We start from the raw sequence: 141,557 nt of genomic DNA on the forward strand, positions 1-141,557 counted from the left end.
TATCACTTGTAAATTTTGGGCGTAAAGTATTTTTATATATGTACTAAACTATGTTATTTGAAGAAGAAAAAGAAGTTAGTCAGATAATCGATATAAAGAAGATATTTATATGTTGTCATAGGTTTTTAAATAATAAAATTTTGGAATGTCGTTGTCAGGACAACCAGAGATAAATAAATGAAATAATTGCAATGTAACTTCGCTTTAGTTAATGGCTCAATAACAATAACATAATTTTTTGAAAGAACCGTTTTATTTGGTGCCGGAACCTCGGGAACAGGAAAAGGAGTAGTTGTATCATTCGTTTTGAAGTAAAATAGAAGCGAACAACATTGAGCCAATTATTAATTGTACCATTTTGAGAAGTGGCCGAATTATCTATAGAAACGTTATGAGTGTTCCAGATAGTGAAACGAGTGGCACTCAAGTAACAAATTCTTCAGACAACATGATGGACTTATTAAGACAAATATCGCAACAAATCAAGTATCAAGCTCGAGATCAAGCTCAACATTTTGATGAGAAGCTTGAACAATTGCAACAACGCAATGATGAAAAACTAGAGCAATTGCAGCAACGCAATGATGAAAAGCTAGAGCAACTGCAGCAACGCAATGATGGTAAGTGGGATCGAATACAGGAACAATTAAATCAAATGAACCAGCTAATTACAGCCAAATTTGGACGTCATGATGAAGAAATGGACAAGACAGTACAGAGACTCGACGAAGTTCAGGACTCTGTAGACATTATAGAAACAACGGAGAAAGCAAATTTTTGAATGTATATACATTAGTGAAATGCGCGGAGTTTTCACAAAAGCATACTACCGTATTGGTTGGATCAGACTATCCTAACTTCTTTCCTCATTCGAATGTTTTTGATTGCTCTACTGATACAGTGTGTAATGACGATTTTGGTATATATAAGTATGCGAAAAGTTACGATCATCCTCATCTTGAGAACGCTATTGACTGTCTGTGTTCCCCGTATATTCAACATGATATTAATCCTATGGTTCACGTAGCAAGAGGTAAGTTGATTCCAATATGCGTGAAACGCATAAAGAAAACGTGTGTTCCTATTAGTGCTTGTGTTGATTGGTCGAGTGAATTAAATCTGTTGAATTGTTCATTCAACGAAAAGATCACAATGATGTTAGTAAACAATCCGATAATCTTTTCACAGAACGTGATGCAGTGCGTTGGTTTCCATCATGGAAGTGTGATGTTGCCAAGTTTTGAAAATACATCAATGGTTCAATACAGTACTAGCTCGAATGAAACTAACCTTAATCGAAACCAAGTTCGAAGTGTCCATGTGAGATTAAAGTGTGATCTCAATGTAAAAGGCTATGTAAAATCCATATGTACCGGTAATGTAACCGAGTCTAATTACAGAAGAAACAGAAACCATAGCAGGACAGACTACCGTGGATGTCATGTAAAGGACAAATACAGATCCATTAGGAGACATGATTTTTCACCTCCAGTGAAACGAAGAAGAACTGAACCTAATTGGACCGGTAACATAACGCAATCTAATTACAGCAGAAATAATACGATTTTTAAGAAACGCTGTTTAGATGGCAGGAGTTACGGTAATACGAGTAAGAAATTAAGAACTGTAGAAGTAAAGAACGCGGAAAACCGTATTCCGATTTATGATTTTCAATGAAATTTGAAGGAATTTGTTGGTCATGTAACTTAGACTGGAATTCCGATGTTCGAAAAGACCATAGTCAATTGATTTTGCTTTAAATAACGTTATGACTTTGTTTGTTGTTCGTACCTTATTCGAATTCTATAAAGTTAATCTAAATGATACATAACTGACAGCATTTTGTTTCAAAATGATAAAACTAAGAGTTGTAGAGATGTGTAACGCATAATGTTATATTTTAATTGAAGACATCGAATCTTTAAATTTTTATTTAAGATAACAATTTCTTTATTCATGTTAATGTATGTTCTGATCATTATCATATTTCAATCTTAATCTATATTTTGTTTAACTATATCTTATATTCGATCATCTTGTGTTAAAAGAACAACTATATGAATATCACATACATCTTTTTCAAAACCTTCTTCATGTTGCCTAAACAAATAATTAATAATTTGTAACAAGCATTAAATGGACCCGAAAAAGGACTTAAATAACTTGCAAATCAAATTTCGAATGTGCCTTATCGTTGTCGAAATGTATAAATAAATGAAGATGATAAAGTTTAAAATAAATATGATAATAAATATGATAATAATATTGTTATAGAATTAAATATGATATATATGTATAATTATATGAATTGTAATTTTCAAGTATACGAGGTGCATTCGAAAACTCGAATGATTAATGTGTAAAAGTAAACGATCAAGAGTTCTTTTTATTAAGTAAATTAATATAAAAAGAAAAGTCCGTCGGGCGCCATAATATACAACAGTACGTTGTATATTTTTGTACATTCTTATCACTTGTAAATTTTGGGCGTAAAGTATTTTTATATATGTACTAAACTATGTTATTTGAAGAAGAAAAAGAAGTTAGTCAGATAATCGATATAAAGAAGATATTTATATGTTGTCATAGGTTTTTAAATAATAAGATTTTGGAATGTCGTTGTCAGGACAACCAGAGATAAATAAATGGAATAATTGCAACGTAGCTTCGCTTTAGTTAATGGCTCAATAACGATTATCAATAAATTTAAAAAAAATAAAAGAACCGTTTTAATATCTCATAGAACGTCACGGACTGCCTTGTACGCTTACTAGTGTGTTGGGAGATGACGTTCGTGTTATTTGCTGGGTACTTCAATTTATTCATGGATCTGAGGTTGCTCACGTTTTCTGAGCGATTTTAGTCTGTTATTTCTTTTATTGCTGCTATGTTGTTATCTTTTGTTCTACTTTTTATTGTTTGTTTCTATATTTATTGTTATCGTTATCTATGTTATTCTATACATTTATTCTTTTATCTTTAATTTTTGAATGTTCTTCCTTTCGCAGCACTTTCTGATTTATTCGTTTTAACATTTCCTTGAATTTTATTATTGCAGTTCGTATTGGAGCAGCCGTGATAATGGTGATGGGGACACATGGCCTTGATGCTAACGTTCCCATTCCTTCCTAATCAATCAATCAATTGAGGTTCTAGTGCAACTTAGTGATATCCCTATCTTTTCAGTGATATTCAAAAAAATATTATGGTTGAAAAGTATTGTTATTATTAGGGGGTCTCATGTTTGATTACTTTTTATTGGAAGGGGGAGCTGCTCAAAAATAGCCAAATTTATGATTACGTATAATATTTGAACTGCCCCTGAGCATAATTTAGCCTTATAGTCAGAAGCATTATCGACTGACCTACCTTCATATTTATTCAAAAATTGAGTTATGGATTTATATATGGTAAACTTTGTAAAGTAATAGTTGTGTACATTTCATTTCGTAATGTGATCTCAATTAAATGAAAAAAGCAATTTTAAAATACACAGACATATATAATTTTGACCTTACTTCGTTTGATGTTACCAATGTTTACAGTTTCGAATCATAAAGACTGGTAATAAGACATACTAGATGCAATATTTGCGTATGCAATATAATGACAACCAGAAAAGTTTGAAACCGCAGCTGCATAACGTCCTCACTTGAGGACACATCTTTTCTCGCTATTTTCTCGTTTTATATAATACGTTTGTTCAAAATAACAACACAATCTCATAAAGTTACAGCAAAGCCTTGCCTTGTGACTTCTCACCAATGCTTTCCTGTACTTCTACAAGGTACTCGTGTATTTACAGAAAATCATGCTTTTAATTGGATAAGGAAGGATCTGTTAAATATATGTCCTCATATGAGGCCAGTATGCATGAGAGGGCTAACCTGGGGTCCGCAAGTCAATCTGAGAAAGGCACGCACAATGATGCGAATACACCATTGTAAATTAAACCATCGAATAATATAATAATAAGTCAGTTTGCGTGAGAAGTGATGTTCGACCTACTGGAAGTTGCCTATATTCCAACGGCATTCTTTTTTTCCTGATAGAGCCAAAACGTAGGTAGAGACTGATGTATGTGTTCGTAAAATATCTTCAAACGAAAATCGTCTTTGACACAATAGATGACTCAAAAAGGAAAGAGGGAATGAGAAATTCTGGCTCGGCATTCTTTTGTTTGCCAAAGACCCTTGACTAAGCTATTTTCTGTGGTCCAAACGTTTTGTTTACGTACTCTATTTATTTAATTATGTATTTGCAAAATCTTAGTCAAGGTGTCCGGCCCCATGTTTGAAACCCAGGACCACTCGATTACGGAGTAGGCATAATTCCACTCTAACATGATTATAGCTATGATTATACCACTGCAAAGAAAAACAAAAACACTCACGTCCACACTCATTCATATATAGGCCTATATATATATACTCAGGGGTAAAAGTGAGGGGGAACGTGGGGGACGCCGTCCTCCCACTTAAAGAAAATATGTACGGCGTTCCCCCAGTTCCTAAAAGTGGACGAAGATAGGCAGGGGGGACGACCGTGACATCATGCCGCTATCTACTGTCCCCATACTTTATCAGATCCACTTTTACTCCTGTATACAGTAATATGGGGAAGAAATACAAACACTAACCGTGTATATTGCACGGGGTCCTTCACATGTATTATAGACTCTAAAGGGGGCAACAATGCGTAAAAGATTGGGAAAGGCTGGTCTAGACCAATTTGAGTCTCAGTTACGAACATTTAAAAGTAACTTTGTGAAATTTACATTTTTTTACTAAAATCAGCCGGGTAAGTCTTTCCCCTGCACAATGGATTTGGTAACCGAAGACGTTCAAATAAATGTTTCCACATTTACAAGTCAATATACAGTTCGATAAATTATGATGGCCCAGTTACACTCTTCTTGTTACGCTTGGTGTTAAACAAAGGATCAAATCACACAAAGAGCTCCTCCGTGGCTAAGCGGTTAGCGTACGCGCCTTTGGCGCGGGAGACCCGGGTTCGATTCCCGGTGGGAGCTCATGTGGTTCGGATTCCATGTTAATCAGTAGGTCCACGTCTCACATAGCCTCGCTGCTGAAAGGGACGCTAAACTGAAATTCAACTCAACTCAAATCTTTCATTTTTATTCACAGGCAGGGCGAAACATAATTTGTGCATCACTGCTGAAGACAGTGAGGAGACTTTAATGATTGATTTTGTTTAAAATGCGGATGCATAAAACTGAATAAAACTGAATCTGGCTGTCAGTCCCCCATAATGAGATATGTTGGGTTTAACACTTAGCACTACTTATAGTTGTATATTGATATCTTATTTAAAAGTCATTATCCAATAAATTGATAAAGCAAAGATATATATATATATATATATATATATATATATATATATATATATATATATATATATATATATATATATATATATATATATATATATAAGATCCAACATATCTGATTATGTATTGTCTACTCAAAGGTAGGGGTATCACGCTTGCCAAAGGCGCTCATTGTCGCTGACTTTCGCAAGCATCATATGCGCACTCACACAATGTTGTTAGTACAATATCAAACATTCCACGAGATTGGAAATTAAAGTAATCTTCTTTTAGCTCTTATTTCAAGCAAAATAACTCAACACACTCTCCTGCCCGATACTTTTTTGTTCTACGCAATAACATATTTTATATTTTCAACTTACCATTTCCTTACTGCTTCAAAAATGCTAATTTTAGCACATATGGAATAAGCCTATTTTAAAGATATAAATATAATTTGACTTCAGGACTATGCTAAGAGCGTAGTCCCTTTGAAGGCGGCGCTTCAAGTCCCTTTAAACGCTGTTAGCAAATGAGAGGTATGCGACCAGAGAGAGAACGAGACATTTCTGTCACCTGCTCACCTAGTTGTACTGTCGTGAATAGTATTAGACACATGTTTTTACAAGAAAATGTCAGGTCACAGTTTTAGTTTCATTCGCCCATCCCACAATCCAACAATTGCGTCCCACGCTTTAGGTAGTAAGCAAAGGGGTGGTTTTTGCCCTGGTTCACTGTTGCCACACTTGGTACAATTGTACCAAATTCAGCCCTTTTTGTCATTCGTCGGCCCGTTGGTACCACGCTGACATTTTCAGCCCCTTTTGTGAAAAATTTGGTACAATTCTACCCAATTCAGTACCATTAAACAAATACTTGTCACATGTTCAAAAGTGTCAGTAAGTCTTTCTCTACATCTCTTTCTTTTGATGTCTTTCACGGAAGCTTCTATGTTCCTGGACCGGTTTTACATTTTTTTTTTTTTTTTAATTTACAAATGTCAGTTTACCTACTTTATATTTTTCATACAGTTTATTATCCTCCTTCGGTCGTAAAATAAGCGAGAAAAAGATTTAATAATTTATATTTTAATATTTTATTATAATGTACTATTTACACACTGTTTACACACTCGGAGATTATTGATTTATTCCTCGATTTATATATTTTTTTCATATATGGCTATAATACCGTTTTGGCTTATTGGTCATATTCAAATAGAGACGCGTTTGATTTCGTTACAATACATACCGAAGATTAGAACTGTTTTCCCTTGTAATTTGTGGCCTCTGTTATACTTCCTATGCGCAACAAAAGTTTCATCTACTTCCAAGGTTGTTCGAGTTCTTCCTATTTGGATGTTTTTTTTAGAAAAGTATTTTTTAAAAAAGAATACTTCCTTGATTTGCACTCTTGGAAGAGGGGGTGGGAGTGTTCTAGAATTTCACCTCTTTTAGTTTCTTGTTATTATAGAGCCATATATTACACTGGTATAAAATAATGAATTCAGCCCTTTTTGTTTCAATTTGGTACTATTTTTCAGCCCACTCCAGAGATAGGATTGTGGCAACACTGCCCTGATTTCATCAGAGGAATAATCGTGACATTGACAAAGCATGCTTTTTGTGGATTGTAATAGAAGAATGTATCAGATCACACATACTTCAGAAAATATGTACTACAGTATTCAATGGGAAAAATGTACTATATAATACTACAAACAGTATTTCAAGCAATCAGCAATCATGAATTTTATGCCGCGGCTGCTTACTAGTAATTTAAATAAATCTAATTTGAAATAAACTAACTTGGTAACACTGCATGTATACTACCTTCACACGATATAACGGCAGTTAAAAAACTTCCCTACAACCTGAGCTCCCTACAACAAAGTAATAGATATATACACCCTCCTGTTTTAGGACTAGTCGTCATGAAGCAAAAGCAACAATGGATAGTAATTGTCTTTTATGTAAGTATGGATTCAGTGTTCGAAGAAAAGATTCCATCTCCACTTTTATCTCTTACCCAAAACCGTAAGTAGTTGAAATCTGCTATCAATTCTTGTTTCAACATTTATTCCTCACAGAGAAAAAAAAAATGTTCATATTAATTCGGAATTGCAAAGATATATTCAATCTCAGGTTCAATTCGTCTGTTGAAATTTGAAGTCGTAGACTTCTACAATTTCTGTTTTCAGTATCGATTTTAACATCTATAAATATAGGGCTGTTTTTGATATGAGCTCAACGTCTCAACACTTTCAGTCACACTGTACTATATATGTAGGACATTTTCAGTGCTGCAAATGTATTAAATGCGTGTGTGTGTGTGTGTGTTGCGTTGTGAGACACGACGTCCTATTTTTTGTACTGTACGTTTCGCATTAGAAACAGCCACCTTCTGCCATCTGTTGATCAGAAAAGTTATTGCTATGGCGAATTCTTCTGAAGCGTTTTCTTCTTCGGTATACTGTACAAAAGCCATTGGAGAGTGTTCATGGGAGTCTAAACTTTACAAAATTCATGCATATTGTTTAAATTTTCACTATATTATAAGAAACTAAGGAAACTTTTTTATAAGAACTATATATACATCTGCAGTTTTAATGTAACGTGCCAGATATAAAGACACACTAACTATTGTTGACCTGTAACTATGAAGTGTTACATGAGTAAATAAAATGCAGTGTGCTTGTTTCGGGAAAGAAATATTATTGGTGTGAAAATTGACATTAATTTGATTTTGTTGTGATTTAATCCTTTCACAGGGATTGAAAATTGCAGTATTTCAGATATGAACGATTTGTGTAACTAAAAGAACGATGGACTAGAAGAATTTAAAAGACTTGCCGGTAAGTTCTGGTTATTTCGATGGGACAGACATGGACAAATACCTGTAGCTGTAACTGTTACAGTTGATGGATTCAATAAGCCATCTTTACACTCAAGATGATGAAATAAAGCAGGATAAATATCATGACTTTGCCTAAGAAGTTTAAGTAAAGTTGAAATTGTTCTTACTAAATGGTATGATAATCCCGTAGGTATATTAGGGCAACATTTGTTGGGATTGATCTGTCAGATAAAGGTAGAATATGGAAGAAGACAAGTCGGTATGTTGAAGTAAATGGACCAGAAATATGAAATCGATTCAACACAAATATGAGAGGAGTAGAAAGATCAATTTCTTAGTTCCTTATTTACTTCCACTAAGAAGTGAGTGTTGTGTATAATTTCACATAGTCGCTTGGCTTCGATACATAAGATAGAAGAGAGCATTTTGTGCTACTGCGAAGCTACAACTTCTGACAGTGTGGTGAGGAAGTCTTCGTACTCTCTCTGGGAGACACGATGGCAAGAAGCGAGAGAAATTATCAGATGAAGAAGGAAACAAGTCGCCTATTCATCACAAGAGAAAAAAGTATTATTCATCCTACAAAAGATATTAGTTTCGACGAAATGAACAGTCTGCCTCTGTACATGAAACAAAAACATCAATATGTCAGAGAGAAGGTTGTAAAGGAAAGATGTGGTTAAAAAATATTATGACATGAATAGCAAAGAATAAATAATACTTCAGTACATTTCACATAAAGTAATATAAGGACCAAGACAATGCAAATAATATAATTCAAAGTGATACATAAATCATATAGATCATAATCTCATATAATTTTATTTTATGTGAATTAGTCAGGGTGATGGTAGTCACGATGTTCTATATCTGGTACGATTTGAAATTCATATTCTGGGACATAAAATTCAAACTCTTCATCTTACATCTTTTTCAACTTGCTCAAGTAAGAGTTAGAAAACAATATTGTACAATTTTCATGACTAAAATTAAGAATTCATTACTGCAAGTGTCAAGGACTGATTCCACTTTCGATTTCATCCTATCTCTAATCCGGAAATTATAGATGGTTTCGGTGGCTGGACCACCTGAAACTTCAATATTTGGAAGTCTAACATAGTTTGCAATGTAGCCCTTTTAAGTCTGTAAAATGTTCTTCTGAATTGCTGGGTAGGATAAGCATCAGACACGTAGCCAGAATTTTGTAGAGGGGGGAGTCTGTGACAAAATACTATGATTATCATAATAGGAGCTCGATCATTCTAAACTATTTTACTTTCAACATATTGGTTCGTTTAGCCAGGATTTCGTAATGGGATGGTGACAGGGGCTTGATCAATCTAAACTATTTTACTTGTAACATAGCCATATTGGTTTCTTAGAACAATAAAATGAGAATATGTTAGTATTTTAATAACAAACTATGAGGAAGTCTCGAGTGAAAGAATATTTTTAAAAGAGAAAAAGATAGTCTTCCGAGGTCATTGGAACTAGATTCTTCTAGTCTTCTTTCTTCTTCTTTTCCTTATCTTCGTTTAATGCTGTCAAGGATAGCAATGAGATCTCTTTTGCCAGTAAAGACATCCTATAAAATTGATTAGTGTTGCCGCAAAATTGAAAATCTCTTTAACAAGTGTAACTGGAACCTATGTTGCTAGGCTCATAATACTGTTGATTATGGACATTTCTTAAGTTCTACCTGAGAGTCTACCTGATAGAACCGGTTTATCGATTGTCATTTGTAGTCTATAGGATAAGCTGGAGCTGGTTGGAATTCGGAATGTTTCGATAAAATAATATCTATTTTTAACTGACTCCCTCCCCCGTTTCCTCCACACAAAGCTCTTCATAAGAGAGAGTAACTAAACGCTTGCAGTGGCTTTATATTTTAACGCTGATTCTTCTTTTTCGTGGCGCGGGAGACCCGGGTTCGATTCCCGGCGGGAGCTCATGTGGTTCGGATTCCACGTTAATCAGTAGGTCCACGTCTCATATAGCCTCGCTGCTGAACGGGACGTAAAACTCAAAATCAATCAATCTTCTTTTTCGTTTCCCCGGACCCACCCCTTGGTTACGTGCTTGTAAGCACAGAGACAAGACTCAATGAATTTTCTTAATACAGGAACCCTTTATAATAGATAAAATAAAGTATAACAATTTATTTTCATCAAACTAATTACGAATCGTCTTAAGTACAGGGTGATTTTTAAAAAACACGGATTTCATTTGGGTCTAGAATTTCTAACTGAAGTCCGATTTTCATGCAGTTTGTGGCAAATGATCAAGGAAGAATGGAAAATTTATGGAACTATGTTTACTTGTTTAAATTCATCCGGGATAATATCGATCATGCCTCAAGAAAAACAGCAAATTTTCGCCAGCGTACCTTACAATTAGAATGAGGTTTTGGATTTTTGAAGCGAAACTACAGGAAATAAATTAAGTGTTAGTGAGAATACAAATTAAATGTTAGTGATAACGCCCATAAATCAGATGTTCAATAGCTATAGCCGGTTTCTTGCCATAAACGACGGGGAGATTTCTTGGGTGACCTAAGGAGTAAATAACTGACATCTTTCACAACACCCACTTGCGGGACCCGATGCTCCCCTGTCTCACTCAGAACTGATCCTGTTTCTTCCAATTTATTCACTAGCGACCACATTATGTTTCTGTCTGGGAAGAATGTAAGGCAAATTTGTTTCTGAATGCCCTTTGCATAGCAACAACAGATTCCGTTCTCCAAAGTTTTAACGATAAACTCATTTTGTTCCAAAGAGTACAGTATTTTCACTGTTCGCTGATGATACTCACACAGTAGCACAGAATTATACAGCACAATACAGCCGGCCCAGTTTCCTGTTTCTTATTGACCTTGGTAAGGTTGCCATCTAAGAAGAAAACTCAAATCTCCACACCACACAGCACTTCATTCTAATTGTAAACTACACTGGCGAACATTTGCTGTTTTTCTTGAGGCGTAATCGTTATTACCCCGGATGAATTTAAACCAGCAAACATAGTCCCATAAATCTCCCCTCCTTCCTTGATCATTTGCCACAAACCGCATGAAAATCGGACTTCAGTTAGAATTCTAGACGCAAATGAAATCCGTGACTTTTAGAAGAATCACCCTGTATATTGGTCTTAGTTGAAAAGCATCCACATATATTTTGAGGATGCATTTTCTACTTATACATAAAGTTTAAACATTGTACATTAGAAGATGAGAATATATTAGAAAATAACAGAACATTAGGCTTAAGTTTAGAGTTGCCCCTCCAGTCTGAAGGTGCCCTTGGACTTTGCAACATACAAAAAACAGTGCTTAAAGTATTAAACATTGTTACATTTCACTTAACTTCAGTACTCCGTGGGCTTCACAAAAATGTAAAAGGTTTTCTTCATTATTTTTGCGCACCCGTTACACCTGTTCGCCATATTCGCCATATTTTACAACTACCATGCTGCTGAAACCTTCCGCGAATGCTTCCACATCCGGCAAATAGTACTAACTTCCCCATATCTTTTCTCATATTAAACATAACTCTCCTGCCGAACTTACATTCCTAAACATCAAGTAAAAACTTCAAATTATCATTTCTTACCTCATTTCTCCTGTAAATTTTCCTGATTTTTATAAAAGGCGGAGGGGTAACTCTAAACTTAACCCGAACATTATTATTTTATAATAATAATAATAATAATAATAATAATAATAATAATAATAATAATAATAATAATAATAATAATAATAATAATAATAATAATAATGGATTTCAATAATGGTGTTATGTTCATTAACTAATGTTTCCCAACTTTGAACTAATACTGAAAATGTAAGACTATTATATTAAATCTACAATTACATGTAAAATATTTCCCAATAGATGACACATCAAGTACAATCAGAATTATTAAACACCGTTTGACAGAAGAAATTATACAGAAAGATCTATAAGAAGTTAATTACTTAAATCGTACTTTCTTTCAGCCTGTTAATTTACAGTAGTCTCATGAAGAGTTATTAGTTTCGCTTCTTAATCTTCTAACGTTTCTTGCCACAGATTATTACAAGGGTTTATCACTAATATAATACTCATTCAAGGCTTTGTTGTGTTCAGAGTAGACTACCGGTCTGTCAAATTTTTGAAGGTGAGCATGGGTCATTGAATCCTGCACCGAAAAATAGATATTATCTCTAATAAAGAAGTACTCGTCTGTCAAATTTTTGAAGGTGAGCATGGGTCATTGAAACCTAGTACCGAAAAATATATATTATCCCTAATAAACAAGCACATGTAAACTGCAGAATATACGTTCCAAAACACTTAATAACTACCACATTATCAATATGAAGGAAATAAGTGATACAACATTTATTAATTATATTTCGTGCATCAAAGAAACGTCAAGGTAATTATACAGACTTAAACATTAGAATGTTTCCTTACCTCTCATACTGACGGCCCACTTACTGATCAACGCCTAGGCCAAACTGTTTAGCCTAGAGGCGTGAAATTTAGACAGTACAAAGGATTTGTGATGTAAGATAGCATCAAGGATGATTTTGTTTTTGTAAATTCGACGTGGAAGCCAAAACGGATATGGGGAATGTATATTCATAATTTATAATTAGATAATTTAATAATTAGATAATTTATAATTAGATATTCATACTTCGGAATTCATTTAGTTTAGAGATATGAAATTGGTACTTAGACTTTCACTCGAAATAATTAAGTATATTTTTAAATCTATTATCCCAGTTTGTAAAGCAGACATTGCAGTTTGTCTGTTAATACATGGTTATATCAAACACACGTAAATTGACTGTAATTCAATTTATCTACTTGTTACATACTATTACTAACTAGAAATAAAACGTACGGGCCACCCCGCTAAACTTTCTCTGACCAATTCCTTAAAATAAATCATGTTACGGTGCAGTTATTAATGAAGCGTTTACTTGTGAAGTGTGAACAAGCTTATAAGGCGCATAAGAAGATGTTTACCCGAAGAAAATCCCAAAAGTAAAATAAGTCTTTTTGCTTTCTTTTCATATCAGATTGTTTATGGCATATATCACGGGTATTAGTAAAATATTGCTTTTATAACATTTCAACAAAACTTCATGACTCGTATTTGAGAATCCGTAAAAGATATCTCACTTTAAACATTGCTATTTCCTCACCTATTTTGGAAAACAAATGATAACTTGGATCAAATAAATGTGCATTTTGGTGCAGTCTATGTTATCTGACCAGCGGCAGAATATATAAAGAAACCCCAATTTGGTCCTGTACACATCATGGGTGAAAGGAAGTACTGAGAATGTCATCCAAAACTCTTAAAATAATTAAACTATTACCGTTTGTTTTCCTGGTGTTATTTTAAACCTTGTAGCAGCATTGATATCAAAAAGGCACTACCTCCAGTCAAAAGTTTTCCGTTCTTGAACTAATTTCTTGGATTGTGTCAACATTTTCTTATTTTTCTGCAAAAAAAGGTTGGTAGGCAACTATTCAACAATATATCATAACTCATTGTACATTCAGGATTCGTTTGTAATTATTATTTTCTACAATGTAATGTCATCCATAACTTCAAAAGTTTTCGATGTATTTGAACGAAATAAGGTTCAAAATAAAGAGAACTACGTTGTCTATATTTGGTTTTAACTGCAAGTCTGTATTGGTGAAAGTGAAAGCGTTATTCAAGTGAATATAAAGCCTAATTCAATCTATTAGCCTAATAAAACGGACGAAATTCTATGGCACTTTTTCAAATAGGGATCATATTTGCAAGCACTAGCAAAAAAAGGTGAAACAGAATGGCCATTATCACCGTCTTCAGCTAAACAAAGTGGGTCTAATATTGAAAGCATATCTACAATAACCTTTATTAATATTGGAATAATCTTAAAGAGTCTAGAGAGCTATTAACTTGCAAACTTCCTTTTGGCGTACAAGTGATACTCGGAGCAGAAATATGAGCAGGTCTTAACTTAAACACTGCAATTTACTCCCCTGTTTTGAAAAATAAATGATAAAGTTGGATTAAATAAATGTGCATTTTTGTGCAGCCTATGCTCCCAGGTTAGAGGCAGAATATACCTGTATATAGAAATCCTAGTTTGGTCCTCTACACATCATGATTGAAAAGAAGTACAAAGAATAACATACCAAATTCTATTACCATTTGTTTTCCAGGTACTGCTTTAAGCTTAGCAGTAGCATTGATATCAAAAAGACAGCACATACAGTCGAACGTTTTGCCATTCTAGAAATATGTTTGTTTAATTTTGCCAATTTTTTCTTGCTTTCTTGCAAAAATGTTGGTAGTCAACTATTCAGCAATATATCATTACGCATTGTAAATTCAGGACTTTTTTTTTGTTTTTTTGCAATTATCATGTTCAGGAATCTAATGTCATCCATATCTTCGAAAGTTTTCGACATGTTGGATCGAAATAAAGTTGAAAATAAAAAGAACTACATTATCTATATTTTGGTCATTACTAACCGTCTTGAGCTAAACAAAGTGGATTAATATCAAAGGCCTTTCCACAATAACTTTTATTAATATCGGAATAATCTTAAAGATTCTATAGAGCTATTAACTTGCAAACTTCCTTTTGTAATACAAGTAGTATTATGCCAAATACGAGGTGAGCAAAAATACGAGGCGATCTTCCATTAAAGTGTAAACTGCCCCTTCCGTATATTTTTGAAAGCAGGAATTTACGCACCATTATATGGTTATTAATGAAATACTTATTTATGAAACATAAAAAACTGCCTTCCTCGTTAGTGAGGAAATCATTCGAAAACATACTCATCCCCAAGAGAGCATTAGCGGTTCGTCAGGTGAGGCAAGGGAGGCCTGGCCTCACCTATATTTTTGTGCAAAAGTAAATTAACTTTTGCAATAAATTCCAAATTAAATCAACATTGCTGTGTATCGTTTTAAAAAATAAAACTTATTTCAAACTATTTAATGTATAACACAAAAAGACTTCTTAAAATTCATTTACTCAAGTGTAGAAAATGGTCGTAAAATATTACAGAATTTAAAAGAAATTAAAGACAAAAGCGAAAATTTATATCCTTTGGCATGATAATTTTAGTTTTAAAAATTCCAATCCTGTATTGAGACCTGAAACAGATTTGGCCTCCTCAGCAGCGAAGCAATTGCAACGAAAACACCCCTCTTGCAGTCTGAAAGGGGAGTGGATAGGGGTAACCTAAGGGCAATAATCTTGGGTTAGGAATTATCCCATGTTCTGTGTTTCAAGGGAGGCCAGTTGATAATGTGCCGCCCACACGCACTGCGCATGCTTGAACCAGAGTTGAATATTTGTCATACTCTCCGTTGTTCCCCAGACAAGGACATGCAGTGTAGAAAATTGAATAAATTTAAACGTAAGCTTGATTATAAAGAAGTAATCAGTTACATTTGCTATTTCCTTCATATGACCAACATTTAAACTTTTAGAATGTTTTACTGAGGAAGTATATTTCCTTTCAAGGGAATTTTTAATATCTGCTTTTAAAATATATAGCAGTTTATACTTAATTTCTAGTAAACATGCTAAAAATGTTGATGGCAAAAGAAAAAAAAACGATAACAGTTATGGCAATACTGTGAAACACATTTTTGTAATAAGAGCGCGAAAATCGACGGATAGCAGGTGTAATATCGTGGTTTTCTGCATATTTTATCTTGCTTTTAAGCGAGCGACATTGTGCGTTTGTAACACACAATTTTGCGCGTGTGGTGTTTTTTGTGACTTGCTTTAGAGCGACATTGTGCGTGTAGGGTATTTTTTGTGCGTTTGGGACAGTGTTTAGAACGTTGATCTTGAGCTGAATTAATGTATACATGATAGAGGACATTGGTTCGTGTGATGTGATCGTTTCACTGTTAAACATATTTTCTAGGCGAAGTGAAGTGGCTCAACACGCCATTCTTAACAATGGACCCTCTACCTCTGATTTATCATTGATTCAGGTAGATGGTAGGAATGCTAGAACTTTTAAGAAATCTTGGTATGACATTCATAAGTGGCTATGCGGTAGTATTGTAGTTGGTAGATTGTTTTGTTGGCCGTGCTTGCTCTTAAGTATGAAGAAAAATGTATGGTGTTCTGAAAGCTATTTTGATTTAAAGAGCTTGGCTCGGAGCTTAGAAAAACATTCCTAATCAAAAGAGCACATCAATAATTTGATCGGTTTGAAACAAATCATTAAACAAGCTGCAACCATATCAGAACAGATAAATGAGCATGAAAAACAAAGAAAATTAGAATTTAACAAGAATGTCACAAAAAAACAGTGACATTTTTAAGAAATTGATTGATTTGACGTGTTTGTTATGTAAGCAGGAACTATCGTTTCGTGGTCATTCTGAATTACCTGACTCTTTGAACCGGGGAAATTTTAAAGAAATATTTGAATTAATGCTAAGTTGTAGCGAAGAACTAAAAGCTCATTGGGGAAAACTGCGTCAGTTTAATAATCTGTCAAAAGCAACCCAGAATGAATTGATTGGTTGCATAGCCGAGATACTGACTAAGGTCATTGCAGAAAGGATTGAAAAATTTTTTTTCATGTCAAGTTCACGAAACAACTGATAGAGCTTGTAGATCTCAATGTTTTGTGATCCTTCGATTTGTTGATACTGAAGGTGAAAATCAGGAACATTTTTTTAGGATTTCAGACCTAGGAGAAGACAAGTCTGCTGCAGCAATATGTAATATGTTGGTGGATGTTCTTGATAAATATAGATTTCGACAAAAATTGGTTGTACAGACTTACAATGGAGCCAGTGTTCTATCAGGATAATTAAATGATCTTCAGAGTCGGATGCGTGAATTTGCTCCTCAGACTATTTTCACACACTGCTTTCCACATTGTTTGAATTTAATTCTTCAACAGAGCTGTAAAAATATTTATGCAGCAAAACTGTTTTTCTCTACACTGCAAGGAATTCCAAGCTTTTTTCACAAATCTCCGAAATGAACAGAAATTTTAGAACGCGTTGCAGGAAAGCGGATAACAACTCATATTAGAGTAAGATGGAATTCAAACGTAAAAATTATATATACCGTTTCAAACGAAAAAGCGAACTTAGTGAAAGTGTTCTCAGAAATTATGTCCATAGAAACTAATGAAAAAATTATTCGGCAGGCTGAATGATACGAAAAAAGCTAGAAGAATTTGAATTCATTTTTCTTCTTCTTGTGTTTAAAGATATTTTTGCACAAACTGATTTTTTGTTTATCATTATTCAGAGAAAAATATCAGATATTCAAGTATGTATTCGCGAAGTTAAAAAATATGTAAAGTTTCTTGATGCGCTACGGAACGATATTAAATTTAGTGATTACATTCGGCGTATCGAAGAAGAAACTACAGTTGGTACTACTTTGAAAAGGGCTAAAGTTATTGAAACAGGAACTACCTGCGCCAAATACAAACAAATTTTCTTTGTGGGATATTGGGCTGATGAACTGGTTTCTGATATTGTATCGGGGATGTCAGTCATACCGACAACGATCCCTGTAAACCGGCAGTATGAACGTAAGAGTCACTCGCATGAGTTTAATTACTCTCTAAACCATTGCATGAATCGTGAATGTCTCCATTCACTATAAAAGACTTCTTAAAGAATTTAATAAATTGTTTAAAATGTAAATGACATTTTTAACAGTCTCTTATCAAAGTTACAAATAAATACCTTTCCCAGGTTAAAGATTAAGTGGTTTACAAGCATATTAGTTTTTCTTACACTTTTCCTAGAGTTTCCTGGTTCACCGAGGTAAAATATATTTTTTCTCAGAGTAGAAAACACGCAATTTGTGTCACAAAATGTAACGAATTCCCGATCATGATAGACTAATGTTCTGGGAATAGACTGATTATTCGATTTTAAGATCGATTGGCTAATAAATCTAATAAACCAGGCCATTTTCGAGGAATTCCAGAATACAGTAAGCGGAAATACCAGCATCCCGACGTCTTCCGCATATACCAACAAAGAGAGAAAACAGTCAAAGAGCGGCTTATGCGTCTTCACATCTCTCAGTTGATTTTGGACGCCTTAGGGACGTATACCCTGCCAAGCACATCTTTGAGTCCCTTAGCCTAAAGGGCATAATCATAGGACGTTAAACTGAAAGATTTAATTTCATTTCAAAGAAAACCTTTACAGGTTGCAACACTGAAACGAACATCGGTACGAACATATATTCACAAAATCGCTTTTGCGGCATTTAGAAGCTGTAGAATGTGTAAATTCATTGAAATCTCAAATTGGATTTTTTCCCCACTATCATCATACATTCTTTTGTTTCTATCGTCGCCCGAAAGCAAAGCAAGATACCTCAACAACCTCTGTTTTAATTAATAAAGAAAGTAGTTTTATTTCCATATTCTAAATCAATCTCGTTACGAAACGTTTGTTATGTTCTAAAGCCATAATGTGATGAACCATTAGTCATTACTTATTAGGTTTACCATTATTGGAATATCAGTATAGTACAAAGTGCTTAAGAATGTGACACTTACTGTTACTAGGTAAAATGAGAGATAACCTGTGCAAATAGAATGCATATTAAATACAGTTTCAAAGAGTTTGATCTTGTGATTCAAGATTACTCAGAAGATTATAAGTGTTAGAAATACGATTAATAGTGAACTGATACGTTAAGACAGTGAATTTATGAATGATACAAAGTTAAAAGATTCAGAAGATATTCAAGATATAGATTGAGAATAAAGAAATTAAGCAAGATATTGTCTTTTGTGGTTATAAAAACGTTTTGGTAGTGTCACGATAGTCATACACTTTTTGTAACGCAAAAGATCATAGAACTGATCTTCCTTTCTCTTTTTTTGATTAGAATCGGAACAACCGGTTAGCAGACTTTTGATTCGGTGTCTTCCCGATTTATATTCTGTTCCTGTCTTCAGTCATATCTAACTTGTAACTCTTTTTCGGTGTGCCCTATCCTAATTACCGTATTGTAACGTGTTAGGTTTGGCATTACATACTTTTACAGTAACAGCTACATGGGCGTAGACCAGGGGCGGATCCAGGGGGGCGATCGCCCCCCCCAGAAGAGGAAACTTTTTTTATTTTATATATATAAATAAAACCCATCCCAAAGTTTGGAGCCCTTAAAAGTATGACAACCTACCGCCCCCCCCAGAAGTTGGTCCTGGATCCGCCCCTGGCGTAGACTACACTTGAATAACAGAGAAGAGCGCCACAACATAGAATACAGTTCATACATAATCTCTAGATCTAATATGCATGTTACTTTCATAACTATCATTACTTATACGTCCAAGAGAAATTAAATAAAAATGGTTTACGTGATGGTTAGGTGCTTCCCATTCGGAAAGCAGAAGTACAGAATTTATAGAAACAATATTACTAATTAATAATTTCTTATGTTAGTCACTTTTAAGGGTGTTGCTATTTTTAGTTCTGTGCAATTTTCTCGCTATCTACGAGTATTACGTTGATTTGGAAGATTGATATTTTTTTTTTAATTCTAAAGATATCGCAATTAAAAAGAAGATACGAATGCATCACTAATCTTCATTCTAGCATCAATCGAGCTTTTATAATAATAATAATAATTATTATTATTATTTTGGGGAAAGAATTTATATCTATTAATCAATAATGTAATAACATTAATTAAGATTTGTGCACTAAGAATCTTCATTATAATTTCCTTCATTGCTTAGTTTTTGTAAACAAATTAATAATGAATATGACAACTGAAATTTTGCCAGCGGTTACTATACATATTTTAAAATCAAGACATCTAGAATAAAAGGCCCGTCTGAAAAAAAATCCAACTTTTTTTTTAAAATTACATGGCGCAGTAGGCCCCACTGCTTATTGAGGAAATGGTACTTCGTGGTATGTTGAATCTACGGGTACCATTACTTCTCCGTGCATCTATAAAGTAGTGATTATATTCAATAATGCTCAGTGATCTTGGCACAGGTCCAAGAGGATGAAGCCATTGGTGTAGTCTACAAATAAGGCCCAAATGCGAAGGCACAATCAACTCAGTGTGAACATCTACGCTCATCAATGCCTGAGTGCCTTGAGGAAGGCTCGCCAAGGACGCAGCAAAGTCAAAGGAATTAAGTGTGTTTCTCAATTGGCGTCCTATTGTGTATCACGAACATGTAAAGGAAGGCGTGCAGTTGTAAAGGCCTAATCATCTACGGGTGGTCTTTGTCGACCAAACCTGTGGTACTCAAAGAGTGGAAACCTGAAAGAATTCCTTCTTGTCGGGTCATGAGGTTAGTTTTTTCGACACAACTCAACATTCCGAATGATCATCAAAATCCCAGCCCTCTAGTTATAGCTCATTTTCCAAAATTCAGCACCTGAAAGGAAAACGCTTTTACAAGTGTGACATGGCTGCAGTAACAGCAATTCCCGCTGAGGCATTCCAGATCTGTTTCGAGCAGAGAAAAGAACAGAGAGCTTAGTATACAGAACAGAAGTGAACTAGTTTGAAAAAAAACATTAAGAGTTCGCAAACACTAGATTAGTGTAATGTTTTTGGTCGGATATTTTTCAGACAGGCCTAGGGGTATATGAGGAATCTTCACAGGTTCTAGTGAAATTCTCCCAAAGAGACAAACCTAGAAGGCGATAAAGACAATTTTGGGGAAAGTAAACTGTCACAATTGGTTTAACACAGGAGAGAATCAATGCAGTTATTTTGAGCTTCCTCAGCTACCTGGGACTGAAGATTTCTGTCCCAGAATAAACGAGTTAGAAACAATTAAAGACTATAAGGAGAAAAACCAAATTGTCACTTTTTGATCGAAATTAACTTATGAATATCAGTGTGTATATACCTTGAGGAATTCCCTACTCTAATATTATAGATAAATAGTGTACAAGTTATTTGTAGTCAATAGTGTTTTTGTTCCTGCTATACGCTAAGTAGGCTGCGGTTTCAAAGTTTAAAATTTCATTTTCTCAGATTGAAGAAAAATTAACCATTTGCTTTCTTTCCTGTGATCTTCAATTCACAGCAATACACACACACAGAAATAAAAGTTCAGTGTACTGGACCCCAGGGTATGGATTTAATGTATTTTGTTACACAGAATCCAAATTTCGAAACCTCAGAACAATCGACTGTGTCAATAGTTTGTTATAGGCGAAAAATTTGAACGATTTTGGATAGGGAGGATGCACGTAACACTGCTATACAGAAAACAAATCTGTGCAGTGGAACCCAAGACATGGATTCGATGTAGTTTGTTACATAGAATCCAAATTTCGAAATCCAAAACGATTGACCCTGTCAGTTTTTTGTTATGGAAGAAAAACTTGAGCGAATTTGGATAGGGGGATATACGTAACCCAGTACAGTACATAAAACAAAATTTCTGTGAAGTAGACCCCAGGGTATCAATTCGATATATTTCATTACATAGCCCCGAAATTAGAAACCCCGGGATGATTGATCATATTAATTTTACGTTATAGGCGAAAATATTAGCGATTCTGGACAGAGAGGACAGCTTTTTCGACTATGAAACTATATTTACGATGTCAATTGTCCTAGGTTTGAAAATTTGGATTTGGTTGTAACAAAACACATTGAATCTCTACCCTGGGCTCCAACGTACAGAACTTTTGGGTGTTTGTATGACTGTGTTACATATATCCTCCCTATACAAATTTGCTTAAGTTTTTCGCCCATAAAAGAATTCGTACGGTCAATCGTCTTGAGATTTCGAAATTTGGATTCTGTGTGACAAAACACATCGCATTCATACCCTGGAATTCGGTGGACAGAACTTTTATCCCCTTGTGTATCTGTGTTATTACTGTATTTAACAGTGGCCGAGGTTGGGTACTAATTGAGACGTCTCCATGCCAACTAAGGGACCCAGGTTCAATCCACAGGGCCGGATTTCTTCATTCTAAACTCGTTTCCAATGTGACTATGAGGTTCAACCCAGACTCAAGCTTGAAGAGAGTTATGCAAGTAGATGACTGACGTTTGAATGTAGATTTTAATGTTGAGTTTTCTTAGATTAAAGTTTATGCACTTCACCAGTGGCGTATTTACGGTTTTGTTTCGGGAGGGGCTTTGCTAACTTTCGGGGAGGGGCTTTTCCTGGAAATGTGAAAATTCTGCAAGATATTTCATTTACTTTACTATACTAAGTAAGATTTTAGGGGGGGGCTTAAGCCCGGAAGCCACCCCCTAAATACGCCACTGCACGTCACAATTTCGCATTTGAATCTAAAGTACTTTGCGCTTTGTCCTCAACTGAGTTTAAATTTACTTGCTCATGCAACGATTTTAACCATATTGCTAATATAAATTTCACCATAGAGCAGTGGTGGGCAAACTATGATGTGTGGTCCACAGGATATCCTCTAAACTGATTCCAGGACGTGATTTCTAAACTGACGAATGAATATAAAAATGGGGTTGGTTCGAAAGAATTTTATTAGAAAAAGACTGACAGATAGATACTGAACTTCATTTCTGAGAAGCAGTACATCCCAACTAGAGTCAGATAGTGAGAAACTTAAATCATTCATACGGCTTAATATTACAAGAATTTTGTAAAAGTACCTATTGTTCTTAATAAATTAAGTGGGCCTATTAAAAGTCTTGTTTTCTTTGTCTCTCTTCTACAAACAGAATATTCCCTTATTGGGATTGAGTAAAGCCCTTTTATTTTAAGGAAAGAATGTGATTTAAAATTACCAATAAGAAAGAGAGAGTGTAAGTGTTTAACAATAAATGGAACTGATGAAAATAGGATTCTGGTACTAAAACATTTGTAACCTACAAAACAATACACTCATTCTTTCTCCCCACCATCTCTTTAAAACTACCTCTATTTACATAAATGTTTTCTCATTCTACACAATTCTCTCATTAAAACTGACAATTGACTTATTACTAAAAATTAATCTACTGTTTTGTATACGATGATTAAAACTAACACAAAGTTAATATAAAAGTTTACCTAAGAGTTTTCCAACGGCCACAAATACGTTTATGTCATTTTGTATGTAAATAACCTTGGATACATGGGTCAATCGATATTCCAACAATATTCTTATAGACCTATAATTGTTATTTTTACAATATGACAACAATCACATATATATACACTCTCTTAACTTGCAATTGCTATTTCTAAGATACTGTATTACTATCAATATATTTACTATTGATGTGATTCGCTAATTATTATTATTATTATTATTATTATTATTATTATTATTATTATTATTATTATTATTATTATTATTATTATTATTATTATTATATGTGATGGCGTACTCAGAATTTCATCAAGGAGGGTTCAATCTTCTAAATTCATGTCGTTGCAGAGTTTGTATACACCATGACATGGTAAATGTTTATTCTTTCATGATATCCACTCTGTTCAAGCAAGGGCTAAATTCATTAAGCCCCATTACGTACCGTATGCTACTGGTAAAAGATAATATGGTTAGCTACTTGTAAGTTCGAGCGGATTAATGCATTAGTCTAGCGTAACGGGGTGGAATCCTTCTAGGAACTTAGGTGTTAGGTGTTCTCTTTAATCATTCTTTTTTTTTTTTTTTTACCACGATTCATTTCAATTCGTTCCCATTTTATTCATTAATTATACGAAGGTCAGTCAGAAAGTTCCCGGCATGTTGTTGAAATTTTGGCATTTGTGATCCATTCACAATTAATCTTCTATATACATAAATTTACAAAACAATACGAGAAAAAATTGAGACAATACGGGGATTGTTTTTTTCTTAAATCGATGGGAGACGATTTATACAAAAAAAATTAGGAGACTACCCTATAGAACGTTTTCTCTTGTCTCGTCTCGTAGGAACACTAGGCCTCTAGTATTAAATCTATAACGGAGGTAGCAAAAAGTGTTCTCAAATTCAAGACCATCATAAATATTAAAAAATCAGGATTGCTAACATCGTAAATAATAATAATAATAATAATGTGCAGATTAAGATTACACCATCATAAATATGATCATCATCATCATAGGTATTCTGCCATGAGTGGCGTATTTAGAGGGGCTTCCTGGCTTAAGCCCCCACGAAATCTTACTTACTATACTAAAGTAAATAAAATATATTGCAGAATTTTCACATTTCCAGGTAAATCCCCCCGAAAGTTAGCAACCCGCCCTTCCGAAACAAAATCGTAAATACGCCACTGTCTACCGTTATTAACCGGTCACTTGCCGCACTGAGAAGCTTTCATGCTTCAAGGCCTTCAGTTAACTTGTTCGTCTTCACGTACTTTGTTTTTCTGCCTTAATACTGTCCATCAACTATAGCCTACAATTGCCTCCTCCCTCTCTTTACAATCACCATACCTTGTAGCATGTCCTTCATTATACAGTTCCTTTTCAGCCAATGTCCCAACCAGTTTCTCTTACTCTTTTCAATATCTATTACTGTTCTTTTCTCCACCACAATTTCCCACACCCTTTCATTCATTTTCTACTCTGCCCAGTTAATTCTCCTCATTCTTCTTCATACTTACATTTAAATAGTTTCCAATCTTTTTTTAAATAATTTTGCGTAATGTCCATGTTTCTGACCTATACAGTATTCTACAATACTTCACACGAAGCATTTTGTGAGTCTTTTTGTCAAGTCTTTATTCAAAGTCGTACAAAACAAACTTTTGAAGTTTTCTTTCGCCATTCCTATCCTTCGTTTTATTTCACGTTCGCATTTCGTATGTTCACTAATAATACTACCCATGTATCAAAAATTAGTCACCTGTTCTATTCTCTTCACTCCTGCTTCTATGTTTAACACCGACCGCTTTGTTCCAATCACCATGGCTTTTGTCTTTCTATGGCTTTCATACAGATAAACATGGAAACGTCTTAATCTTCATGGAAATTGCATAAACAGCTATTGAAAATCAAACCCATTTTTCCCTCTTCTAAAGTCGCATACCGACCATGCAACTACACTGAAAAAAGCCATTATCCAGACAGCGGTATATTGTACAATTATACGGAATGCATATGTTTACTACGGAAATTGTACCGAGCATAGGTTAAACATATGCTACATACGTACTGCCTTTTTCCCGCTTAGATGTTAAACCATGCCACTGCAGGATGTCTAACATCTAACACTCTTCCATATATTACATACGTATACTACGTTACATACGTCAGCTATATGTTATATACGTCCAGCTGTATCCTTATCCTCTACACACAGTTCTTTCTTTCATACGGAAAGTACTATAGATGGAACACATACGGAAAGTATTATAAAACATATGTTTTCAATTATATGTTTGCTGTAGGGTGTTATATATAATCGTAATTTTAGTCCAAAAACTAAAGAATTAACGCATTTAACCTACATTTTTACGTACACCACATACGTTTGTTTTTCTGTGTACAAGGGCGCGCAGACGTTGTTTGAAAAGAAATTGAAGTGTAGTCTAATCAATTTAGTAGAGAGAATGGTGAAAGGGAAGCGATGTGAGAGACCATGGGCGGCGATTAGGGGGGGCAAAGGGGGGCAGTTGCCCCCCCCACTTTTTTGAAGTAAACTATTAAGGCATATAGTTTTATTCGGAAATGTAAAGTTTTTGTATGTATTACTGGTTCATAGCAAAAATGGTGCCATATAATATTTGCTGTTGCATGAGTACGTATTGGTTGTCTTCCCGTGGAGTTAAGAAAGCTATAGGAATTTGGTTTTAATTGCCACCGAAAATAACTCTAAAATTAACCTATTGGAGCACAACAATTCCAGCATACTTTCACTTCTTCTTACAAGGGCTCGATATGTTAGTCAGCCGCTTTGAAACTAATTGAAAGAACATTTTGCAAAAAAAGAAATTTTTCACAAGTTATTATTTAATTGCACATAAATTGACAGTTCCTAAAATGTCTTTCCTTCAATTAGTAAGGAATATTGATTAAAAAGACAGTAATATGAAACAACTTGTACCTTTTCTATTATTTTGCAGTGTAATATAATAGTGAAGTGGTGTGTTTAGGGGTGTACGAGTGTATATACAATTAAATTTAGTGAATACAACATAATTCTAGGTTTTAGGGTAATTTTGTGTAACTGGAGTGTAGAGTGATTCTAAGTATTGTGTTTTAATGTGATAAAAAAATAAAATAAAATAATAATAATAAAGTGAAAACTGCAACTAATGGCAACGAACATGTTTCGGGAAGCTGCAAAAGTTTTTTTTTTTTTTTTTTTAATGTAGCATATGCTTGAGTATTCGCTATCTTTCATTTTCTAAGAATAATAACATACATTTAATAGCATGTATGGAATTAAAAATTAAGTTGTTCATTAATCACAGTTTTAATGTAACCTACGAAACAAGTTTCATTATTCATTACTATGATTAATATTGTCCTTTCTGTTTATTTGTTTTGCAAATTTGTTATTAAATAATCTGATCAAAGAATTTTCTAGGCAGAATTTTAAGATATTAATGAGCAAGGAATCAAATTTCTTCTTACACTTTGTTGTTTAAGACTGCAAAGAGCTAGTACCTACACCTGTTGCTCTTGTCAATTTACTTAATAAAATATGAAATTCGATATACGGTATTTTAACTGAAAAAGATAGTATCCTATTAGTTATACAACCTTTCGTCAAAGTGTTAGAAACAACCAGGAAAAATAACATTGATATACAAATATTCAGATCATGTCTTGCCCCCCCACTTTTAACGTCCAATCGCCGCCACTGTGAGAGACATTACTAACAAGCAGGGCTACATTAGCCCATCTGGAAGCCCAGGACTAGAAAAATATATGGCTTTCTGCTGGCTTCACCTGATACATTTCTGTGAAAGAACAGTAGGAAAGTTAAAGGAGTATATTTCATATTTTTGGTCATATTTGAGATTTTGATCAGAGTGGAGGCATCTGTTTGTCTGGAAGCCCGGGACTATAGTCCCATAATCCTCCCCTTAATCCAATCATGTTAACAAGGATAATACTTGTCAAGGCTGAAAGTAGTTTTAGCCAAGAATTCTTTCGCGATTCTTGAAAAGCCCTTCTAGTATCGTTTTGTTAATTTATCTACAAAATTTATGCCTTGATTCTTTTCCTTGAGTTCATCTAGAAGTTGGATTGGAATATAACGGATGATCCAAAAGTCACGCAGATCAAAATAATAACAAAAACTAGTTTGAGAATGCTCCAAGAGCATTGCCAGAACGAACGTAAAAAGAATTAATTTTTCTTATTAACTTCTACAGGCTTTATATCAATATTGTTCTATGTACTTTATTATTATACTCATTAAACAATTCTTGAAATATATCTATCCATTTATAATTTCCTTGAGTACTAAATTTTTCCGTATGTTTTGCTTAAGAGTTTTGTTAAAATGTTTTACGATATGTTGTTTTACGAGGACACGTGCTCAAAATGGAGGGCTCAAAATTGTAAAATTTGCAAATAACAGACAAACAAACACACACACACACACACACAGAGAGAGAGAGAGAGAGAGTATTCAGTAACGAACTTTTGAAGTCTTTTGACTAGATGACGTCAAGTACAACTACTTAATACTATTTGGTATAGTATTATAACTATGTGATCAAAAGTATCCGGACACCCCAAAAACATACGTTTTTCATATTAGGTGCATTGTGCTGCCACTTACTGCCAGGTGCTCATTATCAGCAGTAGTAATTAGATATCGTGACAAAGCAGAATGGAGCGCTCCGCGGAACTCACGTACTTCGAACGTGGTCAGGTAATTGGGTGTCACTTGTTTCAGAAGTCTGTACGCGAGATTTCCACACTCCTAAACATCCCTAGGTTCACTCTGTCTGATGTGATAGTGAAATGGAAACGTGAAGGAACACGTACAACACAAAAGCGTACAGGCCGACCTCGTCTGTTGACTGACAGAGCCGCCTACAGTTGAAGACGGTCGTAAAATCTAATAGGCAGACATCTATCCAGACCATCATATAGGAATTCCAAACTGCATCAGGATCCACTCCAAGCACTATGACAGTTAGGCGTGAGGTGTGAAAAGTTGGATTTCATGGTCGAGCGGCTGCTCATAAGCCACACATCACGCAGATAAATGCCAAACGACGCCTCGCTTGGTGTAAGGAGCGTAAACATTGGACCAATGAACAATGGAAAACCGTTGTGTGGAGTGACGAATCACGGTACACAATGTGGCAATAAGATGGCAGGGTGTGGGTATACCGAATGCTCGGTGAACGTCATCTGGCAGCGTGTGTTCCAACAGTAAAATTCGGAGATGGTGGTGTTATGGTGTAGTCGTGTTTATCTTGAAGGGGGCTTGCACCCCTTGTTGTTTTGCGTGGCACTCTCACAGCGCAGGCCTACATTGATGTTTTAAGCACTTTCTTGAAGAGCACTTCGGGGATGGCGATTGCATCTTTCTACCCGATCGAGCACTTGTTCATACTGCACGGCCTGTGGCGGAGTGGTTACACGACCATAACATCCCTGTAATGGACTGACCTGCACAGGGTTCTGACTTGAATCCTATAGAACACCTTTGGGATGTTTTGTAACGCCGACTTCGTGCCAGGCCTCACTGACCTACATCGATACCTCTCCTCAGTTCAACACTCCGTGAAGAATAGGCTGCCATTCCCCAAGAAACCTTCCAGCACCTAATTGAAAGTATGCCTGCGAGAGTGGAAGCTGTCATCAAGGCTAAGAGTGAGCCAACACCATATTGAATTCCAGCAGTACCGATGGAAGTCTACGCCACGAACTTGTAAGTCATTTTCAGCCAGATGTCCGGATACTGTTGATCACATGGTGTATGTTTTCATAGCACATTTATGTTTTCATAACATATGAACTCTTGTTAACATATATTTTCAGAATTTGTACTTAAAGTGGCTCTCCCTTTCTGTAATACAAATACGATTTTTTATTTTTTTATTTTTTTTATTTTATCTATTTATTTATTTACTTATTATTATTTACTATGTTTGAGGCCACTTTGGGAGCATACTGATGTTGCTAATATCACTTGTTGTGTTCATCTTTGGTTCCTTAAGTGTTTGGCACGTTGTTATGCACCTTACCTTGAAGGTAACTCTACAGGAACAAATCAAAGGACTCAAGTCAGGTGAACGTGGAGGCCATAATGCGAAAGAAATCAGGGAGATCATTTGTACTTTTCCTGTATATATACTTAAAAAGTTGGACTGAATAAAAAAATTAATTTGCTCTCCTGGAAAGTAACTTGGTATTAACTTTAAAAAAGTAATTTTTTATAGGTTAGCCGTAGAATTTTAAATAACAAAGTTAGTGTGCCAAAACCTGAAAAAGAGTGGAAAATGGCGCTTTTGCCGCCACTAATAAAGTATTATCATCAGCCAAATGAGAAGAGTTCTTGAAGATATTTATTGCATTGCAGGTTGAGGACACTTCATCAAGTGGCCACACAGTCAAAAACTCGAAAGGGTCACAAGGGCAGAAGGAACAGCCATTTCCTCAAAAAGAAACGGTGGAATGACCATTTGGGAAAGTACCTGTGATCTTTTGAGTATATGACCGTTTGAAGGAATGGTATTTCTTTCAACAATGTGACCCTTTGAAAGACGTGATCATTCTTTTGATGATATCGTCATTTCATGTTTGAGGAAGTGATCATTTGATGAAAGTGGCCATTCCTCTGTTTTGACAATGTATCCGTTCCCTTTGAAGGATTTGGTCATTTTATGTCATGATGTATCCTTTTGAGTTTTTAACGATGTGACCTGTTCATCTCTCGGCTACGAGTGAAAAGGGAAAAAAAGATCTGTAATTGCAAGTGAATTTCTATGTTATTAAATTTGCTTCTGTGAAATCAAAGCGGTGGTTATGGTCGCAAGCAGAGATGGAGTGGGTCAGTGGGTCAGTGGGTGAAGTGTTTCAAGTTTTCCGGGTAGGTCAATGAGTCGTGGGTCAACAACATGTGACCCACCACCCATCGTGACCCAATGCGACCCACCACCCACCATGACTCACTGCGACCCACCGACTCAGTCTGACCTACCGACTCACTCTGCTTACTGCATTGTAGACAGTATCTTCTGAAGACTGCTAAATTTGTCTCCGTTTTACTTTCAAGACCTTCATTTTCCTTCCTTTTCCATTTGTTTCCGTCTACTTACCTGAGATGAGTAGGCTATATCTAAGAGAAAGAAAAAACTTCAGGCACTATTGGATTTGATATTTGTAATTGTAATAATAGCAATAGGACTTATACTACTACTTGGCTTTTGAGGCCTGTCAGTTTTTAGACAAGCTAACTACTGGCAAAATACATTTTTGAATCACTATAATGTATAAATTATTATTTAAAAAAATGAATGTAACTATGTGTGCCTGATCATAACGGCCAAATTGCAAAGTCAAAGGAAATGACTTTTGGTATATAGTTAGGCCTTAATCCAAACTGGGATGTTATAATACACATCCTAAAGAGGTAGTGAGGATCCGAATTTTTGCGGGGAAAAAATGAGTATCTCGCAAGCCGTTAAACTTACGAAGCTGAAGTTCAGTGTATTAACTCTTTATTAAAAATAAACAGAATCTGTCCTAGTATTTTTTTTTAAATCTCCTTTATGAAGGGGGTCACTTTCTAAATTTGGAAAATTGGAAGTGAGTTGGTTTGTAAAAATAATCAAAAATGATCAATATTAGTTAAGAAAAAACTCAGAAACAAAAAATACAGTGCTTCGTTTCATATATCCATTGCTTTCTACTATAATAATTTTCTACTATAAGAATTGTTGAAGCTTATGTTTATTAAATGGAGCGCTTACTGCACAGGGCAATCAACCCATAAAGTTGTGATAGAAATAGACATAAAATTTGTACTGTAAGCTTAAGTACACGGAAATTTTTAAGCTTGGATTGTACGCATAATTATATGGAAAATCTTAAACTTTTTTTCTTTACGTTGGTCTACTTACCTTGATTTGGGACTTTCAAATTTCATCACTTTTTCCGCTGAAAAGTATCTATAATTCAACAAGGAAATAATTATACTATGATAATTTAATTGAGATACATCGTAATTTGGCCCATAACAAACAGGAGTGTGGTAATTGAAGGGGAAGAAAGGGAAAATTCCCAGACACCTCTAAACACTTCTCTGAAAACTCGTTCCCTTTTGCCTTCTAGGGGGGAGGGAACTTGGTAATGATATCAAACCTTCATGTGTAATTACAAATATTAAATTTATAAACAAATAAGAAATCATCAGTTTATCAGGCTTAATTGATAATTTATGCACAAGATTCCCTATCGAAGGTGTGGTAGATGAAGTTTCTGTTCTCCATGAATCAGCATTGCCAACTGACATGGTCGATATGGAAAAGATGTTGTATGGTGATAGAGAGATGATACTTCTTGCTGAGTATTTCAAAACTGACCGAGAATAATCGTAATCAGACTTAAGTCTAACAAGCAAATTGTCGAGTATTACCAATTTCCACGACTGAGTGCGAACGGGGATTTCCCCTTATGAATTTACAGATGACTGATATTAGAAATAGATTAAGTGCTCAAACATTGTCTAACTTGTTATTCATCAATGTTAATGGCCCACCGCTAGATAATCTCAAAGTAGACGAGCTAGTTATTTCTTGGCTGAAGGATGGACATCATTCCGCTGCAGATGATTTACCACGAAAAAATCCTGGAGGCCAACAAGAAATAAACTCGATTTCAGCTTTGTTTTAAGGTGGCAAATTACGAGTTATGGAACATGTATACTTGTATTACTAATGGCTTATTTGTGTTTTTCAACTTTGTACCTAATTTTTAATAAATCTCTTCTTTCCTTTTTATAAACTAGAAGGTAAACTACTTTGAATAAATATTCATAATAATTACAATTATGCATATTTGTAACTTAAATTTATCGTGATGTTTTAGTGATTTCACAAATTAAATTATGAGCATACTTTATGGAGATGCTCTTACAGACAGTACCGGAGCACCTTTATACGCTATGGGAAACTGATTTTTCAAGTCTTTTGGAGAAAAATACTGTGAACTGAGAAATCATAACCAAGAAGTATTTTCCTGCGAATAGAAGTTTCTTGTGGAATGCGTTCAGAAATTAACACTTGAAAGAATACTCTCTTAGTACAAGTATATTTTAGGCACACACTAATTTTCCCCCATCTCGAAGAGCTTCAATTTCCTCACCGACAAACACTTTACCATTCTATATCGTAAAGGTCAGATCCACCTTTATTGTAACAGAGTGGTGCTTGAGCGATTGACAGTAGAAATTCAAACTCCGATTAGTGACAATTTCAGTCTTGTTTTATTACAAGTGTAAACTCTTTAGTCAGTAGAAGATGCGTGGATCATGTGTAAGAGTTGATGACGAGATTTTGGTGAGTCAGAGTAGGTACTGGATGAGAGTGGTTGATGGTGGGTCAGAGTGGGTCACAGTGGGTGATGGGTCAGAGTGGGTCACGGTGGGACGTGGGTCAGAGTGGGTGGTGGGTCGTGGGTCAGAGGGATCATGGTAGGTGTTGGGTCAGTGGGTCGTGGGTCACGATGGGTGGTGAGCAGTGGGTCGTGGGTCAAGTTTTCATTGACCCACGCCAACTCTGGTCGCAAGCACATGTAGATTAGTGACAATCATTTCCTCTCATGTATTTATTTTATTATTTCCTTGTAGACCCAGTTCTTACTTGTTATCACTACGCCTAAGTACGAAATGTATTCACTTCCTACTCCTACTCCTCCTCCTCGTTATTATTATTATTATTATTATCAGCGGCGGCCGCTGAAGGAGAGCCAATGTGCCGTGGCACTACCACAAATAATACAAAAAATAATATAAATAATATTTGCTATCTTACTAAATAACAAACTTTTTAATTTTATGCACAATACTTTACTTGCAACGTCATCATTGCTCACGAGAAGCTGGCTTGAGTCGCGCTTAGTGATTGAATGCGCTCAGAATTACTCGCACGCCTAGCATTACATAGGCCTATCTCTACTCTGTTTGTGCCAAGTTCTCCCGTGCTCTCCCGTGTTCTAAAAATGGTTTGTGCGCATACTCGTTAGTTGGAGAGCAGGAGGAAAGTACGGAGAAATAACTAGCATTTTGTGCCACGATCGAAGGTGGCTCGAAGCGGGAGATTTGTTTCGTCTTATGTTTTGATGCTCTAGGAAAGGGGGCTTTGATTTGGAGTTAAGTCGCCTGGAATTCTAACATGTGACTCCTGATTCACTTGTTCCTATTGCAGTGTTTCCAAACTAGTTACTTATTACATAATAGTATGTACCATCTAGATTTGACCCTCCCAAAAATCGATTTGGAGTTTATTTCGTTATTGTGTTGTCAACCCAAGTATGATCCCCCCTGATTGAAACCTAAACACATTGTGGGCCTGAGTGTTTGTGGTGTTGAATGTGATGTGTATATGAACTTGTCAATTATATATTTTTGCGAAGTTTGGATGCTGAGTATTTAAGTGTAGCAGGGGCGGATCCAGAACCGACTTCGGGGGGGACGGTGGGTTGTCATACTGCTACTTAGATCTACTTTTAACAGCTTCAAACTCTGGGATGGGTTTATTTATATATATAAAATAAGAAAGTTTATTCTTCTGGGGGGGGGCGATCGCCCCCCTTCCTAGATCCACCACTGAAGTATAGTGCTGTTTTCTTCTTTCTCTATATCTGTAACTACTTTCCGTGAAACCAGAACAACACATTACGATGAATGTGGCAAGTAATTTAGTGAAATATCCGTTTACATCACTATCATATGACGACAAACTAACTGGAAGCAGGAAATTTAGGAAAGCAAATGCCTAATTTAAAATTATGTGTGAAGCAAGTGATCCGTAATAAGGAAAGATTGCATCAATTTAACATGAACATATACTTGAAAAACAGTTTGAATTTGTGGTTGTGATGTAGCCAATCCTTTATTTTGTTTTCCGTGTGTTGTTTGGGGAAGGGGGGACGCAAGCTGGACAAAATCTGCTTTATGTTTATAATAAGTTAACTGTAGGCACGAACAACTTTATTCTAAATAACTCTGTCTGTCCGTCCGTCTGTCTGTCTGTCTGTCTCTCTCTCTCTCTCTCTCTTTTTTTTTTTTTTTACGAATATGCACTTATTTATTGTTACGTTTTGGCACTACCATATCATATACTCACGAGCCGCCACTGATTATTATTATTATTATTATTATTATTATTATTATTATTATTATTATTATTATTATTATTATTATTATTATTATTATTATTATTATTATTATAAGCTGAAATACCCGTTCTTAGCTTGGGCAGAATTATTGAAACACTTGTACGCTTAGAATACGTATTTCAATGAAAGTGTAAGGATAGAATCTCGTAAGATAATGTGTATTTTAGTATTATTTTTTAAAGCCTCTCTATTTACTTAGGATATGACCTTTAATCAAAATGACACAACAAAAATATGCAGTTTGAGGTAGGTGCTATATTCCAAACTTGATTCCAAACGAGACTCCCGGCGGTAGCTCATGTGGTTCGGATTCCACGTTAATCAGGTTCAGATTCCACGTTCGGATTCCACGGTCCATATCTCATATAGCCTCGCTGCTGAACGGGACGTTAAACTTAAAATCAACTCAACTCAAACGAGACAGGGCGGGCCATAGGCAATTTGGCGCCCCGTGCGATGACATCATATACCCCCACCCACACCCGCCTTCTTCAGAAAGAATAAGTCTTAAAAATCACGATTTTAAATATGTTCCCCATCATGAACAACGAAGGAGAGATAAACTACACTCGCTCTCAGAAAGGCCTAAACACTACAATTTCGTTGTGCCTGTTTTTTTTTTTTTTTTTTTTTTTTTTTTTTTTTTTTTTTTTTTTTTTTTTTTAAATAATAATCTATTATGTTAGTGAAACGTGAAGCAAATACACCTGCAGAGGAAAGATGTTAACCATTTTTATAGAATTCAACATCGAGCTTTAATCTCAATATATCAGTTTGCAATTCCAGTGCAACTAGTTCTTTTATTCTCATTTCTTGATTTTCGTTCTGCATCTGTTATTTTTTTAAAATGTGTTTCCACCTTCAATGATAATGAACTTGTTCCTGACAAGGGCTAGACTAGTTTTGATATCAAAACTGTGATAACTAACTAAATGGAACAGGTGTACGCTACTGTGCGAGAATTTAGTTCATGTATTTGACAACAATCAAGCAATTCATGCTGGGATTTGTTTGACCATTTGCTTTGTCAATGTCCATGTGACCTTAAAGTAATGCAATCTAAACATGATTTATGAATGTAGTATTCAAATAGAAGGTCAGCTTTGTAAATTTTACTACCATGATCATGGAGTCTGTTTCCAACAAGAAATATTTATTTTAAATAATATAGTTAGACAGATTTTGCCGCCCTTCGAAACTTGCCATCCCGGCGCCCGCCCTGCATATAGAATAATGCTCCACTTACCCTTCCCTTTAAAACTGGAAATTAAAAACCTTTGGAACAGGTGTCCACGTATTGTTAAGGAGGAGTTTGTATACAGGGTTTCCATGCTCCTAGCTTGAGAGCTGACACCAGTAATAAAGAAAGTATATATGAATACGACCAATCAGCGTCAAGCTATAGACCATCCAATCAGAGACACGGATTCTTAAGTCCCCCTTACCTCTCTTATATAGTATAGTACACACGAACTGGTCTTAGTATAATCGCCCTGAAGACGAGAACGATGTCAGTTCTTGAAACGTCGGTTCTATCATCGGACTTCACCTGGCTGATATCCGGACACGAAAGCTTCAATTCTTATAAACTATATAGCAAACAACATTGAAAGTAACATCTGTTATGCGTAGTTCGAAAATACCTGCGCATAACAGGATCAATACTATATAGTTAGCAAGTAAAGCTGAGATAGTGTTAGTAGGTTTCCTTAAGAAAATTTCCCTCGACTGATAAAATTTTCCCGTTTCTTATCAAAATTTCCCTCGTTTGTTAAGTATCATCCTCCTATGACAGAAGTTACATGAGAAGATTAATTTAGAAATATTAAAGGAAGTATCAACAACATTTGCTTTATTCATTTGCTTTTTGCTTTTATTTTTATTTTTTTACTTTATCCTTCATTTTAAAAAATAAACACAAATACATCCAGCCAACATTGAGTGTAAATTATGCTACTTTGTACAGACACATACACATATTATTGATATTGTATTGCTTCATTTCAGACGAACAAAGAAATATTTAAGCGTAGGTCAATCAGTCAGCACGAAAATTTTCCTGAATTTTAACGTTTTTTTCGAAAGATTCCATTTTTCTCTTTTTGGTTAATTTACCTCCAAACTACGAACACTGAGCTGAAATCGCTCAAACTGGATTACCGGACGGAATTCCTCCATATCTGATAAAAGCATGTTCAGAAATTTTACATGAGCCATTGATTACATTATTTAACTTAGTACTTAAGACACAAACATTTCCCAATATTTGGAAAACAACTAGGGTATCACCAATTTTTAAAAGTGGGGATAATAGTAAAGTAGAAAATTACCGACCAATAGCCATAGTTTGTGCACCGGTGAAACTTCTTGAACAAATATTATATGATCGTATTTTCAATCACATATACATTTGTGAAAATCAACATGGATTCTATCCTGGTCGCTCAACAGTAACAAATTTACTTAATTTTACCCAATTTGTTCACGAGGTTATTCATAATCGTAATCGTGTAGATGTAATATATATTGATTTTGCAAAGGCCTTTGACATGATTAATCATGACATACTTCTTACAAAACCTTCCATCTTAGGATTTTCATCAGAGTTACTCAAATTGTTTATATCATACTTGAGTCAAAGAAAACAATATGTAAGTTTTCAACAATCAAAATCATTTTGCTATAATATGAATTCCGGGGTACCACAAGGCTCAAACTTGGGGCCCTTATTATTCCTACTCTTTATAAATGATCTGCAAAGGTATGTTAAGAACTCAAAATGCATATTGTATGCAGATGATGTTAAGTTGTATAAAGAAATACAAACGAATTTTGATATATTAAAACTGCAAGAAGATTTAAATAACATATATACATGGAGTATAAAAAATAAATTAAATTTTAACATTAAAAAAATGTAAGTTTATGATATTTATTTGGTCTAGGAATTAATTCGTGCGGTTGGTACGCACACATTGAAGCTGTAGTACAAACACAAAATACATAAATACCTTAAGAAAAATATTGTCCATCGCTAGCCACCACTTTCGCCCATTTGTCAGGCAATGTACGGATTCCGTGGCGAAAGAAGTCCTCATCCTTGGAAGCGATCCAGTCAGAGACCCATGTTTCGATATCTTCTGAAGAAGTAAACCGCTGTCCAATCAAATCGTTGTTCATGCAATCGAACAAGTAGTAGTCCGAAGGAGCAACGTCTGGTGAATACGGCGGGTGGGGTAAAACTTCCCATCCGACATTTTCTAAATAGGTTTTGACCGGTTTTGCGACATGTGGGCGAGCGTTATCATGTTGAACAATAAGTTTATCATGTCTGTTCTCCCATTCTGGTCGTGTTCTGGCCAGAGCTTGCTTCAAACGCATTAATTGTCGTCGATAACGTTCTCCATTTATAGTTTCACCCGGTTGCAGTAGCTCATAGTACACCATACCTTTCATATCCCACCATATGCACAGCATAATTTTTGCACAGTGAATATCTCGTTTTGGTTGTGATGGACCTGGTTCACCTGGTTTCACCCAGGCCTTTTTTCGTTTAGGGTTCTCGTAATGGATCCACTTCTCATCACCCGTAATAATTCGATGCAGAAACCCCTTTCTGCTCTGTCGTTGAAGCAGCAATTCGCAAATGGTTTTTCGTCTTTCAACGTCTCTGTCTTTCAATTCATGTGGAACCCAATGTGACATCTTTTGAATCATTCCCATGGCTTTCAAGCGTTTGGAGACTGTTGTTTGATCAACGCCTAATGCTGCTGCAAGTTGTTCCTGCGTTTGACACGAATCCTGCTCGAGCAATGCTGTCAATTCTTCGTCTTGAAATTTTTTTGGCTGTCCAGCTCGCTCTTGGTCTGCCAAGCCGAAATCACCACTTCTAAACCGTGCAAACCACTTCTGACACGTTCGCTCAGCTAGAGCATGGTCACCATACACTTCCACCAAAATACGATGACTTTCAGTCGCACTTTTCTGCATGTTAAAGTAATGCAGCAGGACACCCCGCAAAAACACTTTATCAGGCACAAATTGCGCCATGTTCACTTAACTACAAACTGGTGTTGTTGACGCTTTAATCCACTGCCCTATACTACGAACGATACGCGATGACAGGGGTTTGCAACACATGTGTGGATACACGGAACTGTGGGACGCTCCGTTCGTTGCGCCATCTCTTGTCCACCCGCACGAATTAATTCCTAGACCAAATACAAAACAATGAACTGTAACTGAAATTCTGTCATCAATATCTGGAGCGTATATTTACGTATAGGGACTTGGGAGTTACATTTAGCAGCGAAATGTCATTTAATAAACACATTTCATTGATCACACAAGATGCCTTCAAGCAATTGGGGTATATAATCAGAAGCACTAAAGTGTTTACAAACGTAAATGTCATTGGAACTCTTTTTAAAACTCTAGTACTGCCGAAATTATAATATGCGTCAGTGATCTGGGCAGCTAAATGTAAAACTCAAGAAAATCAGATAGAAGCAATACAAAAAAGATTCCTAAGGTACTTATATTATAAGAAAACAGGCCAGTCTGCTCTGGTAAATAGAATATCTTACTCTAATTTGTTAAGTGAATTTAATTATATTAAACTTTCTGCTAGATGTATCATTGCACAAGAAATATGTCTACACAAAATAGTAAATGGCATATTTGATAATAGTGAATTTTTACAATACATTAAATTTAATATCAGTGGCAGAACGTTAAGAACAAGAAATTTGTTGTGGTATAAAACATCCAAAACAAATACATACAATAATTCACCATTGGTCAGAATGTGTAAGCTGTATAATAATATAGCACAAAGTGTAAAAGAATTTGATCTTAATCTTAACCAGCAAGTGTTTATAAAATTAATCAAAAATAAATTTTTACTGAATAATAGTTCAGGATAAAATAAACATAGGTGTAATTAACTTAGGTGCAGATAATGGACTTTATCTATGTATTGATGTCTTCTTGCTTTCAAGTATATGTGCGTGTACTTATATGTGTATGTATTCATATAAAACCTATATACCTGTAGGGTATGTACTTCAATATGTGTATCTGGCAATATTCAGAAGCATAAACCATATCTGTGGTTTATAGCGATATCTATTATCTAACTTTGTGTATCTGAGAAGAATGTTTCTTGCCATTTTTGTGTTTGTGTGTGTGTGTTTTTTTTTTTTTTTTTTGTATTTTTATTTTCATTTTTCTTTTTAATACTATCTTTTTTCTTTTTTTAAATTTTTATCAGTTACTAATCTAGTAATTGTTCTTTTAATGTATGTAATAGATTGTAAGAGCCTTCTGTAAATGGAGATTTTTTTCTCTGTTGAAGGTAAATAAATAAATAAATAAATAAATAAATCCAAATTTTGACACCACTGGCGGTATAAGCGGTTAACAAATCCTAGTGGTCAAAGCTTCTACAAATACTGAATGTTTCTAACTTTTTTTTAAATATAGATCAATACGTACCTTATTCTGATCATTCACTTGTCTTAATCATCGTCTCCCTTAGCCCAGTGTTCGATTTGTAGGAGGGGGATGCCTGGGATTTCACCCCTCTGGAAAAATCATCTCGGATTCTGGTTTAGCTAATGTCGTCCCAACCAGATATAGTGGTTTTCCCTCTCTGTACGTACATAGTTCCTTTATCATGGAAAATATTTATAATCACACTCTTAGAGTATTCTATTTTCTAAGTTTGGATGACGCTTCTTCTGTCTCACTTCCCTTTTCTTCTTTCCCGTACATGAGGCTGTATTTGTTTGTGCTAGCTACTCGCATAAAAATACCGTTTTGGGGAATCTTGCAAGAAAACAAAACCAAAGATGCGTGTTGTTTCAAGGTTTGTAGTATATTTGCAAGTTCCCCTTCCTCTTTGTCAGCAAAGATGAAGGGGAAGATTTGATGTTTAAGCTTGCCATTGAAACTTGGAGCACCGGACATTAATATACCAATAATGCGTTCCTTCTTCCGCCAAAAGGAAAAAAAAAAAAATTGAGGAACTAGCACAAGTGGACCAGAGTTTACCCTGTTTCCCCGTGCATCACATTACAGAAGGAAGAAATGTTTATTGCTCTTGCGGTTAACATGTGTTTGAAATTTTGGATGCTACAGCCTCCCCAACCAAAGGCAAGAATGAATACAAGTCTGTGTTGTCATCTACAGTAGTATTTTTTTAAATAGCTAATAAAGGAATAGAACTGGAAAACTTGATCTCAGGAGAACACTGGAAACCTACACTATCACTAGAATAGAACGGTTGTTGAAAAGGAATAAAGGTAAGGGGGGAAATAACAAGTATAGAAGAAATTCAAGTTACTATACATTCGCGCTTGCGGAGTCAAAGACATTTTTTTTTTTTTTTTTTTTTTTTCGTCTTCGGCTGTCGTCCTGACAGATCTGTTTGGGACATCGAGTTTTATTGCTCGTTGAGCGTAGGAAAACCTAGATGCTATCCTCTATCGGTCGTAGCCACATAGGGGCCGAAGTTAAATTGACAACAATACACCACTTCGGTTAATTTGGATTTTCAAACAATCGAAGAGTTATATAGGTTCCATTTGGCTTTAAAGAAAAAGAAAAGAAATAGGCAGGGCCAGGTCTTTAGAGTTGTTCGCAGCAAGTTAAATGTAGATGAGCCCTCTAGTGTTCTCTCGTGTTGAGTTGATGGTAGCTATGCGTTCGTTCTTGCGCGGAGTGTATTTTACACCGGTGTAAACTGAATACTTGCTTATATCGATCAATATTCTGGTAGTTTCTTATATTTGTTTATATATATGAAATCATAAACCTATGCGTGTGTATTATTTTTGAACATTTGTGTTCGTATAACTAATCTTAAACATTAAAGTGCGTGTCTGTAGTACGATTTACGTACAGCCGTCATAATGGAGAAAAAACTAACTATATTGTCATGTTATGCTCCCAGTACGAAACAACAGGAACAGAGACCGCCAAATACAACAACAAATGAAGGCACTTCATCGGGTAAGATAAAACTTTCTGATGAAGTGACTACCGATATAGAAGTTCCACCAGCAGAAAAATGTGCTAAATGTGATGCTAATAGTATCGTTTTCATAGAGTCGGGAAACGAGAGTAGTGCAAATGTCGGTGGTTGTGTTGAATTATCTCGTTTTAATAACTGGAAGAAGAGCAGACCGTGGTTGGCAATAAACAAAATGAAATTAGTTATTTGTTCTGTGTGCAGTGAAATTCGATCTCTTAACGTAGATAGTATGGAACGCGTACGTATCGACAATGCGTTTATAGACGGTGTTTTTGCAACTAATCCCAAGAAACTTAATGATAAAATTGGTGATCATGGAAGATGCAAGCCCCACCTCAAGTGCATGAAAATAATGGATAATCGGAAGAAACAGCACATTGAGGAATCTATACCAAAAAGCACGAGTCTATGGCAACTCCAAAATGAAGAAAAAATTAGAACAGCAGCAGCACTCATGCGTACTGTATATGTTATTGCTAAAGAAAATCTGTCTTTCTTAACATTCATCTTTGGTTGAACTTCAGAGATTAAATGGGGTTTCCGTGGGAAATATGTTATACTCCGATCATGCGTGCAAAACATGATAATATTTATTGCCGAGGACTTGAAAAAAAGTCTTACTAAGTTTATTGTGGAGTCAGGAGAAAATTTTAGTATTTTAATTGATGAGAGTACAACAACATTTAATAAATATTGTATGATAACACTGGTAAGCAAAATGAAAGTTTTTTTTCGCTCCCACGAACGAAAATAGATGATTCCTGTAAGTTTCGAGCTCCTGAGTTCGAATCCGTAACCCGTTTTTCTCCAGGACGTACCAGTTTTCAAGGAGGAGGGGGGTGCTTCAATATCCGCCCAAAGATGCTATTCTCCACCCCATAATAATTTGCACGTTATAATTTAAATATCAATATAAATTATGCAGATAAAATTACATAAAAAGTTAAAGTTTAACACTTACGTGTCACTTGGTTTTCCTACTCCTCTTGTAATTACTACAGGGTGTCTCGCGTGTCACATTCCAACGGAAGTCTGCCAACATTTTCACACTCCATTTACCACTGTAGCGCCTCTTCATGGTAGCTATTTGCTGGTGAAACCTTTCCTCGTGTTCGTCAGAGACCTCCCCCAAGCTGTACATTTCAAGGAAGAAGTCCAGGTGGCAATGCAGGAAGTGTAACTTTAGGGAAGTGTTACGAAATGAAGTAATTAACCTGCCCACAATGTCTTTGTAATCAGGTGACTTATGATTCCCTAGAAAGTTACTGCACACTTCTCGAAAGGCCTCCCAAGCCTCACTTTCCACTTCATTAAGCTTAGAAGAAAATGTAGTATCCTTTAAAAAGTCTGATTTGAGGTCCCGTAAAAACACCTTCTTTCACCTTGGCCGCGCTGATTCTTGGGAATAGCTTTTTGAGATGATTAAATGCTTCACAAAACCGGTTCAGGGTCTTGACGAAAACCTTCATGAGCCCTAATTTGATATGAAGGGGTGGTAAGAATATTTTCTCCGGATCCACAAGACGTTCATTAGCCACGCTGATCTCCCCTGGGACCAGTTGCTTCCTTGGCGGCCATTTTGTGATGGTGTGCTGATCTTTGCCTTGATTATCCCAATGACACTAGAAACAGCAGTGCTTTGTGTAACCACCGGTGAGGATGGCAATGACCTTAAGGTCAGCGCATACAGACCACTGGAACTGTTCATACTTTATTTTCTGCAATAAGTTTCGCATGTTCTCGTATGTTTCTTTCATATGTACAGCATGAGCAATAGGGATGGCTGCTTTTCACTGCCATTGTGTAGTAACACTGCCTTGAGACTTATCCTAGAGGAATCTACGAATAATAGCCTACAATCTTCAGTGTTGTAGTTCAACTTCAGTTGTTCCATAAGCGATGGAATGTCACTGCAATACACCAAATCACCATCCTTCGTAAAATTAGGAACTAGGCTCACCTCTCTTTTCCTATACATCGATATATTCACATCTTGGTTTAGTAGATTCCATTGTTGAAGTCGTGATGCAAGCAACAGGGCCTTAGACTTGGGAAGGTTTAAGTCTCTGATCACATCATTCAGCTCTTCCTGACTTATCAAATGTGGTTCATTAGTGTCAGGCACTGAAGCGTAATTGGGATCTGACTGTGTACTCGAAGGTTGTGCAACATCCTCACAAGCAGCAAGTTCTTCATCGGATGAAACACTGCACAGGGTGTATGAGTCTGGTGGTACGCGTACAGGCAGACAAACATCATGTTTCACTGGTCTCCTCGCGGAATCCAAGTTAGGATACTGTATTTTATGCTTCATGTTTTTTGAGAAACCTTTTATATTAGTCAGGCAGAAGTAACAGTCTGCAACATGATCACGGGGCTCGCGCCAAACCATAGGTATGGCGAACGGCATCGATTTTTGTACCTTTCGACCATCCTGTGAGAGTACGCGCACACGAGTTACAACTTTGTTTCGGAGCCCAAACGCGATCCTGGTCGCCGATTTTACACCCGAAGTACAGATGGTAGGCTGTTTTCAGGAACGGTGACAATGGCCTACTTTTGTCCCTTAAAAATCACTTCCCCACATATGGAGCAGAATGAATCTGTCGAATTGTTGCAAGTTCTCGGCATGTTCGTTTAACACAAACGCCAATATTTCACGCAGAAATATTTTTCACCTACGGTATACACAGACACAGCGTAACACCACCTTCTAACACGAAGATCAACTCGAAACTGAAATATTTGTTTCACGCGACAACGTGGTGTATGTCTTGGCGCCTTTTTTCAACAATCTGTCTGTCGACTAGACAAAAGGGAGCCGACGAATGATCGCACGTTGATTACGAAACCTTTCTCCGTTAATAACGCCTAGGTTTTAGTGTAGGCAGTGTGGAACGACAATAAATCGTTGCAACCCAGGAGGAGGAGTACGTTTCTGGGGGGTCGTGAGCTAGAGAATAAAATGTTCCTGGGATATAGCCTAGTAACAGTTCTTGGATTAAGATAAAAATTCAGAATTATGCACTCCAAACACGGAAAACACATATTAAATACGAAAAATACGATTTTTCTGTCAATTATGGAAACAGCACCCCGCAAAAAAAAAAAAAAAAAAAAAAACGTGCTGGAACTTTCTCGATGAGATATTTGTAATCAGCGTCTCGAGATCTATCCGGTACACCCTTTCACCCTCGTGGGAGGATTTTCATGCCGACCAGTGTAATTTATTTTCGTGTAGTTTTTGAAGGTGTTGCGTGTAACTTTTTTTTTCTTTTTTTCTTTTTTAATTGTCGAACTTGACAATATTACAGCAGAAGCTATATTAGGAAGCTTGTTAGAGACTTTATCTAACCATGGCATAACGGAAAACGTTCTGAAGAACCACGTTGTTGGCTAGCAGCAGATGGCGCAGCAGTGGTGCAGGGTTGTTACAATGGAGTTGCAACAAGATTATGCGAACTGTTGAACAACGACTTAATTGTGGTTCACTGTATGAATCATAAACTTGAGCTTACAGTTCAAGATGTGATTAAATCTGTCTGTGATGTGTATCATATGCAAGCATTTATGGATGCTTTATATTCAGTGTTTTCTCATAGCCCAAGAAATCAGAGACTACTTAAAAAATTATCAGACGAACTGTCAACAAATATTCTGAAATTGGGTCGTGTGTTTGGAGTACGTTGGATTGCACCTTCTTTCAATTCTGTGCGGTGACTGTGGGAAAGTGACAGTGCATTGTACAGTCTTTTGACTAAATGTAGTAAAAATACATCCCGTCCGGTGCGTGAGAGATCGAAATTCGAGGGTTTAGTAAAGAAGCTAACCAGCTGGTTGTTCATCAAGGAATTTATATTAATCTATGATGTTCTTCAAATTTTGAAAGGTCTTTCGCTATGTTTGCAGAACAGAAGTGCATTTGCAGTTGAAGCCAAACGAGAAATCGATTTGATATATCAATCAATTTGCGCGTTAAAAACTATTGATTCCTCGAGATCAAGAAATGTTTTTAATGAATTAGAGCAAAGAAGCACATTCAAAGGAGTGTCCTTCACTAAGCCTACTGCTAGTGATAAAACAAAATTTGACACTTTCCGATTGAAATTTCTTCAATCCTTTTGGACAACACAAAATCCCGTTTTCCAAATACTTTTACGTTGATGTTTCAGTGTTAAATCCTGCTTCTTGGCCTGTTGATCAAAATGAAATAGTGCTCTTCGGAAACGATGCCATCCCTCGATTATCCAAATTGTTGAAACAGTCAATGAATGGTGTTTCCTTCTTAGTGAAAGAATTTCGTTTGTACAAGAACAATCCTTTTTATATGTCTCCAGCTGTTCAGGAACTTAAGAAAGCTGTGGAAGTAATACCGGTATCAACTGCAGAATGTGAACGTGGGTTTAGTGCTATGAATAAAACATTGAATGATCTGAGGAGTCGTATGCAGATTGTAACACTTAGCAAGCTCCTTTTTGTATTTATAAATGGTCCACCTTTGCGTTTCTTTAATGCCGAAAAATATGCAACAATGTGCATCACAGTGCTACAGACAATCCTACCGGGAAAGCAAGAAATGTCGAAGAATGCTCACTTGCATCTCGCTGTTTCAACTAAAACGTAAGTAATGTTTTTTTTTTTTTTAAAGACAACTTTAGTTTGTTGTATTACTCTATCTTCACTACATTTTCTGTTACTTTTAATAATTGAATGTTTTGTTTAGCTAGATTTTGAATTGGAACATGAAATATTACTCTAATTTGAGAAGGATCCAGGAAATATTTTTGGCCATCTCACAACTTTGAACCTCCACTGCCCCTAATGTATATGCAAATGCACTACATATTGTAATCCATCTATACCCCCCCCCCACTGGTAAATTAACAAATCGAACCCTGCCTTAGTCTAAAGGGCATAACGTGAGACGTTAAACTGAAAGTTTTTAGTTTCATTTCTTTGTGAAAGTACGATATCTTACTGCAGTTTTTTGTAGTTGAGACAGTAGCGGTTTCTGATGTAGGGCTACAGCACGCTTCCTATATTTGTGTTAGATTAATTTTAGTTCAAAAAATATTCATCCATTCATTTGTTTAAACTGTTCTTTAATTAACAAAATACAGAACTTTCCCATGACGATCTTGTTTTTCGAGCGTGGAGCGTGATTATCAGCGCCTTCCGCAGTGTGAAAGTTGTACTAACGAACCGAGCGGGCTGTACTGAATAGAGCCCGCTTGAACTATACAAGCCTACCCAACAAATATATCTCTAGCATGGAGCAAAGATCTCAATATGCCTTGTTCGCTTTTCTTTTCTTTTTTTTTTTCCGCCCATAATGGGTTCCTCCGTGCTGAGCTAGGTTGAGCCCGAAGACATTCTGCGCAAGCGCCAAGTATTCCTCTTTTTTCGCTCTCCGTTTCTGCTTGCTGACGGCGCTCGGTTTTACTTTTTTTTTTTTTTTTAATCCTAAAGGTCAGGGAGCCACAGAATTGTCGGAGTGTGTATTATTTAAAAAAAAAAAAAAAAATTCAATGTTTTTGACAGATTCAGATCGTAGCAAAATTATAGCACAGACATGCAATGGGTAATAAGGGGATCAATCGGTAATAATCGGTAATAAGGGGGGTCAATTAATGGCGTGCAATCTAAAATTAAAGAACACTTTCCTTTCGTACATTACGAGTACGTCCAATATCAACCAACTAAATTTGAAAATGGAAAGAACTGCATCTCAAAATCAATCGCCATTTTTTTTCTGTAGTCTTTCAGAATTTTCCACATTTTTCCTCCCGCTCCCCAAGCGTGTATCTGTTTTGGAAAAAGTGGCTATACGACGTATTCCGAGTGGGTTAGCTACTCGATGGAATTTCAAGTCAAGAACCGTCAGTTCCATGAAAATTTAAATGTTTTGAAAGTGTGCTTTTCACAACTAAGCAAATCCGTATCAAAAATCACAATACAAGAATCTCGAGCTCTCCGTCATATTCTGGAAGACAGAGATTTCCATGTTTTGGATAGAATTCTTTTACAAAATAATGCCGCATGTGAATGTTTTCTATAATCAAATACAGTGCAGGCCTACCATCAAAGTACAAGCAGCAGTTAAATATTTCATTGAAGCCATTGAGAAAATTCGGAATGACACAGACACTATTATGACAAGTGATATGGTTCTTCCAACAGTTGGTGAAAACAAATGTGGGCGGATTGAATCTTGCAGAGTACCCAATGCCAAAGAAGTATGTGATCACATTTCTGAGGAGGCGCGGAATCGATTTAAGAAAACAAGCCATTTGGATGCCGCCAAACATCTGGATTCTGCAAATTTTAGTGATTTTTCGAAGAAATTTCCGGAACATATTCTGGACACTGCGGTTGAAAGCTACCCAATGTGAGATAACCAGCGACTTCGCACTGAGATTTTCGTTCTGTCAGCTTATCTTTAAAAACAGCTTACAGGACAATTTTAGCGAAAACCCTTTTGCAAATAATAGCGACCATACCAATGTCCACAGCAGAGCCTGAGAGATGCTTTTCGTCTCTAAAGAGAATTAAGACATTTGTGAGGAATTTCCATAGGTCAGGAAGGTTAACTGCGCTTGCCGTGCTCTCGATAGAAAAAAGTTTGATCAACAACATGCTAGATTTCAACTCCAGGGTGATAGAAGAGAAGTTTGCCAGCATTAAGAATAGGATGGATATCAACTTCCGACTTCAGTGGGTAAGTACAAGTATATATATTGTAGCACGCTTTGTTGATGACAGTACGAGCCGCAACTGATGTTTTGTAACCCTTAAAGGTAATTTGTATCTCCTCATATACATCTACGCAGTGGCGCATTTAGGGAGGATATCGGGCTCAAGCCCCCACCTCCGAAATAAATTTGTTATATGCTCAACTTCATTAAAATTTGTCGGCACCCAAAAGGGAAATACAGGTGTGGCTGTTAATTTCCAGGACTGCTCTAATAACACCAGAACAAATGATGTGAAAAACGTACCCTTTTAATATGTTTCAAAGTAATACCAACCTGCCGCAATACACTTCTGTGCTCGGCTGTAGAAGTTGTGGAAACCTTTTTAAAGTTCTCTTTCGGAAGGTTCTTCAATGTCGATGTCACGTGCTTCTTGATGTATTCAACATCCATAAATCGTCTTCCTTTCATCACAGTTTTGAGTTATGGGAACAAAATAGTCTGCGGCGGCCAGGTCAGGAGAGGATGGCGGATGATGCAACTCCACGACCTCATGCTTGGCCAAAGACCACTTCGCTGGCAATGCAATGTGGGGGCGGGCGTTGTCGTGCAACAGAAATTAACTACCATTCTGTCGAAAACGGGGACGTACTCTGGGAATTCTTTGTCGGAGTCGAGCAAGAACTTCTGCGTAATACTGTCCTGTAACAGTCGTGCCAGGTGGAACAAATTCATGATGAATAAGTCCTCCACTATAGAAGAAAGCGATTAACATGACTTTAACCTTTGATTTTTATAATCGAAACTTTTTCTGTTTAGGGGAGCTGGGAGACCGCCAATCTGCGCTCTGTCTCTTGGTTTCAGTGTCGTATTGGTAGCACCAAGATTCATCACCCGTTACTATCGAATTCAGGAAAGCAGTGTCAGCGTCAGCGTTGTCGATGAGTTCAGCACACTTGTCCATTCTGAGTTGCTTTTGTTCGTCCGATAAACAGCACCGAACAAATTTGGAACACACCTTACGTTTTCCTAGGTCTTGCGTCAGAATTTGGTGAACCTTTTTTTTTTTTTTTTTTTTTTTTTGGTCGACGTTCAAAATCAGTTCACTGGCCAGTATTCGAATAGTCAATCGCCGATCCGATATTACAAGCTCGCGAACTTTTTCAATTGTTTCAGGCGTTTGCATGGAAATCGGCCTTCTGGTGTGGGCGTCATCTTCAACACCTTCGCGCCCGTCCCGAAAACGTCCATACCATTCAATTGTGCGGGAACGGGGTAATGCTTGCTCACCATACACTTGCTTCAACATTGCATGTGTTTCTATCGCACCTTTGCCCAGTTTGAAGCAGAATTTGATGTGCACCCTTTGCTCCATTCGTAAACTTCCACAACACTACTTTATCACTTCGACAACAACACTGCACCAGATACGTTTCCACGCGTCTTTCCCAGCCAAACTCTTGTTTCCAACTGGGACGCGCTTCGGGGAGCATGTGCAGATGTACCAGCAGCGCATATCTCGGGCGAGTGATCGGTTTCGTGCTGTGATGTCAGTCCTGGATATTAATAGCCACATCTTGTGTAACTGCTCATTCACATGTTGTTCATAGCCCCCAGGCAAAATCATAAGTACACCATAGCCCATACACCATCTACGTCATAGCCCAGCATTCGTTGTGCAATGGGAATTTGTGCTTCAAGGTCCAATGTGTCTGTTCAGCTGCGTATCATTCTGAATACTAGTCGGTGCTGCCATCTTACGATCTTAATTTGAAACGCTATGAATAAGCAACTGTAGTGTCTTGTCAACATGGCGGAAGAGAAGGAAAATATTGCCATTGGCTCTGTAATGAAAATAGTTTTTAGGAATTATAAGCAGTATTATTTGCAATATAATTGTATGAACTCTTGCTAAGAACACTGAAAATGATTATTTATACATGAGACCAGTTAGTTCTCAATAATTATTGAGAAACAATCAGCGTATGTAGAGAGATACAAAGCTACTTCAGGGGTATATTAGTAAATTTACTAAGAGATTGTTCACAATGTTTTGTTTTCAGTAGAGTGGGGAAGAATATAAAATTACATTTCTCTTTGTCAATGGTATTGTAATAAATAGCTTAATGGATGCAAGGCCAATATTCAATTACATCCACGTTGAAATACATCCATTATTTATATACAAATGCTCATGCAACATATCGTGGCATGAGAACCAGAGGAACATAACTATTTTCCTAGGTTTACGGGCGAGAGGACAAAAATATTATTTTCTTACAAAGTTATGATTTTGATAAGATGGTAATTGAGTTACATTACAACAGATGATCGACAAGGAGAATAGATGGTGTTACGTTCGATTTACGTCAAGTGGGGCTTTCAAAATTATGTCTAAACATGAGGAAAACGAAAACCGCATTTTTGGAGTCCCGTTCCTCTGGTTTTCAAGCGACAATATGTTCCATCCGATGACGTGAGTACAAGTATTGAACTTACCGAAGACTCTACGTCAGAAGAAAATGATACCTGTGACATTTCTACACAGCCTGAAGCAATTCCATTAGATAGTAAAGCAAGCAATAGACGTAAGAAACCAGCAGACAAGTACAACTGGAGGAAAGTAGATTTTCTGCAGAACGGCGTCCCTGAAGATGAAGAATTTACCACGCCAGAATACATATCTACTCCTCTTGAGTACTGTTTAAAAATTTCAAACAAAAATATTGAGTTTCATATAAATTAACACTAAAAACAGCTTGATATATTTTTCTCATGATTTGTTATTTCTTCTCAGTCCAGCACCCTCCTCTGTTCTTTTTCTTCTCTCCCTTATCTGGTGAATTGTTTAACCGCAAATGCTTATACTTATAATACATAATGTGAATGTTCTTCTGCTTCTCTTCCACTTTAAAAAAAGTTCATGTCTCAAGGTCTTACGAACTTTCCATAAATTCTTTTATCATTTCTGATAAAGTGTTGTCTTTTTCAACCTCAAAGTATTTATCTGTTTTTGTTCAAGCTAGGCCTTTAGAAAAAAAAAATAGGCTACTTAAAAAGAATACAATAAAATGTATTAAAGACAATAGAAATAATTTTATACACATTTATGATTATATGATTATCTATTATGGTGATGTTTCTGGTAAAAAAAGAAACATGATTTGTGATTATAAAAATTAGTTTTTTTTTATTATGCTAATGTTTCAGGTAATAAAAAAATAATCTTGGATTATTAAAATTAGTTTCCTATTATGGTCATGTTTCTGGTAATAAGAAACATGATTTTTGATTGTTAAAATTAGTTTTTTATTATGCTAATATTTAAAGTAACAAAAAATAATTTGGATCATTAAAATTAGTTTTCTATTATGGTCATGTTTCTGGTAATAAAAAACATGATTTATGATTATGAACATTAGTTTTTATTATACTAATGTTTCAGATAATACAAAATAATTTTGGATTATTGAAATTAGATTTCTATTATGGTCATGTTCCTGGTAATAAAAAATATGATTTGTGATTATTAAAATTAGTTTTTCTATTATGCTAATGTTACAGGTAATAAAATAATAATTTTGGATTATTAAAATTACTTTCCTATTATAGTGGTTTCTCCTAATAAAAAGCAAATTCTGTGTACATGTTATGATCATTAAAATTAATTTTCTATTGTGGTGATGTTCCGGGTAATAAAAAAAAAACAATTTTGTACATATTTTGTGATTATTAAAGTTTGATTTTAATAATGGCGATGTTTCTGATAATAAGAAATAATTTTGTATATATTTTATGACTATTAAAATTATTTATCTATAATGATGATGTCTCTGGCAATAAAAATTTTATATATATATTTTATAATTATTAAAATCAGTTCCCTATTACTAAAAAATACAAAAAAAAAAACGATAAATCAGAGGGACTGGCTAATAAAAATCACAAACGGTGAGAGTGAAAAACAGTTACTTTTCTTAATAGCCTTTAGATATATTTTTATAATTGATTGTTGAAGTTCGTAAGAGATTTTTCAGTGAACTTTGAGAAGTTGTCTTTTTAATGGAATATTTGTGAAGTCAATAAATAATGACCAAGTAAATTCTTACTCGATTTAATCTCGACAAGGGAATTTTCTCCGAAGAATCTTCCAGAAGAAATTATAGTGAAAAATAAGGATTAAAAACAAATAAAAAACACAAAAGGTATGTAAAATCATTTATTTTCTTTATTATACATAATTTGCGTAAACAATATAAAAAGCTTAAAACAGTTTTCTCTTATGGTGATATTTCTGGTAAAACTATTTTTCTTTAGTTTCATGTTCCACTGTTATGCTACGCTTAAAGGAGACGATAATAAGGAGACAAATGATATATACATAGTGGAGTGAAGAAACAGGGAAGCAAGAGAAGAATCCACAGAAAACCGATGCACATGGTGTTTGTCAAAACATTTTTCACGGTTCCTACCGATCTGGAGAAATCTATTTCCCTGACTTTCCCACGAAATTCCTTCGCTTTCATGATACGTGTTGGATGACATTGAATATAAATAAGCAGTAAATAACTGTGAATATTTATATATGAGAACATTTATTCTATAGAGACAAGTAGTAATCAATTGCTCATACTACATTCCACTTATGTCCCATAAAAATCTGAGCAACCTCCCATACTGTGATCATTAATATCTTCCCACTAACGTCTGACAATCAATTACTCTGAAGATACGGTAATTCTTATACATTCATTTAGCTGATGATAGTTGGCTAAGCTGAAATTGGCGTCCAATTAATGTTTGAACTAATATATTTTATAAAATTTCCCTGATTTCCAGTCTTTTTCCCTAAGGTTACCTGACCTGCACCATTTTCTCTGACTTCCCTGACCGGTACGAACCCTGTTTTTTATGTATTACAATTATTTTTTATTTTTTTGTTTCTGAAACTTTTTACAGGTCCTTTCTTTAAACAGATTGAAAGAACAAAAATGAACGAGAAATACTGAATAATACCTTTCCAGAATTTAAAGAAATGATTCAGGTTAAGTGATTTCCAAGCCTTCATCTATTACTTTTACATAAGATAAGAAACAGGTATGTACCAAAGTGATACCACATTATATAGAAATAATAATACAAGATTTTTTTTAACACTGTGTTACATTTAATGTCCTACAAACATCTCACTTGATGAGTACGATTATTTTCACGAGAAAGATAAGAGTTGCATTATAAAAACTACTGTATGTATTTTAAAGCAGATTAATAAATAAATAAATAAAACAATACTGATTTAATCTCTAATGATGGCACATAAATTTATATTTTACGTTAACGGTTGGGAGTGATGTTGTTTGTTACATGTTTAGCTTGTACTCATAAATTGTTCACTGAGCTTTGTTAAATAATATTAGCTTGATCTGAGTTTTATATTTGGATACGTTCCCCTCCTTTTTGATTTTAATGGATACTTTCCACTATCATCCTTGAATTGTACTATAACTACTATACAAGTTTATATATCTACAGACTGATATACACAATATATTGCCCCGTATCATAATTACACTGCATTAGCTTGTGTGAAGTTAATTTTACATACAATTACATAGGAAACCTTATATCATATTTACATGTTTTCCTCTGACTTCCACTGGTAAGAATAAAACGAATTGCTCATGACTAATAAAAGTTTTTCCAGTTGCGGAAAAGAGTAATCTCACATTGATCTTTTGTAAAGCAAATTCGTATTAAAATTGTTTAACGAAAATTTCACCAAATTTTGATGCCATTGTTGGGGTGTAGTATGGGCTGGAAGTTACATGATATTGTACACATGCCATTAAGTAGCTGTTGCTAGAATAATAATGTGTTTTGTTGATAAAAAGAGAGAATCGCTAGATTACGAAGTAATGGATGTACTTGTGAGTTAAGATTATTTAATATGTTTCGTTAGAAGCGTAGCGATTGTATATCCACTAAATAATAGTTGGATAGTTCTTGTGAAGAAGTATACCAATAAGAGGTATAGAAATAAAAGTGATCATTAGTACTTACGTGCGTTATTGATCTGGACAAGTTTGCAGTAATACGTTAGTCACTATTGAGGTGTGTTTATATTCTTTTAGTAAGAATATAGAATTTTACAGCCATATAACTCAAGGCCTACAAACCTGCATACCATAATGTTTCAAAAATTGTGTAACAGGTCAAAATCTATCACCACGCTAAGTTTCATCAAGATTGAATGATTTCGGTAGAACTTTTTTTCTTTCCCCTTTTTTTTTTTTTTTTTTTCAAAAAATGTGAAACTCGAAATTTTATGTCCTGTAAGTCCAGAACTAAAAGCCTGCACACCACAATATTTTACAACCATGTACATCAGTTCAGGGTCTAGTACTATCCCGAGTTTAGTCCGAATCGAATGAGTTCAGTTGACTTTTTTTTTTTTTCGAAAATATGACCCCAAATTTGATGGCCTATAACTCGGAAATTCAAAAGCCTGTATACGATCATATTTCATATACATACTAAGCTTGTTAAAGTCTACTATTATGCCAAGATTAGTCTACATTGGATGAGAACGGTCAAAATCGCACGATATATATATATAGTGTCCTTGATTTTTCATGATAAAAATAATGAAGTACGAAAATGACTAGATATTCCTGACAGCCATTGTGATGATTACTGTCTATCAATGTAAACTAATATTCAAATGATAGTGAATATTTCTTTTCATGCTACAAGTGGCGTAGTTTCATCTGTTCTTTGTCTGATGCTCGTCCCAAGAGCATCTTTCAGTCTTCTCCAGAACATTCGATCATTCGGATTATCTTCAAACCATTCGAGATAAGTAATTGTGTCCATTAAATATTTCAATTGTAATGGAAGTTTCGTTTTATCTAAGCGTTCCAGCTCGATCAGTATCAAAAGATCCTCTCGTCTCCTTAGAAATTGCTCATTTGTCATTCTCAGTTCCCATTGGCACCACTGAAATACAAAAATAGTATTATTAGTCATATAAAATCGTCATATAAAGATTATTCTTAATTTAATATTTATACATTTATATGCCTGTCTTTGATACGCGCGGTCCCAGATTCGATTTGCAGTGAAGCCCCACATTTCTCTGTTGATTCAGCATCGCGAAGCATTGAGAAGCTATAATAATTAAAAGTTAGCGAATTCCGGTCTAGGGAATCAGTGGCAACTGTGTCGGAAGCATTCACTGCCCAACTGAACGTGTGCCATCTTCTTGGCCCTAGTCTTTCGTGGACTGTTAGGAATTAAATCAATATTAACCCTGTATGTCCCAGCAAAACTGATGAGTAATATCTACTCTCGAATTTCTCATAAATATTTCAGGCATGAATTTCGAACGCCTTTCGTCGGTGTAGTACGCTAAATTGTCAAGATGTTAGTTATTTACTTTTTATACACAGCACTTCAACGCCATTCATTAATTATAAATTTAGTCTATCGCATGTCTTCAAACGGTAACAAGACCATTTATGGCACTAATTTATCTCTCTCCTATATTATTTATCACCCTAAGTGCATTTATGAATCAATATGAAATTAAAACTTTCGATTTCAGTTTAACGATAACAGTTGTGGATAATGTGTTGAAGCAAAGTGTCTTCTATTCAACTATCAGCACCAGAAACTTCTATGTATTTAGATGCAATGTAATCTTGGAGACAATGTTGCCATGACTATTTTTTATCCAATTTGGTGATTTATTTATATCTTTTTTTCCTTCTTAATATATAAACATTAAGTGAGAATTTTGTTGTCCTGAATACAACAAAATTTACTTCTGTGTAAGTCCATTATAAAAATTCCATTAAGTTCTTATCTACGAGGTGCTTCTCAGGACTGGTGCCAAATAGAAACGTGCTGTTTGTTTTAAAACACGCGAACACTCGTTGTCAATGCGTGACAGAGATGGCAACACCATACGGCATACAGAACTCTTGTGGCAGTGTGATAGTGATAAAATGTTTTTCGTACTTACGATATTCGTCGTTTTCTCCATTTGCGTGGTGTGACTCCATTTGAAATTCATTACCTGTTGAGCGAGACATGTGATGCCGGTGCCAGACACGTAGCCAAGGAGTGGGTCCGGGGGGTCCGTACCCCTCCCCCTCGGAACCAGAAATGAAAAATTAAGAAAGGATTAAAGAAAAAGAAAGAAGAAGAATAAGAATCAGCGTTAAAAATAAAAAGCTATAGCAAGCGTTTGGTTACTCTTTCTTATGAGGAACTTTGTGTGAAGGACACGGGGTGCCAAGTTAAAAATGGATATTATTGTAACGGAGCATTCCGAATTCCATCTAGCTCCATGCTAAACCTATGGATTATAAATGACGATCGATAAACCGGTTCGATCAGATGGACTCTCAGGTAGAACTTAAGAAAGGCCCACAATCACCAATAACATGAGCATGACAACATAGATTCCAGTTAGGCCTACACTTGTAAATTTCGCGGCAACGCTAATCCATTTTGTAGGATGTCTTTACTGCCAAAACAGATCTCGTATTCTTGAAGACATTAAACGAAGATAAGCTAAGCCCATTAAACCAATATGGGTATGTTGCCAGTAAAATAGTTGAGATTGATCGAACTCCTGGTGTGATAACCAGTATTTCATGTCACGCCCCCCCCCCCCTTACGAAATCCTGGCTACATGAACCAATATATGTTGCCAGTAAAATAGTTTAGAATGATCGAGCCCCTGGTGTGATAACCACAGTATTTCATGTCACGGACCCCCCCTATTACACAATCCTGGTTACGTGCCTGCTGGTGCCATGGATGTATTTAATGTAAGTTCTTGGGTGTGACAGTTCAAAGAAGGCAGAACGTCGTGTGACAACAAACCACGACAATCTCGGCCTCGCACAAACCGTCTGACGACATGATAAAACGAGTGGAGAAAGTTGATTTGAAGGATCGCCGAATGAGTGTGGTACACATCGCCTCTAAAGTTGACATTTCTGTGGGACCTGTGCACACTCTCGTCAGACAGGTTTGAGTGAGACTGAGAATATCTTGGTTTGTTGTCACACGACCTTCTGCCTTCTTTGAACTGCCACACCCACGAACATGCATTAGACATATCCATGACACTACCATCAAATGTCTCACTCAACTGACGATGAATTTCAAGCAGTGTCACACACCATGCAAATGGAGACACGAATGATTACATAGTGTTCTCATAATGAAAATGTCGCCTTTTTACGGGTATCGTAAGTATTAAAAATAGTCATCACTCTTACTGTTATCATTAGAGTTCTGTTTGCCGTACGGTATTGACATCTCTATCACGCTTTGAGAACAAGTGTTCGTGTATTTTAAAACAAACAGCACGTTTCTACTTGTTACAAGTCCTGAGAAAAAAAATTGGAGGTGTTATAACTCAAATGCACCTTGCATGTACAGATGGTGATCAGAAAAATGGAAACACCTGTAGTTGGCAACACGTCAGATGTATGGGTTGGCAGTGGTGTCGTGGCGCCCGCACCGCCGGACCGCTGGTGATGGTGTGTTAGGTCGGTCTCCATACTACGTCAGGCGCAGTGGAACAGCAGTGTCCAGTGGCTGCAGCAGACGGAGGTAGTGTAAAATGGGAGACCTCTCAGAGTTTCAAAGAGGGCAAATTGTTGGTGCGCGGTTATGTGGAGTGAGTGTGACGGCAGTGGCTACTGTGTTAGGTGTGTCGCGTGGGACAGTGTCGAAGGTGATGACGGCCTACACAACCACATCGGGGAAGCGGAACAGTGGACGGAAGAAAATCATGAGTGACAGGTCACGCCGGGTATTAAAGCGCATTGTCACGCAGAACCGTCGTGCCACTGCGGAGCAAGTGACGGAGGAACTCAATCAGCACCTCCCCCACCCTGTTTCGACAATCACAGTCCGCCGCGAATTACATGACATGAACTTACGGGGTCGTGTTGCACGGGCCAAACCGCTCATCAGGGACCATAACGCTTTCGCACGCCGCAAATGGCGCCCATCCTTCACCCTATTCCCAACCACGGGCCGTGTTTATGTGTGGAGAACGCCCAAAGAAGCTTATGATCTGCAATGTCTCCGCCCAACTGTGAAACATGGCGGCGGCTCGGTGATGCTGTGGGCCGCCATATCATGGTTTTCATTGGGTCCTGTGGTCATACTTAGCGGACGAATCACTGCCAACGATTATGTCGCAATTTTAGGAGACCACTTGCATCCTATGGTCCGGATGTTGTTCCCGGACAATGACGCCATCTTCCAGGATGATAATGCACCCATTCACACAGCTGGCATTGTTACAGCGTGGTTTGAGGAACATCGGGATGAAGTTCAACACCTCCCCTGGCCCGCCCAATCCCCAGATCTCAACATAATTGAACATCTGTGATCCGTCTTGGGAACACGACTCCGGCGACGATTTCCACCTCGATCCTCTCTCACAGAACTGGCCGATGCCCTGCACGAGGAATGGTGTAAAATTCCACTTGCTACCATTCACGACCTCTATGCCTCCATCCCACGTCGCATCAAGGCTGTTCTGAAGGCGAAAGGTGGCCCGACACCATATTAATCTGGTAAGTTGCAATTTTGTTCAGGTGTTATCATTTTTCTGATCACCATCTGTATAAAATTATGCATTACTTTCTTCAACGTCATATACATAAATTATGATTCTATATGTACAACGTCTTGGTTAATTTTTGTTAATGAAATTGTTAATAATGTCCTCTCATGTTTAAGATTGATGGAAAGTTCAAGAGTAGATATTACTTATCATTGCTCCTCGAACATATAAGATTGGTATTGTGTTCTATACGATCAATTAGTTGTTGTTAGAAATTAAGTTCCACTAGTTTACTAGTTCCACTCAGTCTTTTATTTCTAATCTTCTCAACTTTTGAGCTTCGTAATACTACGAATAGTTACCACTAGAATTAAAAAAAAAAAATAAATATTAAGCTATCAATGCTTCTTTTCTTCAGTGACTTTATTAGAATATTTTGTCTACTAACACTTCGAAAATCAATTGCATATACAGGGTGTTTGGAAACATCAATAAAGCTTTGGGAAATGAACTCTTATAAGAAAACGAAAGTAACATGGGTGCATAAATGCGTCATTTCAGAGTTATAACCCGCCGAGAATTGCTCGGAACGAGATAACAGATGGTCATAACTCGAGAACGAAAGGACCCGGATAAAAACAGAGTAAAAAAACGTACCGCGGATCTCGGTTTACGAGCCCCTCGTTTCTTTTGCGAACAATTCGGTTTACACACAAATTTATGAACAATTGTTTCCTCAGCTTACGAACAATATGTCAGGGTACAAACGCACATATAGGCCTGTATCGACAATTCCACGCCACTAGAAGTGTTTTTGCGCGTTTGCCGTAAACATGATCTATCAAGAGTTGTATTCAGAAAGTACTTCTTATTCTTTTTTTTTAAATTTTTTTCTGTATGTTTTTAATCCTAATACTGTTTTGTTTCATTTAGTATTGCTTAGGATAGTATTATTCTTATTATAAAGGATAGTATAAATATTATTTTAACTCTATATTCTTTATCTCAGAAAAACCCTTAAAAAATGTAAAAGATACATGAAATATCATGTTTCCGTGGCTAGTACGGATTAATTGTACATTAATTGCAATGGGTAAAACAATTTCAGTTTACGAACGGCGTTACGAAACGGTTTACTTTCGTAACTCGAAAGTTCGCTGTATTAATTATTTTGTGCCTACATTCCATTAATGTGTCAGTAGATGTGAAATGTGTGTCAGTTTTCTGTTCCTGATCTATTCTTTTTCGTTTCTAAAAGACCTCTGAATTTCCTTCCCTGTCGTCGCCCTGTTCCAAATGGATTGGTGAATCCAATGGGATCTAGGCTGGAAATAAGCATTTACAACCGCCTCAAAGATATGACATTAGAATAAAGACGAAATCGGAGGTTTCCAATAATTCTAAGAAAATCAGTAGTTGACAACAGTGTTCTTATACCCGATCTTGATCCGACATTTGATTCTCGAATTATGATCATTTTATCGTTCAGACCAATTTTCGGTGCGCAATAGCTCAGAAATAATGCACTTGTGCAGCCATGTTGGTCTATAACTCTTTTATGTCTATATATATTCATTCTCGAGTGAGGATTCATTTCCCGAAGTTTTTTGTTATTTTCGAGTTCATTTCTAAGTATTTCCAACATAATACATTCACAATATTTCTAAATTCAAAACTTGTCATTCAGGATGGAAAAATTTCGCCTAATAGTTTTCGACTAGCATTACTGCGCAATGAAAATACGTAAATGAGCAAAATAAGTTTGTGCTGATACCTATGTGACCTGGAATTTAAGTAGCCACGAAGCTGTTAGCCCATGAAACAAGAGCGTGTTTTGTGTGCAGAGGAATGAAGCTCACTGTGTCAGCGTTGCATCCGTTCAGGAGGAAGTTGGAAACTAGTTTCTACCCAGGTGACCATTGTGGGAGGGAGAAATAAATGACGTGCCTCTGGAAGTGCTCAAAAGTGACATGGAGCAGGTACGAGTTGCTGTACTTTACAGAAGTGTGCGTTCAGTACAGCGTCATGATCAATCCTTTCAAAATCACGGATTATAAAAGAAACTGCAGAGTTTCACCTAGGAAGCTCCTGCTTATATCCTAATTACCTCCCCTTCATATAGATATATATTTATATATACACACGGTGAACCTAAATTAAGTGGAATAGGGTTTGTGTTAAGATGTTCATTATAAGTATGGTATTTATGTTACATTATATTAAGTTGCATAACTAAATTTATTTAAATTTAATCTTTTTTTTTTTTTTTTCAGAGAGTTCAGAGCCCACGAATCTCAAAATAAATGTTATCCTTTATTCTTCATCTATTATTGGTTCAACCTATATATACAAGGTACATAAAGAGAAAACAGCATGACAGTCCTATTTCTTTCACCTAATGGACTTCGAACACTAACAAAATCTTGATAACTCTTGACTATGAGTTGGATTAAACAGATAAGATTAAGTAGTCTCTTCAATATCCACACACTACGTTGGAATTTTGCTTCTCTTACATTGCTACGACTTTTTTTTTTTTTAAACTCTCCTTAGTTATACAATCTTAAATGTAAAATAATAAAGAAGTTAACTCACCTCACTGTCAACAAAAGCTTGGCTAAGCACAAGGATCACTCGCCTGCTCTGGTTAATAGAATTAACAGTATCATGCATAATGAAATTGCCCAGAGTGAAATTCCTATCATGAAGACAGAGTTGATATCGATCATTGTCATTTTCCAGATTCTTCACAAGTACTCTCAACACCCACTCTAGATCACTGCCACTGGAAAAGATTTTCATACATGGTTCATGTGAAATAATACAAAGCAAATGTAAGCAACAAAGAAGAAAAAGTAAAGTTAGGCTACTGTTGCCAACAAAAAACGTCATTTCATTCGAAAACTGACTTCTTTGTACGAACTAAGATCAACAGTATTAAATTATAATACAAATATACACGCATATAATGCTAAATTGTGTAAACAAATTAATAAACCATATTCTAGACTATCTAAAGACAGCTATGTAATTGTAGGTATGACATTTCTAAGAAATGTTACCAACCTACATGCAATGTTTGCCCATGGACAAATTTAAAAAATTAAATTATACGATGGTCTAGTTTCAATGCCTTTTTATAACATTAATAAATTTGCTGAATCTTATTCATGTGCTCATTATTAAAACCATAGAATATATTTTTTTTTTATTATTACTCTTCACGGATGCATAAAAACATAAGGGAAAAATGTTGGTTCTGCAATATTAATTCCTGAATTAAATATCGTTAAAAAATATAAACTTATAAAAAATTTTACAGTTTTTGAAGGAGAGGCTTTCGCAATACGACAAGCTCTTACATTCATTAAAACTCTCAAACTATATTGTTCACGTATATGCTCTGATGCTCTAAGTGTATTTTATGCTTTACAACAGACTAATAGGATTATCAAAACTACCTGGCTTCTACTTAATATTAAAATTTTAAACAAACAATTGCAAGGAAAAGGGTATACAATTATTTTTTATATACAAAGTCACACTCAAAAATAAAATTTCATGATGAAACAGACCTGGCTGCGAAATCTGCATGTGATGAAAGACAACCTGCATTAATTAAAACAAATCATTTAAATCTCAAAACAGTTTGTCAGTCTACAACAATCTCAATCAATGAATGAATGGAAATCAGTTAATTGACAAGGTTTAGGCAGATATTACTGGCATATTATGGATATAAATACACCTAAACCATGGAATTTCATATATGTAACTGCACAAGATATTAAGTAATCCTGCTTTACCGAGTACTCTTTAATACTGCACTAACACCCTCCAAATTATATCAAATAAATAAAATTGACATAATTTTTGCTTGTAAAAACACTGGAAAAGGAAGGAAATTTATATTGGATAAAATTTCTAGAAATTTTGGATATGAACCTTACTCTCTGCAAAATCTGGCAACAAATAATTGGAATCTAATTCACACCATTATAGAATTCCTACAACTCAGCTGCTGCACGGGACGTTAAATTCGAAATCAACTCAACTCAACTCCTACAACTCAGTGAGATTCAATTATGAATCTGACGAAGCATTTAGCGAAAACTCATACTTATAAGATTATAATAAAAATCTTTGAATTTTACGTCCCACGGTTATGCCGGTTAGGCTAAAGGAGATGGTGATTATGAGAAATAAATGAAATGGTGGAATGAAGAAAGTGGGAGGAAACGGGAGAACCCCGAGGAAACCCACGGACACGGTGTTTGTCCACCACAAAGTTCACTTGGCGGGGGCTGGGATCGAACCCGGGACCCCAAGCACCAGAGATGAACGCTCTACCACTGAGCCACCGCGGCCCCAAGATTATAATAAAAAAAATTACTAAACTATATCAAATCATTAATTTGTTTTAGACCAGTCTGTAAATCCAAATATGATCTAATTAATATATATATATATATCCAAGACAGATATAATTCAACAATATTAACTTAGGATATGGCTACAATCTACAGATATGGGTTATTTTGCAACTGTTAATGGAATGAAAATAACACAGATAACAGTAGATATTTGGTATGGACCTTTTATATCATATAAGATATCGTTGTCATGTGACTATAGGATCGTGTGATATACCAGAATTATAAAGCATAGTGCAAGGATTGCAATTTCATCAGAAATTCGTTTTCACTGTTATTTTTGATAAGTTTGTTCACCCATTTTGTAGTTAGTTACAAGCACGTCGACCGAACCCTCCCTTTAATGTAATTGAGAACTGACAGGATGATCGTAAAATTAATACAAAAAATTATTGAAAACAAGTTATTTTTGTTTCACATTGTGATGCTGCAGCAGACTTCCAAACTACGCCAATTCAATACTGAAAGTGGGAATAGTGGATCTCCACAACTTAACATTACATTTCTTTTTCTTTCTTTTTTTTTAATTCTAAGTCGTTACTATTTACACGCGCTTTATAAAATTTAAAATGTTTTACTTCATTTCTCTTCACTTCAGTAGTGATCACCAAAATATTTTAAAACTTGCGGATTTTAGTGTTTTCTGAACGAAAGAAAGATGCAAAAAGGCAAAATTAAATATGTAAAAATATTTGTGAATCCGAAGCTCCTTATATAGTGTCTGGCAGGCTCGTATCCAGGAGGGGGTCTGGGGGCCTCCCTCCTAAATTTTTGCTGGTCCCCTCTAAATTTTCACGGTAGACTTGCAAATAAACTATAACATGGTGATGAACTATAATATGGTCGGATGCCCCTCCCCCCCTTTACATTTTTGGGCTGGCTACCGGCTTGATGTCTGGCCGTCAAAGGCAATAGAATTGGTCGCCGAAATTATACTAGGAACACATCCAATTAGAATTCCTAGGGCACATACAATGTCAGTGTTAATCTTGACATAATGTGCCAAACCGTATGTGTTTAATAACGAACTCGATTTTTTGTGTTTTCTCATCGTATGATTATTTTTTACCAATAACTTCGAAATTAATATACATATTCGAGTATACTTTTCAGTATGTATACAGAATTACGTTCCTTCTATACCAAGGACATTTTATTCTATACAATTTATATAACTTTATGTGCAATGTACTGGTTCCATAAGCATAAAAATCAATAACTGCAATGCCTATTACCAACCCCAATAAAGTTGCAACCAAGTTCTATTGGAAATGTGTTAATTTTCATTTAACTTTAAATTTAGCTTAAATTTCCTTTTCCTCCAATTTGGTTATATCCTGTTTAATTTGTCTAGTCTTAACGATTAATAGTGGAGCTCACCCCCAAGTTTTAAGAAATCATAAAACTATTTTTATATCTCTTCAAGTGTAACGTTTCATGGTAGAATTTACGTTACGTTTCAATACTAAACAATACCAGTTAGTACATAATACATTCTTAAATAAACAGTTAAGTACGGATCAATAATAATAATAATAATACATACCTATGGGAAACAAATGCATCATAAACATATGAACTATCGTCATCTCTACTAAAATTTTCTCTTCTCCTTTTTTGTTTCCGCTTAGCTCTGAGTAAGTGGACAATATATGTTGTCTCGAATCTATATACATACACGACAAGAATGGAAATTAGTAAAAGAGAGAATAAAACTCCTCCAGGAACACCAGCAACTAGGAAATAGTTGGTTTGTTTTGGAAGACAAACCTCATTGTCAAATTTTACTTGTAAAACGGGAATGCCTTTCAATTCAGAAGGAACAACACAGGTTAACGATCTACTTCTTCCAAGATTCCACACAGTTGTTTTCGTTGCTTTTAACCATGACTGAAAATCAGGCATTCCACAGTTCTTACAATCCCAAGGATTTCCTCCTAAGTCTACAGCTTGGAGTTTGTTCAAATCTTTCCCCATTATAGCGCCTACGTTCTCAATCAAATTATATGATAGATTCACTACCAGGATCCTGCTATGTTGCGTCATAAAGGAGCTTTCAGTGGTCCAATTAATTATGGAGTTATAAGTAAGATCCAAAAATTTCACTTCCCCTGAAGATAAAATATCAACTGGGGAAGCCAGAGAGTTGAAAGACATATCTAATATTTCTGCAGACTTAATTTCAATTTTTTGTCCATTCTTAAAATGATTTCCAGCAATAAACAACCTTATTCCAGCCCTCAAAGGTGCAAACGTTTTTGGATGAAGTGTCCTCAAGAGATTTCCTGATAAGTCCAACTCTTTGAGATTAGAAAACTTAACGAAAGCGTTTTCGTCTAGACTTGAGAGTCGACAATAACTGAGATTCAAATATCGCAGCGAAGTCAAATTAGGAAGCGAAATAGAGTCTATCTCCAAATGGCTTAAATCAAGTACCTCCATTGCAGTGAATCCCGAAAGTTTGCTCGCATTGAAAGTAGCACTGGAAACTGCATTGCCGGAAAAATTAAATGTTTGTAGATTTTTTAGTTTCTCAAAGCCTTCAGGAAACTGTTGAAATTTATTCTTCGAAAGCTCAAGTCTTGTAACATTCGTGATTTTTTCAAAATTTCCTGAAAAAGGAAATCGATTTGTTAACACTTTCAGTAGTAACGATCATTAGGCTAAATAATGAATTATACTTCTAATAATATCAGTTCAAGAAAGAACTGGAAGAAAAAGTATCCCGAAACAAGCCCATATAAAGTATTATTAACCAATTGGTTACATACGTATAAGAAATGTGTTTGCTTTTCGTTTCTAATGAGATCAGTCTTAGACCTACGAATGAAGAAAAATCTCAAAATCCTTCGGAACCACTCTGAAAGCATATCAGAAATGAAGACAAAAACTGACCTACGGAATAAAATGCCCGAACTGTACTAATAATAACCAAAACAGTTAATAAATTAGTTAATAAATTAAATTAGTTAATAAATTAGTTACATTTTTGTATAACCTACCTAACACCATACAGGGTGAATATAAAGTCTCTTCCTGATAACAAACATTAATAACAAGAAAACAAAGAATGAAGCATGCTGTCTGAAAACATCGCTTGTATGATACTTGAGAATTTTGCCACAGTCTGTGCTGCCATCTACTGCAGATGACCACAACGCGACAGTCATTTGTTTAAAAATGGAGTCAGCACAGCATAAAACAAAGTATTATAACGAAATCTCCCGTCACAGTTGAACGAACATTCAGGAAAGCGTATGGACAGCAGCCACCAGACGTTAAGAGCATAAAAGAACAGTATAGCAAGTTTATTGCAACAAAAAGTGTTTTAGATCGTGATAGAAGCGGTAGACCGAGTGTTATAATTAGGAACATGTGGAAGCTGTTTGTGTTGCTTCATTCCGAAGCACACCGAAATCCTTGCGTTGCGCATCCCGTGAATTGGACATCCTGAAGTCTACTGTGTTAAAAATTTTTTTACACAAACGCTTAAAGTTATACGCATATAAGGTGCAGATTGTTTTTGCGTTAACACAAGAAGACCGTCCCCGACGCGCAAGTTTCGCATGTGACATCGCATGGGCAACTAATGGAGCACATGTGGAAATTCTCTAAATCAAGTAAAAAAAAAAAAAAAAAAAAAAAAAAAACTGATTTTTCCTATTATTTGCGCAAAACCGCATGCGTCTATCATTCTTGGTTTTCTTGTTATTAATGTTTGTTGTCCGGGAGAGAGTTTATGTCCACCCTGTATATTAAAAGCAAGAAATTTCTGTAAGTGATAGAAAATAATGCATATAAAACAACTCTGTTATTGAATGTTAACTGAGGCAGAAGAAGCAAGTAATGAGATTCTTGATTGCTATGTTGTAAATGTAGTTTATATTTGTAATAAAAACTTGCTCAAAAAATCAATGAATGAAGGATGAGCAGTGAAAGTTTCTAGTTATCTTACAATTAGGTTACGACTTCTAAGCTAAAACATGATTTATTGGGTCGTTGCATAAGTTCTTGCGGTTATTATATTTTATTTTTATTCTGCTGTTCTGTTAATTCAAATACAAATACAACATATATTTTACTGTCACTCACATTAACTCATAATCACTCTGTGATGTATTCACCTCCACTATCTATGGCCTTCTGCCACCGTTCAGGTAGCAGTTCAATGCCTCGCCTATAGAACTGTTTTGGTCCTGAGTGGAAGAAACCTGTTAGCTATTGGTCAAGACAAGCTTTTCTGTGCTGTTCTTTCAGCAATTGCTTCATTCTCGTACACTGCACAAATTGTTCTCGCAGCTTCTGCTACACTGAATCCTCGGTTAAACTCGAAGAGTAAAATGTGACGGAAATTATCACTTTTCTCAACTTGACATTCCATATTAGTTTATCTGAAATATACGCAACAATACGTTCACAATCAAGAAAACCCATGTTTCACTCATACTAACTCCAAACTACGGCAAAACAACAAAATAACGCTACACTATCGCTTCACGCCGCATTGTTGCCGACGCAAAAGAAAACCGCACGAACTTATGCATCGATCCAATATAATGATCAGATTATAAACCTACGAATAGAATGGAAAGCGATATACAAACTCTCAGAACATAAGAACATAAACCAGAAACGGAACTATTATTATTACCCTACTATCAATTTAATAATTATTTATTTATTTATTGACATAACAGCATACAACCACTAATTTACCAAGAGAAAAAAATGGACATGCAATACTGATTACAGCATAGTACTATACATAGGATAATACCTTGTAAAATAAAGATACAAATGAAGTACAAGTATTCGAAATCAAATAAGGAATACCAATATAAAAACGAAAAAACAGATAATTAATGAATATGAAGTTGAAAAAAAAAAAAAAGAACTAAACTAACTGTTCCATAATACTCTTTAAAAACAAAACTCGTATAGTGAAACTTGACGTAAGATAACCCTTAGGAATGCCAGATGCTAACAAAAAGGGTAAATGATATCTAAAAAGGAAAAATTCCTTTACTAAATCTTTTAAAACAAGAATTTTACGAATGATCCAAACAAAAAGACTGCGATCTTGGCCAATAATTAGTTTTACAATCAGGGGCCACAAAATTTTTGAACGTCCCCTAAACAGAGTTTTCGTATTTTCTACGGAATAAGGACATCATACTGAGTTAAGTGATAGTTTGGGTTTGGCTACAGTTCTCCAGATGTAAGGTTTACAAGAAAATGTTGTCTGAAATATATTGGACCTTTGGATCCAAAAATAGTGTCTGTTCAGAATTTTTTTTAAAAAAAAAAATCAGGGTTCGTACAACTGATTAAAAAAAAAAAGTTAGTACAATATATATCCATACAATAAAATAAAAATTTAAAAAAATACAAAAAATTAAAGATAATCAACTATAAACATAAAAGTACTAGGAAATTTCGTACATTATTTAAGGAATTAAAAAATAATTTACGTGCCTTCTTGAAACTTTTTATGAAACACATCAAGAACAAAGTAAAAATTATTAGCGGTTTCTATTCTTCTATATATTGAAGACCTACCGGTAATCAAATATTTACTCATAAAAGAAACAAAATTACTAATGTTTCTGTGAGGAATTTTTATCAAGAGAAACTTCTCCAGAACAAAATCTCTATGAAAAAATTCCAAGTTAAAGAGCCGACGCCTGTCAGAGAGAAGGGTAAGATTAAGATCCGCCCATACGCCTGACAAGCTCAAACATATTATTATTATTATTATTATTATTATTATTATTATTATTATTATTATTATACGTATCCTCTTCCCCTCTCTTTAATGAAAAGCCTATCTATCTTCCTCTATCTGTTATAGGCTGCCGAAAACATGAAAAAATGAATTTTAAAGGTTCATAGCTCCAAAACTATGGGATCTACTGTAGTCGGGTCAAGACTTCACTTAGGAACTAGTATGTGCTCTATCCAAAAATACATGTTTTAGAGTATAAAGGTACTCACTCAACAATTTTTATGGAGGTAGTTGGAGAGTACTTTTATATCATAGGCCCGTAGTCAAACTCCCTCTAGAAAAATTGTTGTGAAAGCACCTCAGGATTCTGAAACACGCATTTTTGGATAGGGCACATACTAGTTTCTGAGTGAAGTCTTGACCCGACAAGGTAGGTCCCATAGTTTTGGAGCTATGAACCTTTAAAATTCATTTTTTCATGATTTCGGCAGCCTATAACACGTAAACGATGGGGTTTTCGCCCTGTTTATTGGAACTTTATTGTTTGTTCTACTCCCAGGAATCACTCCTCTGCTTTTGTACAACGAATTTAGCGCCATACTGTATTATATATATATAAGATAGATAGATAGATAGATAGGATAAAAAATTTCCCTTGTACTTTTATTATTTTGGTTGTTGTTCTGCTTATATAATGGAATTTGATAAATAACTTACATTTTCTGACGAAAGATTAATACATTTATTTATTAAAACTAAACTAAAGTGTAACAGTTTCAATAACTTAACAGTCTTCATCAGACACTCAAGGTAAGTTAAGTTGTTGAAACTGTTACACTTTAGTTTAGTTTTAACAAATAAGTATATTCAGCTCTAATCAGAAAGTGTTAGTTATTTATATAATAAATTCCAAAGTCGTAATGGATAGATTTACAAAACCAACTTGACATCAAATGTACTTTTATGTACAGTATTATCAGCGGTTTTTTAAGCAATGCAAAAACGTGGAAATGCGATACAAATAGAAAAATGTATCGCAAATTGCGACACATCTTTGCATCTTTCATTATTACCACGCAAGCTAAAATAAGGAACAAACTAAAAATATATTACTAATTACTTCAAGGAACTTTTCTTTGAAGCGTCGGTTGTTGCAAGAAAAAAAGATCTCGATTTTACAAAACAGTTTTCCGCTGTGTCTTTCCTTCCCTTTGTCGGTTTGTTGCTAGTAGGTCATCCTTCAGACCTTCTCAGGTTTCGGGTTTCTGAGTGTGTAATAAAAAAAAAAAAAAAATATCTTGAAGAAAAGGCACATTGGCAGCAGGGAAAACAAGTTTAAACTAAATTGGATCTAGCCGATATATGGTGTACCATGAATGGAGCTTGGATATGGTTAGTTCAGCAGGGATAGTTTATTTTTAACAAGAAACAACGTAGGCCATAAACAGCTTCATATGATCCAAGACCAAGTACTAGTTCAGCTGATTAATAAAGTGACAAGTTTGGTATATTTTTGGAAGTCAATAATTTTAGTTTGCTGTATTTTTATCAAAGAATTAATTGGCAACAAATATTAATACATATATTTTGCTGTAATTTGCAAGGACTGTTTAAAATGTCAAGGTTTCAAATTCATTGTTATGTTTATGATGCTTTACTTTCCATGTTTATTAAGCTTGTAATGAACCGATTAGCTGTTTGAGATTTAAGAAAATTCTTTACTTTTATTGCTGCGTAACTATAGAAAATAATAATAATAATAATAATAATAATAATAATAATAATAATAATAATAATAATAATAATAATAATAATAATAATAATAATAATAATTCATAAAAGAAATCCAATAAATACAAAAGTAATTCCCAATTCCATTCATAATGAATGAAATTGTGAAATACTTTCGTATTTATTGGATTTCTTTTATAAATCTATAATTACTCATTATAGTACGGAAAATACGATACAAGATTTACAAATTGCGATACAAATTCAAATTTGTATCGCACTTTGCTACATAAAATGTAAAAACACCTTATATACTGTAATATTAACATACGTATTATTCAGAATGTCATGTTCTTCTATTGTATATTAGAAAATTCATAATAGGATTAAACAAAACAGTGACTATTACCTGGATCAATGTAACTGAGTTGGCAATTTGAAAAATCAAGAGATTGTAGTTGTGGTGAATCTGGGAAGACTTTTGGAACGTTCTGCAATACACTGTCTCGAAAGTTTAAATTAACAACTATCACCCCTTCTGTTAGACGAATAATAGATGGTGCAGAATAGCTTCCAGCATATATAAATCTTATTCGTAACAATCTTATATATCCTTTTAAAGTTTTGAAATAAAGCTCCTTAATTCTCTCAGGGCTAGCTGGTCCCTCATCAGCTGGTACAATTACTGAGTTGGCAACTTGCATATTTTGGATGCAGGCACTGTCATGTCTGAAAATATTAAATACATAAATGCATTAATTAGGCGAGTTCTTAAGTTTGTTCGTTCTTTCTTACATATTTACACACATACATGTGAAGATATTTCATGAAAGTGCTCTAACGCTACGGAAGATGAAAGTACAAAAAGTTCAGTCAAAGATATATATTAAAATGGATTCTTTCTTTCTCAGTTGAAGATACGAAAATGTTCTCTAGGTACTAATTATTACTTATTCCTGGTGAATATTACGAAGGATGTGAAATTATGGAGAGACGGAGTGGAAGTTCCTCCGTTTACTATTTTTGGAATAAATTCCCTCTATTAACCTATTACTAAATAAAGTCACACTATTGTAAGAAGTTTGCTAATTAATTAAAGCAATTCACATGTAATTAATACGTATACTATTCGCTCTAGCTCTGGAAATATTCAATATGTATTCATAAAACAAAACTGACCAAAACACCAAATATACTAATAACACTTGTTAATAGTTTCTGAAATGTAACAACAATTTCATCAAACACGATATTCTTGGAACACTTGTGTAACAGTTTCTGAAATGTAACATCACCTTCATCAAACACGTTATTCTTGGATTGATAAAATATACTAATAACACTTGTGTAACACTTTCTGAAATGTAACATCACCTTTATCCAACACGTTATTCTTATATTAAATATACTAATAACACTTGTGTAACAGCTTCTGGAATGTAACATCACCTTCATCAAACACGTTATTCTTATATTAAATATACTAATAACACTTATGTAACATTTTCAGAAATGTAACATCACTTTCATCAAGCATGTTATTCTTGGATTGATTAAACATACTAATAACACTTGTGTAACAGCTTCTGGAATGTAACATCACCTTTATCCAATACGTTATTCTTATATTAAATATACTAATAACACTTGTGTAACAGCTTCTGGAATGTAACATCACCTTCATCAAACACTTTATTCTTATATTAAATATACTAATAACACTTGTGTAACACTTTCTGAAATGTAACATCACTTTCATCAAGCATGTTGTTCTTGGATTGATTAAACATACTAATAACACTTGTGTAACAGCTTCTGGAATGTAACATCACCTTCATCAAACACGTTATTCTTATATTAAATATATTAATAACTTGTGTAACACTTTCTGAAATGTAACATCACTTTCATCAAGCATGCTATTCTTGGATTGATTAAACATACTAATAACACTTGTGTAACAGCTTCTGGAATGTAACATCACCTTCATCAAACACGTTATTCTTATATTAAATATATTAATAACACTTGTGTAACACTTTCTGAAATGTAACATCACTTTCATCAAGCATGTTATTCTTGGATTGATTAAACATACTAATAACACTTGTGTAACAGTTTCTGGAATGTAACATCACCTTTATCCAACACGTTATTTTTATATTAAATATACTAATAACATTTGTGTAACAGTTTCTGAATATAACATCACCTTCATCAAACACGTTATTCTTGGATTAAATATACTAATAACACTTGCGTAACAGTTTCTGAAGGTAACATAACTTTCATCAAACACATTATTTTTGGATTGATCTTCTATAAAGTTTCTGAAGAAGGCGACGTTACAATCCCGAAACTGTTACACAAGTCTTATAGTAAGTCGTATATTTAGTCGTATATATATTTAGTATTTCCGTCACTTTTGTTATATTAACATGTATCCTCCATAACATATGTTAGCGGTATTTCTGCTTCTACCTAATTTAATAATTGTGGATGTTCACATATGTGAACTCTCTTTGTCGAAGATCATTTCGTGTGAATTTTTTTTTAACACATGTTCCCCTCCCCCGCCCCACACACACACTTCGACTATAGTGATTTCGCACCCTCCTTTAAGTTCCTTTTCTAGCACCGACACTATACGTATGAATCGTGGACCTACAACTTAATTGTAACATCCAAAAAGCATGAGTTCCCACCGAGAATAGGAGCCAGATCTCCAAACACTTCCTATCTAGCTCTGAAGAAACTCTCAAATACTAATCAACACTCAATTACAGTAAAATAATCTTTGGGGGTCTTTCGATAAAATAATAGTACTTTTATTATAAACGAAGAGAAAAAGAAGGGAATGTTGCTTACGAGAAAAAAATGTTACGATTGCCAGCAACAGAATGAAACACGCTGAGGCCTATTTTAAAACAAAATATTTTACTATTTTCCTGTCTTTACCCGAAAATACGTTACCCAGCAACTAAAGAACATGTATTTTACCTCAAAATTTGTCACTTTTAAGTAAATGAATTAAACGGACTGCTCAAAGCTGTAGTATAATCTATATGTCTCACTGAAACACGTTTAAAAGTTTGCAACAAAGTGCATTTAGATTGTAACACCTCTAATTTTCTTTTCTCAGAACTGGTAGCAGATAAAAACGTGCTGTTAGTTTTAAAATACGCAAGCACTCGTTGGCAATGTGTGACAGAGATGGCAACACTGTATGGCACACAGAAATTTAGCGGCAGTGGTGAGGGGGACGATTGTTTCTCACACTTACGATATTCGTAAAATGGCGATGTTTTCATTACAAAATAGCGTGTAATCATTTGTTTTCTCCATTTTCGTGGTGTGACATCGCTTGAAATTCACCGCGAGTTGAGTGACACATGTGACGATGGTGTCGTGAATTGTCTTATGTGCGTTCGTAGATACGATAGCTCAAAAAAGGCAGAACGTCGTGGATCAACAAATCATGATAACCTTGGCCTTGCACAAGCCGGTCTGACAACAGTATGCACAGATCTCACGGAAATGCTAACTTTGGAGGTAATATGTTCCACATTCATTTAGCGATCATGCAAAACAATGTTCTCTACTCGTTCGATCATGTTCTCAAACCTGCTTGTACGAGGCAGAGATTGTCTTGGTATTTTGTCACATGACGTTCTGCCTTCTTTGAACTGTCGCACCCACAGATGCACACTAGACATCCATGACACCATCATCACATGTCTCATTCTATTGGCGATAAATTTCAAGGGTGTCGCACCACGCAAATCAAGAAAACACGAGTATCGTATCAAAAACACTCACCACTCTCGCGGCTGCTGCTAGGAGTTGTGTGTGCCGTACGGTGTTGCCATCTTTGTCACACGTTGATAACGAGTGCTCGCGTGTTTTAAAACGAACATCACGCTTCTATCTGTTCCCAGTCCTGAGATAAAAAAAAAAAAAAAATGGAGATAACTTGCATGCATCTCGTACATTTGAAACGAATATCGTTTAATTTTCTAACAAATAAATGCTGATATGTAATCAACGTGCGCCTTAATGACAAACTCGGCCTTTATATTAACACAAAGATAGGGTCATATACAGGGTGCGAATTACCGGGGGGGATGAGGGGGATTTTCCCCCTCAATCACATTTTGTTCCCCCCCAAAGAAGTCAGCTGAAGTATCCCCACCGGGGATGCTCGCTTTCCCCCTCAAACTATGCTTAGTATAACTCCAAATTTCACTGATTTTTGTTATTTCTTGTAAATTTAATCTTCTAGCTGTATTTCGAAATGATCGAAGTAAACTGTTCAGTTTTGGTCATTTCTACTTACCACCTAATTACCCACTATTTTCAACGTTGTTTAGTAGAACTATATTATTATAACTACGGTTGTTACTTGCAACTGTACCTTCGTACCCTTCAGTTCGTCATCGTTTGTGAATTTGAATGTACTAATTGCGTATAACAAAGCCACATATAGATTTATAAATGTTCTTAGCGGTTGGCCAAGAAGAAGTAAACAAATAGCTTCTTCTACCATACTTGGCGAAGTTCGGATATGTCATATTCATCATCTATATTTGAATCGATTATCATCTTATTTTAATTTTTGTTGTAACATGTTATTTCATTTTCCAGTGTACTCTTTGTTAGCACATGGTCTTCATTCCCTAGTAGGTTGTGTGTATGCAACTCAAAAGTTGCATTTAGGGGGCCGCGGTGGCTCAGTGGTAGAGCGTTCACCTCTGGTGCATGGGGTCCCGGGTTCAAACCCTGCTCCCGCCAAGTGAACTTTGTGGTGGACAAACACCGTGTGCGTGGGTTTTCTCGGGATTCTCCCGTTTCCTCCCATTTTCTTCATTCCACCATTTCATTCATTTCTCATAATCACCGTCTCCTTTAGCCTAACTGGCATAACCGTGGGACGTAAAACTCAGATTTCATTTCATTTCAAAAGTTGCATTTAATTTGTGATAATTAGCATAGTAATCACTGCTTTTACAGTTTACGAAAATGAACTTTTGAAACTGTACTCAAAATCTGAGATATAGGTATTCTCTCGTAAGTATATGTTAACGTACACGCTGGGGGGATACGCTCCTAGTGAGCAGACATGTTAATGAAGGTGATTTTTAGGTGAATAAGCGAATAATTCAAGATTTGTTTCAGCATTTGTTAATACGACTGGTTCTCCGTGTCATTGTCCGTGTCTGTATAAGCATTTCAACTGGAGCGGGTTTTTTTAAAGTTAACCCTTCATTTTTCCATATTTTCGCTGTACAGTTTGCTGTCCACGCAATTAATGTTGTCTGAAAAACTTCAGTGTAATGTTTTACTTTATTTGAATAACGTAGCCCATAGTGAATCAACTCATCTTCAACCTAACAGTAAAGTAATTTTTAAGTGTTGACTTTCCGTGCCCATCACGGAATCGATATTTGGAGAGAAAAAAAGTCGTGATGAGCACAGCTTTAGCGGGAAGTAGAAGCACAAGCTCGAAATTTGAATTGAGAGATTTTAAATATTTGGCCTTCGATTTGACCTTGATGTGAGAAATCGGGACCAGCAACAATCCATTTCTTATTTGATAGGTTAATATCTAGATTTTCTTTAAAAAAAAAAAGTCCGGTTTAACTGATAATTTTAGTGGTTTTCACAAGACTGAAGTAGGTTTCTTTTCGCAACCTGTATGTATTAATGCAAAGTGGAAGCTTTCAATATGAGTGGAAAAATTAACATATGCTTGTGATCATGGCTATCGCTTGAGCCAAATTATTAACTAAATAAACCTTAGAGAGCTACGGGGACAAGAGTGAGTACAACATTAAAACATGTTCAGAAAGATTTAGTGGGGTGTGTGTATGTCAGACAATATATTTGTGCATAGTTATTGTCGGTAGATTTATTAAATTAGATGTCACACACACACACACACACACACACACACACACACACACACATATATATATATATATATATATATATATATATATATATTGGTCTAGGAATTAATTCGTGCGGGTGGACAAGAGATGGCGCAACGAACGGAGCGTCCCACAGTTCCGTGTATCCACACATGTGTTGCAAACCCCTGTCATCGCGTATCGTTCGCAGTATAGGGCAGTGGATTAAAGCGTCAACAACACCAGTTTGTAGTTAAGTGAACATGGCGCAATTTGTGCCTGATAAAGTGTTTTTGCGGGGTGTCCTGCTGCATTACTTTAACATGCAGAAAAGTGCGACTGAAAGTCATCGTATTTTGGTGGAAGTGTATGGTGACCATGCTCTAGCTGAGCGAACGTGTCAGAAGTGGTTTGCACGGTTTAGAAGTGGTGATTTCGGCTTGGCAGACCAAGAGCGAGCTGGACAGCCAAAAAAATTTCAAGACGAAGAATTGACAGCATTGCTCGAGCAGGATTTGTGTCAAACGCAGGAACAACTTGCAGCAGCATTAGGCGTTGATCAAACAACAGTCTCCAAACGCTTGAAAGCCATGGGAATGATTCAGAAGATGTCACATTGGGTTCCACATGAATTGAAAGACAGAGACGTTGAAAGACGAAAAACCATTTGCGAATTGCTGCTTCAACGACAGAGCAGAAAGGGGTTTCTGCATCGAATTATTACGGGTGATGAGAAGTGGATCCATTACGAGAACCATAAACGAAAAAAGGCCTGGGTGAAACCAGGTGAACCAGGTCCATCACAACCAAAACGAGATATTCACTGTGCAAAGGTTATGCTGTGCATATGGTGGGATATGAAAGGTGTGGTGTACTATGAGCTGCTGCAACCGGGTGAAACTATGAATGGAGAACGTTATCGACGACAATTAATGCGTTTGAAGCAAGCTCTGGCCAGAACACGACCAGAATGGGAGAACAGACATGATAAACTTATTGTTCAACATGATAACGCTCGCCCACATGTCGCAAAACCGGTCAAAACCTATTTAGAAAATGTCGGATGGGAAGTTTTACCCCACCCGCCGTATTCACCAGACGTTGCTCCTTCGGACTACTACTTGTTCGATTGCATGAACAACGATTTGATTGGACAGCGGTTTACTTCTTCAGAAGATATCGAAACATGGGTCTCTGACTGGATCGCTTCCAAGGATGAGGACTTCTTTCGCCACGGAATCCGTACATTGCCTGACAGATGGGCGAAAGTGGTGGCTAGCGATGGACAATATTTTTCTTAAGGTATTTATGTATTTTGTGTTTGTACTACAGCTTCAATGTGTGCGTACCAATCGCACGAATTAATTCCTAGACCAAATATATATATATATATATAATATGGGGGTAAGGCATGTATTGTGTCATTTTGAAATTTGATCCTTCAGAGTATGTCCTTTGGTCTAATTTTATCCCCCCCAATATAGATTATCTAATTCGCACACTGGTCATATATACGATCTATATAACAATGATACATATATGGACTTATTTCAGTGGTGGCTGGTGGATTGTGCTTTCGGGTGTTGCAGTACGAACGATCGGAGACAGAAGATATAAAGTGGATTAATCAGCATAACTTTAGATGCAAATACTACGTCACATGTGAAAGTAGAACATTCTGTTTTAAAAAATAAAAAAAAATAATGCGGAACATTTTATCCGATTAGTCACCTTATTTAATCAGTAAGTTTATTCTCCCCTCTTTGATTGGCGCAAATCTGCCTAATACATGCTGGTTGAACTCTGGTATTCTTACTGTCAGGTCTTTTTCGATGGAAAGCATAACCAATAGTGATAACATTTCTCGGACATTCAATTCCTTGAAAATGTCAATTCTTTTCGATGTGGAAAAAAACCCATCTTCTTTTGCTGATGTCATAAGTACAGTTAATATTAATTTCAGAAGCTTTGTAGATTCACTGAATAATTTCTCTAGATTATTGCGAACAATTCATTCTAGCAAACCCAGTCTCTGACGGTGATCCAAATTCTTCTGCAGCGTAGACTGAAGACAGTTCGTGGCAGAGATTAGTGTTATAAAAAATGTAAATTGAACTAGAAAAATTTAAAATAAATTGTGGAAATATATCTAGTGCAAACATTACTGTCGTAAGATGTTCTGTGAATTTAAGCCAATTTTTTTTTTTTTTGAACATTCTTCTGAATTGCCCGAACATTCTTCTGAATTGCCCATTACTTGTTTTGTCTAAGCCTTAATTGTAAGTTTTTGCTAAGTTGAAAGCTGGGTAAATTCCTTTTTTCTTCCTAGCTGGGTAAATTCCTAGCTAAAATCCAAAACAGCTGATTCAGAAAAGACAGCTGATGCAAAAGAGGAATATGAATCGCGAATGTCACATATACACCATCCCACACACGTGCGCTACAGAAAAACTACAAAAGAAATTATCCGTCTTGGTTGTTAAGCAATGCACGATGAATATACTTCTACATGAGGTGAAACAACGCTTTATCAACATCATACGTTCTGAAAAGCAAACTTTGAAACCCGCCAGATGTAGGATCAGCATTAACAGAAGCTAAAAGTAAAAGAATATCAAAACAAACCGCATTGTCAATTTTACACCCAGAAATGTTTGCTGGGAGGGGTCCAAAGTATTTGAGGGGGTCCAATACGTCTATGTAATATCGAACCTGTCTTATTCTGCACCCGAAAAGACTTTAAGTAATTCTTAACTAGGAATGCAATGTATATACCCGATTGCAATGAAATGAGCTGAGCGAGCTTAAACTACGTAATCAGGAAGCGTTTTTCGGTGATTATTCCTCGATGGTACATCGGATTTTTGATTTCGACCTATGTTCTCACTCAGCACGACATACTCTATCAGCGTGCTAAGTTTGGTTGAGATCGGCCAAACGGTCTAGGAGGAAGCGTTTTTCGGTGATTATTCCTCGATGGTACATCGGATTTTTGATTTCGACCTATGTTGTCACTCAGCACGACATACTCTATCAGCGTGCTAAGTTTGGTTGAGATCGGCCAAACGGTCTAGGAGGAAGCGTTTTTCGGTGATTATTCCTCGATGGTACATCGGATTTTTGATTTCGACCTATGTTGTCACTCAGCACGACATACTCTATCAGCGTGCTAAGTTTGGTTGAGATCGGCCAAACGGTCTAGGAGGAGTTCGCGGACAACCAAACGGCTAACCCGAGTATAAGAGCTTCGCTTCGCTCAGCTCAATTACTGTCAGTTATATTTTAAGGAAAAATGATAGAAAGATTATTTTTATAAGAAAAGAATGAGTTCATGATGGGGCATAAAATAAAATATTTAGCCTACAGCAATAATTTCTCTCTTAAACAAGTATAATTCGTTAGGAAGTCTACAAATGTTAGTCAAGTTTCGAAATTTTTGGAAGGTCCGGACCCTGTGGACCTCCCTTGTAGCTGCGCTCCTGAACATTCTAAACATTGCTAACTAGTGCAAAATTCAATGTAGCGTTTCCCATCAAAGAGTTTTATATGGAAAGTTATCAAAAATACACTTATTTTATAAAAGAAATAAGTATATATTAAAATACTATCTACAGAGGAGGGATTCTATATATTGACTTATTAATATTTTCTTCGCAATTACTGTACAAGAAGCCTTCATTATCTATATAAGCTAAGAATTAACTTGTAATTGCGGTTTACTTTCATTTGTTTTGTGCTCTACTACATATTTTCATTCTTATTTTGTATTTCTGCAATCACTTTTTTTTTTTTTTTTTTTTAATATTCATTATATTGGTTTGCTTTAGTATAGTCCCGTAACTTAAAAATATGAATGCATAAAAACAAATTCCATTTGTTAATTGCTAGCGAAATAAAATTCAGAAATTTTATTTAGCGCGAAAAACCTTCTCGTTCACTGGAAACAGTCCTGCGTTGCAGAAGCACTGCCACGACCAGAGCCTTTAACTTCTAAGATAGGAGAAAGGAGACTTAACATTCGCTCCAATTGCCGCGCTGAAGAAATATGGTCGTTGTATTCTCGCTGCAACGCAATATAAATTAGAGACTCTGTGAGGATTGTTTTTCGCTTTTTAAAATGGATTAACGGAGCGGTCACTTACAGAAGTAACAAAATATGTTATTTAAAGTATATATGGGAGTATTAGAAAGTATTTTTTTATGTTCTTTACTGCTACTGTTAATAATACTTTTTCTTGAAATACTTTGGTCGTTGCGCAACGCTGTAACACTAACATTAGCCGCCACTGACTTATTTACTATTTCAATTACTGTATATATGTATATGTTTGTATTTGTATGTATCATCTTACATATGTAATAGGAATTTAATTGTTTCTCGATGTTGCACAATGAGCTGATTAGTTATTCATCTACTGTATAAAATGTGTTATTTATAGCATTTTGTGTACTGAGTTGACGGTAAAAGACTGGGAATGAATACACTCTATCAGTGGAGTATAGATTTTTTTTTCGTATCGCACGAATGAGATTAACTCACGTTGAGGAAGGAAACCGGGACATTTTGGCGTCCCGAAAAATATCTTAGGGAAATGTTGGACAGCTGATGTAAATCAAGGACTTCTCAAATTCCTACCCATACCACACTTTAATATCGAAGTTTGAATATTTTGCTCCTGTAAATTTGCCGTCCTGGGCTAGAGACACAGTGACACGTGCGTAAATACGAGCCTGGTTCGTTGAAATAAAAGAATCCCCAAGTATGAATGTTAATCACTTACCAGAAAATAGTGATAATATAATTACCACACTAAGAAAACAAGCACTTTCGCTAAAATTATTCATCAGGTAATGGATGAGACGTACAGGGTGGCCAGAAAGTCTCTTTACATCCGAACTAAATGCGTGTAACACTAAGATGTTTAAGGTTTGAATCACGTATCCTGATCATTGATATGGAACAGTGCCCCTCACGTGAATTGCTACGTGATTGTCGCGTAACTGCCACGTGACTGCTCGCAAATGGACGAGAATAAAATCTGATGAATTGAACAGTTCATTGTCTCGACTTTCCGTGTTTGGTGAACAACAATGACAAGGTATCAGTGACCAGTTTGGAGGAGCGTTTGATAGCAAGGGTTTGGGTCTATGAACAGAAGCACAACGACGAAAATATGCTGCAGGTGATGGAAAAGTTTCGTGAACGGTTCAAAGTCGTCAGACTTTGATAACGTAGGAGAAGAAAGCTTTTCGCCTGGAAAGTGTTTTGGATGTCCCTCGTTTTGGTCATCGTCAACCGGAAAGGAAATATATGCAGAAGTTAGTGCGTCAGTGATGCGCTCACCCTGCAAGTAGACCAGAGAGCGTTTTGCAGAACTTAAATTGCAAGGAGCACAATGCAAGATACAGGAACTTTCTGGCCACTCTGTAGAGAAAGAGAACAATTAACAGAGTTTTAGCTGTAAGCTTCCACATAGGAGTCATGCTCGAATTTATGGTCACGTGATTAGTGTTACGAAACAGAGTAGATAAGGTTCCGTAACGAGGACAAAGTTAATGTGATGAGTAGGATGGTAAGTGCATGAGAACGTAGGAATAATACATAAGGAGGCAGAGAAAAATAGGATATATATATATATATATATATATAGCGGGGATTACTGAAATAAAACTCTATCAACTAATCAAAAACTTAGCAAAAATAATTCCACCATTATATTGTGTTTTATGTTAAACTAGCTGAAAAATTAATGAAAATCTTAATTGATGAAAATTAAAATTTAAGACTCTGAAAGAAATTATCAAGTTAAAAATTACTATTTTCACTACAATGCAATAAAAATTGTCTTGAGTTGAGAAAGTAAATGTAAAATTTAATGTAGTTAAGAGTATGCGAAAATTAATCTATTACTATATGAAGTCCCTGTTTTCACATAAATAATTAATAAAAACTAATATCAATTACAGCTTCGCTGGGTTAAATTAAGAAGAAAAAATAGTACCTAGGTAATATGTTCCGTTAGTCAGTCACTTTTTACTATTACTAAAGCGCTCTTTGATATCGGTCACTTTCAGTGATTTTATACATTCCTCTCCCCTCCCCATGTTGCGGGACACGGCATCAGAAGTGTCACTATTCATCTCAGAGACGCCGACAATTATAGTTTCGACATTAATATCGGTCATTTTCGATCATTTTTATATGTCTCTCCCCTCCCCCAACTTTAAATTACACCGTCAAAGTGATATGAGAAAATCCATCTCAGGTTTAAACTACATCTAGGGTATAAATTTGATCGAGATCGGTCCGGTGGTTGAAGAGTTATTAAGTTTTATTTATTTTTATATATACTCCCCTCTCCTAAGTTCTATCGTCAAAGTGAATAGATAAATACCATCCCAGGCCCGAACCTCATCTATGTGGAAAATTTGATCGAGATCGGTCGGGTGATTCAAGAGTGATGAGGTCACAAAGACAATCAGTTTATTTTATTTATTTAATTTATTTATTTTTACATATATCTCTCCCTCCCCTCCCCTACATTGCACCATCAAAGTTAAATGACAAAAAAATATCGAAGGTCCGAACGTCATTTAAGTTGAAAATTTGATCGAGATCGGTCGGGTGGCTCAAGTGAAACGCTCCGTCCCTCCAATCTCGCTCCGGTTCGCTTGCTAGCCTGGTGTTACTCTGGTTGTTACACAGTCAGGCGAACTTCATCCGAAGATAATTTGAAATTTTGTTGACCGCATATTTAGCATACTCACAAGCAAACCCATGAGAATGGAGGTGGTTTCAAAAAGGAAGGTAGGTATACGAGGGAGAAAGCAAGAAAGGTGGAGAAAAAAGGGAAAAGATGAAGGTAAGAGAGGAAGATTAGGATAAGGCATGAAGGAAAGGATAGTTGAAGAGGAAGGGAAAGATCCCCGAAAGTACGTCGAAATCTTCTTTAAATTTGAATTTACTTGCTTAATTACTGAATAAGTACCTTTCGGCCACCTTAAAGAGCCTTGTTCACTCTCTAACTTGAGAGAACGTTATTTACTGTGTCGATATTAATTATTCCTTACTTGCATTTTGTCTTTTATATCAACATCACATCTGTCGTCAATTATTTATAAACACACATGTTCAAGGTTCCTTTCATAAAAGAACAATTATCATTTACGCAAACGTATACGATTGAGAAAATAAATATCATTTCTAATATATCTTAAAATAATGTTATATTATTACCTTATGTTTATGTAAATACATGAAGTTTTATCCTCTAAGCTTTATTCTGTTGATTCTTAACCTTATATTAGAAAATATTCATATATGTACCCTTATTCTAATTATAATTTTTAAAAATATTTTCAAGGAGATACGAATTAAATACATGAATACCATCTTTCCTTTTATTTTTATTATAAGCATACTACGCTACTGCATTCCAATACAAAAAAAATGTATATAAACAAAAAAATACTTGAAGATATATATTTGCAATATCACAACACAATAATAGAATATGCGTAGATTTGAATATCGCAGCAAAAATTCAAATTATCACAGTTAGTACTTAATATTATTACATAAGCACAAGTTATAATATGAGAGACAATAAAAATTCTCTATATTCAGTTTTGAGTGGTATGAATACTGAGTATAGTGAAATATATATGTAACTTTTTGAAATGGTTACAAATATTACGATAAACAACAGTAAAAGTAGCATCATTTATGTTACACGCTAGATATTAGATATTCGAGTAGTTATGGAATATAAAGCACTTGACACACCATGTTTAGAATGCTTAATGATTCATGGTTATAATTTATACTAATATATAAACAATATAGAACAGTCTTTAAATGAACAATTATTTAGATCCGAGTTTAGTATTTAAAAAGGTGAAAATAAAAATAAAAAATTAAAATTCAATAAATGCACATAACATGAATATTAATCTTTGATATTAGCTCGTGTAATATCAGTCATTTAGTATCTCATGAAGAATCTTTCCAGTTCGTTGCTCAATATTTTACCCAATATATCTATGTACAGTAATACTGGTAAGTTATTATTTGCACTTGAAGAAATTAATCCACATTAAGTTTTTCCTTTGTGAATTACTTCGAAGTGAAGTAATATTTCCTCGAAACTAATTGTTTGCACAGTTTAAATCTCCTTGTCATAAATCGGTCAAATGATTGTAGTTAGATTGAGTTACTATCCTTTGAATCGGGGAACAAACACCGTTAGCTGAATAGTTCGGGTTCTTAAATGTATTGATGTTTTGATGAACATGGTTGTTCGATGAATATAATGCATTATTGGTAAATAATCTTATGAGCTGCTGTTATATGTTAGTCGATATAAAGATCTACGAGGCAAAAGGCTGTTTAACACGCACTTGCACTAAATTCATAAGGTAGGCCTGACTTAATAAATTCACTGATAAATTTACTACTTGGTACTGGATTCACTTGCACTTGGGTTCAGCTTGCACTCAATGCTAACAGAACTGACGGTTTACAGATCTTTACTATGCACTGATATTAAATTAACGAGGATTGCCTGACGACTCGTATTACATCTCACCAATAATATATCTTTTAATAACAATTATAATACAATTTATGGCAACAGGCAAAATTTGTCAAACAAACAGTTCACATTATTTTATCATAGATGGCAGTTACGACGGCGCATCGAAGTTCCATGTATGGAAGTCAATGATAACTTTCATTTATTTCCTTTAAATACTCGAGTGCATCCGGATACAAGTGAAAATGAGTATTTTAAACGCATTGGTAAATGAGGCAACTTTAATCAGAGGCAACGAACTCTCCTCGATTTACTTGAATGACTAAATTGTTTTGCATTAAAACATGTCTCACTGTAGAATATAGTATAATAAGCAAATATATATATATATATATATTTATATACATAAAAATTCAGGCATAATCATTTGCAGTTTAACTAAGGGTCTGAGTCTTTCATCTCGGGAGACACTAATTGTTCATAAAGATTGAATAAATCATGTAGGTTACTCAATTCTAAGCAATACGTCACGAAATAGTAAGTACTCTAATCTACGTTAGGTTACGTTGATAAATACGTGCATTAGAGAAAGTATTCACGAGGTTCCATACGATCAATCATACGGGATACCACTTAAAAAAAAAAAAATCCCGACAAGGAAGATTAAGTAAAAGAAATATGCTTTATAAACTTAAATGCTGGTAGTAAACCGCAAAAGTGGAGAAAATTGAAGGGAGTTTCATTAAGAAACTTTTTATATCAAACAACATATATTCAAAAGAGCAAAATAACACTGAAATTATTATCTGGATAAGTTACACTAACTCTTCAGCAGAAGTAGTCCGGCTTCAAGCCCAATGATTATTATATAGCTAGGTTTTACAATATATATTTATAAATCGTTAAAGAAAAAAAATATCCGGCTTATCTGATCATTCACCTTAATAAGTGAACTGAGAACTATTATCGTTATTATCGGTTGGATTACATAAGCTGATATCAATTTATGGTCAATAATACAGAACATTCACCATCGTTACTTCACTTATACAGTTTCATCTCTTAATATTATTAGAAAGGACTCAAAGATTATTGACTTTGGTGAAAAACTTCCATTCGATTTACTATTTGCTTTTGTCAATTTACTGTCATTATTTTCCAAGTGTGCAGTTTTATACTGGCATTCAATGAAAATTATCGACTATTTATACTAAGCATGAGGATACATTATGAACTCAACTTTAAATAACAAAATCCTACATAAATATGCGAACTAAAATCTTAAGTTATGATAACTTACTAGTGGCAACAATGTAACACGTTTCGTATTTTCTGGGTTTACGAAACTAGTACTATCTTAAAGCATTCAATGTTCCTATAATGCAAACAGGGATCTCATTTCTAAATAGTCATATAGACTCACAAAACTACCAATCTCAAGTAGGCAAGAGAATGAGCTGCACTGCACTTGCCGAAAATAACCTTGATTTTTAAGATTGCCCTCTTCAATGAGAGTAGAAATCAAAAATAGCTACTAAATAGCGAAATATCTTAAACTTTTTTTTTCACACTCACGCAGTATAAATGAAATATTATAAATCTATAACATTAATCCTTCAATTGTTACTCAACTGTCTCTAACACGAAGGCGGAACGAAAAAATGTTGGGTTCAACTACAACTATAAACATTAATTTTGTTTTCATAAACTCATGGCTCATGAGAAACAAGTTACTTCATATGTATTTAGCGTATGAACTATTTTGGACCACTAACGTTGTTAGTTTCTAAAATTTCTGTTGTATTGATAGAACTTATCAAATGTCAAGCAAGCAAATTACTATAATTTCTACTATCTAATATGCACTCGACTTCTGACCACTTACGGATTTTTTTTTTTTTTTTTTTTTTTTTGACAAATATATGGAGGCAAAATGTTGAAATCCAGAGAAAGTATAGTTACGTAGCCTATCAATTTGAAAAAGGTGGCCTATCACTTGCTAAGACATACTCAGCAGATATTAGATGACTTATATTTATTTTATTTTAGGTAGATTACCCCCTTGATATGAATTTATTTTAGCCTATCTCCATTATTTAGATGAAAATCAACCTGTCAGATCATATACTGCTACGATGGATACTCTCATGATGGTACTGAGTGAAGCATATAAAAAAAAAAAAAAAAAAAGAAAGAAAAAAAAAAACAAGGCACCATATCCAAATAAACCATAAAATTCGGTATCCCTTGCATCTTTGAAGCGAAGAGCCCCAAACTCAATATATTTTAAACGAAGTATTTCACAATTACCATGAATTATAACAAAGAGGCGCATACAGCTGCGCTCTAATCCACTCAGGGACTAAACATCATATACAAGATTCGTAGTTAAACTTACAATGGGGCTACACAAACAAAGTAACAGTCACAACGTAAATAAATGGAGTAACTGGTGCCTACACATAAAAAAGCTTATTTCATTCAATTACTAAACCACACTGTCATTTATTAGAGAACACTCACTACTATCATTTGAACCCATGCATAATTATACTAGCAATTTACCTATCCATCATTCTACAAAAGGCTTTTTTTTTTTTTTTTTTTTTTTTTTTTTTGTAAGGATAGCTACACTTCAATATGCTTATCCAGCGTAAAGTAAATAATGGCATATACATTACAAGATTGGTACACCCACGTAACAAATTTTACTTTCTCTGCCTAGCCATTGGCTAGTGTTTATTGAGGCTGCCAAAATTTGATGTAATATCATTAATAACAGCTAACAGGAATGCTGGTTCTGATCAATGAAGGTTGAAACACTTCCACTAATTATTAGTATCGGCGATGAAACAGTAACTCGAAGCGACAAGGATTGTACTTCATATTTCAATTGCTAGGTGTCTATATTATTATCCTATATTTTAATTTATAAGGTGTTATTGACAGTTCCTACCACGTCATTATTTATTACTCTAAGACAACACAACTATCTGTTCTCTAAGGAAAACAAAATTTCTAGAACAGCCCTCTCTTGGGGGAAGGGAAAACAAGTCGACTATCTTGTGAAGAGAGTATAACTGCGCATTAATTATCGGTCAATATAATATAACGTATCCGATTTCAGATATGGGATACATTTCAGAATGTAAACATGAGAATTTACTAAACAAACACGATAACGCAAGAAAAAATGACACTTATATACTAACTTAACACATGCATATAAATATTGAAGACATTCATATGGTATTGGTTACTATTTAATTCAGCTTAGAGGACAAAACTTAATTGTTATGATTTCGGAATTCTACTTACAAGAGCGCATTGTTGACATATCGTGGGAGCACTAGAGGCAAGTCAAGATGCTAAGGCATTTTGCTTAATTTTGGTCGCCCTATCAAGGAGCGACCCCTGACAGCAACTTCCTACATGGCTAGCAGTTCGGCAATTAAACTTACTCCCACATGGTAACACTTATCATTACGCCTATTAATATAAACAATATAACTGCCATGTTTCAATACGTAAAATCTGCAAAACATTAATTCTTAACTTACACTATTAACTTGCTGTCAGGCATTTATACGATATATATTTTTGTGATATGGTGCATTAATATGTCAATCGAAGGTAAATCAGATCTGTACCATTCCTATAGAGCGTCCCACTCTTAGATTGCAGTACAGAGTAAATAGAGCGCGCTGTTGCCACATTTCTTCCGCCGTATGTTTTCTTTCGAAGAACAAGAAAGACAGAAAGAGTGATGAGTCTGTAAATAAATCCTTCTTAAATTCATATATTTTCAACTCTTTTGTCATTCCAATCGCGCAAATTCATTTAGAACGGCGAATTGGAGGGTACGAAATAACAGTCTAACAATTTTGTGTTAGAAGTTAATTTTTTTTTTTTTTTTTTTTTTTTTTTTTTTTTTAATGATGGTTTATAAATCGTTGCAATAAAATTTTGATGGAAGCAATACGAAATCGAGAGAACATATGAAACGAATAGAAAACATATGATTGAAATAAATGGCAGGCTAAACAGTTCCACACACAAATTTCCTGTATCGATTGTACGGCAAACTAAGGAATAGCAATGGGTAAGATACTGCTACTGAATTTGGATAAGAGTGAAAACTGGAGTAGGGTGATAGTGGTAAGTGACGAGAAAATGTGACGTACGAGAACGCTCATTCGTCTGTGTAAGCAAAATATCCGCCAATCCAATTCCGTTTGTCAAACAAGTTACATCATAAAGTATATTGTGAAGGCGGCTTCTTCCCACTTCCGATGTTTTACGACTGTATCATGAAGGACGTGCTAGAGGGTATGGTGGCAGGGAAAAGAGGGAAGAGACGAAAAGAGACTACAATTACTGGACGATATCAAAATAGAAAAATCATACGTGAAGACGAAGAGGTTAACCGAAGACCGTGGAAGCTTCTGAGTTGCAGCAAGTGGCCTGTCAATAAAATATGATGATGATGATTACGATAAATACAATGGTGAATAGGAACTGAACCTCCCTAGTTCCTATACTCACTTCTGACACCTCTATCAGTCTGGAAACAGAAGAAGAATGAAAATAAACCCCATTATGTCCGTTCTAAACAAACGCGCAAGTTGTGACTTTAAATCACGTATAGTGACAGCCAACAAGATACAGATCGTTGGGCGAGGAAACAAAACCAAACAGAATTATCAAACCCTGCTTCCTAAAGAAGCATTGGGGGGGGGGGGGGGGGAGAGAATAAAGAGGCCTTTCATTCTGCTTTGTGAGCTCATAAAGTTATTTGTTATGATCGCTTTTGTCATTTTTTATGTGTATTCAAAGTAAATAAGAGAAGTGGAATTGCAAACGAAACCAACTTTTATTGTCAAAATTGTCAGCATCTGAAACAGCATTAAGGACTACTATAAATGAATCAATTACAAAACTAATAACTTTTTATCACCAGGAATGAGGAGACTTATTAATAATAGATATTGGTCATATTATATCTATCTATCTATCTATCTATCTATCTATCTATCTATCTATCTATCTATCTATCTATCTATCTATCTATCTATCTATCTATCTATCTATCTATCTATCTATCTATCTATATCTATCTATCTATCTATCTATCTATCTATCTATCTATCTATATATATATATATATATATATATATATATATATATATATATATATATATATATATATATATATATATATGTGTGTGTGTGTGTGTGTGTGTGTGTGTGTGTGTGTGTGTGTGCGTGCAACTCAAGGAAAACGAGCGAAGTAAGTAGTGGAACGTAAGATTGAGTGGAGTTGACGCAATGTTTATCGTAGGTGAGGTCCAGGATTCGATTTTGCGAATATGCTTCCGTTAAGCAGTAGATTCGTGCTCGCATACCGTCAACAGTAAACACTCATCGTTATAGCACAATACTCGACATCAGTAACTTTAAAACAAACATTATAAGGAAAATATCATCAGCAAGATTTATCACTGCTTTTCTTCTGGTCAGATGCGCGCGCTTTGGAAAGTTGATGCTTAACACTAAAAGTCATAAAACCTAAATAAAGAAAGATATTGACCTGCGAATTGTTTTAAAAATAACTTCAATCTTTTCTCAATATTTTTCTCGCTTTGCACCCCCCATCTAACCTGAAAAATAAAAAAGTTTCTCACTAGTCAACTTTTTAGATATTGCATTGGAATAGTATATGCACTTTCTCTTACATTTTATTTTTTATTTTAAAATTCAAAAAGTTTTTTTGAATGCAAACTTTTCCAACATTGGCACCAAATATGGTATTAATAGCTGTATAAGTTTCATCGTTGTATCTCTTAGAGTTCCGAACTTATGACGTGATATATTTAACGCGACGTTAGAATTTGCCATTAGCAAGATTTCACTCTTTCAATTTATTTCAATACTTGAAAATTCTTCTTGATGCGAGAAAAACAGATTATTTAATAGAGAATACAATGTTCTACAATAATTTATTCATACCTAGTAAAAGAAACAATTTCTAAAATTCAGGCTAAGTTTGGCAACAATGGGCATAAGGAAAAGCATTGCCATTTACTCCTGTACTGCAATCTAAGGGTGGGACGCTCTATAGCTGTTTCACCGATTCACAAATAAATTACAATCCCGTCATGGCCTACCTGGACTGATTTTCACAAACATGCACTAGCCCAGATGAAGAATGGATAGTTTGTATTTCACATCGATCATGTAGATCAACATTGGTAACTTCTTGAGAATAATCCTGTATACAATTTTTTCTATATACGTTTCAGACATGGAACGTCCAATTTTATTTTATACTTGTTTAAAATCCAACAGTTGGAGAAAAGCACCTCCACTTTTAAAAACCAATTGTTTAGTACAAAGAGGATGGCGCGTTATTTTCACCTTTTCGAGAAATTACGAAAAACACAATTCGCTTCCCCACGTTTTTAATGAAAAAAAAAAAAAAAACGAATGCATACGAATAGCTTACAACCCACTCTCTATTCCTTCGTGCAGCGATTGAGCAACCCTAAAGAAAGAGACTAGAGAAATTAGGCCCGCAAAAGTTAAACCGAACGCAAAATATTAAATATAGAATTTCTATTATGAGTTTATCAACGCAAAAAGAAACGGCGGGGTATAAATTTCTCGCTAATATGTGGCGGTACGTCACACAAGAGTTATTAAGTTTTATTTATTTTTATAGATCTCTGATCTGCTTAATTTAATCGTTAGTTTTTAACAAATTAATTACATACTTGTATATTATCTATCGTCTTACCTTTCTAATCGTTATTAACCAGTGGTGCCCCCCCCCCTCATGTCCATGACGCACCATCCTCAATTGCCTATCCGTAGGTGTTCTTCCATGAAAAAAAAATCTTTTCGATTAATTTTTACACCCTCTCAAACATATTTATATAGATTTTTACCCCCCCAAATATTTCAATGACGCAGTTTGCGTCATAGCCCCCCCTTGTGGGCACCCCTGTATTAACTCATTCTACAGTTGGATGGTGCCCTGCCACGTTTCCACAAAGGTGTTCGTGGTACCTAAACGAGGAATTACCGCACCGTTGGATTGGTGGTTTTCCCTCATAATCAGGCACGCACGCATACGTTGAGTATCAAGATCTTTGTGACTTTTTCTTGTATAATTATATGACGATAAGTTTAGTTATATGAAGATAAGTTTAGTTACATAAAGATAAGTTTAGTTATATGAAGGATCCAATCAATTAAGGACAAAACTTCTTTAGCAAACAACGCCACGCCAGGAAGAACAGACGCCGAGTATGAGACGCGCAAGGATTACCAACATTGTCAACATGCATTTTTCATTTTCTATGAATAAATTACTGCAGATATTGGTACGTGGTATCGAACAATGCGACTTACGGCTACACAAATTACTTTATTTGTACTATTGATACACGAACACAGGATTCTAATTAATCAATTAAAAAGAATGATTAAATTAAACAACCAATTTTTGTTAATTTTTAATTTAATTAATTAAAATTTTCAGGAGTCAAATTTTAATTGATAATCGTAAAAAAATCATAACGATTACAGAATTAATAGTTATTAACACAAACTCGAAATAAATATTCTGCAAGGATTTATTTCCGACTTATATCAAAAACTTCTCAACCGGTCCCACAACAGTATTTGATGAACTGGCTTATGTATAAGTATATATAATATCTTTTGTAGAAGTACAAAAGTAAAATTAAAATAAAAGACACATAATTTTCATCATTTTTGTTTTAAATTTTAAGTTTAGTTTTTACATATTAATTATCAGTTTTACTTGAAAGCAGTTACTTTTCGTAATAATATATTAATTTCCCCATGCTCTTAATTTTAGCCATTAAATTTTACACTAACTTTCACAACCCAAAACCAATCCTTACTATATTCGGACTAAACAAATTGATCTGGAAATTATGTTAAAGATATATATCATATAGATGCATTATGTCTATCAAAAAAATGAAATGTTTAAGTTTTACGTGGCACGCTTATGCCGGCTAGGCTAAAGGAGACGGTGATGATGAGAAATTAATCAAATAGTGGAATGAAGAAAGTGGGAGGAAACGGAAGAACCCCGAGAAAACCCACGCACACGTTGTTTGCTCACAACAAACTTCACATGGCGCGAGCTGGAGTCGAACCAAGAACCTCTTCATGAACCACGGGTGAACGCTCCACCACTGAGCCACCACAGCCCGTCTATCAAAACATTGGCCTGAATTAAACAAACAAATAATTATTCCTGGTTATAGTTTGGTGTCTAAAAACTGTAGAAATACAATGGAATGTGGGAGTGTTCGTATATTAATGATAAACACGGTAAGCAGTGCACACTCCACAGTAATTGACAAAATAGAAAGAGTTGATAGACATTTTGAATATAGAGCAATAGAATTAACAAACAAAACAATTAAGCAAACTACTATTGTAGTATATTGCACACCAGACTCCAAAGCGTTTCTATTTTTCAAAAAGATACAACTTTCAAATGAACTTATCTATATACAGTTGTATTATGATACAGCTGTATTATGTGGTGATTTTCATATAGAAACAAAAGAATGAAATACAATGCACGATGCATTCCTCAACACTTTATCAAGTTTCAATTTATATATTACAATATTTGAACCAACTCATTTCACGATTTCTTTCTGCAGTTCAATTGAGATTATGTTTACAAATCTTCATCTAAATTGTTGCAGACCGCTAACTCGAAACGACATTAAATAATCACATGAGAGAAACGTTGTGCTTGACACGTTTCTCCGAAGATAGCAAACAAACTATAAGGATACTAGGGAAAAGACACTAAAATAAACACAAAATAACGAAATTTCTCTCTCTACTAGAAAACGAAAATTTTATAAGTAATTTAAATGTAAGATCTAATGTTAATCACATATACAGATATTTCATTCATAAATTTAAAGTATTATTTGAAAGCGCCTTTTCTTTGTCTAAAGGAAAAATAAATAACACACATAACGAACCGTGCATTACAAATGGCATTAGAATTTCTAGTATGAAACTAAATGAGCTGTTGAATCTTATTAAACGTGCGAATAAGTTAGAAATTCTTGAATATTCTAAAAAATATAAATCCTTGTACAAAAAAGTCATTAATAAAGCCAAGAAGAACTATTACAGTAATAAAATCAACAATACGTATAATAAATGTGAAGAATCGTAAAACATAAGAAAGTGTAAATTAGGAAAGGTATAAGAAAACACAAAAATAGTTACGTATAAAAGACAGCAACTTAACTATAAATGACCTAAAGTTGTTTTTTGAGTGCTTAAACAATCACTTTTATAACGTTGCGGAGAAAGTTATTCGTGCTATATCTACCAAAAGTGACATAAGTAGATTGCAGTCGCTTAAGTATATTAGTAAGTCATTTTTCTACAAAATAGATTTGTACCGGTGCTCAACAGTGAAAACATTTATCATTTATAAGATATGGAGACTTATAATTACTAATGCTTGCCATAAGGTGCATTATTCACAATCAAAATCTTTATCTTGCACCACGGACTGTTGTTCATATTTAGAATTTAATTTCCACTATATATTTCGGTCCCCCTCTGTGGCCACGATTTATGACGTTGAGATGTAGGCTGGAAATCACAAAAACATTGTTGTTGTCCTAGTAATGTAACTGGAGAAATACTCCCAAGTATACTGAACACGAGCAATTTTAAAAAACAACAATAACACAGGATTGCAAATTGAAAAAAAAAAAAAAGTTGTTCTTTGATTAATAGGTTAACTTAATTCTTTGTTCCTAGCTGATTACGAATAATGAATTAGATTTTCCCTGTCACACAAGGTTTTCTTACAAATGAATGTCAAAATTTGGGCCTTCTTCCGTATTCAATACTGCTTTATTATACCTTATTTCTTACCTTCTAGCAGACTAAAGAGCTTATTGCACTAAATAACTGAACATGTTTTGTTTAATGAGAATGCAGACAGACAGAAAAGAATATAAGATTATTTTCATTAAGGCTGGAACCAAGAAATTCAGCAAATTCTTTAGACAACTTTAGATCTCTAACTAGATCATTGAGCTGGCTTTGAGTGAGTGGTATAGGGTCACGAGATGCACTAGGAAGGTTGTAAACTTCATCTTCTATTTCACTACCTTCTACTGAATCGATGTACGAACTAGGATCACTGACAAACTCAAGACTTGATGGAGGTGTCGAACACATAAGTCTGGTCCGTGCAGCACAGGTCTTATTGCAGAGGGAATATTGGGATACACTATCTTTGTCTTGTTTTGAGTATTGTGTCCTATAATTTCACAGGAACAGAAGTAGCAATTGTCACTGTGGTTTTTGGACTCTCTCCACACCATTGGTATTGCGAATGGCATAGATGAGCGCTTACCAGTGTTCCACATAGATCTACACACATTGTGTGGAACCCACGATTTACCTTTATCTCCAAGTTTCATATGGAAGTATACGAAATATGCTCTTCTTACAAAATCTGTAATTTTCTGTCTCTGTTTGCGTGGTACAAATTCACCACAGATGTAACGAATTACATCTGGTCTATTCTTACAACTACGAGATGCCATGGGAACACAGTATTCAACGAACTACAGAACAAAACTAACCTAGGAGATTAACATTTCGTACAATTGAAGCACATTTAAGATTTGCGACAATTAAATATGAAATGTATTTGAAATGGGATAACAAGGTTTGATATAGAAATATTTTAAATAGTCATGCAGGCAACAGTTAGTTAATTTAATTAAACTTCCCTACATTTAAAGCACATTCATCTTTATTACCACCTGGATAATTTCATCACGTGCTAGCGACATCTTGCGTCAATCACTTGAATTACGCTTAAACATGCATACCGCAATCAACACATATAAATCGTGAATTGTAAGAAATTCTTGCGTGATATGAGAAAACTAGTGCCAGTTTTGGTTTCAGCACGTTCAAATACATATAAAACACCCAAATTAAAAAAACAACAGAACCTATGCGGCCTTGTGTAATTTCTAATATTTTAATCACTTTGTAATAACTTAACAGCTTTCCTTGAAATGTTAACGTCCATTCTATGTTCTCACCCTTGACTACACTATTTATGTTGTGTGTTCATTTCAATCTTATATATACTCTTCACTCTTCACATCTTAAGATATATTCTTGAAAAACATTCTCCTGTACATAAATTTTTTTGCTCTAATGTCCCAAATTCGAGCTCTTGCTATGTAAAATTCTATATTATTTACCGAAAGTTTACTGCCAGTGAAAAAAGTTATTTGTCAGTTTATGTTTTGTAGTGAGTTCTACTTTGTCACTTACATTTTACACTTTTCATTCCTATTTACATAGTACTCAAATAATGATGTAAAGCGATTTTAAAATAAAATAGATTTTCTTCTTGCTAAACTTAATTACCCGCGGTACGATATTGTAATACGTGGTGATATAAACATTAACCATCTAAAAACATTCAGGTATGATATTGTAATACATAGTGATATAAACATTAACCATCTAAAAACATTCAGGTATGATATTGTAATACGTAGTGATATAAACATTAACCATCTAAAAACATTCAGGTATGATATTGTAATACGTGGTTATATGAACATTAACCATCTAAAAACATTCAGGTATGATATTGTAATACATAGTGATATAAACATTAACCATCTAAAAAAATTCAGGTATTATATTGTAATACATAGTGATATAAACATTAACCATCTAAAAAAATTCAGGTATGATATTGTAATACATAGTGATATAAACATTAACCATCTAAAAAACTTCGGAGTCGATAAATGAATTAAATCTAATCTTAAGTACATATGGTTTGAAAGCTACAGTAAACTTTTCCACGAGAACAATAGTTAAATCGGAGTCGATTATTGATCAAATAATGACAAATCTAAAGAACAGTAACACAAATTTAACCTGTGAAAACATCGAGGATTCTTTGATCATGATACAGCACAATTTTTAAAGATCAATTGTCTTAAGGGAAACTCATTATCATTAAATTAAGTGCGCATTACAATGCTCTATTTGTCAAAGGAAACCGTAGCTACATTTAAAGCCAAAGTGCAATACGAAAATGGTCTGAAATGTATAACCACAATAGAATTGAAGGTAACATTCAATGGTTTTAGTAACATCCTAATCTTATACTACTTATATTATTTTTCCTTGAAAGATTAAAACTATACGTACGAATGACACCAAAACATGGATAACACAGATCATAAACATTTCGAATATACAAAAGCAAAAGGACTAGATAAAGAAAGTACGCACAACTTGACAAAATCTTTTCATGTACAGGGTAACCACAAAGTACCATCCCCTTGATAAATCCTACTGTAAGTTTTCCCCTTACTTCTTTATAAATGCTAACGTAAGGTTTTCCATTGTTTCAGATTGTGTGAACTGATACTTCCAATTGCAGTTTGAAGAACGTGTTATTGCAATTTGTTGGGTGCATAAGAGAAATCTGTGATCATGTGCTATGCGGATTCATAAAGGGCATCGTTCCACAAAACCATTACGATACCACTGCCGAACTGACAGAAGCTGTGAAACAAGCTACCAGTCAAGTTACACGTGCAATGCTCCGTAAAATGTCGGCAACAGAACCTGGCGGCGTATTATCCTTTCTCATATGCCGGTTTACAGACTGAATCTTTGGACACTTAATATTTCCTATCTCAATAAGACTCTCGAAAGCATTGTTGTTTATGTTATTAAGTTCTTTCCGTGTAGTTATTTACGTACGTTAAGTGGTTTATGTCACTTATTTTTAAAGGTAACGGGACTTTGTGGCCACTCTACATAATAGTTAATACAAAATAGTACACAGATCAACATTCCGTGCAGTGAAACTGATGTGCTAGGAAAATAGAATACACTAATCAGTAATAAAAACAAAGAAAGGTGGAATATTATTAAAAGAAATGAGTGTAAACCAGCTGATCTAATACTTAAAAATAACCGCACCAAATATATTCTCCTATCAAAGTACAAAATATTTCCAACAACTACAACCATTCGAAAAATTATAAAATTCACAGTTTCAACTAAATAAACTAACTTTACAAAGTATAGCAAAAAACTCAGTAATCACAGTTTGTAACTTACACTTTATCATTCGAACCTTAAGATGATTTTTTTTTTTAAGTGTGACGAAATACCAGATTACATAATCGAAAATTGTGCTGATGAAGTATCCACTTGTGCTGGATATTACTTATTTATTTAATTAATCTCTCTCCCTAAGCGCTTACGTCTTTTTGCATAAATTAAAGATAGCAAAGGTAATAACCAGACATAAGCCAAACAAGAAAGATAATGCATCTAATTATCTAATTATAATGTATCTAATTATAGGCCAAATGAGACAATATCACTTTCATCATCTGTCTCAAAATATTAAACTACTTATGGCTAAGCAAAGCACGTAATAAATTTCTGTGAAAAATTTAAAAGAATAAAGCTTGCACAACATGGTTTTCTGAAGGATAAAAATACATCTACTGCACTACGACACATTAGGGTTATTCTGTGATTTAAGTAGGGCGTTTGAAACTGTTGATCATATCTTCTATGAAAGTTATTTGGATATGGCACTAGAGGTGCCTTTAAGTGGTTTGAATCATATTTGTACAAAAGACAACAAGCTGTACACATTTCTCGTTGCTATAAACTAGGCAATATAAGTGACTATAAATCAGATATAAAGGAAATAAAATTAGGAGTCCCACAAGGGAATGTACTAGGACCATTGCTTTTCTTAATGTATATAAATGATCTTCCAAATTCTGTATAGACCGTCTATATGACACATTTTGCTGATGAGAACTCCAAAAGATGTTAATATATTACAATAAAACTCTAAATGATCTACAAGGGTGGTTTTAGGGAAACAAACTCGTGCTGAATGTGTCAAGAACAAAATAGTTTTTCAACCACCGAATAACAAAAGAATAAACGAAATAAACGTAATTCTAGATACTAAAACTCTAAATAGAGATACCACGGTCAACATTTTAGGTATACTATTTGACCAGAATCTCATATTTTACGGTGTAAAAAAAATTGATGACAGTGAGTTTCGCAATTCGCTCATTAACTGATAAAATGTCAATGTCTCCAATTATAACACTATATTATGCGGGTGTGGAATATACTATAAGACATAGAATTATGCTATGGGGAATATTACAAGATCACGTGAAGTTCTAAAAGTTCCAAAGTAAAAAAGAAAATTATCAGAACCATCACACGAAATAATCAAAGAACTAACTTCAAATCGTTATGTGAAAAATTAAATGTGCTAACACTACCATCACTCTAAATACTAGATTGTGTAATACGCGTAAAACAAAATCAAGAAATATCCAAAACTGTAAATGTAAATATGCAAAAATGAAGCCATAATACAAGAGCTAAGGAAAATATACTTCTTCCTTTGGAAACATGGGAAAAATTTCTTCTGGACATCCATTAAATTGTTCAGTCATCTACCTCAAACTCTTAAACTGATTCAAGATGTTAATAAATTTAGGCCAGAAGTAAGAAAAAAATATTAAATAGTGCATTTTATTTTGTCAATGAGTTTCTTAATTTAGAACGTGAACAATAGTCCTAGAATAATTACAACAATTATTGTATCTGTTTTACTTAATGTCATTTATGTAAACAATACTTCCATATATTAATCAATGAATTACAATGTCAACATAATTATGTATTAATCATGTTAATATTTTCTAATCATATTAATGCTTTCTAACATGTTCTATACTAAGATATGATTTGCACATGTATTGATACACGGAGCGCAATAAATATAATATACAAAGGTAACCAAGAAAGTTCTATTGCTTTTTTGTAGATCTGTGTTCAATTGGCCCTCACACTGTGACTTCAATGCGAATGGAAATACGACGAAGGTCAGTTGTTAGTGTGGGTATATCCAACATACTACCTGGTTGTGGCAGTTCAGTTCCACCGTGAACTTGCGTAACGACAGAGTGAACATGGGGTCTCCACAGGGCGTCATAAGGGCATGTATGCTGTACGAGTTAAAACTGGGACAAACGCCGATGCAATGGGTCGGAAGATATACCAGACTTTTGGTGAGGGTGTCGTGACTACGCGGACAGTGCAGGGGTGGTTTAACAAGTTTAAGAATGGTGACGAAACCCTCGAAGATGCACCACGTGTCGGAAGACGAATATATGTACAAAATTAAGATCTTAAGGCAGCAATTAAGGCGAACATTGGCCAGACATGTAAAGAACTGGAACTACAATTCAGTGTGAGTGGAGAAACCATTCGGCTGCACCTCCATCAACTTGGGAAGCACTACAACATTTGTCGATGGGTCCCACATGGTTTGACTCCGGGCCAGAAGGCAACGCGAGCACACACCTGTGTTTCTTTGCTGTCTCGTCTGAGGAAGGATCCATTTCTCTCTCATCTGAGGACAGGGTGTTGAGATGTGATGAGAAGTAGGTCCTGCAGGAAGCTCCATGGCACCATCTTCATTGGTAAGCATCCCATGAACCGGTTCCAAAACAGCCGAAATCAGTACTGCACCAGAAGAAGGTTCTCCCGTGTGTTTGGTGGACTGCTTGCGGCATCGTGTATCAGGAACTGCTACCAGCTGGGCAGAGCATTAGTGTAACTGTGTACTGTCAGCAATTGAGCCGTGTTCAAGAAAAGGTCAAAACTTTGGAGCCAGCGCTTCTGAATCGCAAAGGAGTCCTCCTGTTACAGGACAACGCTAAGCCCCACGTGGCTAGGAAACTCGGGACAATATTGTACGTCTTGGATGGGGAATACTATTGCATCCACCATACTCTCCCGACATTGCACCGTCCGATTATCACCTGTTCCATTCCTTGGACAACCACCTTAGAGGACGCCAGCTCAAATCCCTAGTAGAAGTGGAAAATGCACTTGATACCTTCTTCGCTTCACGGCCCACCAAGTTCTACTCCGATAGAATCCATGGCCTTTCAGAACGTTGGTAGAAGGTCGTCAATGCTGATGGGGACTATTTTTGATCTTTCAGGTATGTCTTAGGTGACATATAGATGTTCGAAGGTGGTGGGTAAAAGAGCGACAGAACTTTCTTGGCTACCTTTATAAAACAATGTATCCTGTTTGAGTTCTGAAAAATAAATAAATGTGTTTAACTTCTTAGTTTTTAATTTGCCCTTGTATCATTTCATCCCATATGTGATCCAGATTCCCTCTGTCTAAGTTGAGTTTACGTTTTACAGTTCTGATGTAGAATTATACAAAGGGTGAGAACATATAATGGACATTAACCACATCTCATGAAAAGTTGATACAAGTTATTAGGAAGTAACTGAAAAGTAGTGTGTAAGTTAAAATTGTGCGTACTCAATATTAGAATTAGATTTCTGTCCTTTCGGCATCTATGACCATGTTAGCCCGTCACATATGAGGGATAACGTCTCTCGTCGATCACACTGCCCGCGGAATTGGAGAGGAAGAAAGGAGTGGATAAGTAAGAGGCTCGGCACCATTATGTTAGGTATGATTCCGGGATTTGCCTGGTATGAATGAGAAAAATCCAGGAAAATCTCACTCAGGATGGTTGGCATGAAAACGCTGTTACAATTTTTCAACTGACTGTCCCCATCGGGAATCGAACCTGGGACCACTTGCACCAAAGGTGAGAGCATTAGTGACTACGCTAGGCGGGCCCATGCGTATTTGGAATAGTTGGGGGTATTTCATCAGTTACAGGACTAGGAGAACGACAATAGTTTTCTGGTGATTTCTAGCCTACATCTTAACGCCACGAGTCTATTGCCACAGCGGCAGCGGAAATACATCTATATCTATATCTATATCTATATATCTATATCTATATCTATCTATCTATCTATATCTATATCTATATCTATCTATCTATCTATCTATCTATCTATATATATATATATATATATATATATATATATATATATATATATATATATATATATATATATATCGGGTGTTGCAAAATAAGTGTTACAACTCTTGGGAGGTGACTCCTGCCACTCAGACAAGAAAAAAAGTTCTCTGGAACTTTCGGCTATCGGACATAGTTTCAGATCTACAAGGTGCCGAAAGCGTGGGAAAATGACTTTCGGACGCCAATAGTTTGGAAACTATCCAACGTAAAGAGGGCGGGTAAAAAATTTACTGAAGAAGTCATGCCTGCTGGATTGAATTTTGCATGTTTCACAATTCTACGATGCACGCGCAAGGGATTCTCCAAAGGAACGTAGGGAGTCCCGGTTAATCTGCCAAATTAAAATTGGTCTAAATGGATATGAATTGATAGATAACAATAATTCGTTTGTATTAAGTCGATATCTGGAACAAATACAAAATGGCGGATACCTTCATGCCTGTTGTGGGTGGTTGCATAATCGCCAGGTACGGACGCTGACCAACAGTGACGTTCTGAGTATTAAGTGTAGCGAATTTGTACTCAAATGCTCTAGAAAGACATCTGGAATGTCGGTAGAGCACAACAGATGAAGAAGGGTGATTTACATGTGTGGAGACACTTAACAAAAAATGCTCAGAAATGCACTCATACTAAGTAAACGTGAGTTCAAAGCGTCGGAAATGTAAGGAATAGCATCAAGAACATGAAAGCCATTGCCAATTCACCAATAATATTCCCTCAAACCGATGAAATATGATGTGCACGGTTGCATACCAATAAAGATGCAAGAACTGAGGCCAAGTTGAAATTGTGCGAGGGGATTCATTAAGAAACTGGGTAAACTAAAGGAATGTCTCTAGTGGGATCACATGATCGATATTGAAATGTGGCCAATGTGTGTGTGGATATCAACATGTAGCTAGTGGACAAATGACATGTCCCACTACTGCTGGAACACCCCCCAGGAGCGAAAAATAGGAAAATAACGTTGTAAATTCTGCTATTACATCTGGTGCACTTTTTGGTAGAACGTAACTAGAACACGATTGAATTAATGTCCCTCTTTGTTTGGAACATTGTCCCACATGCGACACATATGAAAAGAAATCTCTTAATCAATGTTTCAAATTCTGATAGAGCGTGAAAATAACAAACTTGTATCATGTCCCACGTCCTCTGGGACATATGACGTACTCGAAATATAGGAAAATACCTCCAGCAATTCGTATCTTACATACAGTGCACATGCCAAGACAAAGACGAAAATGAACCAATTTGGCACACGTATCACTACTGCTGGAACACCATACATATGGAAAATAAAACGACATGAGAGATAGGAAGAAACGTCTTAAAGCTCTGATTGTTTACAACTGTGCAGTAGAAGTAACAAAAGGAAACATAGAAGCATGTCGGGAGGCTGTACAAGAGCGCTTGCCAAACAAAGTGGGTACTCCTCAAAGAAATGAATACAGTGAAAGTGAGGCACCCTTAATGCCTCAGGCCTAGAGCGCTCGCTTTCGCTCGCGTGGTCGCAATTTCCAGTCCTACTGGGAGCCCACGGCCTCAGATTCAAGACCCGAGTAGTTATTTTCCTATTTTTCGCACATGGGGCGGTGTCTCAGCAGTAGTGCGACACGTTGACATTTGTCCATTAGCTACATGTTGATATCCACACATACATTGGCCACATTTCAATATCAATCATGCGATCCCACTAGTGGCATTCCTTTAGTTTACCCAGTGTTTTAGTGAATCCCCTCGCACAATTTCAACTTGACCTCAGTTGTTGCATCCTTATTGGTATGCAACCGTACATATCATATTGCATCGGTTTGAGGGAATATTATTGGTGAATTGGCAATGGCTTTCATGTTCTTGATGCTATTCCTTACATTTCCGACGCTTTGAACTCACGTTTACTTAGTATGAGTGCATTTCTGAGCATTTTTTATTAAGTGTCTCCACACATGTAAATCACCCTTCTTCATCTGTTGTACTCTACCGACATTCCAGATGTCTTTCTAGAACATTTGAGTACAAATTCGCTACACTTAATACTCAGAACGTCACTGTTGGTCAGCATCCGTACCTGGCGATTATGCAACCACCCACAACAGGCATGAAGGTATCCGCCATTTTGTATTTGTTCCAGATATCGACTTAACACAAACGAATTATTGTTATCTATCAATTCATATCCATTTAGACCAATTTTAATTTGGCAGATTAACCGGGACTCCCTACGTTCCTTTGGGGAATCCCTTGCGTGTGCATCGTAGAATTGTGAAACATGCAAAATTCAATCCAGCAGACATGACTTCTTCAGTAAATTTTTTACCCGCCCTCTTTACGTTGGATAGTTTCCGAACTATTGGCGTCCGAAAGTCATTTTGCCACGCTTTCGGCACCTTGTAGATCTGAAACTATGTCCGATAGCCGAAAGTTCAAGAGAATTTTTTTTTCTTGTCTGAGTGGCAGGAGTCACCTCCCAAGAGTTGTAACACTTATTTTGCAACACCCGATATATATATATATATATATATATATATATATATATATATATTATATGTCTATATCTATCTATCTATGAACAACAATCCGTGATGCAAGGTAAGATTTTGATATGTTTTACAACACAAACAAAGACTTCATGCGAAAAAGTAATAACAGTTTTGAAGACAATCCGTTGTTAACTACGCTTCTCTATTTTAGATGAAGTTTGAATGTAACTTACTTGTCATTTTCCCAGCATGTCCGATTTAAAGTCATGATTGCTACTGGTATATCGCCTGTAAACTCAATATCCACTTCTAAGTCACGCCAAGTAGCAAGTAATAGCGTCAATAGATCAGGAAGGCCAAATCGTATATATCTCGTGTCAAGTACACCATCGAACTTCGTAATAACGTCTTTTTTTATTCCCATACACCACTGGACTGTATCACCAGCGTTGTCGGCATCATATTGTTCAATGTAATTGAATATACTATCAAACTGAACAGCTTGTGATACGCTAACATTTATTTCTGATTTCTCTGCTACGGAATACACAATACATCGTATGTCAGTTTCGTTGACAAAACTGCATGCTGTCACATTGGTTGTTTGGGAAATGTTAGCTTTCAGGCCTTCACATGTGTAAGGATTATCGAGTGTTGGCGCTGCGTATATCTCACTTCCGCAGGATAAAACATTAAGTAAATATACAATTTTCATGAAACACAATCCGCTGCAGATACATCCTAATACATTAGGGAAAGTCATTTCCATTCCCTTCCATAAATGATCGTTAGTTCAGAATACCTGCAATAAGAAAAGAATATTAGTTTCCAAATTGAAAACAATATTAACCCTAGGAACACCAAAGGCGGGTCCTGGAAGGCTCACAAATTATCTTTGTCACATTTTGTAACATTTCTAATTGGATAAAAAAATCATTTCTAATTGAATAAAAAATCTGAATAAAAATGGTATCGTCAAGCTTGATTCCATTCATTATGAAACGAACTTGCTTATTTTTTGGTGTTTTGTTTTCTCTACTTATAAATAAAAAAAAAGCATTGTTGGCCTCAGAGTAGTACAGCAAACCACAAAAGTATCTCCCCTCCCCCTAAGTGCTCTAATTCCATTACTTGGTGTACAGATCATTTGCAGTTGTGAGAACGCCTGGACAGATGCAAGCCAACTTACACGTAACTTTTCTCGATACTGACAGCAGTTAGTAGCACTGAGTCAGGTCTTTATGCAAGTAAAATGTGAGTAGATGATGCACAAAACATTTTTCCATTCTTAGATGAATCTCTCTGGTTCAGAGCATGTTGACCAATGAACACCATATATTAATCTCAATATTGCTGTGTATGTAATGTATTATTCATTATATACTGTATATTCAAAGAAATAAAAAAACCCTTATCACACATGAGTCAGAAAGTGCTTGAAAATAGACGAAAATATCAAACCTAGAACAACTGCTGGAAATAAGTTTGTAAATCACAGACCTTCTTCAATGCTCCTTATTCCAACATCTTTTTCTTTCTAGGGAAGAGAAGATCTTGCTTGTCATACTATGTATTGAAATTGAAATTGAAACAATTGAAAAAGTTTCAACCTGGCTGGGATTTGAAGCCGGGTCTACCGAGTGGAAGTTCAATGTGCTAACCACTCACCTACCGCGCCACTTCATCTTCCACCCAAACTAATACCTAGTTAAAATCGTTTCATGGAAGAATATACACAAGATACTAATGGTTATGTGAGTGTCTTAATGATTTACTCGGAATTTCCTTGTTTAACTCAAAAACAAGTTATATAGACGTTCCTCAATGAGAAAAATATCACGAAACGTTCTTCAAGTTGAGGCTACGTCATCGGTTTCAGGGGTGGTCCCGATTTACATTACATTTCTTCTTTACCATAACTTCTAATTTCCAAACAGGGTGTCTACTAAAATTCCAAAATTAAAAATTTCATGACCTTTTCCTTCCCAAACCACAAAATTTAGTAACATTCTCAAGAGCGAATTTGAGTGCGAATTGGGCCGAATTTTCATGCATGCGATAGAAGTGTGGTTTGTTTGCTTGGTAGCATCTAAAGCCGACCAGAGACATTTTTGGTGGTGAATTTTGACGTTTTATAGAACAAAAGTTTCCTATCTACACATATATTTGCACAGATAAAAAAAACATGACCCAAAAGCTAAATTTCGTGACTTTTTCTTGACTTTCATTACCGTTTTTTGATTTCGTGACTTTTTCATGACTTTCGTGACTTTCGTGACCGATAGACACCGTGAAAGAAGAAAAGACGACAGAAATTACTTTCACATTCTTTGAGTTGTATCAGCACGTGTAGAAAAAGACAGTTCTAAGTTTATGTTCCATAACAACTAGTTTATTTTCTTATATTCATATGAAGAATTCATGGCAAATTGAAACCAGTGGCACTAGTCGAGTGATCTCGGGCGTTCGGCTTCTGATTATCAGGTGCAATCCACTAGGGGTTCGGATTCCTCTGAAGAGCAAGATCGGAATTTTAACTGTCTTTGGTATTTCTGTCTACGTGTCCCTGTAGTGTTTGGAATACGTCGGAAAGGACATGAGGTGCCAGTGGCGAACAATACCCTGGTTGGGGCGATTTGTGAAAAAAAAAATGTAAAAGCAGGAAACTCCCATTGCAGCTACCTGGGTTCAAATCCTGTCGTGGCAATTATTAATTTTTTGTATGGGAAGGTCCGCGTGAATCTATAATAATAATAATAATAATAATAATAATAATAATAATTATTATTATTATTATTATTATTATTATTATTATTATTATTATTATTATTATTATTATTATGCGTATAATTATATGACTGCAACTATCGCCGATCATTAGAAAGTGAATATGGGAGAACTACGAAATAAAGTAAATAGACGCGCGTAATTTTATTATAAAATTATATGGCGAACGCATTTCATCTGATCCCAAACGGTTATCGTCGAATTTACACGGTTACAGAAGCACTCTTGATTAGCCAAATTAAAAAGACCTCAATGATTTATTTCTTTCCATGCGACGCACAGTGGGGCGAAAACGCAAAAGTCTGGCCAAAATATAACTATATTCAAACTGAATGAAACTTAGCATTAAGGGGTTATTGAGGTTGCTGATTACGAGTCTGCAACTAAAGTTGATAAAAACAAAATAACGGATCCAAAATGGTAGAATAAAAGTTGCAAAAGTCGAAAAACTCGTAGAAATGTTCTCAAAGTGGCGATAAAGGGGTTATTGAGATTGCTGATTACGATTCTGCAACTAAAGTTTAAAAAAACACACAATGGCGGATCCAAAATGGCGGAATAAAAAGAATGTCAACATGCTTTGTAATTTTCACAATGTATCTTTAACAACATTCACTTTTTTCACATATTTTGATGAACAATTCCTTGTTACTTTCTTATTTATTAGAAATATATTATTACTTAAATGACACAAATTATTGGTATTTGGTTCGGTTATGATAACTGCAACGGCTTGTCACTGTAACATTAAATGAACAATAATTAACATCAACACGCTTCGTAATTGGCACGTTTTGGCAGCTACGTTTTTCTCGACAGTATTAATTAATATTCAGACTACCATTCTACAAAATATGAACATGGTGCACGAGGTGCACATAATGTTTTCAACGCTTTAAGTTAAAATATATAAACAATGTAAAAATTTTGCCTGACTTGCGATTCAAATTATAAATTATTACATCATTATTATTAATTTTTCACTTGATACACTTATTCTACTTACCAGTACGATATAGGAAAACTTTACAGATTTAAAAACTATAAACGCTTTCGAAAGTTACACCCGTTTCAACGGACGCGTCACAATTTTTCTATTGTTCTCTACGCACTTGACCTGCTGAAGGGTCTACTTAAGAGTGGCTCAGGTAGTCGGAATAAAGTAAGAACCCTATTCTATTTATGGATTTGGGCCCTTCTAACATCAATCTAGCAAACTACATAAAAAATTCCTATATTACTAACTTTCGTTTTTTTACTTTTGGCCAGCTTTTTGTGTTTTCGCCCCACTGTGCGACGTCTTCTTCATCGCCTCCGTGCCGAAGTCGGAAGAACACTCGCCTTCGGGTCGTAAGGTTGTTGGTTCGCGACCGCGTCAGGATACTTTTTCTTTTTAAGTGTTTTTAGACTCACTGTAATGTAAAAAAATCACGTATATAGGAGATTTAACATATTTTGGGGGAGTAATTTTGTGGTTCATTGGCGTTTCGTCACGTCTCTACCGCTGGTGGAACGCTGGTGGTATAATTTTCAAAACAGAAGTGGGGCCACAGCCAATCGTCGCTGCGGGGCATCTAATTTTTGCCAAAAGGTTTCTAGTTGCTCATCGCAGGTCCACCGACGCTTTCAGCTTGGGATAGCTTGACTTTTAGGTTGTTTACATGATGTTTTCTTTTTTTACCTTTCACAAAAAAAAACTTCCATACAAAATAACGTAATAAACAGAAATATATATATATATATAAAAAGTACGTTTGAGTGTTTGGACGACACAACGCGTCTTCGAGGGCCAACTGTTAGAGAGTTTTATTTCCCCAATATCGAGTAATCTGGATAAAACATTGAACTCGACAATCTGCAATGTATATTACTGGCTCGTGAAAGAATATGATTATAAAGACATACTGGAAGAGATGTATTTAAACTGTAGTTTCACATAACATTAGCCTCAATGCGTACGCAGGACGTTAAACTTCCTCATATCTAAATGCTGCAACAATATCCACTAATACTACTTCAATCACTCATTTTCAACAATTAACTTTGTCAATTTAGATTTGAATTATTTTGGCTATTGTTTCTACATAACTCTACTTTATTACGACCGAAACAAAGAGTTTTACAACATTGAAATAGTAAAAGTGTGCAATTTGCTTGACACTTCACACAAAGTTCCCCCCTTAATTGACAGCGGTCTTAGAGTAGGAGGATAAGCGTTGTTTCACATTCCGGTGGCCCTCGGTTCGATTCCCATCGTGTAATTAAAGGAAATTTTTATTATTTGTAATGTTGATACTTCCAATGTAAGATAACGTAGAATATATTCAATTTCTCTCGGTTTTAGTGTTGATAAGACTTTCTTCAGTGCACTCGCAATACAACAGTGGCCTACAAGATGACGTCAGCAGTATTAACCTTGCTTCGTACTGTCTGGGAATGTAACGTGTTTTGCGAACAATTGATGAGTACGTAAGGCATATCGTTAGTATAAATCAAAACTACGACTGATCAAAAACAAGGTTATTATTTCACAGAAATTGCTTGTTTCTACTACTATTACTACTACTGCTAGAAATGTTAATATTTTAAGCAATTCACCATTTCAGATACGTTCCATCCCAACAAAAAGACTTCAAATTGAATAACTAAGAACTTATGTATGTAGCCAGGTCTCAACTTTCCAATAATAATAATAATAATAATAATAATAATAATAATAATAATAATAATAATAATAATAAAGGAATAACAGAATTAGAATAGTAATCACGTAAACAATTAAGATTAACAATTACGATTAAGAAAAATATAATTGCCACGACCGGATTCGAACTCGGTTCTCTGCCATACGAGTTTCATAATTTGCCAATCTACCACAAATTCCTCATACAAAGATTAAAAAAATAAACTAGTAGTTACGGAAGATAAAATAGAACTTTCTTTTTCTACACGTGTTAATGCAATTCAAAGAATGCGAAAATAATGTCTGGAGGCTTTTATTCTTGGGAAATTAGAAGTTACGATGAGGAAGAATAGTAGTAATGTAAATCGGGAGCAGTTAAAAACGATGAGATACCCTCAACTTGAAGAACGTTTCGTGATATTTTCCTCATTGACGAAGGTCTACATAACTTGCTTTTGAGTTAAAGAAAGAAATCTCGAGTAAATCACTGTGACACTCATAAGGAACGTCAACTTATATGAGTATTAGTATTTTGTATATTCTTACATGCAAAGATTTTAACTAGCTAGTAGTTTAGATGAAAGATGAAGTGACGCAGTAGGTAAGTGGTTAGCGTATTGAACTTCTATTCGGCGGCCCCGGGTTCGAATCCCGGCCAGGTTGAAACATTTTCAAATGTTTCAATTTCAATTTCAATACATACTCAGTATGACAAGCATGACCTTCTCTCCTCCAAAAAGAAAAAGATGTTGGAATGAGGAGAATTGGAGAAGGTCTCTCAATAGAGGCAATCATTTACAAACTTATTTCCAGCAGTTGTTCTAGATTTGATATTTTCAGTTACTTTCAAGCATTTACTGATTCTTGCGTGGTCAGTATTTTCATTTCTCTAAACATACAATATATAAAGAAATAATACATTACACAGCAATATAGATTAATATATGGTGTTCTTTGGAAAACACGATCCGAACCATAGAGATTCATCTTAGAATGGAGAACTGTTTCGTTAGTCACCTACTTTACAATTTTACCCGCATAAACACCTGGATCAGTGACGAGAAAATATACGTGTAAGTTGGGTTGCATGTATCTAGGCATTCTCACAACTGCAAATTACCTGGACCCCAAGTAATGGAATTAGAGCACTTAGGGGAGGAGATACTTTTATGGTTCGCTATACTAAGGGGTTATTTACCGCATACACTAACAGTTATTTCAGTGTTTTGACAATTTATTTTATTTTCCTTTGAAACAATTTTGGTATTACAACATGCAAGGGCATTCTGTTTGCATTAAAAGTATTATTCTGATGCAGTGTTGCCAACTATACATTATATAAATATTTAGTATGTATATTTCTTCCGATTATTTCCTTGGTACCTATTTTATTTTCTATTAGCTTATTCCTTCAAACCTGTTAACATTTAAATATGTAACTTTAAAATAAAACTGTTTTTGGCAATTTTGATTTGAATTTGAGTTTAACGTCCCGTTCAGCAGCAAGGCTATATCAGACGTGGACCTACTGATTAACGTGGAATCCGAACCACATGAGCTCCCACCGGGAATTCAACCCGGGTCTCCCACGCCAAAGGCGTTTACGCTAACTGCTTAGCCACGAAGAAGCTCTGTTTTAGCAATATCTGGAAAATTACAAATCGGATTTAAAAAAAAAGTTATAACAAAAGTTGTTCGTTTCAAAGAGGGACATCCAACGATGCCACACTCGATCCTCTGGCCCGCCCCCGGGCACGGGAAGGGGCCAACTTTGAAATCTTAAATAGGAAGTTTTTTTTTTTTTTTTAAGATTCTGATTTTCCGGGTAAAACTATGTAACTTTTGTATTGAACATTTTGTTCGTTGTGATAGATGGCGCTATAATCGACAAAAATCAAAGTGGGTTACCAACAGTTGAAAAAATAGTATATCAAGAAATACACATCAGATTAGGAAAATTAAATAGATAGTTTTGATATCTTTGCAAATGCTATCAAATAACACCATTGCTGATCCCCCAGCGCCATCTCAGAAGATTAGAATAGTAGTTATTCTAAAATCTGTAACGATAAACTCGTGTTTTACAGCAAAAACACTTGATTCTCCAGAATATAATACATGACTTTGTCCACACTTTGGTGTAATTTGTCACAGATGTTGGGAAATGGACAGCAGTTGGAAAAATTCATAGTTGTGTTACACCTACAGCGAGAGTCTAACTACGGACTGCGACGCATGATAGCAGTTCTTTACAGACGGTAATTTGAATGGTAAAAAAATGTATCGCAGAAAATAGTTACCATTTCGAATATTTTCTTATCATTTGTTAGCGGTGTTTACTCATTTTGATTTTTGTTGATTACAGTGCCATTCTATCACGCAACGAACAAAATGTTCACTAAAACTTACGTAGTTTTTCCCGGAAAATCCGAATCTGCAATTAAAAATGGGGTTCCTATTTAAGATTTCAAATTTGATCCCCCTCCAGCCCCTGGGGGAGGGGCAAGGGGTCGAGTGTGGTACCATTGCATGTCCCCCCCCCCTTGAGACGAACAACTTTTGTTACAACTTTTTAAAAATCCGATTTGTAGTTTTCCCAGATAATCCCCCAAAAAAATTTTAAATGCCTCGTTTTTCAACTGTTAGTAACCGATTTTGATTTTTGTCGATTACACCGCCATCTATCACGCAACGAAAAAATGTACAATACAAAAATTACGTATTTTTCCCGGAGAATCTGAATCTGTAATAAAAGATGGGGGTTCCTATTTAAGATTTCAAAGTTGACCCCCTCCCGTCCCCGGGGAGTGAGGCAGGGGTCAAGTGTGGATGCCCCCACCCCACCCTTCGAGACGAACAACTTTTCTTTTTTTTTTTTTAAATCAGTTTTCGAGATATTTCGAAAAACAGTTTTGAATGCCTCTCCTTATACAGTATATGTGATGGGAAAGAACTATGCTGCTGCAACTCTAATGTTATCAAGTATCTTCAATCGTAGAATTTATAAGCTGCTGCTGAAGACGCATATTTGATAGGAAATTGTCAGTTTGTTATTCCGTGATTGTATGTGGGAATCTGCAGCAGCATTGGAACAATGGCAAATCGTGCTCTTCACCAAGGTGACCAGAATTCTTACTTGCAAAAACGGGACACATACGAATCAGCGACGGGGAGTGGGGTAAATATCTGATTTCCAGATTGCATTTTGGGACTCAGCAGTGTTTTCAATTTACAAAATACACAAGTAAGAGTGATAACACAGCGTTCTAACTTACGTACTACTCAAGACTACTTTTAACTACTAATAAAATACTTACCTCATTATTGAATATCTGTTATTCTCTACTATATCATTACTTTCACTACATCATCTATAGCGTAATTTTCACGGCATTTTTAGGATGAATGGATCTTCTTTAAAAGTTCTTTGTTTGTTTGCACTTAACAATTTGTAGAAATTGGTACAAGACTGATCAAAATTAATCTTACTGCTCAGCACAGCTTCCAAAGTATCTGTAAATAGTTGGGTTTTTATCACTTGTCCACAAAGCATTCATGTGCCAAAATACACGTTCAGTTGGAGCATTAGTCCCGGGTAAACAGAGAAGGAACTTCACAAGTTTTAGAAGATTTGAGTACGGTACGTTGTAAGAACAGAAATGGAAAAATACTTCTACCCAGCAGTTGTCTGGAAATACTTTATTAGAGTTCCACTTAAATGAACCTTTCCAATGAGTGTTGGTACGGAAGAGTGTAGAGTTTGTATTGACTGTTTATATTTTGAATAATAATTACGGGACACCTGGGTCATTTTTGCTTAGAAACGGGACATTTAGGCGTCCCGTTTGAGAATCAGAAGAAAACGGGACAATGATTGAAAAAAAGGACTGACTGTCCCGGCTAAAACATGTCCCGGCTAAAACAGGACGTCTGGTCACCTTGCTCTTCGCCAAAGTTCAATTGAGAAAGAACTTTTTAATGAATCTGACATAGAAGGTAGTGAGCTCAAAGATAACGAAGTGGACATGTTTTGATGCAGATTTGAGTACGGTAAATTTCCCGGAAAATTTTCCGATTCATAAAAACATACTCCACTTATTCCTACATCGTTGTTTAGTCGAGATGTGAGATGTCTTCCATATTTTTCCGGAAAATTTTCAGTTCTTAACAACAGTGATCAAGTAACAATTCGTCAGTATTCATAAAATTGATTGAATTCATATATAGTTTTTAACATTTCTATACATGAATTCAATCAATTTCATAATTGCTGAGGAATTGTTACTTGATTACTGATATTTTTTTTAGAACGGAAAATTTTCCGGAAAAATATAGCGGAAAATTTTCCTGAAAATTTTCCGAAATGGAAAATTTTCCGCCTCACATCACTATGCAGAAGACAGTGACTTGAACATTTTATTTGATAATGCAAATGGAACAAACGGACGCGGTTGTATGTCTGTTGCAGTTAATACCTTGTAATATTCATGATGCTATGGTGGTGTTAGTTTGTTAAACTGACAGACAAGTGGTCGATTGTTTGCTTACGTTTTGCATGTGTATTCCACAGGTGCAAAAACCTGACGTTGTGTTATAATAGAAAAACTGTAATTTTGTTAAGTTGGCAACTCCTTCTCTGGTGACATCCCCTATAGTGCGCAATGAAGGTCCCTCACATTATCTATCTTTCCGCGGAAACAAAATGTAAAAGTGTTTCGCCATTCCAAGGATAATCGGAATGGAAAATATAAAAGGTTAACTCTGAATTCATTAGAATACTGAAGTGTACCCCATTCTTTCCCATTCCACCCCACTCTACCGTACCACCACCGAAATGCGATCAGAAGCCGCCTTTGCACACAAACTACCCTGTACTAAGTTGATATTGATCTGTATGATAAGTTTTCTATATAAACAAATAAAATAAATAAATCATAATTACTGCCATAAATAAAAAAAATGGTAACTTAAACAATTACACACACATAGTTGACAACACTGTACTTAGAAACCTGGTAATAATAGAGAATAAAAATATATGATGTGTTAGACATTCCAAGTTCATATCAGACAAGTTAATTATTTTCCTTAAAAAAAAATAATAATAACCTCTAAGTTATGGGCCTGACGTACGCATGGATAGTGCACGTACGTGTACGGGACATGTGCACTATCCATGCATAAGCCGCACATGTTGCATTTGTGTGGATGATGCACACATACATAACCCGTGCTTAAACCGTACATGTGAATTTGCGTGGATGAAGCACACATACATAATCCGTGCATGTGCACATGTGCATTTGCGTGGGTGATGCACGCATTTATATAACCCGTGCTTAAGCCGTTATGTGCACATGTGCATTTGTGTGTATGTAGCACACGTACATAACCCGTGCTTAAGCCGTGCATGTGCACATGTGCATTAGCGTAGATGCACACATGTGTATAACCCGTGCTTAAGCCGTTATGTGTATTTACGTGGACGCAGCGCACGTACCTAACCCTTGCTTAAGCCGTGACGAATGACAGCTGAATGACTGCAAAAACTCCGTAACGTTCGCTGAGCTAAAATATAACATCAACAGTGGTAGCACTGCACTGATGTAACTACTGTCAGACAGTTCCTAAGTTTACAAAATTATTTTCGTGTCCGATTACAGCAGAAAATGTTGCGTTATTTGTTACTTGGCAAACATGTCAAATATACTACACATTGCTCATTGAAATAATAACCTCCAAAAGCAAAATTCTCACTGACAATTATTAGTTACTTTTGATATACTTGGAAGGTGATGTCTTTGGTGTTACAGTTATCTCATGTGAGCAAACTGTTCGAGTGCTTCCCGCTTCTCGCCAATACGAACTATCGCCAGTCATGTGCATGCGGTTATTATTATAGGCCTATATTATTTTTTCCTGACAAATTGTTCCTAAAGTGAGCTCCAGAGCTCAAGAGTAATCCCTGCCTCTACATCATAAAGTGTAAAATATTGAGATGAGTGCGTATAGTTGTATGAATTTAGGCGGCAACTGTTGCCGATCATTTGAAAGTCAATATGGAAGAACTACGAAATAAAGTACATAGATGAGCGTCATTTTGTTATAAAATTTCATGGCGAATGCATTTTATCTCATTTCAAATGGTTATTGTCGAATATACACGGTTACAGGACCACTCTGATTAGCCAAATTAAGAGGATCTCAACGATTTATCCCTCTACAAGCGACGTTTTCTTTATCTCCTCCGTGCCTAAGTCAGAAGAGCACGGAGGAGATAATCAAAAGGTTGGTGGCTCGCGCCCACCGCGGGGTACTTTCTACCCAAGTACTGCGTAAAGACATTCTATTACATAAGGATATTGTTAACATCGCTATGAGATAGTTAAAATTAACGAAAATGTAAAAACAAACAGAAAAAAGACAGAAACTAGCGCCAGACGTTTTCTTGAGCAAAGTAGGGATTGGAATATAAAAAGCACAGAGAGGGTAAGAAGTCAATGAACAAGTAACAGGCTGAAGGCAAGTAACTACATTCAACTGCTGGATTTGATTTTATGCTATGATTAGAAAGTTGCAAACTATTTGTTGAATTACGTTTGCTAGAACTTCGAACAGAAATCAAAATGGTACGCACCTTTGGCGTGGGAGACCCGGGTTCGATTCCCAGCGGGAGCTCATGTGGTTCGGATTCCACGTTAATCAGTAGGTCCAAGTTTCATATAGCCTCGCTGCTGAAAGGGACGCTAAACTAAAAATCAACTCAACTCAATCAGAAATCAAAATGACCTAAGCAGCTCTGTGGTAGAGGAAAGGTTTAACGAAATAAGGCATGGAATTTTCAGTTCTCCCTTTCTTGCAATACTACTTCATGCAAGTAACAGGCATAACTACTTTGAGCACTGTTACAGCCGAAAAAATAATTTCCATGATTCAATCATTGGAAATCAGTATTAGCTAATCATGTGTAAAAATGAAATGGAAGTCTTTAACGTCCCACGATTTTATCATTTAGGCTAAAGAAGACGGATGAGTATGAAAGAACTCGTGGAATGATAACGTGGGAGGAAACGGGAGAGCCTCGTGGAAATCTATGAACATGATGTTTCCCATGTTAACACATGGTACCCATAATATTACCTAATGATTAACAATGTCGAAAGGTGTGATCAAGGGCGCCGATTTCTGTGTAAATTTGGGGGGCCCATTCAGATGCAGAAGGTGTATATATAAAAAACAAAATGCACTCAAATTATGGCAAATATTGTACACTCATAAATACCCCCCCCCAGGATCAGCGCCCTTGAGTGTGTTACTATTCATGACTTGTTCCCTGATCTGCAACTGTACCACACGCCACTGAATACTGTCGACACCTATGGTATGGGATTTTTAACACCTAGCTATTATAGAAACTAACCTCTCCCTCAGGCCCGTAGCCAGCCTAAAAATATAGGGGGGACGGCTGAATTTAGGGGGGGGCGATCCAACCATATGATAGTTCATCACCGTGTTATAGTTCATTTGCAAGCCTACTGTGAAACTTTTAGGGGGCCAGCAAAAATTTAGGGAGGGGGCCGGACCCCCTAGACCCCCTGGATACGGGCCTGCTCTCTCTGCACCTCTTACGAGCGAAATTTTCGAAAACATTGAAACGTACTGTATATTCCTTTATTTTTATTTTAGACAAACACTGAATTGCACACCTACAAATGAAATTAAATATTTCAATTTAATGTCCCTCGTTATGCCCTTTAGGCTGAGGGATTATGGATGATTAAGGTAAGTGAATGATGATGGAACAATTGGTGGAATGATAGTGCGGAAGGAAACGAGAGTACAAAAGAAAACTCACGGACACGATGTTATCCATCATAAACTTATTTGGCCGTGGATCGAACCAGAGACCCCTACCAGCAGAGGTAAGCGCTCTCTACCACTGTGCCACCTTGCCCCTCCCCCTTTGCACACCTCCAGCTTAAGCGATGGGAAATTTGAACATTAAAGATATTGTTTTCTTCTCCCCCTTTATGGGCAGAATTTTGAAAAACGAAAAACACGTGTTCAGCTATTTTTAGTGAAACGTTTATTTGCCAGGTTTCATGTTCCTAGCTTCAGATATTGCATCCTTTCTCCTCCTCCATCTGGACATACACAAAAAAAAAAAAAAATGAATGCACTTACTTACCTTGGGGACTTGCTGCAAGATCGGCACATCAAGGCAGAAGATTCCTTTGTGTCATAATTATGAACGAGAATTAACTCAAAGTACACACACGATTTACAAACTGACAGATGAGAAGAGTAACACCGGGGGAAAAGAAAATGCTAGGCCTAGAAGCATTGTCGTAACTTGTTCCATCTCCTCGTGATGAGCTGCGAAGTTCCCGGAAAATTGTCTTGCAATTCTCCCGAACACGAAAACAACAACACTGCAACAAGTGGACTTATTTCTTTATGATGAAATAGCTGCCTCTTTACCACTTTTGTTTTCTGTCTGGTGTGTACAGGACGGAAGTACTGTATCGCGTTCTTTGATAACTGTTATAACATGTTTGTAAACTAGACGAGCGGAAAAAAATCGCCTACAAATCTCTTATGCGCAAGAGCACAAGGCAGCAAAAGCACATGCTTCTTCGCTGCAGTCTCTCTCTCTCGCTCTCTCTCTCTCTCTCTCTCTCTCTCTCTACAGATGTTGCCAACTCTAAAACACTTTTAGTGCTATATTATTATTAGAAACTAAATAAATAAAAACCAGATAGACAAAATGCTAATTTCTTAATAGGGCGATTCTCTGGCAAGTGGTCCATTGTCAGTAAATTTTCAAAATTAATTTGAAACTATGATGTTTATGTTTTTCTATTAAGAAATAATGTAACTATATACTGAGACATTTAAAATCTTTTTGTAAAATATATTTACTAGGTTTTGACCACATAAACTTTATATGCTCTACACCATGCTCAATGCTGTTCACATGACCCAATTTTCAAATAATTTTCAAACTAAATTCTAAATCTGTAATTCTATGAATAATAGCAAAAAATATGAAGGGGACCTTTGGCAAAAATTTGACAATTTTGTTTCAATTAATGTTTTATTCTGGTAGGCAAAATTCGAAGTTTTTTCATGTCATGTTTTGCTGTCCCGTGCGTAACGGAAAACATGTATTTTCGTCTTTCCTTTGTAATTGTAGAAGATAAAGTATTGAAACTTTTGCTCCAAAGTAGAATTATTATTAGCCTGTTAGTGGTACTTATTAAATTTGTTTATTATCCTCCTTATTTATTTCATGAGGTATAGAAATGTTGTCCCGTGCGTAACGTTACGCACGGGACATTTACAGATTTATGCAAGAAAGTGAATATAATCAAGTTATTAAGATTTCAATACGTGTTTATTGTTATTGAGGTTAAACAATGAACAATAAGCTTTAATATTAACTCAAAAAACATGAATTTGCTGACAGAAACTAAACATAACTACGAAACACGTAGTACGTTAAGTTACATTAAAATCACGAGGTTTAAAACCACGAGGTTTAAAATCATATTATCATGATAAATCACACTTTTTTTCTTTTCATTAGAAAGATAGGTATCTAAGTTGGTTTGGCAGTCTTGTAGGGGGCAAATGGATTCGCTTCAAAACTCTTTACTTCTTTACAAAAACGGTTATTGGTTGTGGAACTTTAGAGTATATTCTTTCACTCTTTAGCATCAAATTGGGTACTTGAAGTATATTTAAAACTTGATCAAATGAGACATAAGATCTGTTCTTTTCATCAGAACAAAACTTTGTACAACTGGTGTCCATGCATTTCAGATTTGTTACTCTAATGTCCCCATCTTCTACATCACTTTCAGACACACATACATACCGATATTTAATCCTATTTCTGGAAGAACCACAATCAAATTTCACTAGGAGAAATACAACTGCTCTAATATTGTCCATTCTGAGCTCGACCAGTTGGAGGGTTGGAATATCAATATGAACATCGTCTTCAAAGTTGTATTCTGAATTAATGTCGCTCTCAGCACTTGATGAATATATCATTCTGTACACTGGCACTCTTTTCATTTTCCTTGAACCAATCTAACTTGAATTACCTTGTTCTTCTTCACATTTAAAGTGTTTTCCTCTTCTAAATGGCCAACGACGAAAAGGAACGTGAGGGGAAACGAGTTAATCTTTTAACTTGCCTATAACGCCGCATCCTCACTTTATTTTTCAGTCTCACCTTGTTCCTATGTTTAAGTCTATATTTTCTAGCCCCTTCAGCACTACTCATTGCTTTTGTTGATCGATTCACTTCATCACTGGCATTATTACTTGGAACAGAGTTACTTTTCTGTGAATCAATATTACTTATTTAAAAATCTGACACTAAAGCAAATCTTCACTGTGATGTAACAAACAGTCATACCAAATAACCAAAAACCCTTCAATTCATTTTCCCGCATTGCACCTGGCAGCGTTCAAATAACTCAATGTTTGGCATAGAGCACAGAGGATCGAGCAGCCCAACAGTTGTACAGCGGGGGACACTTCTAAATGGTACACCTTAGCCGTAAATCTCCATATGGCTGTACCATTTAGAAGTGTCCCCCGCTGTACAACATTGTGTGGGTTGAACGCTACCAATCAGCACTCAGACAAATATCCCATAGATATGGTAATAACACTAAGCGAGTTGCCTATCAAAGTTCGACTTTGATACTTTGGAATGTAATTTAATTAATTTAAATTAAATTATGGATGCAAATTTTTTATGCTTGTTAATGCCCAAATGGTAATCTTAAAATATCAACCTCTTTAGTAAGGATGTTGCATAATAACAGCCTTAGAACAATCAAACAATTGCATGGTTACTTTTCTGTCCCGTGCGTAACGGTGAGTTGAAAAGGAAAACATAATGTGAAGCTAACTAAATTCTATTTTCCAATTTAAAAATATAATGCACAGTAAGGAGAATGAATGTAGGACATAAGTGATGGCATATCAAATGAAAATGCTGCCATAAATCGCAGAGAATGTCCAATGAAATTGAGGTTGTCAAATGAGCTTTTTGTCTGAGTCCCGTGCGTAACGCTTAATTTTGGCTTATATCTCAAATTTGCAATTGTTTTGAGCGTTTCATTTTATTTAACTATGCAGTAATAATTTCTTCCTTAATTTTGACATGCTTTTTATTTTATTTGAAAATACATTTTTGTTTAAAATAGCAGAGTTTGTGTACAAATGTCCCGTCCGTAACGCTGAGAATCGCCCAATATTTTAAATATGACTTTAAGATCTGCAAATTTTATTTTACATATTTCTCTCTATATTGCCTATATTATAAGTGACAATGTCGAATATTGCCTATTGTTTGCATTTTCTTCAAATATTATGACTTCATTCGGACAGCTACATAGATTTCGTGTTTCAAGAAAGATCCCTATCGCTTCCTAAACGTTTAAAAATAAAATAATTGAACTTTGTTCAAATCAAGGCCAAGTTACATCTCGATATATCAGGAAGATCATCATCAGAAGAATTACTGACAAATTATTGCGGCTTAAAGGGGCATGTTAGGGAAATTCATTTTGCTGTTAACCTTGCTTTGCAGAGTACAAGAAAACTTCTCAACTTCTTTAATTTTGCCAAGCGATTGACATTGTGATGCATGTGCTATCTTAAAGTGTACGTCATACAATGATACACATAGGAAGATCACCATTATATTCTGCCATTATTGGAAGGTCAATTGCTGGTACTGAAAAACTTCCCTGCTCCATGGTCTTCTGCTAACCTCTTCGTCTTCACGTACGTTTTTTCTGTTTTGATATCGTCCATTAATCGTAATCTCCTTCGCCCTCTCCTCTCTTTCCTGCCACCATATCCTTTACCACGTCCCTCATGATACAGTTCCTTCTTAGCTAATGTCCCAACCAGTTTCTCTTCTTCTTCTTAATAATATATAAAAATTGTTATTTTCTTCCCCACCATTTCTAACACCCTCTCATTCATTTTCCACTCGACCTAGCTAATTCTTTCCATTCTTCTTCACACCCACATTTCGAAAGCTTCCAATCGTTTTTCATCATTTTTGCGAATGTCCGTGTTTCTGAACCATGCAATGTACAATATTCCGCACAAAGCATTTGATGAGTCTTTTTTCTCAACTCTTTATTCAAGGTCCTACAAATAGAATTTTCTTCCTCCTAAAGGTTTCTTTCGACATTTCTATCCTTGCTTTTATTTCACGTTCACATTTCATATCATCACCCAGCTATTAAAAACTAGTCACCTGTTCTATTTTCTCCCCTCCTACTTCTGTATGTGACATCGACCTCTTCGTTCCAATCACCATGGCTTTTGTCTTTCTAGCATTTATTTTCAATCCATATTCTTCACCTTGATGTTTATTAATTTATCTCTAAAATGTATTTTTAATTGTTTATACCAAATTGGTATACCTAGTTTATACAGAAATTTTGAGAAAATAGTCTGTAAAAAAACATGGCTAGAATTCAAGTATTGAAAATAATAAATTATTTATCATTTACTAAGTCTTTATCAGTACAAATCAGTACTGGAAAGCATTTGTTTCTTAAATTGTTATAGCAAAAAGATAATTACATTGGCGTCTGCAGCACATAAACTTTCGGGAGCGACAGACTAGCAGGGTAACTAGGGTGTATAGAAATACCCTCAGGAAAGCGTGGGGTCCGTGGGTCCTCCTCCGGAAAATTAAAAGAAAATATTCTTTGTACATTGCATTTTAAAGCATTTTTTACTTAAAGAGAAAGCAAACTTTTTTTTAAATGTGGTATTAAAAAAAGGTACACTTTACAGTTTGTTTGTTTAGTCAGACAGTAAAATTCAACCTTGTTTTACAATTTTTGTAAATGATACCAAGTGTATGTCAAATACAAAATAATGATAAAAGATAATGTGAAGTAAATACTCAGAAACAATAAAGTTTTGAAACCAGGTTTTAGCCCAACAAGCCTGCAACAAATGTAAATGAGGCGCAAAAATGTATAGTTAAATAAAATAGTTGATTTTTTATAGCTAAAATAAACTCGCTTTACTGCTCACAATCTAAACAAAAACAGTTAGTTCCTTTACAGTTAACTCCACATTCACCTTCATAGGGCTAAAAACTGACTGCCTTTTTTCAAAATTGGAAACACTACTTTTTTCATATCCAATTTGTCTAACATTGTTTTGTGAACGTAGCGAACTGCTACGTGGTTGAACCTTTTTAGGTTTATAGTTCACCTAAGATACTTGCAATATTGGGAGGGAGAAAACCCATTTTATGAATATTGGGGGGGGGGCATGTCTCCGGTCAGGCCGGTAGCCAACAAAAGAATGTAGGGTGGGCCGGCTGAAGTTAGGGGAGCCCGATCAAACCATATTATAGTTTATTTGCAAGCCTACCGTGAAAATTTTAGCGGGGTCAGCAAAAATTTAGGGGGACAGCCCCCTAGATACGGACCTGTCTCCGGTGTCCCCAGTGGGATCGACGCCCGTGGAATAATAGAACACAGTGAATAAGGCAATCAGAGCTTTACAATTGTCAGGTAACTTGTGGAAACATTAATGAGTTTGAATCCAGTAAAAGTGCAAGGATAGTGTTTACGTCAATTTCTTAGTGAGATGATTTATTATGTGTTGTACGATATAGTTATATGTGCTAAAATTACTGAGCAATTACGCAAGGTAAACTGAAACGTGAACGGAAAGGTGAACTGGTTGTACTGATTTTACACTAAGACAAATTAAAGAAAATTGAACAAATATCAAAATCCAGATGTTTATGAGTGCTTCTTGAATATTCACAAGTTACATTCCTGAAAATAGAAAGATTGTGTTTTTAATTTTCTTTCTTTCTTTTTTTAATATACCAGGGTACAAAGTCTCTTATCATGTAATGGTAAGCTACCTTCTCCTGCGTATCTAATTTCTAAACACCTTAGAACGAAGAAATTTGGTACAAATTATCTTCGGTATCCACAAAGCATACTAATAAAATTTCTTTTATACACGTATAAATAAACTTACAGTGGTAACAATTATTTTTGGGACTGGAGATCTTTGGCATCTCATATTTCGAACCCCCGGAAAAGAATGAAACTTGATACAATTCATCTCCGATATATAGAAAGCACACTCACAAAATTTCAGATATTTCGCATTGACCTAAACTAATTTACAATGTCAATTTCCCCCGGTAAATTTTGGGCACATCATATTTCCTAAGTGGAACAACAATCAAATTTAACACACGTTCGTCCTTCAACTGTCATATTGTTCATTTCTTAACTGTTAGTGTTGCACACGAGACGAAAAATAAAAATTTTCTGGTCTGATCTCGATTCTCCAAGAATTATTTTTCTTCTCTCGGTCGATTCTCGGAAAGGTTTTTTTTTTTTTTTTTTCGTCTCGTCTTGAAATTGTCTTCATTTGATTTTGTAATTATATGCTCTGATTTTTTCTCAATTTCATCTAAAAGTTTTCAGAATTCTTCCGCGTTACGAGAGGTTCACAAAGGATATGATATAACAATGTTTATACCATATTTATTATTGGAGTATCTTGTATAATGACTTCAAATGATAATAAATGCTCTTCATTCTGTTCGTGGAATCATTTTATCAATTTTTAGTGTTTACACTATGAATTATATAACACTAAGATAGTGTTTGAGATCTGAGATTTCGATTGTAAATGATGTCTGCACTTATAATAAAGATTTGCTTTTTAAAAATCAACAAAAGATTTTTTTTTTTTTTTTTTTTTTTTGCAATAGAGAAATTTCCTAGTTACACTTAATATAATCTAGCTTATTTGTCTTGATTTATTAAATGTATTTTCATTGCATACATTCCTAATTTTTAAATCACCGTAGTCGACGTCCAGAAGTGCAGTTAGTTGCGTAACAAGAAGGTTGTACCCTTTTCTTTCTTTCTTTCTTTTTTTTCCTTTTCTCTCTCTCTCTCTTTTTTTTTTTTTTTAATGAATTTAATCAACTTTACTGTTTGCTTTTATCTGTTTGAGAAAACAAATGTAATAAAATTTTCACTATCTCCTATTGACACGAGATTCTTTGTATTTGGCCTTAGATTATTTCCTGCTCGGTGATGTACACTCATGTCCAAAGTCATTGTCACATATCTATTACTGTCTTATTGTGGAAATATTAGTTGATAATGACTTTGCAGGTACTTTTAATACTGTTACTATGTGTATAATCGGGAAATGTATATTTGTGGTAAATTTAATAGGAAAAAAAAATATAAATACGAAAATTAGGATGAGTAAAACAGAAATATTGCTGAATGGACAAGAAAGGTTTCTTTCGTTTTATTCTTATTTACTGATCTGACATAAAATTTACCACATACATGCCTTTACTGATTATACACATACTAACATTATAAGAAATACCGGGCGAAATCATTATTAAATTATATTCCTACAACAACATATTTATAGACATGAGACAATCATTTTGGACATGACTGTACATATGGGAAAATGTTTACTTTTGGTGCACGGGGAAACTGGAATGGAGAAATGCTAACTTAACGAATGAGAAAATACACGAGTGTAGCAAAATCTATTGGGGCGTCAGGACTATCACAAAAATCCACAAATTATAGCATATGTAGAAAGTTATTTAGTTATTTCTGACAAATACTAGAGATTAAATAAAAAGGGTCTGTACAAAGTAACTATTAAACGAAGTACCCTGAAATGTTTTTTACTTTAAAAAGGTAAGATTGATAATTATTAGATGCAAAAACATGTTATCTTATTAATTTTAATTATCGTTTGGAGTTATTCAGATTATTTCTTATTTGAGTTTATATCTGCACAATCGATATCTTTGCTAAAATTGATTTTGTTGATTCTTGGCATTTTCAAACTAAGATGTCCTTCATTAGCTCATAATACAGGTGAAGTACATATCCTTTTATAATTTCCAGTTTAGAAAAAGATATCTCTGCCTTTGCAACGTGTCTACGCCACGTAGCCACGCAACACCAGAAAACGGTCGTAGTAGCTACTGGACATACAGTAGCGTATTCAGGAATTTATTTCGGGAGGGGTCCAGACTCAATATGAGGGTATTTTATATTAAAACTCCTAAAATTGTCCCTAAATGTATACAAAAGTCGAAATTTCGGGGGGTCCGGACCCCCAGGGCCCACCTCCTAGGTACGTCCCTGTGGACATAAATACACAATATTGATCATGCAAGCCACTGGTCACAGACTCCAACGCCTTCTATCAGAGAAATAGGTCACACAAGTCATATTCAAGTGGTCATAGGAGCCACATGTCATCATAGCAGCCATAACCACGCAGAAAGTTCAAACAGTGTCGTGCTGTGGAAAACCAGCGCCCGGGGCGAGAGTATATGACGATGCCGCCCCGTACATATGAATGAGGTCGACAGACCAGCCGCAAAGCGCCAATATGGTTGGCGCGAAGCGTAATAAAAATTTCAAAAATATACCCTGCTTTTCCTTGATTTTGAGCACATTTTATCACTTTTTCCTTCTATTATATATAGTATATATTTTCTTTTTTCCTCCCTAATTTTGTACCTCTTTACTTCGGCGCCCGGGGTTGTCACCCCGCTCGCCCCCACGGCACGGTACTAGGTTGGTCATCTTAGCTACTGATAAAAACAGACGCAAATCATTGATGCCAACAGGGGTAACCTGTTCACAGGTACAGGGACTACCTTTATGTGCAATATTGTCAAAGAGCAAATTTATTATTTCTTTGTATAAATAGTCTAATACTTTAAAAAGTTTTATTCTACTATTCTCTTTTTCTTTTACTCTCACCATGCAGGCATAGATGTAGAATGCGGGTCCCCCAATGTAATGACTAATAATCGTTCTATAGAAATTATCTTCTATGTCACAATAATCTTTTATATACAGATTGTTATCAAGATAATATCTTAGGAACACCTGAAACAGTGCAACTTACGAGGTTAATATGGTGTTAGGGTAAAGACATACCGAAGAGACATGGCGATCGAGGTCGAGGTTTAAGTCACGGTCGCTACCTCGATATCTAGGTCTAAATGAATGAAGGGCGCACATAGCGAGGAGGTCGCCCTCTCACTGTAAGTTCTCAGTTTGAGGAGAAACATTGCTGTGACGTATGTGAAATTATTACATAAAAAATCACTACAAAATGACATTTTGAAATTGACAGGACCAAACAGTTTATAAATAGGGATGGACGCGAGACGAGATATGAGAAATGCTAATGTCTCGTCTCTTGTTCCGCAAAAATATTTGAGTCTCATCTCCTGTCCATTTCTATTAATAAATCAAAGACTTTTACATTTTTTAAAAAAATTTTCTGTGAAGAAATGTCCTCTTTCAGCACTCAGGCGAGAAATAATTTCCCAGTAAAATAAAATTTAAAAAAAGGATAGGTATGTCTTCATGTTTTTTCGAGGTGGAGGGTGTATTAACTGCAAATGAAGTGTCATCACTGCAATTCCATTATTCGACGTTTCCTCCCTATCGATATGTGCCCATCTTTACAGGTATTTCTTTAACTTATATCAGTAACGAATTTAGAAGAAACCCTTTTTTATTAATCTCGGAATTGGGTGGGGGAACGGGGGAAGCGTGGAGTTTTTAAGCATAGATATGATTAACAGTAGCTTCTTTTTTTCTTTAGAAATTTCACAATTTACGGACTTCAGCCCCGAAAGCCCCCTCCCTGTACTTGCCACTGCCTTATATAATAATAAGCTACAGTATAATTTTTCAAATAAATGTGAATAACTTATCTGTCATTTCCTGTGCTATTTTCTTTCATTCTCTATTTAAAACGTAGCTATTATGATGTTGTTTGTTTCTTATCCCATATTGCTGGAACATTTCTCACTAATTCTATTAATATATCTTTCATAATCAAATTTAGTAGTGCACTAAAACCTCTCAAGCATAGACAAACCCTCTGCAGACGAAATTCGAAACAAATGAAGACTTTATTCTGTTCAGCGCTTAAGAGAGAGCCAATGAGAACACGAACCACATCGATGCTTCCACTGAACATGAATGTAAAAACAAACTCAGTTGTTCATCATCGCGTCAAAAAAAAAAAATAAAATAAAATAAAATAAAATAAAATAATAATAATAATAATAATAAAAGCGCATCACTCTAAGTAGTAGTCGGCCTCTAGGTCGCGATGTAGGGTACATCTTTGGCATGCGCTTACCCATTTAAATCAATATGTTTGTGCCAGTATCGAAGGTGCGACCCGCGACTTAAACCTCGACCTCGATCGCGAGGTCTCTTCGCTATGTTTCTACCCTTACAAGGGATTTTTTTTTTTTTTTGACATTTCGATTTCTGAACATGCTTGCTATCTTCGGATGCAGCACCCAAAGAAACGGAGAAAAACAAGTTTTTAGCGACAGACCCTAAACAGGGCAGGAGATAAAGAGGTCCAAAATTCGAATACATGACACAGACAAGTGGAGGAATTGAAATGAAATTTGAGGTTTGAGTATTAAGTGTTAAGCTCTTTGAAATAGGTATATTCGGCATCATGTCGGCCATTTTAAAAGTCGCCAATATTGGAGTTATCAAAAATAAAGAAACCGGAAGGAAATCATGTGGCATATCAATTTAGGCTAGCTTGTTCCCTGAAATTCAAATATGAAGTTAGTTTTCACCAACCCTTATGTGTTTAGTAGTTACGGATTCTGGAAATTTTGAACAGGCGAAATTAATGGTAGTGTCCTCTGCCATTTCAGTCGATTCGACGTAACCAAGAATAAGATCACAATAGTACATGAAAACAGTTCTACAATTATTACAGTTAATAAGAAACTATTATGTTGTTAAGGCAATCTTGAAAGGTACATGGGAGCAACCGATATAAAACCTTAAGGTGTCAAAAGTTCAGAAGTAAGTAGGACTAATCTTGGTCTGCCAGCAGATAGATTGTCGACAAAGACTGCGGGAGGCCCTAGTTGAGTTCTTAAAGCACTTGCACCACAATTGCAAAAAAAATTCTGAGAGAAAATCCGTTTTAACTCATAGGAACCTGTCACTAAGATTTTCTTCTGATCACTATTTCTTTTTGGCCTATATATATATATATATATATATATATATATATATATATATATATATATATATATATATATATATATATATATATATATATGCAGGTTCGGATCCAGGATTTTCTGAGGAGGGTGCACCAATAACTACTAAAATAATCAATCACACTGAAACTCTACAAACTGTCATGCGACGATATTGTTTATCACTGGCAACGCTGATACATAGGAAGAAGGGGGAGGTAATATTTTAAAGAGGGTCGCAAATGATAAAATTTTCTTCTCTTCTCCTTGCTTCTGTTTTCTTCCCCTATTTGACAAATGTTAGTCTATATTATTTTGCTTGGTGAATCCTTTTCCCTCTACGTTAAGAAAATTGACCTAAACTATTGCTTTTGCAAAGCTCTGCTTTCCCTTAAACCCCAAATGGAAAAGTAATGCCAGAAACTTTCGGAAAGTGTTACTATTTTCACTCCTAGCTTCTCATTATAGATACTCTATACTTAAAACAAAGGGGGGGTGCACGTGCACCGGTGCACCCCCTAAATCCGTCTGTGTGTGTGTGTGTGTGTGTGTGTGTGTGTGTGTGTGTGTGTGTGTGTGTGTGTGTGTGTGTGTGGTGTAAATTTTCAACAAGTGAAATACATGCTTTATTGTATTTTTTTCGTAATCTTTACATATGATATATTATAATAAAGATAATGCCTGTACCTCCAAATATCTGGGAAGTATTCTGACGAAACACGCGTACTGCACCAAAGAGATCAGGTCGAGAATTGCCGTTGCCAAAGAAGCATTGAACACAGAAAAAGTCAATCTTAACTAGCAGCCTTAATATTGGACGAAGGAAGAAATTGGTCAAGTATTAATATATGGAGTATTGGACTTCATGGTTCAGAGATTTTGACATTAAGGGAGTTGGAGAAGAAATATTTAGAGAGCTTTGAAATGTGGTGTTGGAGGAAGATGGGAAAGATAAAATGGACAGAAAGAGTAACAAACGAAGGTGTTCTAAAACAGATAGGAGAGAAGATGACACTTCTAGCCACCATCCTTCGTAGAAAGGTCAATTGGATTGGACACATCTTGTGAAGAAATTGTCTTCATACCCGCCATAGGACAGATGAAAGGAAAGAGAGGAATAGGAAGAAGAACACAAGTGATGATTTGAGAAATAGAAGAAAATGTTGGGAGTTAAAAGAGGAAGCTGAAAGTAGAGAAACATAGAAGAAACATTTCCAGGTTCAAACTGAAAAATTATGAAGCATAAAAGAAAAAAAATCTCATGAGTCCCAGGACCTGCCAAGAGGCAGATTATTATTATTATTATTATTATTATTATTATTATCATTATTATTATTATTATTATTATTATTATTATTATTATTATTATTAGAAGATGAAGGAGAAGAATGCACATACTTCAGGTAGTTAATACGTCAACTGAAAACGAAAAAAGAACTTCATAAACATTAAAGAATATTTTAGAAAACATTAACATTAATATGTATACACAGTGGCGTATTTACGATTTTGTTTCGGGAGGGGCTTTGCTAACTCGGGGGAGGGGGGCTTTGCCTGTAAATGTGAAAATTCTGCAAGATATTTTATATACTTTACTATAGTAAGTAAGATTTCGGGGGGGCTTAAGCCCGGAAGCCCCCCCTAAATACGCCACTGTGTATACATAATAGTTTTTTCCTATAGTTTTTCCAGTATCAGAGGTAAGAGCTACGCACAAGTTTCCATTGACTACTGAGTTTCACCATTTTTATATTCTATCAACTGTGTAAAGTAATACGGAAAACCACTCACGTCTCCCATAATAATAATAATAATAATAATAATAATAATAATAATAATAATAATAATAATAATAATAATAATAATAATAATAATAATAATAATAATAATAATAATAGCTTCTCGGCCTTTGATCCCATGGCTACTCTATGTTTCGAAAGTATTTCTTTAGTTTTCTGGCCAATTTCCATCTAGAGTAGCTGTCCCTTCCTCCTAGAGTGCCAAGTGTTTTCTTATTATTTTACATCTAATTCTTATCCTTGGCTGGTGGGGTTAGTTAACGCTGTTGGCAGTTAGTCAACCGGTATTGTGACAGTATATCGCAGTGACTGTCTGTTGCAGCAGGGCCTTCAGAGGCTAAGCAGGGACATTTCCAGTTGTCCGTTATCTACATCCTCATATTTTTAAGTAGGAAGGGTCGTGAGGTCTTCTTTTTGCTTTTAGATCCTCTGGCAGTGCTGAGAAGCGATTTTGTATTCTTGTGTTTGTGTTTTGGATGGTTCTTTTCTTTGTCTTGCTCCTTAGGCCAGCGGAGTTCGGCCTTTTCTTATCCTTTTGATGAATGTAGTTTTTATTTGTCATTTTTTAATATGCCACCCTCAGCTGAAAATTGTTCATATTATGTGATCTCCCAGTTTACGGAAGACAAAAAGCTATTAAATGTAAGAAATGTACAACTAAATGTCATGTATCATGTATTTTAGTGGAAACTGAAGAAAATTATCTATGTGAAAACTGTGAGGAACAAAAAGATAATGATAACACTGGAAATAGTAATGAAATGAATAAACAGAGTAAATCTTATCTGAGTGAAATGAATAAACAGAGTAAATCTTTTCTGAGTGAAATGAATAAACACAGTAAATCTTATCTGAGTGAAATGAATAAACGGAGTAAATCTTATCTGAGTGAAATGAATAAACACAGTAAATCTTATCTGAGTGAAATGAATAAACACAGTAAATCTTATCTGAGTGAAATGAATAAACACAGTGAATCTTATCTGAGTGAAATGAATAAACACAGTAAATCTTATCTGAGTGAAATGAATAAACGGAGTAAATCTTATCTGAGTGAAATGAATAAACGGAGTAAATCTTATCTGAGTGAAATGAATAAACACAGTAAATCTTATCTGAGTGAAATGAATAAACACAGTAAGTCTTATCTGAGTGAAATGAATAAACACAGTAAATCTTATCTGAGTGAAATGAATAAACACAGTAAATTTTATCTGAGTGAAATGAATAAACATAGTAAATCTTATCTGAGTGAAATGAATAAACAGAGTAAATCTTATCTGAGTGAAATTAATAAACAGAGTAAATCTTATCTGAGTGAAAATCCTTCTTTGGCTCATTGATAATTCCTTAAATAAAATAACTAAAATTTTCTTGAGAGAAATAAGAGCTCTCAAACCTGAGATAACTTCCTTACATGATGAAAATTATCAGTTAAGGTCTCTTTTACAACAGAATCTAGTTATGTCCAATCATGTATCCAATATGAAATTGCAATTAGAAAATGATCAAAGCAGCCAGGTTAAAGAATTAGATCAAGAAAATATACAGCTTGTAAGTGTTAATCAAGCATCAGGTACGACTAACCGGAAGAATAATTCGAAAGGAAGTTGGGTTGAAGTAATTTCGAGAAATCAAAGAAGAATGAGAAGTAAACCTGTTAATAAAGACAATGTAAACTTATATCAAAATGCGAATATAGGTATAGGAGTACATTCGCAAATTGAATGTTGGTCGTGGTAATACTAAAATATAGTTGGTTTCTAATGCAAAGAAAAAGGCTTTGTTTGTTACAAAATTTAGCCCATCCATTTCTGTTGAGGATATAGAAGAATTATTAAATGAATATGTAAAATCTGCCAAATGTACTAAACTCAAAACCAAATATGACTCTTATTCCTCATTTCATATTGTGGTCTCTAAGCTTGATTATAATGTTATAAGTGATCCTGAATTTTTTCCTAAAGGTATTTTAGTTGGTCCGTTCTATGGAAAACTAAAGAAATTAACTGTCACAAATAATATGGAAGAAGTGAATGAAAGCATAGAGACTCGTCATGGAGAACACTGAGTTATGATATCAAAATGTACGTGGATTACGAACTAAAAATAAACAGTTTTATAGTTCTGTGGCAGACTGCAAATATGATGTTATTGTCACTGAGACTTGGTTAAGTGACACATTAATGATTATTATTTTCCCGACACTTACTCTTGCTTTAGATCCGATAGACATTATGAATCTCATGTTTGTGAGAGGGGTAGTGTTGTTCTCTGTGCAGTGAAGAAAAACATTAAAGTAGTGAGGCGAACTGATTTTGAATTTTTTGAGGAAAGTGTTTGTCTAGAATTTCTAAGGAAAGTTGGATTTTTTTATTATTTTGTATATATTTTCATCCTAACTTTCAATTGAATGTATTTAGTGAAGTTTTTGAGGCCTTTTCTAATAAAATAGATATTTTACATTATGACATTTTAATGGTTGGTGATTATAATGTATCCAAAGTGGATTGGGCTAAGAAACAATTCTTAACAGGTATTCATTATTATGCTAAATGTAAAGCTAAAATTTTATTTTCATTTCTTGATGATCTTAATCTTAGTGTTGATTATCATATATCTGACTTAGATTTGGTAATATCTAATTTTAATTTATGTGCTTCTAAGAATGTCCAACCGATTGTCGTACCTGATAGTTTTCATTATCCTATTGAAATTACGTTTCCTTTTTATTTCAATACTCCGATTGTTGATAATTCTTCTCATTATGCTTATCATAAGGGCGATTATTTAGCCCTATATCAAGAACTTCTTGAAGCTGGTTGGACTAATGTTCTGTTGAATCCAGACTTTAATACTGCTGTCATTGCTGTAGAAAATTTAATAAAATCCAGTATGGGTAAGAAAATACCTTTAAATAGAGCTACATCTAGAAAATATACTCCTTGGTACTCCAGGAATTTGATTTCATTAATTAAAACTAAAGAAAACGCTCATAAGAGATTTAAACTTACTGGTTCAAATGAAGATTATAATATCTTTGCTTATATACGTAAACAATTTAAAGAAAGGCTACGGTTGGACAAGCTTGCTTACATAAGTAATATGGAGAATGCTTTAAATCATTCACCTCAGAAGTTTTGGAAGTTTGTTAACAAAAATAAAGGTCAAATGAACCAAGCCACTGGACATATGGTTGATGATGTGTATGTATCTGATCCTAAAACTTTGGCTAATACATGGGACCAATTATTTGAGATTATATATCAAAGGAAACCTTCTCTTCATAATATTGACTTATCAGATTTAGCAGACAATAATTCTTTTTATCCTATTATTACAACTGAGGAAGTAATTAAGGCTATAAACAGTATTAATACGAAATCTTGTGGTTTAGATGGCATACCTGTTTTTATACTGAAGGGCATTGTGTCCATCATTGCGCCTGTTTTAACATTTTTGTTTAACTGGAGTTTGCTTACTTCTGTTTATCCTGAACATTGGAAAATGGTCCCCAAAACTGCTGGCCCCCATTGTTCCTATCCCCAAAACTGATGAGAAAAATTAAACTCACTATAGACCCATTTCTCTGTTGAATATCATACCCAAGGTTTTTGATAAATTGATATATAATTATTTGTATAATCATGTTTATCATAATATTATTATGTATCAACGTGGTTTTATGAAAAATAGATAACCACAACCCCACGTACGCAGGGGGTGGGTCCTGGGGATCCGGACCCCGAAAGTTTGGCTTTTGTATATATTTAGTCTAATTTTAGGGTCAATTTTAGGAATTTTAATATAAAATACCCTGATATTGAGTTTGGACCCCTCCCGAAATAAATTCCTTCGTACGCTACTGACCACAACTAACTTGACATGTTTTGTGGCTGATACTCTTCCTATTTTTAAGAGTAATGATCAGATCGATGTAGTTTACTTCGATTTCTCTAAAGGCTTTGATAAGCTACCACATGACATCTTAATTTACAAATTTAAATCTTATGATCTTTCCATTATATTTATTGCTTGGTTAGTATCATACTTGGTTTGTATCATACTTGGGAAGTTTGTGGTTAGATATAAGGGTAGTCTTTCTTATGTATATAACATTTACTCCGGTGTTCCGCAAGGATCAAATCTCTGACCACTTCTATTCCTTATGTTTATTAATGTTATAACTGAAAATCTGGATTGTAAATGTTTTATGTATGCAGATGACCTTAAAAACTACAAAACCATTGTAAATGTGGATGATTGTTCGGTGCTCCAAAATAATATTAACAAAATACTATTTTGGTCTAAAAATAATGTACTACCTTTAAATTGTAACAAAACTTATTCAATGAATATTAAGAATAAAACAAATCCAATTTTCTTTACTTATAATGTAAATGATACTCCAATTATAAATGTAGATACTATTAAAGAGTTAGGCATTGTTTTTGACAGTAAATTGCTTTTCAAACATCTTGAGAATATAACTTCCAAAGCGAGAAAGAATCTTGGAATTCTGAAATGAATGTCCAAAGATTTTAACTCTGTCAAAACCTGCTTTATTCTTTATTACTCCAACGTTAGAAGTCATCTGGAATATTGTACAGTTATATGGAATAGAAGCATACATTATATATCAAGCACTTTGGAGACGATTCGAAATCTTTTTCTTGCCTGGTTACGCTGGAAGTGTAAGTGTTATGAAGGTATGACGTTGGATGAAGTTAGGTTGTCGTTAGGTATGTTAAGGTTGTCTAGGGTGACTAGACATACTCTTTTTAAGAGTATTATACTCTTTTCGAGGTTCATATACTCTATACTCTTTTTTCCTCCCAAAAATATCGAATTATACTCTTTTGTGGTATTTTCAATTTCATTTAACGTTTAATACATTTTCCCATTGAAACTCGCATTTTTTTCCTGTAAAAACTTGGACGTTAACAACGCTGCGTTTCTCGTCCTCGTTGCATTGTAGGGTTGCCAGATTTTCTTTTTGCAAAACTAAAAAATAATATAACTAAACTGTTTTTAGTAGTTAGTACTAAAACTATGGTAAAGACGGCAAAATTAAAGTGATAGATTTATCCAAACTTTCAACGTTTTAATTATTAAATTGTTAATTAAATTGATTGAGTACCTGGAATGATTTATATTTTCGGAATTTATATCTGGTATTTCTACAGTTCATGGCACGGGGTTTTGTTTTCCCTTCAAAATGAATCAGTCTTGGTAGTGGGAATTGCGCAGTGACAGAAAATTTGAAAACTTTTGTGAGTTAATTGGCTGTCATTATGAGGGTCTTTTGTATCAGTCAAAGACGAGATTCTTGTCTCTGCTTCCGTGTGTAGAAAAAATTATACATCAGTATGAACCACTTAAGGGGTACTTTTTGAGTGACGAAAATGCTCCAATAGCTATAGTGAATTTCTTTCGAGATGAAACAAGTAAGTTGTGGCTGTATTTTATGCATGCTCAGCTAATCTTGTTTACTGAAACAATTACAAAAATTGAGAGGGAGGATATAACAGCGACTGAAGTTTTTGTTGAATATTTTGAACTTCTGAGGAAATACAAAGATAGAATTGAACATTTTTTTTTCCGTTTTCTGCTAGAAATTTACTTACGAAACTTGTAAAAGAAGGGAATATGAAAAAGGAATATGCCTACTCAGTGTCAAGAGGGTTTACTTTGAAGTGATAACATACTTAGAGATGTGGTCACAACGTTTTTTCGGAGAAGTAAACAAGATGAAACATTTACTACTTGACACATCAGTTACCTTATGAAGAATTTCAGGTGTCGTTTGCATATTTCTATGAGCAGGTAAAACATGTAGACAGTTCGTTGGAATTCAGTGATAATGATATTTTTGACACTTATTGTGCAATATCCAGATGTATTAAAGAACACCTTGAACAATGGGGAGAGAAAAGAGAGACAATGATGGGCAAATGGAAAATAGTGTACAAAGATTTAGTGTGGGCTGGGTCAAATTTAAAAGTGATTGTGTTACTCGTGTAATTCTTGTTTACTTTACCGGACACTAATGTTGATTGTGAGAGGCTCTTCAGTGTTATTAACACTTACTGGAGCGAGGAGAAAGTCAACTCACAGTGTCGACACTGGAACAAGTGATGAAAGTGAAATTCAATGTAAGCATGACCTGTGAAGAGTTCAGACTGGCAATAAAGGATAACATTAACTTACTCAAGAAAGCAAGATTGTCGCAGAAGTATGAATGATAGTGAGTAAAACTGTTTTAAGTATTTAACTCATTTGCATGCGCATTGGATAAAATACTGTAATTCATCTTGTCTTCATACTTACTGACAATTTTTTTTTTGGATATACTCTTTTGGATTTTAAAAAATCTGGTCACCCTAAGGTTGTCTGAAAGAAGGATTATTCTGGATCTTAAAATGCTACATTCAATTCTTCACGGTAATTTGAGTTTGTTATCAATAATAACTCTGTATGCAACCAGTTATCATATAAGAAGTCTGAAAATATTTAAACCTATTCACTTTCTCAATGATGTACCTTTGTATAAAACCTTATCAGTGGTCAATGATTTTGTCAATGTTATTGATATTTTTGATTATAATTTATACAAAGACAGTTATATAATCATTTCATAATCAGCTGAGAGTATTACTTTCTTTTATATAAGAGTATGTTTGTTTTATGCATGATTTTTTTCTCTTTTCTGCATGTATCATTTGTATTTTATTATGTATTATTTTTATTTTTGTTATTTGCATGTTTTTTGTAAGGAAATTGTAAGTGGGCAGATCTGTATGTAATTTCCAGTAAATAAAATTTATTATTATTATTATTATTATTATTATTATTATTATTATTATTATTATTATTATTATTATTATTATTATTATAATTATTATTATTATTATTATTATTATTAAGTATCATTAATTTGTGGCGTCGTAAGTTCCATGTCACGATGTCCTACTCTCTACCTATTGAAATAGTCACAGCCAGAAAGAATGAAACTTCGCAATCACGCGAGGCGAACCAGGTTCTGAAAAACTAACGCACGTGTGTTAGACTTTAGCGTTAGAAGTACCACATTAGCAACACTGACTAACTGTTATGGAGAGAAAGAGAGAGAGAGAACGTGTTCAATGGCATATATTATAATCACATGATGAGCTCAAGGTCACTTGTCGTTGCCGTTCACTGCAGCATATGTGATGAAGAGAATTCACTTCAAATCGGGAATTTCCCTCCTGGATCTGCAACAAGATGGAAAATGTTGATGTAGGTTACATCAACCGTTATCAATCACGGAGTAGGCGTACAAAATGAATTAAGGAAGCTTTTTTTTTATTTTATTACAGAATAGGTTTTGTTACATAACTCTTATAAATAATAAACTACGAAAATACAAACAGAAAACAACTAATTCAAGTAATTCACTACTACTACTACTACCATTGGCGAAAATCTGTCTTCAACATTGGGCGGAACGGGTAAGACCTTTCCCATTTTTTTTAAAGCGGTGTTCAAAATATTTATGAAGTTGAAAAACAGAGGAGCAGAGTTGTCTTCAACATTGGAGGCGGGCAGATTTGAGGCTTATTCTTGGGAGGAGAGGGGGACGGGAGATGGGATTCATATTACGGTAGATGAATCTGATTTCTGACGTGAACCATTTTAAGGTTACCAACTGGCCGGTTTTTCACTGGCCTGGCCGGAAATATTGCTGTTATTTTGATTAAAGCCGGTGATCGGTACAAACTTTTTACCAGCCCCTTTATGACCGTTTTTTTTTTTTTTTTTTCAAATTTGTATCTAGTTCGAAACAATTTAATCTAGTTCGAAATATAGATTTAAAAAGTAACTTTCATTTTGTAAATCCAAAACTGTCACCTTTCTCCATCTATCAACGATTAATATATTTTGTTCATCTGTTTAGATAATTTTAAAGAGATGACAGGAACTATATCACGAAAAATTTGAAATTTACTTGTGAGGAATCTTATACATTTATTGAAAGTGGAAAAGGACTTCTTAAAGTAATTTCCTGAAGTTGAAGTATAACTTTAAAGAATACATTTCATTTTCGAAATCCAAAATTGTCACGTCAAGATTAATATATTTTTGTTCATCTGTTTCGATAATTTTAAGGAAGTGGCAGTTACTGGTAAATACAATAAAAATGATCAATGCCAATTTCAGTTTCTCATTTATAGCACAATGTATCTATTACTGTAAACTTATTAGTGAATGTACTAAGGATATGCAAAATACAGGTGCTAATGTACTTTTGTTCACGATAGTACATTTCCTTCCTATGGATGGGTACGAAAGACGTATATTGTAGGGAATTTTGAGGAAGTGCCGGTTTCTTATTTTCCAGAGTTGGCAACCCTAAAAAAGTTGTATATTATGTATCAATAGACTTGTAAGATTTCTGAAACTGCAAACCGGAACATTTTTGTTAATGCTAATATTTTATCAAAAATTCTCGTGATAAATTCTCAACTGAACCAGACATAATGAAAATTCATAGTGCAAATTTTTCAAAATTCTAATATAAGATTTATTATTACAAACCACTCAGAATTCAAACATATTTACACTGCATAAATAATAGGATGCACAAAACGAGTATTTTGATTTGTAGTATCAAATAATAATAATAATAATAATAATAATAATAATAATAATAATAATAATAATAATAATAATAATAATAATAATAATAATAATAATAATAATAATAGTTAACACCGTTATAAAATTCAGTTGATTTGCTTCTTACATGGTATCTAAATCTCACAAGCGCCCGCCGAGAATCGAAACCTCATAGCTAACAATTAGCCACAAGAAACCCAGCAGCTACTACCATAATGAACAGGTCCACTATTCTACTACTACTACTATTACTACTACTACTACTACTACTACTACTACTACTACTAATAATAATAATAATAATAATAATAATAATAATAATAATAATAATAAAAATAATGCCTCAAAACGAATTCCATCCATTTTTCACGTGAAATCTGCTGCTTTCTCCCACTCCACGGCATCGCAGAACCTATATTATTATTATTATTATTATTATTATTATTATTATTATTATTATTATTATTATTATTATTATTATTATTATTATTATTATTATTATTGTTATTATTATTATTATTATTATTATTAGAGGAGAACCGCTTTCGATTCCATGTAGAAGAGGGAGTGGGGAGCTATACAAAGCTACAGTTCAGTGTGTCATATAGCCCCAGTGCTAAACAGAACTTTAAAAGATCAAATCAACCCAACTAACTTGAAATAAACTAATTTTATTTTAATTTATTCCTTAAGATGCTAAGAATGTCCAGAATTCATGTATGTTACTGTGATCAGTGAAGTCGTTTAAGGATTACTGTTTGTAGAGTACAAAATCTAGGACAAATATTTAAAAAAAAAAAAAAAAAAATAGTGCGTTGCACTACAGCACTTTAAAAAATCCAGCAACCTCCGCTCCGAATCTGAGGAATCCCGGATTTTCGATGGTTATATAGATCTCTGCTGTATATACGTATTTAACAGAAAATGACTACCTTTACAGTTCCTTACAGGAAGAAAATCAAGTACTAAATAAAACGCAAATTAAATTTTAATGTTCAACTAAACAAAACTTCTACAGATTTCTTTCTTTTTTTTTTTTTTAACTGCTGTAGCTACTTTATACAGAATCAAATAAATGATAAAATGGGACCCGCAAGTATGCCTGTTAGTAGGTGCAAGCAAAACCAAACAACTGATTATCGACTACAGTGCCATGAAAACACAAATGGCGCCTCATGAAAACTGGCGCGCCAACGCGGTAAATTTGAAAATGCACTCCGAAATCCGTGCTGGAAACCTGAAGAAACCAAATTGTCGATTTCGATTTTTTAAACATTAACCTGTATATACTATGTTAGTTGAGCTAGTAAATTTTGTATTCTGCCTCTTAAACATACAAAATTTTTAAAGTATTTCTTGTATATTTAGAATGGACTGGCAACTTTACTAGACTAAAATGAACGCTCACTGTATTAATATGTTAAAAAAAAAAAAAAAAACGAATATATTTGTCATTGTTTATAGGCTTCATCAAATAATTGTTTATCTTTTCCTATTACAGTAGAATCACTTGAATATTTGTTTGTTTAGTCTTTGTTGGTTTGTCTGACATACAAATCTACACCGTTAACTTGGCATACTTCAAAGTATTTTGGTCAAAGAGCCATAGTCTGAAAGAGATTGTAGACTATTTAGAACTATCTTATTCATATCATAATCTGGAGCAGAGGGCTTCAAAGGGAAAAGGTGATTTAAAATTTATGTGAAAAAATAGAATATCTCACGAATTCCTCATAATAGGAAGATGAAACTCGGCACATAAACTCATTTCTTAGAACTAAAATAAAATAAAAGTAAGC

The 141,557-nt window shown here is 35.0% G+C and overlaps 1 protein-coding gene across 1 annotated transcript; it reads right to left on the reverse strand.

Annotated features, from left to right (window-relative positions):
- Positions 1 to 52,423: 52,423 nt before the first annotated feature.
- LOC145681144 (toll-like receptor 2) lies at positions 52,424 to 118,794 on the reverse strand. Its single transcript, XM_081752580.1, has 6 exons — positions 118,352 to 118,794; positions 104,927 to 105,495; positions 71,109 to 71,428; positions 64,790 to 65,855; positions 61,406 to 61,595; positions 52,424 to 55,209 (listed from the first exon to the last, which is right to left on the reverse strand). Exons 2-6 carry the CDS (start codon positions 105,460 to 105,462, stop codon positions 54,955 to 54,957), a joined length of 2,367 nt encoding a protein of 788 aa, XP_081608706.1. The 5' UTR covers positions 105,463 to 105,495; positions 118,352 to 118,794; the 3' UTR covers positions 52,424 to 54,954.
- Between the last annotated feature and the right edge of the window lie 22,763 nt (positions 118,795 to 141,557).

Source organism: Thermobia domestica, chromosome 3, assembly GCF_964235325.1.
Source record: "Thermobia domestica chromosome 3, izTheDome1.hap1.1, whole genome shotgun sequence".
Classification (NCBI taxonomy): domain Eukaryota; kingdom Metazoa; phylum Arthropoda; class Insecta; order Zygentoma; family Lepismatidae; genus Thermobia; species Thermobia domestica.

What these genes read in the sequence shown, in the direction of transcription:
- LOC145681144 (XM_081752580.1), bottom strand. Translation starts at nt 105,462, where the DNA reads ATGGAAATGACTTTCCCTAATGTATTAGGATGTATCTGCAGCGGATTG. An exon ending in ACTCAGTTACATTGATCCAG is followed by an intron (nt 65,856 to 71,108) that starts GTAATAGTCACT and finishes TTCCTTTTTCAG; the next exon opens with GAAATTTTGAAAAAATCACG. An exon ending in AAGCTTTTGTTGACAGTGAG is followed by an intron (nt 55,210 to 61,405) that starts GTGAGTTAACTT and finishes TTTGTATTTCAG; the next exon opens with TGGTGCCAATGGGAACTGAG.